Source organism: Phoca vitulina, unplaced genomic scaffold, assembly GCF_004348235.1.
Source record: "Phoca vitulina isolate PV1807 unplaced genomic scaffold, GSC_HSeal_1.0 scaffold11, whole genome shotgun sequence".
NCBI lineage: Eukaryota > Metazoa > Chordata > Mammalia > Carnivora > Phocidae > Phoca > Phoca vitulina.
In genome coordinates, this window is record NW_022589714.1 from 41,549,790 (window position 1) to 41,684,215 (window position 134,426).

General features: G+C 43.4%; 6 protein-coding genes across 20 annotated transcripts in view; 3 read left to right on the plus strand and 3 right to left on the minus strand.

Annotated features, from left to right (window-relative positions):
* The first annotated feature begins 17,872 nt into the window (after positions 1–17,872).
* Positions 17,873–31,218, plus strand: LOC116635618 (triggering receptor expressed on myeloid cells 2-like). Of its 3 annotated transcripts, XM_032409850.1 has the most exons (9): positions 17,873–18,029; positions 19,487–19,837; positions 21,233–21,323; positions 22,017–22,210; positions 26,650–26,982; positions 28,911–29,022; positions 29,418–29,503; positions 30,003–30,055; positions 30,414–31,218. In XM_032409850.1, exons 1-9 carry the CDS (start codon positions 17,990–17,992, stop codon positions 30,723–30,725), a joined length of 1,572 nt encoding a protein of 523 aa, XP_032265741.1. In that variant the 5' UTR covers positions 17,873–17,989; the 3' UTR covers positions 30,726–31,218. The 3 variants fall into 3 exon arrangements, with proteins under 3 accessions (XP_032265741.1, XP_032265742.1, XP_032265743.1); XM_032409851.1 differs by lacking the exons at positions 26,650–26,982; positions 28,911–29,022; positions 29,418–29,503; positions 30,003–30,055; positions 30,414–31,218 and adding an exon at positions 22,276–22,640; XM_032409852.1 differs by lacking the exons at positions 26,650–26,982; positions 28,911–29,022; positions 29,418–29,503; positions 30,003–30,055; positions 30,414–31,218 and adding an exon at positions 22,306–22,639.
* An 8,199-nt stretch (positions 31,219–39,417) lies between these two features.
* On the minus strand, positions 39,418–84,236 carry LOC116635617 (adenylate cyclase type 10-like). Its single transcript, XM_032409848.1, has 30 exons — positions 84,063–84,236; positions 83,101–83,205; positions 79,795–79,833; positions 78,704–78,847; positions 68,718–68,923; positions 68,338–68,428; positions 68,156–68,244; positions 67,358–67,549; positions 66,551–66,672; positions 64,390–64,466; positions 64,096–64,285; positions 63,551–63,606; positions 62,627–62,780; positions 62,276–62,465; positions 60,996–61,082; positions 59,543–59,814; positions 58,874–59,007; positions 58,123–58,251; positions 56,856–57,131; positions 55,493–55,822; positions 51,555–51,618; positions 50,123–50,342; positions 49,636–49,761; positions 46,610–46,782; positions 45,738–45,897; positions 43,556–43,760; positions 43,370–43,466; positions 41,782–41,980; positions 41,067–41,280; positions 39,418–40,566 (listed from the first exon to the last, which is right to left on the minus strand). Exons 1-30 carry the CDS (start codon positions 84,217–84,219, stop codon positions 40,499–40,501), a joined length of 4,566 nt encoding a protein of 1,521 aa, XP_032265739.1. The 5' UTR covers positions 84,220–84,236; the 3' UTR covers positions 39,418–40,498.
* Positions 84,237–87,578: 3,342 nt separating this feature from the next.
* Positions 87,579–115,923, minus strand: NFYA (nuclear transcription factor Y subunit alpha). 9 transcript variants are annotated; one of them, XM_032409856.1, is made up of 10 exons: positions 115,800–115,923; positions 109,069–109,201; positions 107,408–107,494; positions 104,464–104,610; positions 95,686–95,817; positions 95,387–95,492; positions 93,600–93,766; positions 92,331–92,504; positions 91,360–91,461; positions 87,579–88,590 (listed from the first exon to the last, which is right to left on the minus strand). In XM_032409856.1, exons 2-10 carry the CDS (start codon positions 109,141–109,143, stop codon positions 88,537–88,539), a joined length of 1,044 nt encoding a protein of 347 aa, XP_032265747.1. In that variant the 5' UTR covers positions 109,144–109,201; positions 115,800–115,923; the 3' UTR covers positions 87,579–88,536. The 9 variants fall into 9 exon arrangements, with proteins under 9 accessions (XP_032265747.1, XP_032265746.1, XP_032265748.1 ...); XM_032409855.1 differs by having other exon boundaries at positions 109,069–109,216; XM_032409857.1 differs by lacking the exon at positions 115,800–115,923 and adding an exon at positions 114,257–114,941 and having other exon boundaries at positions 109,069–109,216.
* Positions 115,924–116,323: 400 nt separating this feature from the next.
* Positions 116,324–122,799, plus strand: OARD1 (O-acyl-ADP-ribose deacylase 1). Of its 5 annotated transcripts, none has more exons than XM_032409867.1 (6): positions 116,324–116,424; positions 117,206–117,285; positions 117,619–117,763; positions 118,721–118,779; positions 119,830–119,942; positions 121,283–121,558. In XM_032409867.1, the coding sequence occupies exons 2-6, from the start codon at positions 117,247–117,249 to the stop codon at positions 121,383–121,385; spliced, it is 459 nt and encodes a 152-aa protein (XP_032265758.1). In that variant the 5' UTR covers positions 116,324–116,424; positions 117,206–117,246; the 3' UTR covers positions 121,386–121,558. The 5 variants fall into 5 exon arrangements, with proteins under 5 accessions (XP_032265758.1, XP_032265757.1, XP_032265754.1 ...); XM_032409866.1 differs by having other exon boundaries at positions 116,326–116,571; XM_032409863.1 differs by lacking the exon at positions 116,324–116,424 and adding an exon at positions 116,435–116,656 and having other exon boundaries at positions 121,283–122,799.
* Positions 122,800–125,042: 2,243 nt separating this feature from the next.
* On the plus strand, positions 125,043–125,972 carry LOC116635621 (guanine nucleotide-binding protein G(I)/G(S)/G(O) subunit gamma-10). The gene has a single exon (XM_032409869.1). The coding sequence runs from the start codon at positions 125,056–125,058 to the stop codon at positions 125,260–125,262; it is 207 nt and encodes a 68-aa protein (XP_032265760.1). The 5' UTR covers positions 125,043–125,055; the 3' UTR covers positions 125,263–125,972.
* Positions 125,973–128,198: 2,226 nt separating this feature from the next.
* APOBEC2 (apolipoprotein B mRNA editing enzyme catalytic subunit 2) overlaps positions 128,199–134,426 on the minus strand; it is an 8,917-nt gene continuing 2,689 nt past the window's right edge. The window contains exon 2 of the mRNA XM_032409870.1: positions 128,199–128,742. Within this exon, the coding sequence (XP_032265761.1) occupies positions 128,199–128,742 (544 nt within the window). The remainder of the gene's footprint in view (positions 128,743–134,426) is intronic.

Genomic DNA, 134,426 nt, shown 5'->3' on the forward strand with positions numbered 1-134,426 from the left:
GGGGGGGGGGGGGGGGGGGGGGGGGGGGGGGGGGTGCTTAACTTCCCTGGGGGAAAATAGCTCCCAAAGAGCCCCCCTCCACTCGAGATCCTACAACAGCACGCTGACAGCCCTGCCTCGTCTGAGAACAGGATGTCCTGTGGGAGAGCCACAGAGGGCTCAGGACTGGGACTCAGTGAGGCCACCTGTCACTGTGTAACCATGTGCGAGTCACTAACCCTATCGGGTCTCATTTTCCTCTCTTGTGAAAGGGGACACTAACTCCTACCTCTCAAGACTGCTTTCAGGATAAAATGGAGCGACCTGAACCTCACACAACTGAGTTAATGCCTCGTGATTGCTGGTCCTCAAGGTCTCCTCTATAGCTCTAGTGGGCTTTGTCTGCATTGAAGACCTTTGGACCCTATTTCTCTGTTTTGCCCTCAGTTGGAAGGGGCCAGGGAGGGTAGAGGGGCACATGGTCAGGCCCCAGGTGGTGGGGGCTGGACCCAGGTGGAGGCCTTTGGCTGTGCCCTGATGCTAGACAGGGAAGCTGTTAGGAGACCTACCATCCCTCTTTGCCCAGGATGAGGGGCTCCTGGAATGGGGTGAGCCTGCACGAGGTGTCCACCCACACAGTCTGCTCCCACATGAACTCCACAGTAAGGACACAGGGCTCTGAGAAAGGGGTCCAGACCCCCTGCCCCAACTCTCCACCTCCGATGGGCCTGGGTGGCCTCTTTGGACCTCCAGTGCTCTGGGACATTTTCCTCAAAGCCCCAGCCTCTCATTTTCTCCTTCCTGTTCTTCCTCCTATCCCTGGAGCTGCAGGTGGACCCCGAGCTGCGGCAGTCGGAGGGCAGGCAGGTGCAGGGCAGGTGGGGCTATCAAGACAGGCCGGGGCAGCTGCTGCCTTTAGTGGGTAAGGCAACAAAGCCTCCTGAGCAGTGGGCTGTGACGACGGGACACACCTGGGAAGGGCAAGGACACGGAAAGAAAACCCAGCACCGAGGGGGGTTTGCTCTGCAGAGCGTGGCAGGCAGATCCGTCACTGTGGGACACACAAGCCCCCGCGGGGAGGCCAGCAAGCAAGCCTGGGGTCACAGTTCTCCCACATGGCTGCATCATACTGAGTCGGTGGATGCTCCTCCTTCAGGCTGATGGACTTGCCCCACTGCTGGGAGCAGTGAGAGAGGAAGGCCTCCTCTGCCGGCCCCCTTTGGGGGCTGCCCCAGCTGCAGAGAGCCAGGCCCCTCCCAGGGCAGCCCACCACGCCCCCACCCCCGACCGGCCGCTGCAGGGTCTGAAGCCCCCGCACCCCCTTGCCATCCGGGAGAGCATCCTGTCCTCAGAACGCTGCACACCCAGGCCTGCTGCCTGTCCTTCTCATCCTGGCTTTGTCCCCGGGCACTTCCGGCGTCCTGTGCTAATCTCCACCACACAGTCTGTGCCCTGCAAACCTGACCTGCCACGCTGCATTTTCACGGGGTTTTCTCCTTTCTTGGTTGTAAAGAGCCTGTGGTGATAGCTTTTCTGTAGCTCTTCTAATGACAATTATTCCTTAAAATGTGCTTGATTACGGTGGTCTTTTGACAAATGCTGATGGGGTGATTATGGCAGGCTGAGAGCTGGGGACCTGGGGTGGCCTGGAGGAGGAGACCCCCCCCAGGTCCCATCCTTCTGCATCTATCTTCTCCCCCCCCCCCCCCCCCGACCCTGCCGGTTATGTCCCCAGCTTCACTCTCTCCCACCCTTGCCAGGGGCATTTCCTGCACCTCTGTTCCTGGAAATGACTCTCCCTCTCCTTTCTCCTCTGCCCCTCCAATCCCTACAGAGCTCCCGGGCTCCCAGACAGGCCTGGGCAGGAAGTCTCAGACCACTGGGCACCTCCAAAGAGGTCCCCTAACTCTGTCACTCACCTTCAGCCGGGACTTTTTACTTGGGTGGGGAGGCAGTAGTTGGGGCCGGGAGGAAGTGGTAGGATAGAGGAGAGATGGAGAAAGGAGAAATAGGTTCTGGTTTCACCAGTTTCTTCCTGGACTTTCACAGCCTTCTACACCCCAACCCTAGTGCAACAAGGAGGAAGAGGCTGGGCATGAGAGGGCCGGCAGAAGCTTCAGAGTCCCCCTGGAGCCTCAGCCCTGAGACCGGAGCCAGCCCACATGAAGCACCTGCAGCAGGAGGGTCCCGCCTACAGGCCAAGACCTCCCCTCCTCCCAGGCCTCCCGCTGCCCCCCTGGAGGACTTTGCCTTCCTCAGCTCTTCTTCCCGGACAAGGGAGAGTGGCTGGGCCGAATCCCCACCCCTGCGCCCCAGCACTGGCTCCCTCTCCTCAGGGCTTCCCTGCTCCCCCCCCCCAGCTCAAGAAGAGGGCTCATGCCCCGGGAAGCCACACGCCTGCTGCCCCCTGTCCTGCTGGTGCTCCTGGCCTCAGGTGATGAGGAGGGCAGAGGGAGGGAACGGGGCAAGAGGAGGGGGAGATGGCCAGGTGAGGCGGGCGTGAAGGGGGCAATGCAGAGGGAGGGCCGGGGCAGGCTGGGCTGTGGCCAGAGGCCTCTGGGTCTGGGGCACATTCTGAGGAGCGAGGCGCCCACCTGCCAGCCCCGCAGTATCTGAGGAATGGTTCTCTGCCGTGAGAGCGTATTTTCAGGCTCGTGGGAACAGAAGCCAGAGTCGCTGCCTCAGCTGGAAGGGAAGTCAGTCTCCGTGAAATGCCCGTACCAGTCCCAGCAAGCCTCAAAACCGGTGAAAGTCTGGTGCAGGCAGCTATCAGCACGGACCTGTACCCTGTTAACCACCTCCCCCAGGCTCCCGGGGGTGCCCTGGAAGCCTCGAAACTCCATTCAGGATAACATCAGATGGGGCTACTTCATCATCACCATGACCGAGCTCAGGGTAGAAGACTCTGGATCTTATTCATGTGGAATCTACAAATCCCCCAGGATCTTTGTTCATAGAAACATCCGTCTGGTGGTATCTCATTCGTCCTAAATCACAAGATGTTGGAGCTAGGAAGGACTCTGAAATAATTGTCTTCAGTGTTCTTACAGCCGAAAACCGGTGCCCCTTGCCCAAGGTCACTGCTGGTTAAGGGCAGATCACGCACCAGAACTCAGACCTCTTGGCTCACTTGGTTCTTCCTTTCCCACCACATGCGTTTCTCTGAACATTTTTGTTGTTACTAACAAGACTCATCCATTGATTTGTAATGACTCTAAGGCCTCCTCAGGTTTGAGCAAGACTGGCTGATTGGGCTAGTCCTGGGCATCCCGACGCCTGGCCCTAACCCCTAACCCTTAACCTTCTCTAGAAGGGTTGTGCTTGAGTTGCAGGTGACTGGGTGGGTTAAGAAATGTGGACAGACAGGAGACAGCCAGCTAGTGAGGCAGACACGGGACTTTGGGGGCGAGACAGGGAGTGGCCAAGGGCTCAGAGAGCCTGGGTCTTCACCTTGGACCTGCTCCTTAGAGTCGAGAGACCTTAAGCCTCAGGTGGGAAGCCAGGCGGTACTCCTGACTGAGGCCCTGGGTGTTTTTCCTGAAAAACCTCAGACTTGCAAAGGCCCCTGTGGTTCCCTATGATGGCCAGGGCTTGAATGGCGTCTTCCCAGACCCCAGCCCAGCTGCCAAGCCTGCTCAGCCATTCGGTGAGCTGGGTGCCCAGAGGACCTTGGTCAGCTGCTTGGTCAGTCACCACCCAAGCCATGGCTCACTGTCCACTCCATGGAGGGCGGGGGCTGCACTCCGGAAGGGGAATCAAACACCCTAAGACTATCCTGTGCTGGATCCTCCACAGCGCCCCCTCCGACCCCTGCACCCAAGGCGGACACATAAGTGAACAGTTAAGATGGTGGGTGGTAGGTGGCCTAATGGAAGCCTGTTGGATGGCGGCCCAGTGAAGGGAGGGACAAGGCTCCTGGAGAAAGCAGTGGTATGGATTCTCCTGGAGGACTCCCCAGAGGAGGTGATACCACTTGGGCCTTATGAGTGAGCAGGAATTGATCCAGAAGAGACAGAAGTGGGGGGAGGTGTGAGGGACGCATTATAGGTTGAGAGTGCATGACATGGTCAAGAACAATGAAAGCAGAAAAGACTGTGCAATAGATCCGATATACCAGTGACCATGGGATCCTAACCTAAAGACACTTGCACTGGAGCACTTGATTGTGAGGGAAATCCCACACCACACAGAGTAACACCTCCATTCGTTTGCAGGGCATATGGTGCTTCTCAGAGTCCCCACTTGGCCCAGGGCCGTATGTGGGCTCCTCCTTCCCAGGGCCAAGGGTTAGAAGTGGGGAGGCTGGAGTGTGGGGCAAACACATGGGAGTGCTCCCCTCATTGTCATCTCTTACAGCTTCAGCCCTGCCTACCACCAGGAGCACCCCCAGTGGGACCAGAGCCTGGACCCCTGCCACCAGCCCTGTCACTGACAGGTACTGTCACCTCCCTCCCCGTCTTCTCCGCCCTCCACTTTCTCCCACCCACGGCCAACTGTGCCAAATGCCTCCAGCTACCATGTCTCCACTGCTACCTGGCTCTCAAGGGATGAAATGGGAGTCAAACCGTTTGCATCAGGTCACTTCGCCTCTTTAAACCTCAGTTTTCTCATCTGCAGAATGGGGCCAATGACATCCTCACCTTACAGAAGGGTAGCTTGCCTTTGGCACTATTGACATTTGGTCTGAGGGGTGTCCTGTGCACTGTAGGATATTTGGCAGCATCCCTGGCCCCTACCCATTAGACAGCAACAGCGCAAACCTCCCCCAGACCATCCAGTTGTGACAACCAAACCCAAGTGTTTCCAGACATTGCCAAGTTTGCACTGGGGGACACAAGCACCCCCAGTTGGCAACCACCGAGTGGCTGTGAGGATGAGGTGGGATTGGGTCTGGCCCCATGCCAGGCACGTGACCAGTGCCGCCTCATTTGCCTCTCCCCTCTTCCAGCCCTTCTCTGTCCCAAAGCCGCAGGGGTCCTGGGGAAGGGCGCACTCTGTAGTTCCTACAAACCCATGGCCTGATTTCTTCTCTCCCCTTGCCTGATGGTTCCAGCGACCCAGCCCCTGGGACTGACCCAACAGCTGTTTTTCTTCCGGCCTCCATCCTCCCCTGCCTTCTCCCCATCCACCATCACTGCGATGGGACCCCAGGGCTCTCACAAACCCTGGTTCCTTGCTTCAAGGCGTTATACCCAGAAACTAGGTGGTGCTGGCCATGGAGCAGAGAGGTGTAGAGTTGCCGCCTCCCGGGCTTAGGGCTTCGACCCTTGACACGCCAGACACCTTCCCTGGGAGCCTGCTGTGGTGTAAGGAAGCCTACCTTAGTGCTCTGCCTCTGACTTAAGACGGGTACTCTTCAAAGGCTTTTATTATTTGGCAGCGCTGTTGGTCACAGGACACCAGTATTCTGAGAGCTGAACGCATCTCATGGGCAGGGGTGAGGAACCGGGACCAAGAATAGTTAAGAGCAGGATGTGGGAGGGGTGAGTACAGACCCTGCAACAAGGACCCAGGGGCAAGTCAGGGGACAGCAGCCAGAAAGGGAAAAGGAGCAAACACATCCCCGTTTCACAGAGGACGAAACAAGCCCAGGCGTGGCTGGACGTGCACGGCTTCCAGGGCAGAGCCCTTGACCATGGGGCTGCCTCCTGGCCAGCTCAGCAGGAGTCTGTCATGGCCACCCGCATGGGGAGAGGGATGGCTTCTGGGCAGAAGGTTGGCTCCCACTTTCCTCACCTGGCTGGTCGTTGCTTGTTCCAAAGCCCCCAGGGCAACTGGCAGCTCATCGTTCCCAGCTCGATGGTGGCTGTCCTGCTGCCGCTGGTGCTCACCCTCCTCATGACCCTGTACTTCAGGAAAGCCCGCAGAAGCGCCAGGAAAGGTAAACCCCAGTGCTGGCTCTGGGCAGACCACCCAGGGCTTAGCCATGATGTCACCATGCCCGCGAGCCTGAAGCGAAGGCTTCTCATGCCCAGTTTACCAACAAGGAAACTGAGGCCTCTGAGGTGAAGTGGTCAGGATCCCTGGGTTCTCTTGCTTTGTCAGAGAAGCAGGCGGGATCATTCTCTTCAGAATCAAGGTCAGTACCCTCCAAGCCTCATTTGCCTAAACCCGGGAATTCTAGTGTCCATTTGGGAGCATATATTTTGCCATCTTCTTATAGCTAAGGATTTTTAAACAAATTTATCTAAAAACCTTTCTGGTCAACAGTATTGTTTTTTAATTGTCACTATTGTTTTAAAAATTTGTCTTCCTAAAAGCATTAAAGGACTTTTTAATCTCCCACGTTGCAAGGTTTTAGCATTAATCACATGTAAAATCACCAGCATTTTGTGCAAGACTTATCAGATTAGTTCCTTTTGATGATGCCTGCCTTGTTTTTTGTTGTTTGGTTTGTTTAGGACATATGTGCTGCGTATTTATTAACCATATAATCCAGTGTGATGTGTCTGTTGACAAGATTGAGATGTGGAGGCAGGTCAGCACTATGTTGGACTTCAGTGATTTTAATTTTTCGTGCTATAAAAATCCTAAATAGTAATGGGTTGTAAAATTGTATACACATATTTTTCAAACTGTGCTATGTATAGTCAATTTAGTGGGTCACAATACTATTTTCATAAAATAAAATAGAAAAGCAAAATGTCACAGTGGCTTGCACATTGGAAGGATAAATATTTTTTCATTTGACTTTTATTTTAGGAGAGAGAGAGAGAGAGTGTGTGTGTATGAGTGTGTGTGTTTGTATATGTGGGAGTAAGATAAAATGTTTCTCATTGTGGTTCCTGGTCCAAAATTTTGAAAGGCATTATAGACAACTTCACCAGCAAATAGATTATACTTAAATGGATGTTTAAATTTGGAACTTTCAGTGACTGGAATTGATTCAGCTTTCCCAGTTTTATGCAAATTAGCTGCATGCCGCCAGTCTGATTTGCTCCTTGGCACCAACGTCTGATCCCTGGACACCCCTCTGTGCTGGCCACCAGTGAACTCCCCGGGGCCGGGTAGGATTTCCAGACCCAGCCCTGGTCCCTCAGCCCAGTGGGGACCTCCAGCACCCCTGCCTTCCCAGGGGAACGGGACCTAGGGAGAGGACTCTGCCCCAAACTGGACTCTTCTTCGTAGGTGAGGACAAATCACACCACATCTATAACAACATCTCAGCCCAGAAAGAGCAGAGCACTGTGCATAGGAAGGATCCCTCACCAGGGCAGAGGCGATCTCAGCTTTCCTGGGTATCTTGTTTGTCAGTGTTGTTGTTGTTGTTTTCAGCTTCCCAGCTTGTATTTACTTGTAGTTTCTGTTCACTCTGGACCTGGGCTCACTCGTGACTCCTTACGCTCCTGTTGCCTCATCAGCATGCACCCTTGGCCCCATCCTTCCCAATTCAAACCCCTTAGAAAGAAAAAGAAGTTGACTGCCCCAGCTTTTGATCTTCACCCCCACAGGAGTCAACTGTTAATGGGGAGTCCATCTGATGGTGTGGCTGCCACCAGTCCAGTCAGCTAGGGGGACGGGGGTCCCATGGTAAAAACATGGCTCCCGAGGTGCTCTCTCATCAGGAGCTGGGGACCGGGACGTTGCCGTTGGGTAGGTCTGTCTTGTCTAAAGACCTAAGGCTCTTGAAATCACAGAATCGCAGGATTGGGAGGATCTAAAGTCATCTGGTTCAACCTTCTGTAATGCTGGAATCAACTCTACAAATGGCATCCCTACCAAGTGCTCTTCTAGATCAATGGTCTTCAAACTTGAGTGTGCATACAAATCACCTGGAGAACTTGTTCAAACAGAATTTCCTGGGCCCCACCCCCAGAGACTGCCTTCATAGATCTTAGGTGGAGCCCGAGATTTTATCAAACTGCCAGGGGATGCTGGTGCTATTGGGCCATGGATCACACCCTGTGTCCTCTTCCTTAGCCTATTCTTAAACATCTTCAGTGATGGCGACTCTGCTGCCTTTAGCCATTCCCGGAGGCTCTGCAGAGTCCATACTCTGTTCCACACCTTATCCCTGTCTCTGTCCTCCACCCAGCTCTGGGCAGGCCCGGGGGCCACTGACCACTCCCAGCTATGATCTGTACAATGAACGTCTGTCTTCTTTGATTCCCAGGGCTCCAATCGACAGATGGGCTCTGATGAGGACACTGGGGCCATCTGCTATGCCTCACTTACCCACCTGAACCAATTTGGCTCTGAGGACACCATCTATGTCAACACCCAGCCCAACCTGAAGCCCATGCCTGACCCCCTTCTGACTGTAGAATATGCCAGCATTGCTGGAACCAGACCCCAGCCCTCCAAGTTGACTGTCCTGGACAGGGAGCTCAAGAGCTAAAGACAAACTTCATTGGGCAGTGAGCACTTAGCAAATACCTGTGAGGCACAGGGCTGCTTTACCAGAGATGGGGGGCACTTCAGTGTGGCAAAGATGGTCCCAAAGCAGCAAAAGGTCATCCCTTCCTACAAGGAAGATGAGGAGGAAGGAGGAAAGGAAAGTCCTTATCACTCCAGAAGGGAGAAGCTTTGAGTGATGGGCAGGCTCTGGGGCCTATAGAAGGGGTTTCTAGACACCTGCCTGCTCCCCTTCCCAGGGAGCAATTAGATAGGGTCTGGACCCCAGTGCCTTCGAGTGACCCAATCTTCTCCCCACTCTGTGACCCTCACTTCCTTCTTGACCAGGGGCTGTGAAATCCTGACACACGGTGCAAGTTCCTTTTTGGTGACACTACTCATGACAGCCAGGGCTGCTCTCTCAGGGCCGCTAAGCCTGGCTAGAAAGTTCTATCTCTCCACCCTAGCTCCTCCTCTCCTTCCTGACCTCCTGATTTGATTCTCACAAATGACCTTGACAGGACGTGGGCAGTGCCTGCCTCTCAGGGGTCCCACCTAACCCTTGGCCTTGCCGGTCAAGGTGGGGCATGGGAGCTTCCTTCCCCATGGTGGCCCCTGCAGCTCCACCAGAACTGATCTGGGTTCCTCTGCCTTCCATGGAAACTATCATCTACTCAGCTAGCTGCATCTCAAGCAGAGTGGGCTGAGGGCTACCTCCTGTTTTGCCCTAGTACATTTGCACAGGGCCCTTATGGAGACAGAGCCCCCTTTTCTTAGGTGCCCCCAAGGAGTGACTCTGAACTGTGGAAACTCCAGGCCATGGGGGTGGAGGGTGGCGTCCTGCCACGTCATGGGAAAGAATGCTTGAATTGCCGATTCATCACTTCTCAAAGGTAACATTTAAAGATCATCGGATCCAATTGCCAGTGAGTCCAACTGCAAAATCCCAGTGAGTCATGCAGTGTTTGCCTCAGTCTCTCCGAGGACAGGGAATTCACCGCCTCTTGCTCAAGCAGCTTGTTTGTGAATGTTTTTTGTCATTCACAGTGAAACATCAGATTGACTCCAGGGTGGGACCTGAGGGTCAGGTTGCTTCATGGCCAGAAAGGGAGAGGGGTTGGAGAGGAGAAGGGTGGGTGGTCTGAGGTCTGGCAGGCTGGGGTACGAGGACAAGGTCTTCCTCAGGGAGGAAGGCGAGGTAAGTGCTTGTCACTTGTGACATCCCAGGCTCCCTGTGCCGAGGATGTGGTTCTATCCCCAGTCTGTGGCTGCATGGGGACACTCAGGAACAACCCCGAATTGAAGGAGGTGGAGAGCAGGGTGCTCTGAGCATCACCTTAGCTCCTCGGGTCCCTGCCCTGCCCTTCCAGCTCCCCAGATCTGACTGTTAGAGGCTGGGCAACTGCTCTACCCTGACCTCCCACCCTACCCGGCCTTGCTCTGAGAAAGTCATTGGAACTGACCTATGGACTCATTTGACCTCCGGTCCTCCATGGTTCTAGGCTCCTGACAGTGCCTCTTGGTCTATATTTTAGTCTGTATACCCACTGAGGGAGCCCATCTTCACCATGGTCTTCTCAACTCAGGTTTCCTGGCTACAGCACCATGAGCCATCCCAGGGGTCAGGTTCCTCATGAACTGTCCAAACCCAAAGGATTTACTCAGACTAGAGCACCTGGAGTTATAGTCATTACACAGTACTTATAGGGGTCTGCTGACTGCCAGCCACTGCTTAGGGCTGGGGATACCCTGAGTGATTAAGGCTAGTAAGCCAACAATAACGGAGTGCTTCTTATGGGTCACATTCCTCTACATACATTAATGGCTCAAACATCCCCATAAAGTAAGTACTCTCCCATCATTTTAAAGATGGAGAAAATTGAGGCACACCCACGTTAAGTAATTTCCCAAAGTCTTAACTCTTGAAAGAGGTTAAGTAGTTGTTCCCCAAATTATTTCCTCCTGAGAACATAGCTAGATGATTACAGTCCAGCCTTTCTTGCAGGTAGAGGTGGCCGAGTGACTGGGTTCTGGAAGTTATAGTTTGCCCCCTCCAGGCCTGGCCCATAAAACCTCTTATGCAATCATCAGTGATCTCTCCCTCCTCTCATTTGTCAGCCAGATGCCATGGTGAAATAAAAGTTCTTAATGTAAACTCTAAATCCTACCACAGCTTCCCAACAGTCAAAAATTTGGCTTGCCTTGTCTTTCCTAACTGCTACTGCCTCTTCTCCTGCCTGAGCTTCTTTCTCCCAGGAATCCTTACTGGATTGCTCAAAACAAGTCCCTTTTCCTTCCTACTGAGGCAGTCATGTGCCTAACAAATACACAAGCCGGACTTGGTGAGGGTCCTGTCTTTCAAGGAGCTTCATTCAAGGAAACCCAGGCTGACACCAACAAAAAGTCATCAAAACAATCTGAAACTTTACTCTGTCCTTCAAGGAAACACATGAGTCCACATTTATCTTGCTGTCAATAGCTGGCAGCTACCATCTGGCTCACCGCTCCTCCCCAGTCAATCTCTCCTCGACCCAGTTTTTCCCGATTCTTTAATAGTTTGCCCACCCACTGGTGGTCATTAATGTCTTCACTGAAGGAATCATGTCTCTTCAACCAAACAGTCAAAAGTCAACAAGCTGGGCCTGAGCTGGGGAGAAGAATGGATCCTCCATATCTCTCTGGTCCCTGCTATTTTAGGTCTTATCTTCTAGGCTGAGATATTTGAGTTTGTGGGGATGGTTTGGCGATGTGGGGTGGGAGGGTGAGTGACAGCAGGTTCTGCTACATGATTGGAGGGCAAAAGAAGGGGATAGCAAGCTGAAGCTTACTGAAGCTAGTGAAGTACCTAGATTCACTTCCCAATGCTACACAAAACTTGTGTTTTAAGAGACATTAATAAGTGTCACATGAAAATAATCCATGCTAGTAATATATTTTCTCCAAACATTTTAATGTAAGGAAAAGTAAGTTATGCTTATCACAAGTTGCAAGAGTTAACTCGTAGAAACTCTTTTAATATCCAATAATGGAAGGCTGATTAGAGAACTTATGCTATATTCACACCAAGGAATATTATGTAGATATCGGTTGAAATGGAAAGATGTTCTAGATATATTAGATGAAAAATGCAAGCCACAAAATAATATGTCTAGCATGAGCTCCTTTATGTTTGTGTTTCTGTGTGTGACCATAGCAAAAAGGCTAGATGAACAAACACAAAAATATCAGTAGCAATGATCTCTGGGGAATGGGTTAGAGGAATGGAGGAAAATTCCATTCAGTAAGATTAGGAGGCCTGGCTCTGGAGCCACATTACTTGGATCTAAACAGGATCTTCCACCTGTGCTAGCTGTGTGGCCTCGGGCAAGTTATTTAACTTCTCTGGATCTCAGGTACTTGGAACAATAATATTGCCTACCTCACACATAATGACAAAACACATGAGAGGTGTTTAGAACAATGCCTAGCACATAGTAAGCACTCAATAAATGCTTGTGTGTTTTGAGTGGTAGAATTGTGAACAACTTTTACCCCTTTTTAGAGTGCATTTTTATATATTTTTCACATAAAAGTTAATTGAATACTTTTTAAAAAAGATTTCTAAAATGCTGAACACATTGTTATTATAATAGAAATAATCTCCCTTTGAATCTGTGCCCTACATAAGTGTGGCAGGTGATCCTGGGGAGACATTGCCTATGCTTTGCAAGTGTGATGCTTCAACTGCATAAGAAGTATTTACCAAGTAACTGTTGACATCATTGATGTATGTCATCTAGTTAGTAAGTGTTGTCTTATCTTGCTGTAATTTTGACACTAGGTCTTTAAAAATTATCTGATTTTTCTATATTGTGATTATAAAAATTCTGTTTGGAATGTTTCGGAAAATTGTGAAAGTTTGCAGCAACTAATTTGTGTTTAGGACTGTTTTTGGTTTCTACTCTAACCCTGGCACAAATGATAACTCCAGAGCTCCTGTGGATGTCTCAAAATTTAGAGTACTTTTAAAAGGGTTTCATGGTAAGATAATGTCAGGAAGGGCTGATCTAGCTGCACACTGGTCTCAGGGTTTATTTCCTTGTTGATCCCCGATTGCCCAACATTCTCTGGGTGTAGAGGGAAGGACTTGTGACCTGGCTCAGGCCAGGGCATGACAGGGAGACAGTGCCACCATGTGAGGTCCCCTCAATGTTGGGGGTGGGAATCAGCCCCTCTCTGGAAGAACTGTTTCTTTCTTTTCTTTTCTTCTTCTTTTTTTTTTGGGGGGGGGACCCTTTTCTTTCTTTTCATTAGACTACATTTTCCAATAATCCTCTTTTGTTTTTAGGGCATATGCTTCTGGCCATGGCAAGACCAATCTTCAGTTGGCAGATCTCTGTGGTCCAAGCCTGGGCCCCCATTTGCACCCTGGTGGGCATCCTGACTTCTCAACTCACACTCAGAACAGAAGCTCAAATGTGCCTTTCTGGCTGAAATGACCAGAAATGTCCCAAACCTTCTCTGATGACTCATTTGAGGGTCTCCCTTCACTCCCTTGAACCCAGAATATTGGCTTAAAATCCCACCAATACAGATTTACAATATCAGCATCACTTCCACATCTGGGAAGAAAGGTGGTGCTTCCTTTATTTATAGCACCTTCCTAGCACCTACACGGTGCCTGGCGTATGGTAGGAGCTTGGAAAATAGTTGGGATAAGCGAATGTGCCCCTGGGAAGAGGGTCCCAGGCTCTCCCATTCCCTCTATAAAAGTGAAAGGAACGCCCAGTAGGCGGTAGGTAGTTACAGACCAAGTTCCCTTCCGGGAACAGGTGGGCACGCACAGAAGGGTTCAATTGCTGATCATATTAACAGGGTTCCCACAGAGGAGTGGGCAAGGATGAGAGGACCACCAAGGGATGGTGATGCATCCAAAGACAGGGAGCTGTGAACGTCCCCACTTGAAAGAGCAGAAGAGAGAATTATGTTACTGGAGCCAAGCAAGAGCTGGAGCTGTGGAGGAGGGACCACCAATCAGAGCTGTGGCTACAGAGGAAAGCAGCCGATGAGGTTCCCTATGCTTCTGCCTCAGGTAATGACTTGTGTCAGGTGTCGTGCCTGGGTCCCTGCCTCCCAGCTCCTGTGTTCTTGTCTAGATCTTCCGTTTGGGCCTGCCATCCTGCAGCCCATCAGCTGCTGCCTGCCAGTGACCTAAAACAATCCCAGCACATGCACATGCACCCCGCAGTCCCTGGGAGGTGTCCTGCCCTGAAGAGGGGAGGTACTGACCCTGGACAGTTGAGGTCCTCAACTAAGAAAATATCAGACATTAAGAATGGGAGACCGGCCTCAGCTGGAAGTATCGGAGAGTGATGGATGGTCCAAATACAAAGAAAGGCGGAGAAAGAAGATCAAGTGTGAGAGAGGTCAGAAGTGAGAGAGAGGTTGGGACTTGACTCCAGGAAGGTGAGAACAAGTAAAAGCAGGACAGGACTGAGGAGGGAACTGGGAAAGGGAAGTCAAAGTGGCTGCTTATCAGCAAGTGGTATCTGTGAGCTCTGATGTTTGTGGTTGGTGGCTCTCGCCAAGAGTGTGGTGAACACCACCAGTTACTCTCTCCAGCCCACTTCTCAGGCAGGGCTGGGCAGGGGCTTTCCCAGTTTGGGCCAATGGTGTTCCCTGAGAGAGTTTGAGTTGTTCCAGCTTTCAGAGGCCCGTTCCCATGTCAGCTGTCCCTACCCCACCTATCCCCTAGCCCAGCCCAAGTGTTGCTTCTGGCCATGGTCCTAACCGGAACCCGGTGCTTCCCCTGCCACTCAGGTGGCTTGAGTAAAGCTGAGAGGCTAATGGCAGGTCTGAAAGATGGTGAGGATGCTCACATATGACAGTCTTGATTTATCCCTAGGGAAGGGGGGGGGGGGGGAGTAGGAGGGTGTGTTTGAGGAGAGTGATCATTAGAAGAGCTGCTAGAGGGAGTTCACTAGGGAACCTCCAGGCATTTTGAAAGGGATAGTCCAGCAGCTGTGAAGTCTCAGCTGATGAGAGACATCAAGAATGTTTCATATGTCCAGCCATGCTTCTGGTCTAGGACTTCCCCAACAACAGTCTCCATTATATCCAGGGACACTGAGGCTCTGAGAGACCTGAGTTCTCTAGCATAGTGACTGGCACAGACATGGTGGTTGAATGAATGCACGCATCAGTGAATGATGGGGTTCAGAGGTAAAGATAAAGGGAAAAAGATCTCTGTGCCCAAATTTGAGGGGGCAGGTATCTTTAAACACAGATTTAGCCCCGTGTGTGGGAGTGGGGTGATGCCAAAATGTTCCTGCGCTCAGATGTGAGGATCAGGAAATTGAACCACAAATTAGCACGAGCTGAAAGATGAGAGCATTTGATATGCATGTGCTGCGAGGAATCAGTAAAGACTTCTTGATATCTGCCATTTGCTATGAGGTTTACAGGAATAAAAAGAGCCTTTCCTCAGGTAGGAAGGAAGTGGGAAGAAAAGGTCAGAATGGCACATAAATGGGCCAGAAAGTAAGATTCGTGAGACTTCGGAGTTCTGCTTTTGTCTAAGATATAGAAAGCTAGACACATTTAAAATAGCACCCAAATCATACTTAGGTGTAGAAATACCTACATAGACATTTAACAAAATGTGTGCAAGACTTGTATGCTGAAAACCACAAAGCACATTGGTGAGAGAAACCATAGAATAAATAAATAAATGAAGGGTAAGATTGTGTCCATGCATTGGAAGACTCAGTAGTGCTAAGATGCCTAGTTCCCTCAAAATTGAGCTATAGATTCAATGGAATCCCAATCAAAGGCCTGGCAGGCAATTTTTTTGGGTGGTGGTGGTGGTGGTGGTGGTGTGTGTGTGTGTGTGTGTGTAATGAATTGACAAGCTGATTCTGAAATTTATGTGGGAAAGTAACTAGAACAGCCAATGCCAGTTCTTTTTGAAAAAGAGCAACGTAGTTGGATTACTCACACTGTCTGATTTCAGAACTTGTTATAAAGCTACAATGAGTGGTCCAGTGGTGTGGTGCTGGTGTAAAGAGACATTTAGGTCAATGGAAGAGAATGGACAGTCAAGTAATAGACCTAGCTGTCAATCGATTTTTGACAAAAAGACCAGGCCACTTCAATGCAGAAAGGATAGTTTTCTCAGTAAACTATGCTGGTACAATTGGATATCCAGAGGCAAACAAACAAACTACAAATCATATCTCACAGCACAAGCAAAAATTAACTGAAAATGTATCGTAGACCAAAATGTAGAATCTAACTCTATAAAACTTCTAACAGAAAATATTGGAGAAAATCTTTGTGCCTTTGAGGTAGGAAAAATACTCTTAGCAGGACACAAAAAGCACAAATCATAAATGAAAAATCAGTACATTTGACTTCATCAGGATTAAAGTCTTCTACTCTTTAAAAAACACTATTAAGGGAAAGATAGAACAACTTACAGACTGGAAGACAACATTTTCAGATCATATCTCTGAGAAAGGACTTGTATCCAGAATATATAAAGAATTCTTACAACTCAATAATGATGGTAATAATAATCAATGATAAAAAATAGACAAAGATGTGGACTCATACTTTGCCAAAAAGAGGTATATAGGTGGCAAGTAAACAATGAAAAATGTTCAACATGGTAAGTTATTATGAAAATAGAATTAAAAGAATAATGAGATACTGTCACAAACTTATTAGAATGGCTTTGCCAAACCCTGCCAATATCAAGTTTTGACTAGGATGCAAAAATGATACAGCTATTTTTCAACACAGTGTGGCAGCTTTTATCAAGCTATCCAGCACTACCACTCTTAAGATTTTAGCCAAGGGAAATGAACCGTATGATCACACAAAATATACGTACATGAATGTTTATGGTGGCCTTTTCCATAATTGCCCCCACCTGGAAACCACTCAAATGTTCATCAGCTGGTGAATGGATAAAGTATGTGTGGTTCAGCTATGCAATGACATATATTCAGCAATAACAAGAAATGAATTACTGAGAAGTGTAACTTCATGCGTGCTGAATATATGTTGATAAGTGAAAGAAACCAAACTCAGGGCTACATACCATATGGTTCCGGGAATAGGACATTCTAGAAAGGGCAGGAAGCTGTAGGAACAGAAGGAAGATCAGTGGTTGCCAGGACCTGAGTTGGAGAGGAAGAGATTGGCTAACAGGGGCATGAGGGAGCTTTTTTGGGGGGGCTGATAGAAGTGTTCTGTATTTTGCTTGTGGCAGTTGTTACAGAGATATATGAGTTTGTCAAAATTCATAGAAGTAGACACCCAATGGGGTGAATTTTTGTGTATGTAAATGATATGCCAATAATCCTGGGTTTATAAAAAGACCATAGAAGGGTACCTATAGAGTGATTTTCAGGTGGCCTCAGACCCTTCTTTTCCTGAGCCATTAGGTCAAGACTGGGCATTTGATTTCTAAGTGAAGGACTGTCTTATGTTTATCATTCACTCCCATCTCCAAGCACATTCCCTGCACATATGGTAGATGCACAGTACATAAGGGTAAAGTGAATAAAAACAAATCAGTGAGCTCTTGCAAGGAACCAAAGTAGACTCTGATAATCTGTGGGTCCCTGTGGGTTCTTTCAGCTTCTCCAGTTACTTCCCCCAGCATGACCCGACTTCTGCCCCTGGGAATGACCCACCTCCCCCACCCCATCCCTGATTCACCACCGAGCCATTTCATACTTTGTCTTTGCCCATGCAAGTCCCTGTGCCTGGATCACCCTTCAAGGGCCCGCACCTGTGGGGAAAGCACCCCCTCCCCCGGAACTCCAGCAAACAGGAACTCCTGTGTTGTCCCATAGGTGTGTGCGTGCACAAAATAATGTCCGTGTGAGCATGTGCACACAGGAGGCATCCAGCTGTGCAAGGGAGGATAAACTTGGGCAGGAGATTGCAGGTGGAAGAGAAAATTCTCCCTCTCGTGGAGAGCCCATCTTCCCCTCCCCTGCTAACTAGGATAATAGTACTAGTTAGGCTCTATTCTAAAGCACTTTGCCTGTGGAAGTCCATGTTACCCTCCCAATAACTCTACACACTATTATTCTTCCCATTTTATAGATGTAAGAACTGAGACACAGAGAGGTTATGGATGGGTGGTTGCACACACAGGAATTGAGGAAGGAGGGACTTGAAGTCTGACGCTGCCACACTATAGGGATGCTGGCCTGGAGGGAAGGACTAAGAGGGGCTGGTTGAGGGTCCAGCAGTTCCCTATCCCTTGCAAGGCCGGAACCAGAGTGTGGCAGGTGCTGTGAGTGGGTGAGTGGCAGGAGGAGGGTCTGAACACAGCAGTGAGGACTGTGCCTTGGACACTGACCAGCCCCAGCCATTCGGGGTCACTCTGGCCGGCAGGGGCAGTAGGGCGGGCTGGCCTCTCAGAGGTCTGGGATCCCCAGCCTCTCGCTGCTGGGAGGCAGTGGCTGGCTCCTCCTCTCCCTTCCTCCCCACCCCCCCCCACAACCCCTCCCTAAATCATAAAGCCAGACCCCAGTCCTGACTATTTCTCAATCCCCAGGAGCCTAGTTCCTGTGGGCAGCACTTGACGTGCCTGAACCCTCTCTTTTCTGCAATTCAAGGGAAAGACGAGATCTTGCACAAGGTACCCTGTGTCTGCCCTCCACCAGGGAAGGCAGGCATGGAGCCTCTCTGGCTGCTCATCCTGCTCGCCATCACAGGTAGGACCCCGTCCCTCCGCTGCCCCTGCCGTCTCTCCGTCCCCTCCTTGAGTATATGGCGGGCGGGTGGGTGGGGAGCACTGGGCTGAACTATAAAGGCGGTTAAAATCCGCAGCATGTTCTGCACCCCTCTTTTCCCCACCCGCCCCACATTCTTTATGTGCTTTATGTGCTCTCCCTCCCTCCCCCGTGTGAGAGCCCACTGTCAGACTTTTCATACAGGTGGAAGTATAAGGGGCTGGTGGATTCTGGCCACATGGAAAAGGAAGGAATTCTGATAGTGACATCTCAGGCACTAACTAGCAGTTGGGGGAAGTTTTGGGGGGCATGGGTAAGAGCCCCTAAAATTATGAACCGCTAGCCCCAGAGGGATGGCAATGTGGGAGGGAAGAAAGAGGGAAGAAACCCACAACCAAGCATGTGCATCTTCGGGGTGCCTCTTCTGCTGATGTGAAGGTCCTCTTGTCCTCTGCCCTGGAAGGGAGTTAAGGGGGCTGAAGATTTCTGTCACTGAGTTGGAGGGCTGACACCCCAGACTCTTGCACACAACTACCTCCTTTTATTGGGGGAAGGTGCCTCTTGTTCCCCTAGAGCAATAGGCAAGCCTGGTGAGAGGAGAGGCTGTTCCAGCGGAGCCCTGCTCCTGAGGCTTCTTAGCTAGGAGTGGAGTGGGGGGAAGACCGGGGGCTGCCTGGAAGCAGAGGGATGGACAGGGTGACAAGTGGAAGGAGCACTGCTTCCTAAAGGCAGGCCACCCACTCCCTGATCTTGTCTTCCAAGTTTCTGTCACCATATGGTTGAAGACAGGGTAAGGGAGGACCAAGAGAGGGGAAGTTGAGGCAGGGGGCTCCAGGTGATTCTTCTGCAGCTTCTGCCCTGGCAATAGACTGTGCTCTAAGCCTGTCTCCCCTGCCCCAAGAAAGGTCCCCAAAATAGCAGCCTCATGTCTCCCCCAAAATAGCTCTGAGATGAGTCTCTCCTGAAAGGGGAACAAAGCCACAGAAATAGGGAAGCCGGGAGCCAAAGGTCAGAAGGAGAAGATGCAGAGCCGGTGCGGGCGTGGGCAGCTGCAGAGTAAGCATGAATGGCCAGGGCCGGGAGACGGTATCCAGCCCAGGCTGAGGGGCCACTGGCCCTGCTCTCTTGAGATGGAGAGGGTCCCATATGATAGGGAGAAAATGTGTGGAATAGAACTGGAGGGAACTTCAAGACCAATGTCTCTGGAAATAGGCCCAGAGATGGTCAGTTACTTCTTTAAAAATGCCCAGCAAGTCCAACGGTGTTAAAGCCAGACCTAGGACCTGGGTGTCACGGTGGGCTGTGCACCTTCTCCCAACTTAAATAAGAACCTGAGCTCCTTAAGGGCAAGATTTCGATCTCTTTGGTCATTGCATACAGTGGGCGCTCGAGAAACATTTGGTAAATGAACAAAGAGTGAAGGAACATCTCCTCCCCAGAGCTGTCCGGAGCCCACAACATGACGGTGTTCCAGGGCATGGCAGGCCGGTCCCTGCAGGTCTCCTGCCCCTACAACTCCTTGAAGCACTGGGGAAGACGCAAAGCCTGGTGCCGCCAGCTGGATGAAGGGGGCCCGTGCCAGCGGGTCGTTAGCACCCACCGCTCATGGATGCTGTCCTTCCTAACAAGGCGGAATGGGAGCACAGCCATCGTGGACGACGCCCTGGGTGGCACTCTCACCATCACGCTGCGGAACCTTCAAGCCCATGACGCTGGCCTCTACCAGTGCCAGAGTCTGTACAGGGATGAGGCCGACACCCTCAGGAGGGTCCTGGTGGAGGTGCTGGCTGGTGAGTGCGTGGCGGACTGCACCGCTGGCCCATCCCTGGGCTGGGACCAGGTCCCCGATGTCTGGGAACACCCACCATGCGGCTCTTGCCCTCCCACTCAGGGCCACAGTGGATGGCTGTGCGGGTTGCTCACTGCACATGGGGGCCACACTCCAGCCCTGGCGCCCCTCTCCAGGCTGCGCTCCCTGGGGCAGGACCGCATCCCTGGCAGGAAGGGTCCTGGCCTCTAATTTGCACAAGGCACCGAATGAGCTGGCTATGGTCCTGCCTCCCCAAACAGCTTTATCCATTTGGCATCCAGTTAGGATGTGAACACCTAAAGCGGCCCTTAAGGAGTAGGAAGAGGTTCATTTGCTCCCTCACCCAATTACCCAAAGGACCTGCCAATATAAAGTAAGTGCCAACCTGGTGCAGAAAACAGCCCGAGGAAGGGGCACTGCTTGTGACCCCGGGTGATGTGCTTGCCTCTCTGGGCCTCCATGTCCTCATCTTTAAATGGAGATGATGATGTTTGTCCTGCTGCCCCCACAGGGCTCCTGTGAGGCGCCCATGAGGTGACAGGGTTAAAAGTGCTTGGGGGTAAGTGACAGCCCACGCCCCAGCCTCCCGCTGCTGAGCTGACCTGGGGTCCTCAGTCCAGGCTTGCCAGGCAGCGGGGTCCTCCCCACCCCTGAGCTTGGCACAGGGAAGCCCTCCAGGGAAGCCTTCTGCCTGTGTCTCCAGAACACCGTGTGTCCCCAAGGAGAAGAAATCTGGCGGTACAGTCCCCTTTCTGACTTCCCCCTTGCCCACCTCCTCCCCCACAACATGGCCCCTTATGGTGGAAATGAGCCATTTGTCTAAGGTCTAAGGTGGGGAGCGGAGGGGAAACGGGTTGCCCTAGACCCAAACCCCACGTCCATCACTCTGTTACATGGTAGGAAGGGGGAGAATTGGGTGAAGAGACACAAATTTTCAGCCCTATCAGGGTCTAAGCCTCAGCCAACTCCCAAGGGGGTGGCAGGAAAATAATATAAAGTAATAATAATAATAATAATAATCCATAGCTGGTGTAGACAGCCTGACAGTTCACGCAGAACTTTCAAATACATCCATTCATGCACTTGACCTTCCCAAAGACCCTGTGTAATGGGAGGGTGGGAGTTACCGAGCTCTGATGAGGTGCTAAGCACTATACAAGATGCTCTCCCTGAATCCTGCAACACTACTATAAAGGAGGTGTTTCTATTCGACCCACTTTCCAGGTGAGGAGACTGAGGCTCAGAGAGGCTAATGACCCGATCTGCTCTGGGCCAGAGCCCAGGGGGCCTCACCACACCCAGATGGGTTCTCCCCACTGCAGCCGGCTGCCTCAAGGAGGAGGGGCTAGAGGCTCACAGGCTCTGTCTTCCACAGACCCCCTTGATCACTTGGATCCTGGAGAGCTCTGGATCCCCGAAGAGTCCAAAGGCTTCAAGGACATCCATGTGGAGCCCAGCATCGCCAGGTATAGAGACGGGTCTCTGCTAAGGTCTCTGGGCAGACTTCCGCCGTGCAGAGCCTGGGCATGGGATGGAGGCTGGGGTCCTAGAACTAACTACAAATTTGAAGACAATTAAAGCATGAAAGGGCCTGGAGATGATTTGTCTGAACACAACCTCCAACCACCACTGTGTGTTGGTATGGCCATGCCAGTTGTTAAAATATTGAAATTCTCTTTTTTTATACATAACTGCTGCTCCAAGCCTGCTGAATGCCCAGCCTCCCCTTCCTCCCCTGGCAGCCCTTTGACAGCCCACAGTTTAACAACAATACAAGTTTAAGTACAAGACTGGGACCCCCAGCAGATACCTGCTCCTTTGGTAGGACCAGAATCAGCTCTGATTGGTTCATGCCTGTATACTGGTGTTGAAATATTGTTAATGTAACCACAGTGTACACATGTGCACCCCCCCCCCACTATACCATCATGCACAGCAGGTAATTGCTCAGCAAGGGAAGTGTTTAAATGTGCTCAGCAGGTAGATCCTGATTACAGGCTCCCCCAAGCCCACAAAGCCTCATCCCAGGGATGGTGCTGGGTGGGGAGCTATTCTAGGCCCCTGAGAGCTCCCAGTGTCTCCCTGTTCCTTCTCCGAGGGCAGACTTCAGTGTGCGGGCCACCCCAAGGCCTCCCTCATGTCCTCCTTGTGTCTCCAAGGAGTGTCTCCAAAGAGGACATGCCCTTCCCACCCACTTCCATCCTTCTCCTCCTGGCCTGCATCTTTCTCAGCAAGTTTCTAGCAGCCAGTGCCCTCTGGGCTATGGCCTGGCGTGGGCAGAAACTGGGGACACCCCCGGCCAGTGAGCTGGACTGTGGCCACGACCCAGGTTACCAGCTCCAGACCCTAACAGGTGAGCATGAGGAGCACAGCGGTGGCTGGGGGTGGACGGGGCAGGGGTGGCAAGGTGGAGCTCAGAGGGGCCATGTGAGCATCGGTCGGTTGCAGAGCGGAGAGACACATGAGAGAAGAGGACCCCTGATGGGACGAGGCCCAGGAGAGGCCTGCTGGAACCACCCCAGCCTGCACACTGGCCCCTCGGCCACCAAGACTCCTGGTTCTGCTTTGGCAAAAGGCCAGCCTGCCCATCCTCTGCTTCCCCTGGTCCTGGAAACAGAAGGGTGTGTGTGTGTGGGGGGGGGAGGGGGAGAACATTTGTCAACTTCTATACACTGGGCATTAAATACTCTCCCAAATAAATCCAAGACTTCATGTTTAATCGGATGGTTTGGGGCTTTGCGAAGGCCTCTCTCTTGCTCCAGGGCTAGGAGAATGAATTTGGCCGAGGATGAGATAAAAGTTCTGACCCCTCGGGGCCTCAGGCCTTAGGCTACTGCATCCCGCCATTCTCAAAGGCTCCACACCACCCATCTTTGTCTTCTTCTCGCTCCCTTCCCTAGATCTAATTACTGAATCCTGCCTCCTCCTCTGGGATTTCTCTAGCACCCAGTCTGGCTCCCCTCTCCTCCACTTGCCTCCTGCCCCTCAGGAGGATTATTCTAGGATTATTGCTGCCCACCCTTGCCCCAGTCCATCTCCCAGCTGACTCATCCACTCCCTTCCCCAGAGCTTTGCTTTCCTCCTGTTACTTCCTCTACAGGCAAACAGCCACAGCTTCTTATATAGTGCAGCATACCAGAGCCGGGAACAACTGCTCTGAGCCTCTCACTACACAGAAGGGAAACTGAGGCTCAAAAGGGAATGACGTCACCCCAAGTCCCCAGCAGAGCCTGGAAGTGCAAATTTCGCTTGGTGTTCAAGTTGCCCTTCCCTCTAGCTCAAGCCTGCTCATTTATTCGTTTATTTATTCAACAGATATTTTCTGTGCCGGATACCATTCTAGGCGCCCAAGACACAACAGTGAACAAAATGGGCCAAGATTCCTGCCCACACAGAGCCACAGACTAGTGGGAGGGGAGGGAGACAGACACAATAAATAAGTCAGCCAGATGGTGTGTTAAAAGATAAAGAGCTGAGGGGGAGCCTGGGTGGTTCAGTCGGTTAGGCGTCTGCCTTCGGCTCAGGCCATGATCTCAGGGTCCTGGGATCGAGCCCCGCATCGGGCTCCCTGCTCTGCAGGAAGCCTGCTTCTCCCTCTGCCTGCCCCTCCCCCTGCTTGTGCTCTCTCTCTCTCTCTCTGACAAAATAAATAAAATCTAAAAAAAAAGATAAAGTGCTGAGGAGCAAATGACTAGGCAGACTGGGAGTGCAGAAGGGACAGGATGATGTCATGCTAGAGGGCATCAGAAAGAACCGCTGGAGAAGCCCTGGGAGGAGGTGAGGAAGTGAACCACGAGGATATCGGGACCCGAGGACTGGGGCAGAGGGACAGCCAGGGCGGCTCAGGAACTTCATCTCTCCCCCGAGCACAACACACCACCGCAGCCACGAGTGAGAGGGAGGGGATGGAGATTTGCCCAGGGAGGCCTGCAGGAAGAGGAGGAAATGAGTCATTCCCATCCTTGGCCTTGGCAAGGTGGAAGCCCAGGAGCCCCTGTGGCCAGGGCTTTGCCCCCTACCATGGGCGTGGGCTCCTGGGGTTTGGAGTCCTCGTGTCCAGCCTCACGTCTACACATCACTCCCCGGAGCCAGCCCAGCCAAGCCCTGCCCACTCCCCACAGAGGCTGTTGCGCTGGCCCTGTCCCCAGCTCCGGGATGCTGGTCCAGGCTATGTGTCCCAGGTCCTTGGACTCAGCGGCACGTCAAGCTTCCTCATCAGGTTCTGGGCCCCGTCTCCTTCCCACAGACCTGAGGTACAGTCTAGCAGCCAGGAGTGAGCCTGTCCACCTGCTAGCACCAAGGCCGACAAGATGGCAGGGGACGGTCCCCTGTGTGCGTCACTGGAGAGTGCCTGCTGCTTGCCTGCTCTTGAGAGCTTGGCCTTTTGTCTTTCTTCCTCTGCCACATTTTGACGTCCCCTCAGGGTTTGGATCGCCACTGGGATCCCCTGCCTTGGACTCTCTGGGGTGAACACGGGACTGAAGGGGGTCAGGTAATTTAGCTCCAAATTTGCCTCCTACGCAGAAACCTGAAGCAAGTTCCTTAACCCCTCTGAACCTCACCTATTAAAAAACAAAAGAAACAAACAAACAAATCAACCCTGTTTTTGCTGGGGTTTTGTGGGGTTGAAAGAAACACCATTAGTGAAAGTCCCAGGCCAGATGTTTGGTGCAGAGCAGGTCCCAGATGAACACTGGCTTCCTTCCTCTTCTCTAATGCCCACAATCTGACACCTCCCTGAGGCCTGGTCACCTCTGTCCTGCAAAGGTGTAGACTGTACCTGTTTTAGACACTTGGTTACATATTGAGGACAGGTCTCCTCTTCACGGCCCATTAGTGTAATAGCTTTCTCGTAAGGAAATCGAAGAAAACCTGATGCATATTGGCAGGACAGATATAAGCACTTTCATGTCACCCATGAGGCTTACCCACCTGTCCAGTTTGCCCAACACTTTGCCAATGTAGCACCAAAAGTCTCATGTCCCCAGGAAAACTCATAGCACCAGGCAGACGGGACAGCTGGTCACCCTCTCACCACTTCCAGCTTCACACACTGTCCAGCTTTCTCGGGCTCCTGTTCGCAGTCCCCATTGGTAGCTCCCTTGCTCCTGAAGGAAGGAGAGAGGCAGAGGGAGAGGGAAGGAGGAGAGAAAGGAGGGGAGAGGAAGGAAGGAGGGTGGTTTCTTTAGCCCCTTTCTAGGTGTGATGTCTAGGTCAGGGGCAGCTTGCCCCTTTCAGCCATCCCCACCTTGCCTGCCCTTGTCTTTCTGAACACCACTGTCCCAGGTCAGGAGGTTTATCGCCCACATTTGGTGCAGGGTCCCCAAACCCCAGTTTTCAACAGGGCAACGTGAATGGGGGCCATATGTTTTCTGTGCCGGCAGTGGGCTTGTGTCACAGGAGAGGAACCTCCAAAGATGAGGCTTGGAATTTATATACAGCATCAGCCCATCTCCCTCTCTTGGGAGAGAGACACCTTTACTCTGGAAGGTAAACAGCTCTTCTCGAGGGAGGGGGTAGATCTGTCTAAGCAAGTCCCTCTGGAGCTGATACACTCTCTCTAGCATTCAAGGCATGTTTGCTATTCAATCACGCTAGAACAAAGCTCGATCAGTGCCCAGACCATGCAGAAATGTAAAAATATCCGTGGAGAATTGTCTCCCAACAGACAGGCTAGGATATTCTTGAAACAAATATAATATGCTATAAGAAATGTCTGGAGAATAAGAAACCTTGTAAATTGAAAATACTAAGGAAATAAACACAATAATAGAAGGGATGGAAGGAAAAGATGAGGGTGTCTTCTTGAGATCAGAACAAAACGGACAAAAAGATGGAAAACAAGAGAGGAAAGATAGGAAAATGAGATGAATCCATGAGGTTCAGTATCCAACTAGTTAAGGAGTTCCAGAAAACGGGGGAAGAGGAAATGGGGCGTCATTATCAAAGGATGGATGCGGTTGCCAGAACTGGAGAACATGGGTGCACGCTGCCAAGTCTCGAGAGCACCGGGCACAGTGAATGAAGGTGGGTGCCATCCAGGGCACCTCGGAGTGGGGCCTCCTGCTGTGAGGTCGTGCAGCAGGACCGGACAGTCTCCTGAGAGCTCAGGCCTGTGTGCTCATTACAGACTATAGAACCAGAATAACACTCCACCTTCCTCCTTCACACCTCTGCATCCTCCGATTTGATCTTTGGAAGACCCTGAGGATTCTCTTCCCTCTCTCTCTATTGCTTTCCAGTTACTGGGATCCTCCTCCCACCTCATTCCTTAACCGGGCCCCAAGAGCCTGGGTTCTGCCTGTCCTTGGGCCTTCTCACCCTGCCTCGCCCACCCCTACCGACCCTCATGGTCAAGTTCCCAAGCACTGAACCAACCAGGCTTCGGAAGGGCGCCTTATCCCCACCCACAGAGGGGCCCCCAGTGCCTGCCTCCCTCTCCATGGCCTCCGAGAGCCCCACGTGACTGTCTGAGGCAGATGTTTCCTGCTCCCTGGGGAATGCTCTGTCAGTGGCCAGGCAAGCCCCAGAGCTGACATCTGCCCGACCTGCCATGGGCCCCAACCTGCTACCGCTGTTGCTCCTGGGACTGGCAGGTAAGGTTAGAAGGAGGTGCACTCGGGGCCCCCTACACTCCGCTCCAGGCCCAGGAATAACCGGCGTTATTGTGGCAACAATAACATATGTAGGGCCCAGAAGGTGGACCTCTCCGTGCCTGTGCCCGTGGCAGTGGGTGGACTGGAAAGTTCCCGCAGCTCCTGCCCAGCCTTCCCATGTCCTTTCCTTCCCTAGGCCAGGGCTCGGCGGGCACCTTCCCGGAGGTGCTGCAGGCCCCCGTGGGGGGCTCCATTCTGGTGCAGTGCCGCTACGGGCCCCAGGACATCAAGGCTCGGAAGGTGTGGTGCCGGCTCTTGCCAGAGGGGTGCCAGCCCTTGGTGTCCTCGGCTGTGGATCGCAGAGCCCCCGGGGGCGAGCGCATGTTTCTCACCGACCTGGGGGGTGGCCTGCTCCAGGTGGAGATGATTACCCTGCGGGAGGAGGATGCTGGCGAGTATGGCTGCGTGGTGGAGGGGGCCACGGGGCCCCAGACGGTGCACAGAGTCGCTTTGGATGTGCTCCCTCCAGGTGAGTTCTCCTCGGCTGGCCATTGCCCCTCCCCACCCCCACCGGCTGCTCTTGGGTCCTTGAGGGATGGGGATCCTTAGCGGGGGGAGGAATTGGGAGGAGATATTTTTGACAGCTCCCCAGGGACCGGAAACCAAACTGGGTGAGCAGTCTGAGATAAAACAGCCAGACATTGGGTCCCTCCCCCCACCCATACCAGCAGGTTTCTCCATTGGAAGGCACATTCTCCTTCCTCACCCATGGCCCTGGCCTCCTCCTGCAGCATTTTCAACATACTTGATGCTATTTTTTTTCCGCTTAGAAACGTTTTAAACAGAGTTTTAATTTGGGCATAGCAACCTGGAATTCCTTTTTTTTTTTTTTTTAATCTTCCAGTTTATTATTCCTGTTATAATGGGTTTGATAGCTTAAAATGATCGAATCCGTGTTTTATTTAATTTTATGTCTTCACTGAGCATCTAGTATGTGCCTCACCTTCAAGCAGGGTGCATTTGGTGCCTGAATTACTTCAACTCATTCTATTTTAAAAAAAAGAAGAAAATGTCACTAATAGATATCAGTATTGTCAACCCTATTTTGAGTATAGAAAGTACTTTATTTTGATAGGCTGTGGTTTTCTCTCACAGGCTACAATTTTCTAATGTCTAAGCATTTATTAAAAGACAATTTTAAAGTAGAAGAAGAAATTTTCCAGAAAAATTGGATGTTGTAAAAAAAAAAATGTTCTGGAGGGAAAATGGCCAGGTTGCCTGCAGAAGTGGAGACTGCTACTACCTTTCTTTTATGGGTGATGACAGTCTTTCATTTTCAGGTCTTCCTTTCTCAAGTAATTTGTGCCCAATCCCCAAATCACGAAATGAAGAAAGGCCTTTTTCCTCTTCTTGGTTTTTTCCCCCATTTGTTAATTACGAGGTGGACTAAGTTGTCATTAGAATCCCTCTCATCTCTGGTCCATGATCATTATTTTATGTCAGCCTCTGTCTTCCTCCTTCCCTGACACTCTAAGGTCTAGTAACTCCAGCTTGTAGGACAGGATGCACTGGGGAGAGGGGCAGGTGCTAGGGGCCCAATAGCTGTAGAGGATGGTTGTAGAGGATGCTCAGGCCAGCTGGTGGAGCGTGGCTTCCAGGGAGGATATGAGTGGCTTAGAAGGTACCAGGAGGGCAGGATATAGGCAGGCAAGAGGGGAGAAACAGCATCTCCAGATCCTGGTTTGGCTTAAGGTGGGAGGTAGGAACGATGAGCCTCTGAGAGCAAGGAAGACCCCTATCCTGAGGGTCTAGAAGGACTGGCCAGGTTCCCAAGACAGATCCTCAGGTCCAGAGAAACCAACCCTGAGTCCCACAGCCAGAAGTTGGGCATGTTGTAGGGATGATAGAAGCCTTGTCACAAAACCAAGACTTGGGGTCTGAGCAAGGCTCTCAGCAAGGATCACTTGGATTATTTCACATTACGGGTGACCCTAGAATTCCTTAGATCCTGAGGGCAGAGCTTCAGATGGGCTCAACCAGCCTGCAGGGGGGTCACATGGTTGCAGGTATATGGAGAGGTCTAGCAGGCTGTGCTGAGGCCCCTTTAGAAACCAATCGATGAGCACCAGGAGCAAGGTTGGCACTGAGGACAAGAGTGGAGAACCTATTCGGGGGCAGGGTGGGGGAGCAGGTGAAGAAGGAAGACGGGGCAAGGGTTGGGAGCTGGTGGTGGCGGGGAAAGTGGGCCTGGTCACAACGGGGTAAATATGGAAAGAGCCCATCCCTGATCTACAGAATTAGGGCCCCTGAGGAATATGCCAAGCCCACATTAGTGTTTCTTACTTGGGATCTCTCTTTCCTCAGACCCACTCCCCCCAGTCCCTCAGATCTTAACAGGCCTGTGACCCTGCCCACCATGGACGGCTATGTGCTCATTAATATTTCCTTCTGACTCAGCTCCTAGCCTGAAAGAGGAGGAGGAGACCTATAAGGCCGGGAGTCTGGCTGACAGCCCCTCCTCAGACACTGTGGATAGTGCCAGCCCTTTGGAACCCAGCCAGGATAAGAGGTACTGACAAGAGCTGTATTCGGTGGCTGGGAAAAGGGTGGTGGTGGGAAAGGGGGTGAAAGATTGTTCAGAGCCCCAGGCTAACTCAAGGGGAAACCTTATGGTTCCTTCCACCCCTGGGGAACTTCTGATCAGGCAGGAAGTCAGGCAGACCCGCCTGTCTATCCCAGTTCAGCAATGACCCTTTATCTCGGTGGTCTCCAGCCAGGATACCCTGATAATGTGTTTCTCTTCTGCCCTGCCTGAGTATGCCCTCCTCATTCCATCCCTCAAATGCTCTTCTTGCAACCATGGCTCACCAAGAACAACACCCTTCTACACCACTCCGGGGTTCCTGGTGAGCAGCTTCCTGCCAGGTTCAGGCCTGAGCTCACCTACCCCTTTATGTCCTTCAGCATCCCCTTGATCTGGGGCGCCGTGCTCCTGCTGAGCCTGCTGGTGGTGGCAGTGGTGCTGTTTGCTGTGATGGCCAAGAGGAAAGGTAGGTAGCCATCCACCTGCCGACCCCAGCACAGCCCCGCTGGTCATGTACCAGCTAGTGTTGTAGACAATGCCGGACTCGGTCTGTGTCCCCTATAGATGGGCTTGTCTGGGCTTTAGTAAGGCCCTTGGGTCCTAGAAGTTCCCAGACGAGGGGTGGATGGGAAGAAGGAGATTCAGTGGGAGCTGTCCTGGGGACAGACAGGAATCGGACAGGGTGGGCAGTGGGATAGACAGGTGACTGGAGGAGGTGAAGGAAAGGATTCAGTAGACAGGCTGAGTGTTGAGGCAGGATGAAGGGAGTTGGAGGCAGTAAGTGGGTGGGAGGCTCCTGGCAGGGTGGGGCAAAACTGGGGAGGCAGTGGGTAAGTTTTGCTGGTAGGAGTGGGATGAAGGGTCTGGACCAGGAATGAGGCTTCAGGGACTTCTGAAGGTAGTGAGGGGATGGGCTCTGAGCCAGAATGGGAAGCAGACTGTGGTGTCATCCTCTGTCTTCCCAGGAAACAGGCTTGGTGTCCGCGGCCAACCTCAGAGCAGTGGCGTTCCAGGCATGGTAAGAGGCCTCTGCAGGCCCCCAGCCAAACTCCCCAGACCTTCCACTGGTCCAGCTCACTGAGAGGTCCCAGGATGAGGGGATAGAGAAAGATTGGGACCCAGTCAGGGTCCATACCCTCTTCCTAAATGCTGTAAACTTGGCACCAGTTATCTTCCACCTTCCCACCTTGGTATTTCACCCTCCCCGATTTGGGGAGAAAGTTAGGGCTTGAAAATCTTCAAAGGGAAGCCCTCTTGCCCACTAACATACTCAGGATTTGAGAGACAGATCCAGTGTGGTCCTGGGCTTCCCCCCCAAAGGGAACTGGGGCAGAGGGGCATTTTCTCTCTGCCTCACTCATCTGCTTTTGTTACAGGCTGCCTCCTCAGTGGCCCACCATATCAGTGACTCTGGACTGGGACTTGATTTGCCATCGGACATTCCCTATGCTAGGCTCGACTCGCCACCTTCCTTTGACAATACCACCTATAGCGTACCTCTTGATCCCTCATCAGAGAAATCCCCACCCCCAGCCCAATCCTCGTCGTCCCCTCTGCCTCCTAAGGTCCTAATGTGCTCCAAGCCTGTGACATATGCCACAGTCATCTTCCCTGGAAGGGACAATGTTGGAGGGGCCTCCTGTGAGCCAGCCCAGGATCCACCGAATGGCCAAATGCCACCCAGCTAAGCTGTCCATCATACCGTACACTCACGGAGACCATCCCCAGAACTCTGTGCATCCATCCAGCCAGCCCATGCCCTAGACCCTTACAATATCAGAGCAGCTAGGGACCTTAGGTTCTAATCTAACATCTTGACTTTTCTGACCTGGAAAGTGAGACTTAAATGTGACTGAGGTGTCTTGGGAGTCCCCCATGCTTGTTCCTCTGCCATTTTACTCCTGAGCTAAATAAACTCTGAATGGTAATATATGAGCTCTTGATGTTTGAGGGGGAAGGAAAGGGCCTGAGTTTGACTATTCCCATGGCCTGGGAACTGAAGATTCTGGTCCAGATTCTTGTGCTGCATGATCTGCTGCCTGTTCTGCCTGTAGGGACATGGTTTCATTCTCTGGTCAGAATACTGTGATGCAGTTTGATTCAAGGGGCACTAAGAACACTTCTTCAAAAGTATTTCCTGCCTTTCTCATGGTACCTAAATTATAGATTCATTAGCTTAAGTCTAGAGATCTCTTCTGCCTTCTGCTCTGCACCTTGTAAACAAACGGCATCCTCTGATGTGACAACATATGACGGGAGGAAGGGGATAATGTGAGTGAAAGGAGACTCAGGACAGATGGGGTGAGAGAGATGGAGCTGAAAAGAAATAGGAGGGATGTTAAGGGAACAAACTGAGGATTGCTGAAGGGGAGGTGGGTGGGATGGGGTAACTGGATGATGGGTATTAAGGAGGGCACTTGAACTAATGAGCAATGGGTGTTATATGCAATCGATGAATCACTAAAGTCTATCCTTGAAACTAATAATACACTATATGTTAACTATATTGAATTTAAATAAAAAATAAAAAAAAATAGGAGTAAGATCAGAAACTAAAATAAATCCCAAGCCTATTCCTTGGCAGGACCAAGGATTTTCAAGCTCCAGGAGATAAAAGACCTCTGCAGACATGTTTTATCAGAGCTGGCTCTCAATTGGGTGGACATCTGGTAGCACTGTACTCTTTGGCCTGAAATCTGGAGCCTGGAAAGAGCCCAGTGGAGAAAAGGCATGGCATGGGAAGAAGGTAAATGAATGGTAAAGGTGTGGCCATTGTCAAATGTAAATGAAAGCTAGTCCAGGCTGTGGGTGGAAGAGCCTTTAAGGTCTCTGGCAGGATTTTTTCTGAAACTGTTCAATTTGAAACTCTTTGCCCATATTGAGATGACAGACAGATGGAAAGGATGAGGTGCTCAGGAACCTATTCTTCTTACAATCATGGAGAGCTAGGCATAAAGTGTTTTTCACCATCTGGAGAGGCCCTGAGTTTGGTTTAGGTACCTGAGAAAGGACAGGCAGGGCGTGCACCCTGGGCTCCAGCTGGGTAGGCCTAGTGATGCTATTTTCAGGGAACTCTGGCAGGATGTTCTGAGCCTCCCCTGATAGAGTCTCAGCCTGTGACAGAATATAAATTTACTTCTGTCCCTTGTGAAGGCAGCAGCTGCCCACAAATCAACTAAGCCCTCATTTTCCCTGGCTAAGATAACTAGTGACTTGCCTGCTGGGGAGGAGAGGCAATGAGGGTAGGGAGAGAATGTGGGGGAAGGGCAGAATAAAGTCTAAAAAGAACACCTCTGGGAAAAAGTTACTCTGGTCTGAATGTAGTTTGAACTTTTTATAGCCTGACAGAAGTAAAAGTATATTTAACAACACAAAGGAAAATACTAAGATCAATTGGCTGGTAGAGAAGAGGGAAGGAGGAAAGGGAAATACATTAATTCCATCATTGCTCATGGTAGAAGTCTATGAATACCAACCAGAATCTCACTTATAACAGTAACTTCTGAGATGAAAATACAGATCTTCTAAATTTTATCATAAGAAACATATGAAAACAAAGCAAAGAAAATGCAGGTGACATGACAAGGCCATTGCTTCATATCAGAACCTTTGGAATGCAGCTAAAGCAGTTCTCAGAGGAAAAGTCACACCCTCAACAACAAGAATTAAGCATCTTACTCAAATTGCTAGTTCATTTGAAAGAAGGAAAATTATATAACTAATACATAAATAAAAGAGCTTGTTCTTTGAAATGAAATGAAATAAAGGAGACAAAGTGTTAGCTATTAACTTAAAAAGAAGAATGAAATAAGAAATGACAAGGGGAAAATAATCACAGATATAAAGACAATGAAAAAAATGAGAGTATTTTGTGCTCATGGTGGTGGTTGGGGTGGGGGTAATGAATGTAGAGAAGGCTGAAATAAGTTTTTGGGGTGACTGAAATGTTTTCTATCATGACTGTGGTAGTGGTTACCTGGGTATATATATTTGTCAAAGCCCATCATTAAAATAGGTGCTCTTTCGGGGCACCTGGGTGGCTCAGTCAGTTAAGCGTCTGCCTTCAGCTCAGGTCATGATCCCAGGGTCCTGGGATTGAGCCCCGCATTGGGCTCCCTGCTTGGCAGGAAGCCTGCTTCTCCCTCTCCCGCTCCCTCTGCTTGTGTTTCCTCTCTCACTGTGTCTCTCTCTCTCTGTCAAATAAATAAATAAAATCTTTAAAAAAAAGATAGGTGCACTTTCTTGTACGTAAATTATGTTTTGATAATTTGATTTTTAAAAAATACTTGAAAGACCATGGGGGAATAGTTAAAATAATCTTAGAGAGGAAAATGCTCTTTAAATTATACAAAACTCAGAAGCCATAAAAGAATTCATTGATACATTTAAACTGATACATTAAAATAAGAAAAGACTGATATCTTTTTCTCCATGACAAAAGCACAACTCATACAAAGGCAGAGAGCTCAGTAGGGGTTACTACAAATAAATTAGAAAACAAATACTTAATACGATATATAGATATAGCTCACAAAATAGGAAATATAAACATAGTAAAGATGTTTAACTTCACCTAAGGGAAATGCAAATTAAAAGTACATTGAGAATGACTTAAAAGGAAATGGTTAAAGAACTCAGAAAATTCCCCCCCCCCACCCCATTTTTATTTAAATTCTAGTTAGTTAATGTATAGTGTAATATTGGTTTCAGGAGCAGAATTTAGTGATTCATCACTTACATAATAACACCTGGTGCTCATCATAACAAGTGCCCTCCTTAAATTCTCTCTTCCAAGGGTGCCTGGGTAGCTCAGTTGGTTAAGCATCCCATTCTTGATTTCAGCTCAGGTCATGATTTCAGGGTCCTGAGATTGAGCCCTGCGTTGGGCTCTGCACTGAGCATGGAACCTGCTTAAGATTCTCTTTCTCCCTCTCTCTCTGCCTCTACCCTCCCTCTGCTCACTCTCTTTCTCTATAAAAAAATCCCCTGTTCCATAAAAGCAACAAGAAAACTGGCAAAAATAGCCAGAATCAACTTTTTTAGAACTCTGGAAACCAATGGCTTGCATCAACCCCAAGAGCCTTCACTTAAGAAAATTGGCTTTCCCTCCCTTGTATCTCATTTAAAACACAACTTTATAAAGCAGTTTTTACATATCTGTGTTGACAGGCACACCATTTATTAAGATGTAACTTTTATGACATTTATAATATGAAAGAGTGGGGAGGGAATGGAGCTATATAGGATCAAAGTTTTCCTACATTGTTTAAATTAAATTGGTATAAATGTGGACTGGATTGTTTTAAATTAAAATGCTAATTGTAATTCCTACAGCAAGAAAAAAAACCTCAAAAACATAGTAAAAGAAATGGCAAGGGAATTAAAACTAAATATAAATTGTGTATTTAATATAATGAAAGACAGTGGAGAAAGAGAGGGGAAACAAGCCATAAGACAGAAAACAAATAATAAGATGACAGACATAAATCCTATCTTATCAGTAATTACACTGAATGTAAATAAATATTCCAATTAAAAGGCAGAGATTGGCAGGATGTATTAAAAAACTCATGATCCAACTACGTTTCCTATAAGAGACAAACTTGAGATTCAAAAACACAAGTAGGTTCAAAGTAATAGGATGGAAAAACATGTATCACGCAAACTATCTAAAGAGAGGTGGAGTGGCTACATTAATTAAGACAAAAGGACATTTTATAATGGTAAAAGAGTAAATCCATCAAGAAGATATAATAATTATAAATACACATGTACCTAACAACAGCATTTCAAAATACATAAAGCAAAACTGACCGAACTGAAGGGAGAAATACACAAACAGTAGTAGCTGTAGACTTCAATATCCCACTTTCAATAATAGGCAGAACAAGGTAGGTAGGTGGAAGATCAGCAAGGAAATAGTAGACATGAACAACACTATAAAAACTAACTAGACTGAACAGACATCTGTAGAACACTCCACCCAACAACAGCAAAATACAATACACATTCTTCTCAAGTATACATGTAACATTCTCCAGGATAGACTATATATCTGACCATAAACAAGTTCTTAATAAATTTAAAAGGATTGAAATCATACAAAGTATGCTTTCTGACTATAATGGAATTAAATTAGAAATAACAGAAATAAATTTTGGAAACTAACAAATATGTGGAAATTAAACAACACACTTCTAAATAACAAACGGGTCAAAGAAGAAATCACGAGAGAAATTATAAATACTTTGAGAGGAATGAAAACAAAAACATAACACAGCAAAACTTAGGGGATTCAGTAAAGCCTGTGCTTAGAGGGAAATTTAATTTATAGCTGTAAACACCTTATATTAAAAGAGAATAAAAATCTCAAATCAACAACCTAACTTTCCACCTGAAGAAACTAGAAACAGAAGAGTAGACTAAACCCAAAGCAAGCAGAAGGAAGGAAATAATAGATTAGAGAAGAAATGAATGAAATAGAGAACAGAAAAAGAGTGAAAAAAAAATCAGCAAAACCAAGTGCTGGTTCTTTGAAAAGATCAAGAAAATTGACAAATCTTAGCTAAGGTTACTTTCTTAGCCAAAAAAACAAAGAGAAGACTCATATTACTAAATGAGGAATGAAAGTAGAGGGAGCACTCCTGACTTTATGAGATTAGAAGGATTATAAGGAAAATTGTGGACAATTGTGTATCATCAAAATAGATAACCTAGATGAAATGGACAAATTCCTAGAAAGACACAAACTACTGAAACTGACACAAGATTAAAGAGAAAATCTCAATAGATCTATAACAACTAAAGAGGTCTAATTAATAATAATAATTTAAAAAACTTACCAGAAAGAGAAGCCCAGGCCCAGATGGTTTCACTGGTGAATTCTACCAGACATTAAAAGAGTTTCAAAACCAATCTTTCACAGACCCTTCCAAAAAACAGAAGAGGAAGGAACTCATTCTATGAGGCCAGTTTTACCTTGATGTAAAAACCAGACAAAGAGATGACAAGAGAACTACTGATCAATATCTCTTATGAATGTAGATGCAAAAATCCTCAACAAAATACTAGTGAATAGGCCCTAGCAATAAATAGAAAGGATTATACACCATTACAAAGTGGGATTTATCCCAGGAATGCAAGATTGGTTCTACACATGAAAATCACTAAGATATACCATATTAATAGAAAAAAGGACCAAAATCACATGATCCTTTCAATAGAGGACAGAAAAAGCATTTGGCAAAATTCAGTACCCTACCATGATACAAATGCTCAGCAAACTAGGAAAAGCTGGGAGTTTCCTCAATCTGACAAAGGGCATCTACAAAAAACTCATAGCTAACATCATACCTAAAGATGTATAACTAAAAGCTTTGTCCCTAGGATTGAGAACAAGACAAAGATGTCCACTCTTGCCACTTTCATTCAGTACTGTACTATAGGTTCTTACGAGTGTAATTAGGCAAGAAAAAGAAATAAAGATCATCCAGCTTGGAAAGGAAGAAGCAAATCTATTTCTATTTGCAGATGACATGATCTTGTATATACAAAATCCTAAAGAATCCACAAAAAAACTTAGAACTAATAAATGAGTTTAGCAGTTCCAGGATACAAAATCAACATACAAAAATCATTTTTATTTCTATGCACTAGCAGTGAACAACTCAAAAATTAAATTAGGAAAACAACTCCATTACAACAGAATCAAGAATAATAAAATATTTAGGGGCAAACTTAACAAAAAAGTTCAAGACCTGTACATTGAAAACTGCAAAACATTGAAAGAAATTAAAAAAGACCTAAATATGTGGAAAAGACAAGACATTTTCATGGATCAGAAAACTTAATATTGTTAAGATAGCAATTCTCCCCCAATTTACTTACAGATTCAACTCAATCTCTGTCAAAATTATAGCTGCCCTTTTTTGTAGAAATTGACAAGCTAATCCTAAAAGTCATATGGAAATGCAAAGGACCCTAAACAGCTAAAACAATCTTGAAAAAGAATAAAAAATTGGAGGACTCATATTCCTGATTTTAAAACTTACTACAAAGCTACAACAATCAAGATGGTGTGTACTGGCATAAGGACAGACACAGAGAACAATGGGACAGAACTGAGAGTTCAGAAGTAGACCCAAACATCTAACAAAACCATACATCAACAAGAGTATCATTTAAATGGGGGAAAAGAGTAGTCTTTTTAACAAATAGTGTTGAGACAAGTGGATATCCACATGCAAAGAATGAATCTGGAAACTTAGAGTATATGCAAAAATTAACTCAAAATGAATCAAAGATCTAAAAGAGCTAAAACCATGTAAAACTCTTAGAAAAAAACAGAGGCATAAACCTTTGCAATTTCTAAGATATAACACTTAAAGCACAAGCAACCAAAAAACAAAAACCAGACAAATTGTACTTCATGAAAACATAATACTTTTTGTGCTGCAAAATGATACCATCATGAAAGTGAAAAGACAATTCACAGAATGAGAGAAAATATGTGTAAATCAAATCTGATAAGGTCCTAGTATGAGAATATATTTTAAAAAACTCTTTACACTCAACAATAAAAAGACATGTAACCCAATAAAAAATGGGCATAAGATTCCAATAGACATTTCTCCAAGAAGATCAAGTGGCCAATAAGCTCATAAAAATGTTCAACATCATTAGTCATAAGGGAAATGCAAATCAACACCACAATGAGATACCACTTCATACCCATTAGAATGCCTATATCAAAAAAAGAAGCAGGGACGCCTGGATGGCTCAGTCGGTTGAGCGTTCTCCTGGTTTCAGCTCAGGTCATGATCTCAGGGTCATGAGATTGAGCCCCGCATTGGGCTCCATGATCAGTATTGAGTCTGCTTGAGATTTTCTCTCTCCTCCTGCCTCTGCCCCTCCCACTGCTTACGCTCACTCTCTCTCTCTCTCTCTCAAAATATATAAATATAATCTTAAAAAAAGAGAATCAATAACAAGTGTTGGTGAGGTGAGGATGGGGAAAACTGGAATCCTCACACACTGCTGGTGGGAATGTAAAATGGTACAGCAACTTCGGAAAACAGTTTGACGGTTCCTTAAAAAGTTAAACATAGAGTTTCTGTATAACCTAAATTCCATTCCTAGGCATATACTCAAGAGAATTGAAAATATATATTCATACAAAAACTTGCACACAAATGTTTATAGCAGTATTATTCATAATAGTCAAACAGAGGAAACAACCCTTGTATCCATAAGCTGGTGTGAATGGATAAATGAAGTGTGGTATATCCATACAATGGAATGCTATCCAACCATAAAAAGGAATGCTACAATGTGGATGAACCTTGAAAAGATTATGCTAAGTGGAAGAAGTCAGACACAAAACACATATATTATGATTCCATTTATATGAAATGTCCAGAAAAGGCAGGTCCATAGAGACAGAAAGATGGTTACTAGGGGTTGGGGGAAGAGGGACGGGGTAGGGACTGCTAATGGGCCTAGAGTTCCTTTTTGGGGTGATAAAAATGTGGAATTAGACAGTGAGGATGGTTTCACAACTTTGTGATATACTAAAAGCTAATGAATTGTATGTCTTTTTAAAGGCTGAATTCTATCTTAATTTTAAAAATTGCCAAAAGGGAAACAAATTGAAAAAAAAAAGAAAGAAAGGAAAAAGGAAGGAGCAACACAGTATGACTAGTTAGTGCCATATGTGGGAAAGAAGGGTGCTAATGGTAAGGGTAAATATATGCTATTGCTTGCATGTGCACATATGATTTTGCAAGGATACACAAAGAAGTGGTAACACAGATCAGCTCTGTGGAGGGGAACTGTTGGCTAGAGGACAGGAATGGGAAAGACTTTCACTGTTAGACACTTTTGTTCCTTCTGAATTCTGTGCCACATAAACGTATAATCTATATTTAAATATAAAAATTAAATTGATAATAATAGCTAATACTTATTGAGTACTTATTAGGTAAGCACACAATACAGGTACTGTTCTAAGTGTTTTATATTTATTTTATCTGCACAATGATGTTCTTTTATTCTGTTTTTATCCTCATTTACAGAAAGGGAAACTGAAGCATAAAGATGAATTATATGCTAAAAGTAACACAGCTAATAAGTAGCAGAGTTAGAATTTGAACCCCCAGGCCATCTGGCTCCAGAGTCCTTGCTCTTTACCACTAGTCTGTATTGCATCTCAGAAATTTAAAGGCGTGGAGGAGGAAGAGAGGAGGGAAGTGGGTGAGAAGGACAAAGGAAGAAGGGGGTAGGAGACAGAGGAATGGAAAGGGGAGTAGGGTGGGAGTAAAGGGAGAGGAGGGAGGGTAACAAGAGGATGGGGCAGGGGGAGGGAGAGTGGGAACAGGGAATGTACGGACCACACAGCATGATTAAAAAGGCAAGTACCGGGCTCATTTTCCCAAACACCTCCCTGTCCTTACAGTTCTGATCACGGTCATTTGAACAGTATATTGAAGATTGGGTACAGGATAGCTTACCATAGCCTAGGTCCCATGAAAGCCTTTATAGCCTAGTGCAAAACTCTGGAATCAAATCTGAGTTAGAATTCCAGCTCCACCATTTTGTGACTGTGTTTCCTGGAGTAAGACCTTTCTAAGCTTCAGTTTCTTCATCTGTAATATGGGGATAATAAAAGTACTTGCTTCACAGAGTTGATAAAAGGATTTAAAGAATGTATTTCAAGGACTTAGTGCCTGGCACAGAGTAAGTGAACAATAAATGGTAGCTCTTGTAACATTAATTAACAGACTCTATGAACACTAGATGATTGAGTTATAAAGTGTAAAAAATCAGTGGGAAGATTAGGCTTTGGGTAAGAAAGGCCATCAAACAGATAAAAGTCAAAGGTGGCGGCTCTAGAAAGGGAGAATAAAAAGACAGCTAGAGTCATACACACCTTGGCAATTTCGGCTTCACGTGGGAATCCCCAAGTCATACAGTGCAAAAGAGAAATGGATTCCCACAGCACTGTGTCCCTCTCAAAAGATTCCTTGACTTCTTAGGAGCCCATTATCAAGAGATCATCAAAGAGATTACCAAGAGATCTGTGCCAAGAGATCATCAAAGTACTCATATTGCCGGCTTTCTGTAAGTAGCCACAACCTCTGTATTAGGGCTGTGTTTTCTATCTGCTAATGGATGTTGCCTTACATGAGAAGCAATCAGTTCATTTCAAAGCCTCCCAGGCCTCCAGTCTACCGCTGGTTCTAATTTCTGCCTCAGTTGTGCCAATGACTGTTAAGAGTTAAGAAAGATCTAAGTTTCATGCTTCAGAAACATAGGCTTTTATTTTGACAAAGCTATAGATAGTGGTGACTGTAAAAGGCTAGTATATTAAGTATATACACTATACAGTATCTTAGAAAGGAGAACTTGGGTCATTTCTTTGTGTTATATACAAGAGAACCATGGTCCCTTCAGATGATTTTCTTTAACATATACATTCTTTAATTTCTTCTTCATCCTTATTCTCCTTGACATCAGCCACTCTGTCAAATCCTGAAAGCAGGAACATAAAGAAGATCACAAACCTCAAAGAATGTCCTCAGCAATTATAAATCTAACTCATGGCCCTAGAAAAGGAGATTTGGTGGGCCCTGGGGCAAGGAACTATATTCTTTCCTCTTTTTCTTGTCATTTACCTTCATAGACATTACATTGTGGATTCTAAGGCCTTCTTTCTCCCTTAGTGACCATCCAGCTACTCCACAGAAACAATCTGGTTGTTTAAGCTGGGACTAAGGAGGAACTTTCTATGCCTACGGGTCACAGATGCTGGAACAAAGGGCTGAGAGACGGGGTCATATTGTTTAATAATAAAAGGGCCCTGTCTGTCTGGGCTGGGTCTGGTGCTAGTGAGAGGATGATAATTATCTGTGGAGCAAGGACTAACTCCTTTTAGCTATGCGTTCCCTTCTTTGGAGCAGCCTCTGACTGTCTGTAAGAATCCGAGCCTGTTTGTGACGTCACTCAGACGGGTTCCAGGAACGAATGCTTACTCTGTATTCCTAAATTTCTTCCAAAGGAATTGTTTTCCTCCAAGAATTCTCCCTCTATCCAAATCCTGGTCAAGCAGGTGTCAAAAGGTCTGACAATGTTAGTCGAGGACATGGATTCTGTCTTTCCGTATCTCATTATAGAGGCTTTAAGTTCAGAGACCCACTGGTGATAGACGGGGCAGGTTACACATCGAGAGAAGAACTCCTCACAGTACTGAAAGGAGAGGGAAGTCCGTGAGCTCAAGGATGAATACTCCACTCCACCAGGTCTACGACAGTGCCCACTCAGCATACTCTCGCTCAGGGCTCAGGGGGCAGGGAGGAGTGACTCATAGCAAAGCGGCCCAGAGAGTTGGTTTTGAGCTACAGGGGAACTGGAATGCCTTAGACGCAGAAGGCAGGGCTGCAGGGACAGGTGTCAAACTGTGGGTCCACTGAGAAGGGCTAAATGTTAACATTTTAACAGTATTGGGTAGTAGCTGTGCAAAAGAAAGTCAGGGAATCCAGTCCTGGTCTACATGCAAGAATACCTAGGAGGGTACATGAGGTAAATGGAAAGACTTTCTAGGTGGAGAAAAAAAAGAGTTTGGTCAGGGGGAAAGAGAGACAGAGGCAGTAAGGAAAAGAGTAAGGGAGAGATGCAGGCAGCAGGAAGAGTACTGCAGATCAAACTAGAACTTAGGTGTCAGGTGAAGGACAGGAGAGAAGTGGGTACCTTGAGGGTTTGGCTGCGGGTCTCTGGGGGAGTATGCATGAAGACACCCTCTGGCATTTTTTGTAACATTAGCACATGGCACTCCAGGAATCGGACAAAGCCATGTGAACCAAATAGTGAGGCATTGGTTCTTTTCACCAACTGGCGAGCCTTGGAGAAGTGGTGCTCAAACAGATTCCACTGGGAGTCCTGGGCAAACCTGGAGGGAAGAATCTCAGCTCCATCCCCTGCTTCACGACCACAGCTCTTTCACACAGCCATCACTTCTTTAAGGCTCTAAGACCTCCTGGACAGTCAGAACTGTGATGCTGGCCAGTGGTCAAGGCTACTAACTCACGTGAAGGAGACTGAAATGGAGACCGTGGGTTATCCAGCACTTAAATGTAACCTTAAACTTAACCTTCAACCTATAGGCCCAAACCTGCTCAGGGATAAAAAGAATCCTTCTAATAAGATGGGAGGGATGGGAGGTAAAAGTCTTTAGAAAGTCAGAGATGCAGAATAGCCCTGCCTGGAGGGGTAAAAGGCAGTAGCTTAAATGACCCGATGGTGTCCTTAAGTTTCTACCCTTTCCCACTGATAAGACTCTGGTACCCCACATTACCACATGGCCAGAGATGAGTGGACCCCCAGCATGACATTACTCTGAGAGTTTAGAATGCAGCTGTGCTCACAGTGTTGAATGAAATGCAGACACTCGCCAAAGGGCCGACATAGCAATCCTGTGGATAGAGAAGGTAACCAGGCTAGGATCAGTTGTCAGTGTAGGAACTGGTATAGAAGGTATGTGGTACAGGGGAGCAGACAACATCTGAAATGCAGACACCCTGAGTCACATATGTGGTTCTTAGACTTTAAGAAATCAGGGGCTAGGATCAGGGACCATGCCCAAGGGATAGGCTCATGACTACCTGTGTTCCAAACACAGGGCCCTATCTGAACCCTTCAGGAGTATAGCAGAGCCCTGCACAAAATTTACCTTTTCCGTAAAGCAGCAGATCTAAGCAAGCAGAATAGAAGCAGGCCAGGCCAAGGACATCATGACCCTGGGAAATGAGCGCCCACTGACTCTCCAGCACATGGACACATAGGTCAAATCTGCCAAGAGACAGAGCCACTGGGACCAGCTAGGGCATGGGGAGGATGGTAGAGGAGAGGAGGGGATCTTACATCTCCAAAGTAGCCTAACATCCCCTAGATCTTCTTGCCTTATCTCTATTTACATAGAAAGTATCTGTGCCTGCAATCAGACCTGCCTCTAAGCAAGGGAAGTGGGAAAATGCCTGAGCCAGTTTCCAGGTTCTTTCTTGAGCTACTGCAATTACCTACCCCCTGCGGAGAAATGAAGCAGAAGGAGGAGAAGGAAGAGAAGGGGGAGAAAGTGGGGAAGGGGAGGAGGAGGAGGAGTATGCATTTCCACTCCCAAACCCCACACTTAAAGACAATGCTTCCTGGAATGACTAGAGAAGAGACAGCCTTGGCTGTAAGAAATGGAATAGCATCTCCCTCTCCATTTCAAACTTCTTTGGGAGACCATACCCTCCCCTCTTAGACAACAAATACAAATGGCAGAAAATGATCTTAATACTTCTTCTTCAGAAAAGCAGATCTGAAGAGAACTGAGAGAACCAGATTCTCCAGAGCTGGTTTCTTGAGGTGTCTGCATATCTCATGAGCTTGAAAACCTAAGGAGGTCAAAGAGCATTGTGAGAGGCCTAGTGGTGAACTTGGCTTCTCTAAAAGCCCTAGGCCCACCAGCTCCAAGCCCCATTACCCAGCTTGATGGAGAAGTCCAGATGGCCAAGGCAGAGTTTGGTGTAGGCCAAGGCCTGCATGAGCTGCGCTGTGGCCAATAATCCCTCCCTGGAGAACCAACACAGGCTGCTTTTCTGAATGGCCATCTGCTCACACTGCAGCCAATTGTCTCTGTCACCCATATTCTGGGAGAACTGGGATAGGGCCACATAGGTAGAGACAACCTGTGGGGCAACAAACATGGGGCAAAATATTCTGACTGTACATTCACGCTACACTTCCATCTTGTCCCTTTCCTGCATAAGAGCCCACTATGGTGCCTTGTTGCCCACCTGACCAGGGATTGCTGGTATCCCTATCACTCTCCCCGACTCCTGCTATGAAAACACACTCCTTGTTGTCCCCATACTTCTAATTTGATCATTCCCACCACCTGATCTTTAAACAAACTATTTTCTCTACCTGCCCTTCTTCTTGTTCTCCGATCCCAGACTTCCCCTTCAAGACACTGGCCAAACTGTACTTCTATGTTTTCCCTAATGAAGGCCTCTGATACTTGTTCATTAGAACTCTTCAGAACTGCTGCCTAGATGTCTGTTATAAGTATGTGCTCATTTGACATCACTGATGACTCTCTTCTTGAGACACTGTCTTCACTAGGTTTTGAGGACATCATACTCTCTTGGCAACTACTCAGTTTCTTTTGCTGATTTCTCCTTATGACCCTGACCTCTTAACATTGGAGCTGTTAACTCAGTCCTTGGACCTTTTCTCATTCCCTTGTGGAGCTCATCTAGTTTCATGGCTTTAGATACCATTTACACACTGATGACCCCTGTATTTCTACTTCCAGCCCAGACTTCTCCCATGCACCCCACATTCATATATTCAGCTGCCTACCTAACACCTCCATCTAGATGTCTAATAGGCATCTCAAATTAAACATGTCTAAAACCTGGCTTCAGTCTTCCCCCAAATCTGTTTCTTGTGCATACTGCCCCATCCCAATTAAGAGCATCTCTATCCGTCTAGAAGTCCAGGTTGCAAATCTTGGGATTATCCTTGACTCTTTTTTCTCTCCCATCCCAGAAATGATCCATTTGGTGAATCCTGTCAGTTTTCGCTTGACAGAGGACCACTCCTCCTGCTTCCTCTGCCACCACAACAATTCAAGCCAACTATCTCTTGCCTGTATTGCTGGGATAGTCTCCTAACTTGCCTCCCTGCTTCCTCTCTTGCCTCCTTCAGTTGATTCTCAATACAGCAGACAGAATGATCCTATTAAAATATAAGTAGACTCTGTCACTCCTCTTCTCAGAACCTACCACTTGCTTCTCATCTTCTGTAGAGTAAAAGTCCAAACCCGTAGAATGGCCCACAAGGCTACGCCTTCTGCCATCCACCCTCTCCTGGCTCTCTGACTCACCTCCTGGTTCTGTCTCCTCCCCTCTAGTCACGCTGGCCTCCTCACTGTTCCTCAAACACGGACAGCATGCTTGTGCACCACTGTGCCTTCTGCCTGTCCACTCTTCTCCCTGATAGCCATATGGCTTACTTTCTCACCTCCTTCAGATATTTCCCAGATGTCACCTGCTTGTTGAGGCTTTCCCTGCCATCTTGTTTAAAACTGCACCCCATCCCCCAGCTCCCAGAACCCCATGGCCCCTTGCCTCCACTTAATTTTTCTCCACTGCACTTATTATCAACTAACATTCCATATATTTCACTGATCTATTGTCTGTTTCCCTGGAACCAAGATCAGTGCCTGGCACATAATGGGTATTCATCAAATATTTATTGAACAGATGGATAAAAAAGATAGACAGACAGATGGACACTAAAATTAGGAAGATATTTCCCTTCCTTCTTTTTTCCTAAGTCGGCAATTCAAGTCCTTTTTTAGCTCACGGACTCCTTTGAGAATCCGATGAAAGCTATGACCTGTTCCCCACCTCCCTCCACTCGTCAAGTGTTCTTTTGAATATACACACCAAAGCTGACATTCAGTTTAGGGAACTCACAGACAGCCACACCTGAAAACCCATCTAAAAACTGCAATATGAGAAATGCTGCTCAAACATATGATCAGTGTGTCTCATAGAGTCTGGGTTATTGTGGAGTCATGCTAAACCCAGGAATCTCTCTCCTTAGCATTTTAGGTTTCCGAGTGAGGTCCAGAGGGAAAGGAAGGACTTGCTTACCTGGGCTTCATTTGCAAACTCCTCAGCAGAATTCTTCTGCATGAGAGTGGCGAGGCAGGCAAACCTGCGGCTGCTGGCTGTGGTGTCCAGGTTATAGAGCTGCCAGAGCAGGGAGAGGCAGTGGACCCGCTGCTGCAGGACTGCCAGCTTCTTCTTACTGCTGTGAAGCACAGAGCGCTTAGCATGCCCTTAGTCTGCACCACTGCCCCACTGTCCCTCACCACAAAAATCCAAATCTATTCATCAGAGGGCCATCTACAGACTTTCAAACTCAGACATGTTCCTGGGATCCCCATAAGTCTTTTTAAATCATACCTCTTTTTTTTTTTTTTTTAAATAGGCCCAGCGTGGGACTTGAACTCACGTCCCTGAGATTAAGAGTCCTGTGCTCTTACTGACTGAGCCAGCCAGGCGTCCCAAATCATCCCTCTTGATTGAAAAATTTCGAAGAAGTATTTTTAAAAAGGTTCATTCTTTGAATTGCTATTTTGAATATATTTCCTATAAATTATTATAGCTCAATAATTGGGTAGCAATTTAATACTTTGTATGTATATCAGAAATAATATTGATACATATATGTATATATGTGTACACATGTATACACACATACATATGTGTATCTTGATTTGAAAGAGACAGGGCAATATGTATCTTTATTTGAAAAATACAGAGTAACACCATGCTTCAAAAACAAAAGAAGTCCTCACTCTGCTACATTTCATTGGCTCAGAGAGTAAGGTAGAAGAACTGGAAGTGCTACAGGCTTGAAAGAGGAGTCTTAGGTCAATAGAGGCAACACTCCAGGCCCAGTCCTAGTTTAGTTCTCTGTGGCCCTAAAGGGACCGGGATGACTCGGCTAGGCTCCTCACTTCTCACTAGGGTTGTTTGGAGGTTGGCTTAGGGAACAGGAATGCCAATATTTTTCCAGGAATGTTTGGAAAAAGACACCAAACCAGGTCCAAGGGAAATTCCTTTTCAGCAGTCGAAGGGCTTGCCTGGCCAGTTTTTTGGCCAACGTGATCTGTCCCATGTTGAAACAGACCTGGAGATGGGAAAATGAGAAACAGTAATGTAAATGTGGGAAGAGTACTACGGATGAGGCTCTGGTCATTTGGGGCTAGTACTTGGGCTGCTGAGGCGCTAGAGTGAGAGAGCTGCAGCAGGGCCTGGCCATACTAACGAGCACCAGCAGGGCCATGTGCAGGTAAAGGAATGAGAAAATAGGATTGTGGAGAAAACACCCTCTTTTCCCATCTCCCACGTTTGTCAGTAAGAAGGCTGTGATTTGGAAAGTGATGCTGCTGGACTGAGATGAGACTGTCATGCAGCAGAGACCCAGATGTTTCAGATGCCACTGAAAGGATCTGAAATGTCACCAAATCCCTTATCTGTCTTCCTTAAATAGGTTGTGCTGCCACTGTGCATGTGGGGGTAGGAGTTGAAGAACTACCCTGAGGTTATCATATCCTTCATGTTTTAAGACTAAATCCTCCAAGAAAGTGATAAAGTCTGGTGATTCAAGAACAATCTTGGGAAGACTGCACAATAACTTCTTATAAAGGGAAAGAAATAATTATTTAAACTTACTCAAAGACCTCTGGATTGAAACGCAGATAATACAATACTATGGAAAACTCTAATATTCTCTTTGGCATTCAAAGGCATTATACACATCAGGTTTACTCTCCTAGCCAGATTATCTTAAGGTTTACATTGAAATTAGTTTTTATTTTAATTATTTTTAAATTTTAAAGCTCAGCTCTCTAACAAAACATCCCCCATGGTTTTAGGGAGTCATTATGTATAAATTGATAATTATCCCAACACATTTGTTCTGTTGATTTAATAGTAGTGAGGCTGGGAAAAGTTGCTGAGCTGTCCTGAGTTATTTTATAAATAAATTTACTCCAATATGTCCTTTGTAAATAGAGTGTCTTGTGGCATGCTTTCCCTAGAGCTTCTACTTGTTATATAAATCTCATTCCCTGAGGAAATTGTTATGATATAGAATAACCTATGAGGTATATTATTTTTTTTAAAAGCAAGATGTAGAATGGAATATAGAGAGCTCCTATTTGTGTATAACAAAGGAAAGGGGAGACCATATACATTTCTGTATGCCAAACCCCTCTGGTAGAATACATAAAGATTCATAACGTCAGGGAAGGGACATAGTAGCTGAGTGATGGGGTTGGGGGGTGGGGAGACTTCCAGATGTATGTTCTTTTTTTTCCCCCTAGCTTTATTGAGATGTATTTGACACAAAGCATTGTGTAAGTTTAAGATGTATGACATGATTTTTTATTGAGATATAACTGACATATAACATGTTAGTTTTAGGCGTCCAACATAAATTTTTTTCTTGATGAGAACTTTTAAGATCTATTCCCTCAGCAACTTTCAAATACATAATACAGCATTGTTCACTATAGTCACTATGCTGTACATTATACCCCTAGGACTTATTTATCTTATAACTGGAAGTTTGTACCTTTTGATCACCTTCACCCTTATGTCCAGCCCCCAGCTGTCCTGAAATTAGTTTACATGTACTCCACTGAACAAAGGACATGAATAAGCAATTGACAGAAAAATAAATGACTGGTAAACATACAAAAATAATGTACCTTATTAAGAAATACACATTAAAGCACAATATAACTTTCATCTACAGATTAGCAAGTTTAAAACAGACTGATAACATCTGATGTAAGGATGTGAAGAACTGGGAAAAATTCGAATTGATATACAGACGGTTCCTGACTTACAATGGTTTGAATTAACAATGTTTTGACTTTCACCCAATGGTGTGAAAGTGATATGCATTCGGTAGAAACTATCCTCTGAATTTTGATCTTTTCCTGGGGGTAGCAATGTATGTATGATATGATACTCTCTCCTGATGCTGGGTGGCAGCAGTGGATGCACTCCCTGTCAGCAATGCGATCATAAGGGTAAACGACCAATAGACTTACAATCATTCTGTCCCCGTATAACCATTCTGTTTTTCACTTTCAGTAGAGTACCCAGTAAGTTACATGAGATACTCAACGCTTTATTCTAAAATAGGCTTTGCGTTAGATAATTTTGCCCAACTGTAGGCTAATGTAAGTATTCTCACTGAGTATGTTTAAGGTAAGAGGCTACACTACAATGTTTGGTAGGTTAGGTATATTAAATGCATTTTCAACTTGTGATAGGTATACTAGTTTTGACTAAATGATATTTTCAACTTATCATGGGTTTATTGAGATGTAACCCCATCATAAGTCAAGGAAGATGTGTAATTTTGATGGACAATTTGGCAATACATTTATTAAATGTAAAATCATTCCTATCTCTCACCTTAGCATTTCTGCCTCTGGAAATTTCTATTACAGAAACATTTTTACAAGGGAAACAAGAGATATTTACAAGAATATTCACTGTAGCAACGCTTATAAAAATCTCAAATTAGAGACAACCTAAATGCATGTGAAGAAGGGACTGATTAAACTTTGATATGAGCATACAATGGAGTACTTGGCAGCTGTAACTGATTGGATGTACACTAATATGCAAAAATGTTCAGTCTGTACTGTTAAGAATAAAAGTCAGCTACAGAAGAGAATATAGAATATGATTCTATTTAAAAAACAACAGAAAATAATAATGGTATGCCTATGTGTGTATATCTGGTGGAATTAGCACATTATTAACTATGCTGGGGGTAGCATGGAGCTCTTTTCACTTTCTCCATATCATGTATTAATGTTTTGAATTTGTAAAATCTTTTCGCACATTATCACATTTACAATTGCATACAAAAAAAAAAACAAAGAGATTTTTAAAAGAAATAATAGGGTAACCCTCAAGGAGAAATAACTCAAACTTCAGGGCCCTGCCCTTACTTTACCTCTGACCGAAGACAGCAGAAAATGGCTTCCTCAAACTGACAGATCTTCACTTTGTGCTTTTTCAAAAATGAGAATGCTGAGGGCTGGCCCAGAAGACTGCTTGCCTTCCTCAAATAAAAGAAGGCCTCCGAACAAGACAAGGGATGGAGAAACAGGATTAGGATTTGGATGACCCTACTGGTGTGATGAGGACGAAGGATGGAGGAAGGTTATGATGAGGTCAAGATTTGGATTGGAATCAGAATGCGTTCACAGTGAGAAACAGGGAGCTGGATGGCCCGCGCAAGTCAGGGGCAGGGCTGGCAGTGGTTGGTGCTCTTGGACTACCACGTTCCCACTTCGTGTTTTCTCCTAAACCCCTTCCAGCACCTTTCTCTCTCCACTTTGCTCCATTTTTCACCCAAGCTGACTTGACAGTAAGAAATCCCCACCAAATTCCCCAAGTGAAAGGGCTCAGCTCAGGGGCTGGGAGCAGAGCTTGCTCACCATGTAATTATCTGACAGGTCCAAGGAGGCTGCAGCAGCCTCCAGCAGGTAATAAAATGCACATGTGGTTTCTCCGATGACCAGGCAGTGCTGGGTGAGGGGTGAGAGCACTAACTGCAGGATTTCCTCACAGTGACAGGGCTTTGTGGTCAACATGTCTTTCTCGGGGCTGGTCTGAGCCAGCTTCTTGTTCACCTGATCCAGGAACTCTTCCTCTGTTCTTTGTGGAGAGAAGATGAATGGAGAGTGGTCACAAAGCAGCCACTCTTCTCGGGGCATTCCCAGATCTCCAAGCCACTGTTTCCAGGAAGCTTTCCTTTATGACTCATCAATTCTATGTTTAGCCTTCTCCTCCATCATTCCATAAGTTTTTGAAAGTCAGGGACCTGATCTATACTGTCAAAGCCCTAAGGAATTTTTTAAAAACCTAAAGCCAATCTAAGTACCTCATAGACTAAATGGGGAAACAACTTCACCTGAAGAGTAAACTAACAACGTGAAATAAAAACATGAACATGATACAAGGCAATAAGTAATAATACATTTCTCTATTAGCATATTTGAACTTTGTCACAACACATTTGAACGTGATTTTATACAACACCATCTTATCCTACAACAACCCTGTCTTTCAGGCAGGCAAAAACTACCTTCCTTCTACCATTGAGGAAACTGAGGCTTGGAAAGCTTAAGTGACTTCTAAATGACCTCACAGCTACTGAATAGAACTAAAACTAGAGCTCACTTCTCTACTAGTCCAGTGCACTCCCCACAAACACCATGAGTTCAAAAGAGGTTAGATCTCTCAGACAGAATGATTGAAAAAGATGGAAACTGAGGAGGGCTTTGAAGAATGGTAAACACTCTGATAAATAGAAGGATGTGGAGGCCACTTAGTATTTCAAAAAGGGGGAATTGTGTGAGCAGGGATATACAGGTGAGTGTGGGGATGATTCATGTAGAGTACAGATTTTTCTTTGAAAACCATAAGAAATTAGGTTGGATAAGCAGGACAGGAAACTCTAGAGTGGCTGGTAAACTCAAGGTAGGGACATTTAAAATCGATAGGCTAGGCATTACAAAGCCAGGAGGCACATGATTAGGAAATGTAAATTCCTTTTAATATCATCTGGGATCAAACATAATTGAGAAGACAAATTTATAGCAGAGAAAAATCTGCTCTGCGTACAATTCATCTGAGAGTTATTAAATGAAGCTTTTCCTAAACACTAAGAAATAATTTCCCTTCGAAGAATCAAAAATTGCCTTTCCAATTCTCTGTTAACTTGAACTCTGGACTGAGTACAAAGATCACTACTCCTGGGTGGTCAGAGGAGTTCCTGGTCTGCAGGTGAGGTGAGTGGCCCAGTTCAGTGGTCACCTGTGTCTCATTTCCTGGCCCCCCACACCCACTCTCAGCGTCTCCATTTACCTGCAGTGTTCACTTGTGAAGGCCTCCTGACTTCTGAATGGTCTTGTCTGGAACTGAAAACTATCTGTAGGGAGAAAAATATCATCTTCCATTATCCATCTTTGTATTAACTGAGAACATTTCCAATTCCTGACTACTTCTCCGAAGCTTAGTTCATGACCTAATTGCCTCCCCCATTGTTAAAATGGTAAGTTTAGGTTTAATATTAACCTACACACAAAATAGAATGGTGGATCACAAATTCCTTACTGGCAACTATTTATGATTCAAATAGTAACTCCTCTCAAACCTCCCAAACCAGCCCGATTCAATTTGCTAGAAAAATGAATAAAGAATATGTCTACCCGGTTTGACGGCTACTTCTAATAGAAGAAATCCCTGAATATATCTGGATTGAATTTCTGACCAGATGAGAGTGGACCACAGAGCTAGACCTAGTGAGGAAAATCATGAGGGCACCAGATGCCACAGTCCACTAGAGTCACAGTGGCCAGCAGGGGGTTTCAGCTTTACCTAGCTGGCCTTAAACAGCCCTTATCCCTCAGATTTGACTCTTCCTCTGCAGCTGCCTTCTCACAGATCAAAAAGCAAAAACTGGGAATGATGAGGAGATGTTACCATTATGGCTCAGAAGCACGGATGGCATGATTGAAAGGGGGTCCCCAAGAACTGTTACAGGGAGGACTTGTGTTAAGTAGAAGGACCAGCTCTCTGAATGCGGAACCGTGTCAAATAAGGTAGGGTAAAGTTAAGACTCCGGTAACTAAAGAACCTGGAGTTTGGCAGCACTACCGCAACACACAATTTCCAGGGGCACCATCACATCATAGCATGTGTGACTAGCGCCCTCTAGATGTGTGCAGTACCTGTTCCACATGGCCACGCACAGAGACCTGAATCTGGGAAGTGTCCTCAGGGCTTGGTCGTGCTGGGAAGGTCTTGAGCCTCTCTCTAGACTGATCAGGCTGTGTATTCTCAAGCTGACACTAACTATGAATGATAGGGTAATTTCTTCACAATCCTAGACTAGGACATTCACTGTTACTTTCCTCTTTCTCCTTGGAAAGTACAAAAGTGCAAATGCCCAGAGTTCATCAGCCAATGACTAATTTTTCCAAGTCACTGGTCTACCTTCACAGAGTCATGAGAATGTTACAGCTAGAGCAGACATTAAGAGAATAGATTAACTTCTTGATTTTAGTCCATTACCACCACCAATTCCCCATCTCTCCCTTATCACTCTCCTCTGCCAACACCAACAACTTCTATCAAAGTAGAAAAAGAGAAGATTTGGTTGGGTCTTGACAGCTGTCTTCAAATATGTAAGAAGGGGCAATTCTGATTTGCATTTCCCTGATGTTCAGTGATGTTGAGCATCTTTTCATGTGTCTGTTGGCCATCTGTATGTATTCTTTGGAAAAATGTCTATTCATGTCTGTGCCCATTTTTTAATTGGATTTTTTGTTTTTTGGATACTGAGTTTTGTAAGTTCTTTATATATTTTGGATACTAACCCTTTATCAGATATGTCATTTGCAAATATCTTCTCCCATTCTGTAGGTTGCCTTTTAGTTTTGTTGATTGTTTCCTTTGCCGTGCTAAAGCTTTTTATTTTGATGTAGTCCCAGTGGTTTATTTTCCCTTGCCTCAGTTGACATATCTAGAAAGAAGATGCTATGGCTGATATCAAAAAGGTCACTGCTTGTGTCTCCTCTAGGATGTTTATGGTTTCAGGGCTCACATTTAGATCTTTAATTCATTTTGAATTTATGTTTGTGTATGGTGTAAGAAAGTGGTCCAGTTTCATACTTTTGCATTTTACTGTCCAGTTTTCCCAATAGCGTTTGTTGGAGAGATAGTCTTTTTCCCAATGGATATTCTTTCCTGCTTTGTCCAAGATTAATTGACCATGTAAGTATGGGTTCATTTCTGGATTTTCTATTCTGTTCCATTGATCTATGTGTCTATTTTTGTGCCAGTACTATACTGTCTTGATCATTAAGCTTTATAATATAACTTGAAGTCCGGAATTGTGATGCCTCCAGCTTTGTTTTTCTTTTTCAAGGTTGCTTTGGCTATTCAGGGTCTTTGGTCATTCAATACAAATTTTAGGATTATTTGTTCTAGCTCTGTGAAAAATGCTGTTGGTATTTGGATAGGGATTGCATTAAAGGTGTAGATTACTTTGGGTAGTATAGACATTTTAACAATATTTGTTTTCCAATCCATGAGCATGGAATGTCTTTCCATTTCTTTGTGTTGTTTTCACTTATCATCAGGGAAATGCAAATCAAAACTACAATGAGAGCTCACCTCACACCTGTCAGAATTGCTAAAATAAACAACATAAGAAACAACAGGTGTTGATGAAGATGTAGAGAAAAGGGAAACTTCTGTTGGTGGGAATGCAAACTGGTGCAGCCACTGTGGAAAACAGTATGCAGGTTCCTCAGAAAGTAAAAAATAGAACTTCCCTATGATCCAGCAATCACTACTAAGTATTTATCCAAAGAGTACAAAAATACTAATTCAAAGGGATACATGCACCCCAATGTTTATAGCAGCATTATCTGCATTAGCCAAAGTACGGAAGCAACCCAAATGTTCATCCATTGATGAATAAAGAAGATGTGGTATGTATGTGTCTGTCTATCTATCTATGGAATATTACTTAGCCATAAAAAAGAATGAAATCTTGCCATCTGCCACGACACAGGTAGAGTCAGAGAGTATAATGCTAAATAAAATAAGTCAGTTAGAGAAAGATACAAACCATATGATTTCACTCATATGTGGAATTTAAGAAACAAAACAAATGAGCAAAGGGAAAAAACAGAGAGGCAAACCAAGAACGAGACTCTTAACTATAGAGAACAAACTGATAGTTACTAGAGGAGAGGGGTTGGGGGATGGGTTAAATAGGTGATGGACAATAAGAAGGGCACTTATGATGAGCACTGGGTGATGTATGGAAGTGCTGAATCACCATATTGTACACCTGAAACTAATATTACACTGTATGTTAACTAACTGGAATTTAAATAAAAACTTAAAAAAAAAAGGCACAACTCTGAAAAATTGGTGAAGTTGCAAGAAGGTAGATTTCATCTTGATGAAAGAAGCTTTCTAACAGTTGTTGACAATGAAATGGGCTGTCCAATAACTGAAAATGTTCATACAAAGAGGATGAACTCTCATTTAGGATGTGGTAGAAGGGCAACCAGCTTTGGGGAACACCCATCCACTAACTCAAACTTCCTCAAGCAACCAACTCCTATTTATCCCTGAGTTCTCACTTTTAGCGTTATCTCCTTCAAGGGAGAGTGTTCCCCTACTCACTTCTCAGGCCGAGCCAACGGCTCCTCCTCTAGGTACCCCAATGCCTGGGTATGCTTTTGCATTGCCTTTACCATGCCATATCAGAATTCTCCATTTGCATGTCTGCATCAAGCCCCAAAACTGATAATTTCAGGGGCCCATGCTTATTCATTCTGTATTCTTAATACCTAGCTGCAGCATCTGATACACACAGGGGCCCCATATATGTGTACAGAGTTTAATAATAATAATAATAACAACAATAACAACAGTAGCTAAAATGTATTGAGCACTAACCGTGTGCCTGGCACTATTCAAAGCATATTATATATTTTAACTCATTCAATTCTCACAGCAACTCTATGAAATTGGTACTGTTATTTTCCTCAATTGAGGCTGGGTAACTTGCCCAAGACTGCCAACCAAAACAAGCATGATTTCTAAAGTTCCTTTTAGCTCTGAAATTACATTTTTCTTATTTCTGGTGCTTCAGGGATAAATGGCTCTTTCTGCCTATTTTTCTCCCTTAATCAGATTCCACCTTTTGGATGAAGAACTCCAAGTACATGAATACAGAGAAGTGCTGCCCACATGTCTTCTTTCTGCTTCCTGGGTTTTACCTTGGGGAGAAGGCAGCTGCAATTTGTCTGTGATCACTTGTGTTAGTACTGAGCCAGTATCTTTGTAACTACAGAACCGGGAGATCCCACTGCAGCTCTTAGCAGAACAGATGGCAAAACGGTGGAAGGGGACAAAGTCCCCCCCATGACAGCTCTGACAGCGGCAGGCCAAATCTTGGAGAAAGCAGGCACATTCAAGGTGCAGGGCTATCTGCTGTGCCTTGGGCCACAGCTCCCAAGCAGCTTCCCGTAATAGTGGCACTCCAAATTCTAGCATCTCTGTTTGAGGTAGAGATAATTCCTCTTGCAGACTGAGAGGAGAGTCAGCATCTGAAATATAGGAAATTTAAGTGAGAGTCTCCCTTAAAGGCCTTTTATGCTATCAGTAGCAAACTCCCAATCACATGCTGCTAGTTTATAAGAAAATTTTGTTTACAATTCCTCTGTATAAAGTATATTACACCAATCTGAGAGTGACATTGACCATATCTTGTACAAAGTACCACAGAGAAGAAATGGTCAGTGGTAAAGAAGCACGCTGAGTAGATTTCTTAGATGGTCCTCCTAAATTGAGTTTTACTACAAATTACTATAAACATCAAATCATCAGAAATGCTCTGTTCAAGGACGCCAGGGTGGCTCAGTCGGTTAAGCGTCTGCCTTCGGCTCAGGTCATGATCTCAGGGTCCTGGGATGGAGCCCCACATGGGCAGGCATCAGGTTCTCTACTCAGCAGGGAGTCTGCTTCTCCCTCTGCCTGCCCCTCCCCCTGCTCGTGTTCTCTCTCTAATGATAAAATCATTAAAAAAAAAAAAAGAAATGCTCTGTTCAAACATAAGGCCCAAACATATTTCAAAGTCAAAGGGAAATTATTTGTGGAATATATGTGCTTTGGGTAGTCTATGCCATAATTTTATTATTTGGAGAATTTGAGATTGCAAGCTATTTACTGTGTATCTTGCTTTGCTCATGTCTGTTTCAATTCCAGATGTGTTTATCTTCCTTGAAAATTTCTAAAATTAGGAACAGTTTATCCTTTTTTTTCTTATTATTTATATCTAGAAACCAATAAAGGATTATGGTAATATTTTCTGAACCATAAATCAAGATATAGATATTTAACACATGGGGTTAACAAGGAGCTAAAATTCTTGGAATTAAAACAATTCTGAAAAATACAGGTTATTCGTTCACTATAATCATGGCTCCTTTGTGATTAAAATAATCACTTCCCCCCATTTCTTAGCCATAGTTTTAGGGAACTGAGGCCCATGATAAAGGATATTGATGTTCTTTTTGAACACAAATATCCCTACCCAAGGCTCTCTGTTCAGGTAAGAACAAGGAAGCAGCTCTTCCTCACCTGACTTTTTCTTCTTCTGCTCTTTGGTTTGTTCAATAATCTTGATAGAGGAAGGCACTAATATTGACTCGGCAGGAAGCTCTTGACTCTTGCTGAACCAGCAGAGCACATGTATATCCACAAGAGCCCTCAGCACCTGAAGTAGCTTGTTTTTATTCCAGCCAGGCAGGAGGTGCTGCAGGAGATCTATGTGGAAGGAGTGACCAATGACTGCAGCACACTTAACCAGCAACTGCTCCTCTAGGCTCAATTGATCCAACTGGTTTACTGCTATTTCTGGAAAACAAAACAAAACAAAACAAGAGAAGTGAACAAGCTTTCTACAAACATAGAATACATTGTGTTGATAATCTGTTCACTTAAAAAAAAAAAGGTTTTGCCGGGCGCCAGAGTGGCTCAGCCGGTTGAGCTTCTGACTCTTGATTTCAGCTCACGTCATGCTCTCAGGTTGTGGCATTGAGCCCTGTGTCAGCCTCCCTGCTCATCAGGGAATCTGCTTGAGAGTCTCTCTCTCTCTCCCTCCCTCTGCCCCTCCCACCCCCTTTCTCTCTCTCAAATAAATAAATACAACTTAAAAAAAAAAAAAAAAGGCTTGCTTTTGGTCCTCCTTCTCCACTCACCCTAACCTCTTGAGAGAGCCTTATCTCTAAGTCCTCATTTGTCCTTATTCCCCATTCATTGTTCAACCACCACCACCACCAACCAGGTTTTCACCACACCCCTGAAACTGTTCTCCCCATGGTCACCAAAACCTTCTTCATTTCTAAAAAGAACATCCCCTATCTGATTATGCCTACTCAATTCTGATGGCTTCTCCATTCTTTATCTCATCAGTCATTATAAACTTACTTTGTCCTCTTCTTATTCAACTCCTGCTATGTGTATAACACTGTCTCTTCACTAGCACCATAGATTTTCTTAAATCTCAGCCACATTATCTCCCTTGCTTACTGCCTCCTCTAGCATAGGAATATGCACAAAGAGAAACTCAGGACCTAATTTTTATCAAATAACTAGAAAACTTCTTAGGCATTAGTCAGACCCAGAGTACAAGGGGCTCACTTAAGTAAAACATTACTCAAGTAGCATTACAAATCTCTTAAAGGCTCTTTGGGCAGTGCCAGAACTTATTTCTAGAAGGCAGGTTTCTTTTTTAGAAGAAAACGGAGCTAGCGTGATAATGAAAGACCTATATTCAACCAATCACCAAATTACTAAGTGCAATGACATCTGTAATTGGTTTGCTTGAGGTTTTCAAGGGACTTGCCTTTTAATAATGGTGGGAGAAGCACAGTATCCAAGTTCACATCATCCCTGACTGTGCAGATATAAAGTTCCTGGTCCTCTTCAGAGCCAGCAGGAAGAATACCATACATTGTAGATTTCATCGCATTGGCTGTAGGGAAAGAAGACTATGACTGAGAAAACACCATGCTCAGTGACTGTAGTTTTAAAGGCACAAAATTACAAGAATTTAGTCAAGGAATTAACAGGATGAAGATAAACAGAGCATGTTTTAAAGTGGCTTACCCCACCCATCCTGCCTGCTAATTTTCTCTTAGAAACTAACGACATTTTCTCTACCATATGGTATCCAACATTTACACTCTTCCTGTTTACTTTCCAGTAGCCCTCTCTTCTATTACATCACAGCCCTCGCATGCCTTTCCAGATTTACACAAACTTCTACCCCTTCCTCTTCTCCCACCCTCCTCCCTTCTCCCACCCCCTACCCAAATCATCAAGTCATCCTCATCAGTAATTAATATGCAATTCTTTATTGAACTCTTATGTTTATAAATCTTCTTTTCCCTATCCCTACCTCCTGGGCTGCTCAAAAAGGAACTATAAGAGATTGACTGGCTCGATTAAGTTCTCTGAGGCAGGCCAGGAAGGCTTCCTCTTGCTTATAATGTTAGTATGGAATGGGCACATGCTTCATAAGGGTCAGGTGATGCCATATCAAAGGATGAACCCCAGCAGCCAGATGACGGTAAAACGCTGGAAGCTAAGCTTACCTGAGAGTGTCTCCCACTTGCTGTTCTTCTCCTCCTTTTGGAGGTCGTGAAAGAGCAATACATCTTTGGAGAGAAGGTCCTGGCATAAGACCTCACAGTAGAGGGGGTTTCCAAAGCACCTGTGGAGAAGGTAGCTGTAGAGAGGTAAGTAGGGGATTGCTGACTAAGATGCCCACTTGAAGAGAGCCAAGTACAGGGATATTTCATACTGAGGAATATTGCTTCTTTTGTTAAAGTCAGCTTTTGATGATATATACTAACAGAGGTAAGCAGCAACACAGAAATATAAAAAAAAAAAAATTCTGATTGGTTTGAAATTTATTTTAGTAGTAACTTCTCTTTTTTAACTATTTTGTTTTTATTGCTGTTAAAAAGAACAAACGTCCCCTTACAAAGAGCCCTAGAAAGTGGCCTGATCACATATAAACTGACACCAGAAGCAAGCCATCCAAGTCCTGTCTTGTGAAAACCTGGATGATAGCCTAGGGAGGTAGCCCTTTACTGGTTTACTAGGAGACTGTCTATCCTTGAATCTGGTCTTGGGCCTCATCATGGTTACTAAAGCCATTCTCTCCCCCAACATGGGTAAGTGAGACCTGAGCCTTCTCACTTATATTATGGCACTGGCTCTGCCCTTAATGAAGTGCTCAGCTAGTCCTAGCCACTCACATCTGCAGCTCTTGGGGGATGCTCACCACCCCCAGTTCCCAACATGCCATTCGCAACAGTGAGGTTGTTGCCAACTTCAAAATGGGCACAAGGACAGCCTGAGAGCTCTGCAGGAAGTGCTGGGCACAGCCACACAGGGTGAAGGTAGAGGTCAATGTCATCACCATGATGATGGGCACAGTGGAGAGTAATGTTTCCAAAAATTCCCAGGAAGCTGCATCCATATATTGGGCTTCGTCAATGAGGAAAATCAGTGGTGTTTCCCTCACTGCCTGAAAATAACAGCAAAGAGTGACAACCTTTGATTAGAAATGAAGTAACCTGATTTTCAAATGTACCATGAATTTCCCAACAGCAATTTAAATAAAATGTCAACACAGGCTGGGATTTTCTGAGTAAAATGTGTCCTAAGTCCAGGTAATATTTTATTTTATAAGTATAAAATATAGCCAGTATATCTAATTTCTAAAGAAATGTCCTGAGGTTCTTTGGACAAGAAAATACTCTAACTGAAAAACTAAATGAACATCAAAATATTCTCCAAATCAAACTTGAAGCTTTCAAACATTTCATTTTGGCAAAGGCTTCAAACTGTGTGGGAATTCATAATACTTTATATCAGTAACTTCCAAACCAGGCTGCACATCAGAATTACCTGAGTACTTGTTAAAACTACCAATTACCAGGCCCTATTCAGGTAAACTTTTAAAAAATATACTCATTTTTAGCCACATTCCCCACTCCCCTGCTGCAGCCAGTAACCATTCTAAGGTGTTTACTGTAATCCTTTTGTTTGTATTGTGTTCTTATGAAAGGTGCATCATTGTTTTGTTAAGTAAACTTTTTATGTAAATGCTACTATGTAGATCTCCTTGTTTCTCTTTTTATTCAGGATTATTTTTAAGACCACTCTGTGTTGCAATGTTTTCATCTATTCCCTTATTTCTAGACTTCTGCATTATGCTGCATAGCTCTCATCCATGAGTTCATGCCATTGCGTCCCTCTCGTCCACAAACGCTGCCGTGAACAGACTCCCTGAGACATAGATCCAAGAGTGGAATTGCTAGGTCAAGAAGACGCATGTTATTAAAATTTGACTAGTTACTTCTAGATTGCTTTCCAGAATGAATACATCAGTTTCTGCTCATAGATATTTTTGACTCTGTAATCTGGGTTAAGGCTTGAGTGTATTTGTAATAAATAGGAGGTAAAACAGCTATCTGCTTGCATTTAGAAACCACTGTTTTAAATTAAGAACCAAGGATCAGGGAAGAGCAAAGAACTTTTCTTGTATTCTGTGCAATAGGATTGATTCAAGGTTAAAGATAGATACAAACAATGAAGATATCACAAATAGGCAGGCCTAAGTCAAGGTGTGCTATGGATAGATTAAAATAAGCACAAACCATCTCCACATATTAAGAGTTAATGGTATGTAGCAAAAATACCCACCTCCTGAAGCACTTGAAAAAAACATGCCTTAACCTTCTTTTGTCTGGTCAGGTCATCCATGTGCGAAACTTTGAAGGACAAGGGAAACTAACCAGGAAAATTATTCATATATTAGCATTCACAATGATGATCTAATAAAAATATACAGGTTCTCCAAAGGGAGCAGACAATGATTCTATTTTGAGTGAGAATGGGTTTCTTCCATAGGACGGGGCATAGGGTCACAAATGCTGATCCAACATCAATATAGAGTTCAGAGAGTAAGATGGAAAGTCAACGGGAGGTTAGAGAGAGAGAAAGAGAGAGACCTCCTTTCCATACCCAGACTCTGGCAAACCCTTAAAGGGTCATGACTAAGAAGTAAAGTGACAGGTTGGACTTAGCAATGTCACTTTAGACAGCTCCAGCACCCCAGTTTTTCCAAGTATGCCCGAATGAATGAGTGCATGAGACTTGTTAGAAAAAATTGCAACGGGCATCTCCTAACATTGTGCTAGGCCATGGCACGTGAGTTACCATGGACCCGAGAGTCAAAGCGAGGCCATTCCTCCAGCACTTTGGCAAGGGCCAGAGCCCCAGGCAAGGCCTGTCTTAAAACGGCTATGCCGAGGACTGCAGAGATTTTACTTTTCTCTATTTTCCATTATATACAATGCCCTGCAGGCTTGGTAGACTAGGCGAAGTGATGGAGGAAGAATAAATGGAATTGTGGACCAGGGAATTCTTAGTCTGCTCACTCTTGGGTACCACGTAAACCCTAGACCACTGGAAGCTTTTGAGATTCAGATGCTGGTTCAAGTGACAAACTCCATGGCATGGCTAGTGTTAAAGAACAAAACATTACAACTGACTTGAGAACACATGGATAAAATTGCTGGGGACGCTCAACTGGTCAGTATCACCCTGACAGATTTAACACTCACATTTACACTATGATCTCTTATATACCACCTCCTTTAAAATGTATGCACTAATCACATAAAGTACTATAATCATCATTTCACAGGTGAAAAAATGTAGTCTCAGGCAAAGTGATTTGTGCCACGACATTCAATTAGCAAGTATTGGAGTCAGTCCTAGAATCTACTTTCCTCAACAAAGAGAAAGCCTGGGTTTTGGTGTCAAAGGGATTTCAAATCTCAACCCTGCCATTGCTAACTATATGTTCTTAGGCTATACATATATGGCCTAAGGGCATTAGATTAGAAAACAATCCTGGGTCCAACTATCCACCAAAAATAACATTAGTATCCAATTCAGAAAGCCATGGCCTTCATTACCTTCACAAAGAAGAGGTCATTAAAAAGGCAGTGAAGAGGTTCCTCCACCATCCCACGGAGCTGTTTGTGTAGGCACTCTTGCCGGTAATAGGCTGGACATGCATCAATCTCAAAGAAGATGGCCATGAGGGTCTGGATGGCATAGAAGCACTGCTTGAAATCTGCTTCCTTCAGCTTCAATGGTAACACCCTGTGAATGTTAATATGGTCACTGGGAGTCCCTTGACCCACAGAGAGGTTACTCACTCCACTAGCCCAAGGATGCTGAATCTAATGATACAAGAGTCTTACCAACAAGGGAAAGGAGCCTCCAGAGAAGTAGACACTGAGCCAGAAAGCAGGAATCTTTACCTGTGTCCTTCCTTTTGGGCTAGGAAGTTTATTTCAGCCAACAGCTGACTTTTTCCATAGCCTTTTCCACCTTCATACAAAACTGCTTGTCCCTTCTTCTGGTGCAAACATTCCCGCTGTGCCATTTGGAAGGCTTCTAATTCTTTCTCCCGGTCTGTAGAGAGACAGGGAGCACCTAATACTCCTGTGTTTTTAGTAGACACTCTATTTATTTTGCAAAGGTAACTCTCAGAATGGTTTTTTCCCCTAGAATCTTGGGCAGAATCCCATTCTTTGATGAGGCTTCACATCTCTTTACATAAAATCAGTTCTGGACTATACAGAAATGTGTGCTGGGCTTGGGGGTTTGCTCTGGAGCCTAAATAATAACATTAAGAATAATTAGGGACCACATAGACATGGGAGCTACTATATCTTCTTAGCTTTTTGTAACATTATAACATTTTAGTTATACTGTATATATATATACATTATAACAATCTAGTCTTCAAAGTTGGTCACGGGCTATGTAAAGATAATAGACTAATAGATATATATGAAGATAAATATAAAGATAGGGAATATATAGTGTGTGTGGTAACAGTCTTGGTGCCCTCTTTATGGTCTCATGATGAGGAATTTTCCTCTAGAGATGATCCACAACAAGCTGAGCAGACCTCAATAGCTGAACTCTGACTTACAAAGATTCTTACTAAATGTTGGTACTTCTCAGGCAAAGTTAGAAGCCTCTACCTGAAGTGTAAACATTCAACATGGAAAAGAAATGGCAAGGCCTCTTCAAAATTAACATAAATTCAGTAAGAAGGTTGCTCTCTATTCTTTTAATATAATGCTTAGAAGCACTTAGTCTTGCATTTTTTAAAAATCACATTTAACCATCTACAGCTGGAAAAAATATGATTTAAGGTAGAAAAGAAAACTCACCTAACAAAGGGTGATTTTTATTTCTCTCTCTGGCCAAATGTCTCCTCCCAAACATTCTGGGAAAAAGGACAAAGGGAAATGCGTCTATTAACAGATTGGGATAGACAGAATGTACATCTCTAAATAGCTAGAAGATAAACTGTCTCATCAGCAAGTACTTTCAGATAATTGAAAAGGTCCAGAGTTCTATATAAGAGTTGTAAAAAAATTAAAAATCTTTGGGAGGAGGAAGGGGAGAAATATTGATTGTTCCAGGCTCAGAGAAGTAAATAAATTGTGAGGTACACAAAGAAAAAAAGAACACCCAGATTCGTGACCTATTGCATTCTCTTCCTGTTGGATAGCAAGAAGTTCACTGAGGAACTAGCTAAGAGCTAAACAGAAAAGCTAAAGATCTCAGACACTAAACCCTCCTCTTATGTCTCTTATTCCAGCACGCCAGGACTCGAAGCATCTTTCTTTCTAGTTTCATACACTCAAACACTGATGATTCCTATACCCTGATTCTGTAAAAGAGATGGGAATAAACTATTAATGACACTCACATACATCTCCTATGGCCAAGGTATTCATACATCTTCCCTGGGTTGGAGATATTTTTCATCATCTTCTCTGGGAGTTTCTTGAAGTTGTAAGCAGGTAGCATGGATCTTAGATATGTTACCTCATCACAGGACACCAAACCTGGATAAGCAGTTATCATTCTGGCCACAAGGCTCACCTTTGGGCCAATAACTGTGTCAGAGAGACAGTAAAGAAAAGGATGGAGAATTTTTGAACCATCTCCTCCACTTTTATCCCCTAAGTCACAGAGCTAATAGTCCAATGTCCTCTTCTACCTGTATATTCGTGTCTCGCTACTGCCCCAATCACGCCACAGAATACTGGTCCGTTGGTAATACTGATGGAAACAAGCCTGGGGGTCCGAAAAGCAACAGTGGGTAAATACAGTCAGAAGCCTCCAAGTCAGGCACTAGAGCTGTGACTCCTCAGATCCAGATGTCTAGTTTTAGAGCTCAGAATAGAAAAGGCCAGAGACTGCTGTCTGTCTACATCACACCATGTGTATAAAGTTACAAAGGAACAAAATAGTCCCCGTACTCATGGAGTTTTAGTTGGGGAGCTATTATCAGCAGAAAGACTAAATAAAAACACCTTATATCTGTTAGATAGTTTATATATGTTTTTTGAAGTACTTTCAAATTGATTACTCCATCTGATCCTTTGAGGAATAATTAACAACAAATATGTGAGGTATGTAGGGCAAATATTTTAACCCCATTTGACAAAATAAAAAACAAAAACCCACAACTGAAGGAGCTAATTAACTTTCCCAGAGTTACACGGCAGAAATCAACAGAAGAGTCAGAATGAGAATCCAGGCCTCCCGACTCCTAGCCCAGTGTTATTTCCACTATACCATGCTGCCTCAGATAAAACCCCAAAATGAAAAGTAGATCAACAGTTATCAATACAGGGTTAATGGATCAATTAATGCTAGAATGTCAGAGTAAAGGAATAATCACAGGGTCAGGCTGTTGATGGAAGCCTTCCTGAAACGAATTAGCCTTTGGAATACATTTTAAAAATAAGTAATATTTTTCATTCATTCATTCGTGTATAAGTTCATTCATTTAACAAGCACTGAGAAGTATGTGCAGTACCAAGTACTGGGCTAGGTGTTTAAAATATCTTGCTCTGGAGAAGTTCAGTTTCGGGCAGCAGGAAGGTGGTAGAAATTGAGGGAGGCGAAGAGACATATTTATAAGTTAGCAAGACAAATACTACATATTAGAGATCGGTATAGCAAATTAACAGAGCAAACAGAATGAATATACTAACTCATACTAGAGAGTTAGAAAAAGCACTCAGAAAGGAGAGGGTGTATGATTGGACTTTGTAAGTTGAAGTACTGTGAAAGCGGGGCAACAGCATTCCTTTCAGTGGGAAAAGGCAGAGACTCTGAAAAGCCTGCTGTGTTTGTGCAAAACTAAGCAGTTCAAGATGGCTACAGCACAGACGGTGTGTCCAGTAGGGACAAGTGAAGGGAGGTGTGGTCCTACCTAGGCCAGGAATGGGAAAGCACTAGAAATATGAATTATTTAAAAAGGGGGCATACACTGTTCCAGGTGAAGAAAAGGTTCAAAGGTAGCAAGTTCATACATAACAAGGAATAATCAGACTTACTTGATGTGAAAATTTACTTGATGTGAAAATTTCATGTGACAGATAAGATATGTGGATGGAGAAAGAGGGTACAACGAGGCATAAATTAGTTTCAAGTTAAATCTACAAATAAACCATTTTCAGTTGTTTACAGAGAGCACAAAAAGTGGCTACAATGCTAACACTATTGTATCTTTGCCATCAAAATTCTCCTGCCTTCTTCTAAGGCCAGGATTGAGGACTTTTACTTGGGCCCATTGCTCAGGGTGAGTAAGAGACACCCAAGACCTAAACCACGCAGTTGGTTCTGCTGCCACACCAAGAATAAGACTAAACATCTTCGGATGTTTCACCATGCTTCCTTTGTCTAAAATGCCCTCTCTCGCTTTCCCCAATTGTTGAACTCCAGCGGTGGTCCCTTCCTATCTTGATAATTGCCCTACAACTTCTCTTCCCATACCTCCCCTCCCTGCAGACAGGCAGCCTTTGTTCTACATTCCCACGACATACAGACATATTATTTGTATTATATTAATTTACACATTTGCTTGTTCCTTTGTGGCGTTCTTAAATCTTGTTATGAGTATTCGGTGCCTCCCTCTTTCACCCCATTAGATGGAAACTTATCTTCATTTTCCCTGGGTATCTATTACATAATTCTGTGCCTAATGATTCCTTAATAGAGCTTATTTTCTGACTTCCCTTAGCATGTTCTCTCCTCTTTAGGCAGATTCTGGACACTCTCAACCCCAGCTACTTGTTACTGCCTCCTACCCTGCCTGAAGAGCCCCCTGGGGCCTGAGAAGCTCCTCTCTGCCCCACCTTCCTCCTCACTTGGTCTCAGCAAGATTCTCCCAGCAGAAGCTGAAGATGCTGAAGGCGCTCTCCAGGGCATGTGCACACTCATCTGGCTTCTTATCCCCGGGAAGGCCAAAAACACAGAGGAACATGCAGCCCTGGGACAGATGACAAAGAAGGAAAAGAGAAGTTTACCTGGGGAAAGAATATGCTTGCCTCAACTGGACCAACTCCCCTGAATGAAGCCAGAGCTTTTCCCCACTGGTTTTCTGTTAGGAATGTTGAATTCTACAGGATTCATGAAATGGACACTCTGGGCCACATCAACATGGAGATTAAAAAAAAGAAGAAGAAGAAATAAAATCTTGATTCAACTAACTCTTCAAAGAACTGAAATTTAAAACATAAGAAAAACTGATGTCAAGAACTTTTCAAAAATTCCATTTCTAGTATATGCCTTGAGCTGTCTATCTACTCACATTTTTATTCACCTACAATGTCATGTATTATGATACTGCTCTTTTTCAAGCTCCTCAATTATCAGAATTATCTGATTACACTCACTTTACTAATAGAACCAGAAAAATATGCTTTTGCTCTGACAAAGATTTTTCAACAAGAATTGAATGAAAAAGGACATGGAGATAATCTTCAGTTACCCTGAAAATTAAATTAACTAGAACATCCCATTCCTTAACAATTATTAGTTGAACTTCTGATGTCCTATAGCTTGTCACAAAATAAACAGCAGGGAATTTGACTTACACATGTGTTATGTGGGGAACAAGACTATTATTCCTCACTCACCTTTAATGCTGATGGGTCAAGTTTCCTTGTACTTACTTTCTCAAACATAAAGATCCGGCTTAGCTGGCCACCCCCTTTCTCTATGACTGTGGAGATGTACAGGGCAGCCTCCTGGATAAGATGACACAAATGCGACATCCATGCTGTCTTGTGGAACTCTAGGCTGACCAAAACCATAGTCACGGTACGGAATTCGGATATATACTCCATAGGCTGCCCTTCATCAATCTACAAAGACACAGTGAGTTATCTTGCCTGTATCTTCAACTCTCAGTATCATGTTTAAGCATTTGAATTCTATATTCCATGGTGAGTATGAGAAAATAACTTACAGATGTCAGACAAAAAACTTAAAATTCAGGTTTGAGAAGTATAGAAGATGTACAAACCAGTACACTTGGAATTAAAACTGTTTGACTTTAAACCTAATTCACTGATGAAATTTGCCACACTTTTATGTTTTCTCTTAGAGTTAATTTGATATGTCCATTCTACTAGTCATTATATCACTTACTAAGGGATTCATATAGATTCATATATACACAATCAACACATATTTACCAAGCATATACTCTCTACCCTGTTTACAATGTACTAGCTTCTTGAGGGACAAACTGAAAAACAAATATGGCTTCCACTTGCTAGAACTGAGAAATCTGAAGTTAAGACATGTCATCACAGGAACTGGTACAGATGGGGAAACCTGCCAGCATTACAATGGAGAGCAGGAGATGAACTGGATCAATATGAAAAGGTCATCACATATAAATGTACACCTGTCAACATAAACACACACACACGGTCTACACGATGACTCAAGAACTAGGAAATAACCTTCTTCAAGAGGTTTTTCATTATGTACTTCCGCAGGGTTTGTTCAAGCGCAGAGTCTGGATCCAACTCCAGGGCAGTTCTTAGAGTATCTGAGAAAAGGAAAAAAAACAAAATGTCTCCAGCCATGTGGAAAATTTATCTTTGAAATTTTGGGCTTGGGGAGAAAGGACCAAGTAACTTACCAGCACTTGTCCGGTAATGTGGCAGGTAATCAAGGCACTTGTCAAAATGCTCATCAAAATCAAATGGGTCAATGATCCGCATATCTCTTAACTACAGAAAGGAAACTGCTCAATTGGGCGCCCACCCACCGACTGGATTACTGTTGGTCCCTTAACAAAGGGGCTGAGGATGCCATTTCCCTTGTTGATCAATGTATCTTTCCAGCCTTATTTTTCTGCCTCATCTAACTTCCTGGGAGGACATCCCCCACCTCCCTCCAAAATAGAGTTCTAATGGTTGTTGGTTTGGTCAAGCCGTATGTGACCAGCACCAGAGCACTGCCCTGTGTAGTAGAAAGGCCTTTTCAGGACGCGTGCAATGGATGGGACCAGCCTCCTACCTTCACAGCTTCATCCTCCCTCATGATTTCCACTTCAAACATGTACTGCTCACAAAGCTTCCAGCAGTTCCAGGACAAGACAATCTCATTTGCCTGAGCCAAACGCTGAGCTACCTGGACATCATCCACATCCCGCCCAATCACCAAGAGGTACTGTCGCTGCTCATCTCCAACAATAACCTGGGAAATCCGACCTGCAGATAGACCTATCCAGAAAAAAGGAGACCAGTGGTGAATAGCCAAACTCAATTAGAAAACTATGCACATTGCTCTATGCATCAAGCCAGTCTTGTTATTGCAAAAATATTAGGTGAGCTTACCTTCAAAAATATTACTTTGCCTCAGATTTCCTTCTGTCTTAAGCATATCCAGACACATTCAAACAAGCCTGGGTTGTATGGAGGAAGAGGCAAGAGATCCTAGGCCTCTAAGATTCCTCTCTTTAAATTGTTCTTCTAATAAACAACTAGGTTGTGATGGCAGAGACCGAATGGTTATGCTCAGAAACTGCTGCCACAGTGACTATACCACCTCCTCAACATATAATCAAGGCTAAGTGATTTTACCAGATAAAATACCAATCAGTATTTTATCAGACTTGGGCTTTGCCATATACTTTTATTCTATCTCCTGTTTTTTTTACCCTGAGGCATTTCTCACTGCTAATATGGCTAAAAAAACGGTTTGCTTGCCAGAGGAAAAAGGACTATATCCAAGTTAAGCCTGCCCTTAGCTAAGTTACCCAATCGAAGCTAAAAAGAAAGGGAAAATAGTTTTAAAAGAATCGTAGAGATATATGCTTTTGGCCAAGATGGATTAACAGATGGTGAATTTACCATAATTCCCAGAACAATGAAGAAACTAGAAAAAACACACAAAGTAACAGTTTTCAAGATATTGGACATCAGGTAATAAAGGACAATGATACCTGAGAGATAGGAAACAAACAAGGTGAACCCTCTGATACCCTAGCTTACTGCATGGAAGAGTTTCCAGGACTTCTCAGGGAGGGGAAGCCCAGGTATAGCCCAGAGGACTCCTCAAGTTGAGGAAGCAGAGCTAAGATCTGAGGAGGCCAAGGTGGTTAGAGTTCACAGGGCACTGTGAGTACTGGAGAGAAGTGTACAGAGAGAGAATTCCAGAGATTTGTACCAGGTCCCCTACAAGTCTTTAGCTGAGTACTGAGTACTAACAAGTACATCAATGTGAGGAAACCACCTGAAACCAGGGAAAGAGCCACCTGAAGAGATTAGAAGGAACAACCCCCAGTATCACGCAGGGCTGGCAATAGTTCCTGTTCCCACCAGCCAGAGTGTCAAACTTAATAAGTCACAGGGCATTAGGTACAGTATTCAGAAGGGATTTGCCTCAGGAATGGGGCAAAACCAGCCCTGGACTAAACACTGCTCTGGTCCCACCCAACAAAGTTTAAAAGCAAAACCTGAAAAAAAAAATCAAGCTAACCACATCCCAGAAGTATGCTCAAGGATATTTATAGAAGTATAAAAAAAAATCCAGCATATCCAACAAGGTTAAATTCACAATGTGTGGAACCCACCCAAAATAACCAGGCATGCAAAGAAAAAGGAAAATATGATCCACAATGAGGAGAAAAATCAATCAATCAAGCCTAACCCAGAATAACACAGACGATAGAATTAGCAAATAAGAAAACATTAAAAGTTATAACTATCTTCAAGAACCTAGAAAAATGAGTAAGTAGAGACACTGCAAAAGAAAAGGTCTGTACAGTTGAAAACACAGCAATAGAAACTATCCAAAATGAAAACAGGGAGAAAAAAAGAAACAATGAACACAATATCAATGACTTGTAGGACAATTTCAAGCAGCCTAATATGTGTGTAATTGGACAGAGGAGGAGGAAGAGAGAAAAAATTATTTGGAAAAATAATAGCAGAACATTTTCTAAATTTGATAAAACCCCAAACCCTATAGATCCAGAATCTCAACGAGCTGCAAGCACAAAAGTGAAAGAAAACTATATCGAGGGACATCATAATCAGATTACCCAAAACCAGTGATAAAGAAAAAAACCATAAGTGAAGCCGGGGTGGGGGGGTGGTGGTGGAAGGAAGACATTATATACAAACAAAGATAAAGATGAAAGCAGATTTCTTGTTGGAAATGCTGCAAGCTAGAAGTCCTGGAAACTCTTCCATGTGGTAAGCTAGGGTATCAGAGGGTTCACCTTGTTTGTTTCCTATCTCTCAGGTATCATTGTCCTTTATTACCTGATGTCCAATATCTTGAAAATTGTTACTTTGTGTGTTTTTTCTAGTTTCTTCATTGTTCTGGGAATTATGGTAAATTATGGTAAATTCACCACCTGTTAATCCATCTACTGTACCTAATGTCCTGTGACGTTAGTTGTTGTTTAGAAAAACAACTTTAATGTAAGAGAGAAAATCCCCCATCAACCTAGAACTCCATACCCAGTGAAAATACCTTTCAGAAAACAGAGGTGAAATAAAGATTTTTCAGACATACAAGAACTGAACTAACACATATCTAGCAAACCCACACTATGAGAAATGTTAAAAGAAGTTCTTCAAACAGACAACAATAAGTGTTAATAAGGACATGGACAAATTGGAACACTCACACATTGCTGGTGGGAATGTAAAATGGTACAACCACTTTGGGAAAAAGATTAGCGATTCCTTAAAAAGTTAGACATATATCTACCATATGATCTAGACTTTTCACTTCTAGGTATTTACCCAAGAGAAATAAACACATGTCTCTTTGAAGACTTATACACAGATGTTCATAGTAGCTTTATTTGTAATAGCCAAAAATTGACAACCCAACTGTCCATCAAAAAGTGAATGGATAAACAAATTGTGGTACATCCGTATAAAAGAATACTACTTAGCAATAAAAAGGAGTGAACTACTGATACATGCTACAACATTCTTTAAAAATATCAAAATAATCTCTAATGACAGAAAGGAGATCAGAGATTTCTTGAGGATAGGGAGGGGAGTGGTAGGAGGGGGGTTATAAAAGGGTACAAGGAAACTTTAGTGAGTGATGGGTATGTACATTATCTTAATTGTGGTGATGGTTTCAAAAGTATACAAATATGTTATGTACAGTATCAATTATGAATTATCCATCAATAAAACAAAAAGCAAAACAACAAAAAATGCCAGGACAGAAGAGATGACATATAATTCAGAATATAATTCTTCAGGCTGCTCCTCAAAATATAAATGAATAGGTAGAGTCAACTTTTGCCCTTCATTCAGAAACCTCTTGATGTTTCTGGACTTCTGTGAAGGAGCTTTGTATATAGAGCTTCCCCTCTAATCCTGACTCTGTCACTGATGCAATTTTTGCCTCTGTGTGCAGCTTTTAAATCTTTATTGTATTGTATTACATTTTTGATTATGTAATATAATAACATAGTTCAAAAATCAAACTATATAAAGAATATACATAAAAATTCTTGATTCTGATTTTTGGGGAAGATGGTACAGTAAGAGGATCCTAAACTCACCTTACCCCAGACACAACTAGGTAACACTTGGATCAGAGCAAACAACCCAGAAAAGGACCCGAAGATTGGCCAAACAAACTCCATGCCTAAATGTAGAGAAGAGGCCACATCGAAGAGGGTAGGAATGGTGAGGACTCAGTGGGAATCTAAACCCCGTGGGTGTGACTGCTGGAGGGTGGGAGCCATGGACAAGAAGAGGGGCAAGAAGCACACTGGGGAGCCTACAAGGAGAAGAGAAATCCCTATAGCATTTGGCTTTAAAAATCACAGGGGCTGAATTTCATGAGTGCTTATTATCAGTGGGACTTAAAGCCTGGAACTTTAAAAAGCAGTGGGCTTGGCTCTGAGAGAGCTTAGCTAGTGACAGGAAGCTGAGCCCCTGCCCTTAAAAAGACAGCACAGAAAATAGCGTGCAGAGATACAGCTTGGAAGCCGAAGTTTGAAAGGCGCCTGTGGCTTATGGGAAGGAGAGTCAGTTACTAATCTCAGAGTTCACTGAGGGACTTCTCCAGGAACAAAGGAGCTGGCAGGTGCCATTTCCCTTCCCTGCCCCTCATCATAAACATACAGCTGCTACCTGTGGGAATGGGTGCAGGACCGGCACTTGCTCCCTAACTTGCTTATACTGTGCCCTGCCCCCTCCAGCCAGAACTGCCTCAGTCCTGGTGCTGTGGATCCCCTCCCCAAGAAGACCCAGGCAATCCTTGCCAACACTGTATCTCCCGACCTCCCATGGAGGATGCACACACTTTGTTAAAACTATATACCCTGCCCTTGCATGCTGTCCAGAGTACCCAGGTCCTTCGGCCTCTGCAGCAGCTACACATGCCCTGTGGAGGAGGACCAGTGCCACTAGTTAAAAGTACACATCCCACCCACTACTTTCAAGAGCAAGAGATGTAGCTGACTTTCCTAAACCCACAGGAACAGACAGAGAGAGTTAGGCAGAATGAGGGGACAGAAGAATATATCACAAATAAAAAAACAGGACAAAACTACAGCAAGAGACCTAAGTGAAATGGAGATAAGTAACATGGCTGATAGCAAATTTAAAGTAATGATCATAAAGATATTCACTCAAGAAAAGAGTGGAGGACATCAGTGAGACCTTTAAAAAGAGATAGAAAACATAAAAAAGAACCAGATGAAAAACACAATAAATGAAATTAAAAATAAACTTGATAGAATCAACAGCAGGGGGAAGAAGGAGTGGAACAAATTAATGAACTAGAAGACAGAGTAATGTAAAGTAATCAAGCTAAACAAATAAGAGAAGAATTATGCACACTGAGAGTAGACTTAAGGGAATTCAGTGATGCCTTCAGGTGTAATAACATGCACATTATAGGGGTTCCAGAAGGAGAGAGAGAAAAGGGAGGAAAATTTATTTGAAGAAACAATAGCTGAAAACTTCCCTAATCTGGGAAGGAAACACATACCCAGATCCAGGCAAAGAGATCCTCCAACAAAATTAACCAAAGGAGGTCTACACTAAGACACATAGTAATCAAAATGGCAAAAAGGAGTAATAAAGAAAAAAATTTTTAAAGATTTATTTATTTGAGAGAGATGTGGGGGGGAGGGGCAGAGGGAGAGAGAAACTTAAGCAGACTCTGCATGCAGCACAGAGCCCTACGTGGGGCTCAATCTCATGACCCTGAGATCATGAACTGAGCCAAAACCAAGAGTTGGACGCCCAACCAACTGCGCCACCCAGGCACCCCCAAGAAAAAAATGTTTAAAGCAGCAAGAGACAAGACAATTACATATAAGAGAAACCCCATAAGGCGATTATCAGCAGTTTTCAGCAGAAACTTTGCAAGCCAGAAGAGAATGGTATAATATATTCAAAGTGCTGAAAGGGAAAAATCTACAGCCAAGAATACCCTATCCAGCAAGGCTATCATTCAGAATAGGAGAGATAAGAAGTTTCTCAGACAAACAAAAACTAAAGGAGTTCATGACCAACTAAGTCACCCTTACAAGAAATACTAAAGTGGACTCTTTGCGTGGAAAGGAAAGACCATAAGTGAGTGTATGATAAGGAGGAAACACAAAAGCAGTAAAAGTAAGTATTTCTGTAAAAAAAATCAGTCAAAGGAGTCACAAAAAAAAAAAAAGGATGAAAATATGACATCATATACCTAAAACATGGAAGGAAAAGGAGTAAAGAATGGGTTCAAACTTAAGTGACCATCAACTTAATATAGACTGCTATATGCAGAAGATGTTATATACAAACCTAATGGTAACCATAAATCAAAAACCACTAATAGATATGCAAAGAATAAAGAGAAAGGAATCCAAGTATATCACCAAGGAAAACCAGCAAACCATGAAAGAGAGAAAGACAAGAAAGGGTCAGAGAAAAACTACAAAAACAACAACAAAACAAGTAACAAAATGACAATAAATACACATCTATCAATAATTACTTAGAATGTAAATGAAATAAATGCTCCAATTAAAAGGCATAGGGTAACAGAGTGGATAAAAAAACAAGACCAATCTATATGCTGCCTACAAAAGACTCATTTCAGACCAAAGATATCTGCAGATTGAAAGTGAGAGGACGGAGAAATATTTACCATGTAAATGGATGACAAAAGAAAGCTGGAGTAGCAATATTTATATCAGACAAAATAGACTTTAAAAAAAAGACTGTAACAAGAGACAAAGAAGGATACTATATAATAAGAAAGGGTCAATCCAACAAGATATAACAATTTAAATATTTATGCATGGGAGCACCCAAATCATAAAACAATTAGTAAGAAACAGAAAGGAACTAATTGATAATAATACAATAGTAGGGGACTTCACACCCCACTTACATCAACGGACAGTTCATCTAAACAGAAAATCAACAAGGAAACAATGGTTTTGAATGACACACAGGACTAGATGGACTTAACAGATATATTCAGAACATTCCATCCTAAAACAGCAAAATACACATTCTCTTCAAGTGCACAGGGAATATTCTTCATAATGGATCATATATTAGGCCACAAAACAGGCCTCAACAAATTCAAGAACACTGAAATCATACCATGTACCTTTTTTAACAACAAGACTATGTAACTACAAATTAACCACAAGGAAAAATCTGGAAAGATCACAAATACTTGGAGGTTAAACAATATGCTACTAAATAATGAATAGGTCAACCAAGAAATCAGAGAAGAAATCAAAAAGTACATGGAAACAAATGCAAATGAAAACACAACAGTCCAAAATCTTTGTGATGCAGCAAAAGCAGTTCTAAGAGGGAAGTTTATGGCAATACAGACTTACCTCAAGAAGCAAGAAAAATCTCAAATAAACAACCTAACCTTACACCTAAGGGAGCTAGAAAAAGAACAACAAACAAAAACCAAAACCAGCAGAAGGAAGGAAATAATGAAGATTAGAGCAGAAATAAATGATACAGAAACTAAAAAGCAAGTAGAACAGATCAATGAAACCAGGAGATGGTTCTTTGAAAAGATCAACAAAATTGATAAATCTCTAGCTAGACTCATTAAAAAAAGAAAGAGGACTCAAATAAATGAAATCACAAATGAAAGAGGAGAAATAACAACCAACACCACAGAAATAAAACAATTAAAAGAGAATATAATGAAAACTAAATGCCAACAAATTGGAAAGCCTAGAATAAATGGATAAATTCCTAGAAACATACAACCTACCAAAGCTGAAGCAGGAAGAAATAGAAGATTTGAATAGACCAATTACCAGTAAGGAGATTGAATCAGTAATCAAAAACTCCCAACCAAAAAACAAGTCCAGGACCAGATGGCTTCACAGGCAAATTCTACCAAACATTTAAAGAAGAAGTTAATACCTATTCTCCTCATATTATTTATTCCAAAAAATAGAAGAAAAACTTCCAAATTCATTCTATGAGGTCAGCACTACCCTGATACCAAAACCAGATAAAGAAACCACAAAAAAAGAGAACTACAGGCCAATATCTCTGATGAACATAGATGCAAAAATCCTCAACAAAATACTGGTAAACTGAATCCAACAATACATTAAAAAAATCATTCACCACGATCAAGTGGGATTTATTCCCAAGATGCAAGCGTGGTCCAATATTCACAAATCAACATGATACATCACATCAATAAGAGAAAGGATAAAAACCATATGATCATTTCAACAGACGAAGAAAAAGCATCTGACAGTACAATATCCCTTCATGATAAAAGCTTTCAACAAAGTAGGTTTAGAGGGAACATACCTCAACATAATGAAGGCCATATATAAAAAACCCACAGCTAACATAATCCTTAATGGGGAAAAACTGAGTTTTTCCTTAAGGTCAGGAATAAAACAGGGATGTTCACTCTAAACACTTGCATTCAATGTAGTACTGGGAGTCGAGCCATAGCAATCAGACAACAAAAAGGAATAAAAGGCATCCAAACTGGTAAGGAAGAATTAAACAGAAGAAGTAAAACTCTATTTGCAGATGACATGCTATATGTAGAAAACCCAAACACTCCACCAAAAAACTGCAAGAACTGATAAATGAATTCAGTAAATTTGCAGGACACAAAATCAATGTGCAGAAATCTGTTGTATTTCTATACACCAATAATGAAGTAGTAGAAAGAGAAATTAGGAAAACAATCCCATTTACAACTGTACCAAAAATAATAAGACACCTAGGAATAAACTTAATGAAAGAGGTGAAAGACCTGTACTCTGAAAACTATAAAACACTCATGAAAGAAATTAAAGATGACATAAAGAAATGGAAAGGCATTCCATGCTCATGGACTGGAGGAACAAATATTGTTAAAAAGTCTATACTACCCATTCATTTATCGATGGCCCCTTGGGCTGCTTCCATAATTTGGCTACTGTAAATAATGCTATAAACATAGGGGTGCATGATCCCTCTGAATTAGTGTTTTTGTATTTTTTTGTGTAAATACCCAGTAGGGTGATTACTGGATTGTAAGGTAGTTCTCTTTTAAACTTTTTGGGGAAACTCCACACTGTTTTCCACAATGGCTGCACCAGTTTGCATTCATTCCCACCAACAGTGCAAGAGGGTTCCTCTTTCTCTACATCCTCCCCAACACTTGTTTTCTTGTGTTTTTGATTTTAGCCATTCTGACAGGTGTGAGGTGATATCTCATTGTAGTTTTGATTTGCATTTCCTTGAAGATGAGTGATGTTGAGCATCTTATGAAAAGACAGATAAAGAAGATGTGTGTGTGTGTGTGTGTGTGTGTGTGTGTGTGTGTGTGTCACAATGGAATAGTATTCAGCCATAAAAAATGAAATCTTGACATTTGCAACAATATGGATGGAGCTAAGAATACAATGTTAAGGGAAATAAGTCAGAGAAAGACAAATACCATATGATTTCATTCATATGTGCAATTTAAGAAACAAATGAGCAAAGGGGAAAAAAAGAAAGAAAGAATGAGGCAAACCAAGAAACAGACTCTTAACTATAGAGAACAAACTGATGGTTACCAGCGGGGAGGGGGTGGGGGGATGGGTTAAATAGGTGATGGGGATTAAGGAGGGCACTTGTGGTGAGCACCGGGTGATGTATGAGATTGTTGAATCACTATATTGTACACCTGAAACTAATATAACACTGTTTTTCCTCCAATAGGTAACTTTTATTCATTTCTTATATATCTTTCCAGTGTTTCTTTATACAAATATGAACAAACAAGAAAAATTCTTATTTTTTGTCTTTATATAAAAGGTAGCATACCACAGTGCTTTGCATCTTGCTTTTTCTCAACTATATTTTGAAGATATTGCTATATCAGAATATCTTTTTTTAAAGTTGCATAAAATCTCATTGAGTAGACATATTGTTTATTTAACCAGTCTCCTATAGATCGTTTTATTACAAACCATATTGCAATCAATAATCTTATACTGATAACATTTCATACACAGTCAGGTATACCTATAGGATAAATATTTGGGAGTGGGATTGCTAGATTGAAGAATAAATGCATTTGGAATCTCAACAGAGATTACCAAAATTATTCTTCATAGAAGTTGTACTGCTGTTGACTCCCATCAGCAGTGTATATGAGAGTGTTTATTCCTCATTGCCTCATCAACAGTGTGGTCAGCATATGAATTTTTGGTATCTATAGGTGAGAAATAAGCCATTCATATGTGCAATTTAAGAAACAAATGCCAATAAAAATTGGCATTTTTCTTATTATGAAATTAAACATCTTTTCACATGTTAAAAGAGATGTATTTCTTTGTCTATGTACTATTTATTCGTGTCCTTTCCCATCTTTCTCTTAAAAAGTTAGTCTTCTGTTGATTTCTAGGTGTTTTATTTCTAATATTCACCCCTTATGTATATAAGTTGCAGATTTTTTTTTTCAGGTTGTCATTTATATTTTGAATTTTTTATAGTGTTTTTTTTTTTTTAATTGATCACTCTTTTAGTAGCTACTACCTATCTTTAGCTGCAGATCCTGGCCTTCTCTGGTATGGTAGATCCCAAATTTCTCCTGTATCTCCAGACTGCATTTTGCCACCAGGGTAATGATGTCACTGAGTTGATTCTGTTTCACTGTCCAGAGTGCCAGAAGCACATTCCCTGCAGACACACAAGACAGGCTGACAAGGATCAAATATCTGGATTCACCTGATCTGGGCAAAGCTCCCAATAATGCAGAAGATATCATGCAAGGTGTTAGGCAAGGTTCCTTGGCCCTGTACATTATGCTTGGTTAAAATACTGCCTTAGAGTCTCAAAACCACTCATCATGAAAAACAAGACAAGGCAGAAGCTGAAATGTTCCTTTAGTTTAAGAGTATTTTTGATAGGGCGCCTGGGTGGGTCAGTCATTAAGCGTCTGCCTTCGGCTCAGGTCATGATCCCAGGTCCTGGGATCGAGCCCCACTTCAGGCTCCCTGCTTAGTGGGAGGCCTGCTTCTCCCTCTCCCACTCCCCCTGCTTGTGTTCCCTCTCTCGTTGTCTCTCTCTCTGTCAAATAAATAAAATCTTTAAAAAAAAAAAAAGAATATTTTTGATAATCTTCCCTCTACCACTATACTAACAGAATGGGAGGGGCACTAGCTAAGAGGTTCATAAAATGTAGGTTCATGTTCAAATCTAATTTCAAGGGTGGCTTAATTAAGTTTAAATTTAAAAAAGAGGCCAACTCTGTGGCATATAGCTATTAATGATCCTGAGAGTTCTCCAGATTGGAGATTTTGACTCCTATCTTACACATAGCTTCTGCTCTTAAGGCCTAAGTTTCTCATTAGTTTTCTCATGCAAATAAGTGCTTTATAGGCACTTATTTTTGTCATTTAATTAAGCAAAATGTAAAGCACCTGTGAACTTAATATGGGCAAGGTTTTTCTACTAGACTGAGAGAACCTTTGAGTCAGTGACTGTGTCTTCTTCATCTTTGTTTCCCAGGGCCAAGGACATATTAAATAACAAACAATGCTGAATAAACAAATATGCCAAATTCCACCTAAATGAAGTCTTCCTCACTTACAGTCCTTTAAATATTCAGAAAAACTGAAAAATACCTGTAATATTTAGGATATCTCCTCCAAAACACAGCACATCTGAAATCAAGTAAAGGAGAGAGAGGAAAATGCATCAAAATCAGATATACTAGATCATGGCAGAATTATATATGATCAGAAGAATGGCCTACTGAGTTTTTCCTCATTTCTTCTCTAGTCTATTTGTTCCCTCCAAGGGACTCTTTTCTTTCCCTTAGCTTCTCCCCAAATCTGTCTGTATCTATATCCATCTTCTTGAAAATGAAAGAAATACTCCTGTTCTCTTCAAAGTCACCCCATTGGGCTCTGGATCCTAGCCCCTCCCACCCTTTCAAGAACTTCACTCCCTCCCTTATCTCCTCTCCACTGGATCATTTCTATTAATATCTTAAAAAATGAAAACAAAACACAACACTCTACCTTCCCTTGCTATTAGCTCCATTTTTCTGCTACATCCCCATCAAAAAAATTCTCAAGAGTTGGCCATATACAATTTGTTCCTCATATCCTGTTCACTCTTAAACATTTTCTCTACCATTCTCTTCTCCGCTTTCTCCCATCTGACTCCCAACTCCATCACTTCACTAAAATTTATCAAGATCATCAACAGCATTCACCTTGCTAAATTCAGTATTTTCTCACAGCACTGTACCTTATACTTTTCATTTTCAACTCAGCCAGCCCCAGCCTTCCTCCCCCAGAGACTCTACTTCTCCTTTGGCTTCAGGAACACCACAATATCCCACCTAACTGGCTGCTTTATAGTCTCTTTTGTAAGTTCTTTCTCTCTAATCATAATCTGTCCTGGAGTCCCTCCCTCAAGCCTCAGTCTTAGGCGCTCTTTATTTACACTCTCCTCATGTGGACTCAATTAGTTCCTAACTTTAAGTAACATCTTTATGCCATCAACTCACTTTTTGTCTCTAACAGAGATCTATTCTCTGAGCTCCAGGCTCAATCATTGCTACTGACTTCATTCTCCATTTGAATGACTTATTGACAACTCAGTATATTCAAAACAGAACCCTTGATTTTCTTTCTCAAAGCCCAGTCTTTCCCATCTCGGTAAGTGACACCACCATCAATTCAATTATGAAAGCCAAAAAATCCTTGAGAGTAGCTTTTCTCACTACTTCCCACTGATATCAATATACCAGCAAATCTTGTCTGTTGAACCTGCAAAACACATTTCAAATCAATTCATCTCCTTATGGCTCCACTGCCTTATCTCTAGACCAATGGTTTCCACCTTGGCTTCAACATTGGAACAGCCTGTGAAACTTTAAAAAATCTTTATTTCTGGGCTTACCCCAAGGTATTCTGATTTAATTGGTCTGAGGTAAAGCCTAGACACCAGGATTTTTAAAAGCTCCCCGAGGGTGCCTGGGTGGCTCAGTTGGTTAAGCAACTGCCTTCGGCTCAGGTCATGATCCTGGAGTCCCTGGATTGAGTCCTGCATCAGGCTCTCTGCTTGGCAGGGAGTCTGCTTCTCCCTCTGACCCTCCCCCCTCTCATGTGCTCTCTCTCATTCTCTCTCTCTCAAATAAATAAATAAAATCTTTAAAAGCTCCCCAAGTGGTTATTTAATGTACTGCCAAGGTTGAGAACCACTACTCTAGACCAAATCAGCCTCATCTCTCCACAGCTGCTACAACTGCCTCTTCTAGCTTCTATTCTTACCACCTGCCCTCCATCAGCTCCCTATAATCCAATTGCCATAAGGCGGTTAAAATGAGCTTTCAAAAATGTAAATCTGACCACATCACCCCCTTGCCAGAACCTTTTAACAGTTTCCCTTTATACAAAAATACATAATCCAAACTCCTTATGGCCTACAGAGTTCAATGATCTCCAATCTCACCTCAAGCCACTCTTCTCCCTGCTAGTTATGTGTTAGCCACACTGGTCTTCTTAGTTCCCAGAACATGTCAAGCTTCCTCTCATCTTAGAAGCTTTGCACTTGGCATTCTTCTGCCTGAAACACTGTACTCCTCACTCTTCTGCCTGAAAACACTTTACTCCTCACTCTTCACAAGGTGTTTCTCTCATCCTTTATGTCTCAGCTTAAACACTTGAGGAGCCTCCTATGATCACCCTACCTGAAAAAAATCTCCCACTCTACAATTCTTTACCATCACACCCTATTTCCTTTGTAAAATGTATAATGTATAATGATCTTGTTTACTTATTGTCTCTCCCACTAACATGGAAACTTCAAGAGGGCAGGTATTATTTTCCCCTTATTTTCCCCTGTATTTCTAGTACCCAGCAGTTCCTGGTGTTATAATACATATGTAATTTCTATCTCTCCCTTTCATCTAAACTTGATGAGAAAAATCTAAAGACCTTTTACAACTGTTCCTCAGGGGTAAGGGGTGAATCAAATAAACAAGTTCCTAAAGGAGATTCCACAAAGTAAAAATTCTGATGAATCTCAGAATTATGGACATGACTGTATGGACACTGTCAATAAAAGAAAGGAATGTTATATAACTACTAAAAGTTTCAGGACCAGATTAATTTGTTGGGTAGGTCTAACTAGACAGAAAGCTCCTCAAAAGTAGGTTTTTGCACACCCTGACCTTTTACAGTGTATGTCGCAGAATATGCACTTAAGGGCGCCCGGGTGGCTCAGTTGGTTAAGTATCTGCCTTCAGCTCAGGTCACGATCCCAGGGTCCGGGGATCGAGTCCCGCGTCAGGCTCCCTGTTCAGCCAGAAGTCGGTTTCTCCCTCTGCCGCCGCCCGCCCCTCCCCCTCCTTGTCCTCTCTCTCTCTCTCTCTCAAATGAATAAATAAAATCTTAAAAAAAAAAAAGAATATGTACTCAAAATGTTTACTGCACATGTAAGGAGCTGATTTTTTTTCTTCCCCAGATTAGGCAAATTTCCACAAGCTTAATATATGGCAGAAAATGAAGAAAACACTCATTCCTATCTCACAGGATCAAAATGCAATAATAGAATGGGAAGGTGTTTTGTAAATTATATCGGATATAAACACATGTGGCACATTACATTATTGTTAGAAGAGGCAACCTGAGGAACACTTTATTTTGAAATAAAATATAAACATGCAAAGTAAAAATTAAAATTAATTTGTTCCCTCCCCCTTTCTGAACATTGAGTCAACAGAATGTGAGACTAAGTAGAATGGCAGATACAGGCAAAAATCTAGCCTGTTAGTAGCAAGAAAGAAGAAATAAAAGATGAGTAACACTAAAGGAATAACCCTTTGGTATCTTTTCAAGTAGCCCAGGCCCCCTTCTGTTACAAACCCTCAGGAGCCCAGCACCACACCTCCTGGCTTCCCTACAATAGTCACTCACGCTCCACGATGTCACTGATGTAATAACTGAAGATGTGGGCCAGTTTGTCCATGTCATGTTCCGACTTGCAGGTCAGGCTGAACCTATCCATTAATGCTGTAAACCCTAGCCGACAAAACAAAAATTACGTTAGCTGCAAATCCTGAACTTTTGGCTCTATTCCCTGCACGCATCAAGCCAGTGTAAAGAAGCAGATCTCCTCCAGATGAGTAATTTCATTATCCTTTAACAAGCCTACTCGTAGGGGCCAGGCTGGCTGCCTGCCGCCCCTGGGAACCCAGAGAGCCACACCCCCTTCATTTCCAGGAGCTGCAGATGAAGATTCACCCACAAGCACCCTCTTTCCTCTCTAGCCAGCTAACCCGTTTCTGCCATACCCTCTTAAGCTCCCTGGCCAAGGGAGAAATGGGATTTCGCCCCATGTGAGGGACAGAGAGACCAATGACGAGGGGGATGGATTAAAGCTTTATGGAGAACTCAGATGGTGAGCTCCTCGAGGTCAGGCACCTTCAGACACTCATCTTCAGATCCATGACACAAACTCCACAAATATTTGTTAAGTAAGCGACTCTCGAAGTAGCTGCTGGATCTCTAATTCCTAGCGCAGTGGCGGGCACACACTTAGGGACCCAAAGAAGGAATTAATTGAGCGAAAAAAACGGGCTGAAGCGGTATGCGTATTGGGAGAAAACTTGGGTTCAAAGCCTGCTGAGTGGTCCCGCAAAAGTCCTTTTCCGTTTCTGAGTCTCCTTTCATTTCTGAAGTGAACTCTAGGGCTACGCCAGACCATTCCGGAAGGAGTCCTCCAGCTCTGAACCAGGTTTCCCGAGGCGGCGGCGGCGAGCAGTTAAGCCGCGCCTTTTCTTGCCCGGGGGCCAGGCCTGTAACCGCCGCCGCCTCTCGGAGCCAGGCCCAACGGCCGCCCCTCGGGCAGGGCGGGAGAGCGACGCGCCTCGGCTCACCCGTCACGTGGACGCCAAGGAGGACGCCCTGGGCCGTGGCGAGCTCGGGTTCCGATCGCCGGGGCTTCCTGAACACCAGCAGGTCGGGAAGCAGCGCCGCCAACCGGGCCTCTACGGGCCACAGAAGTGGCGCCGCCAACCGCTCGCCGATCGCCATGGCGGCGGCGGGGTTGCCAGCCAAGCTACCGGAAACGAGGGTCCTCCGGGTAGCAGCCAATCCGCAACGACAGCCTTGGCGGGCCCCTCCCACCAACCAATCAGTGTGGGCCTCCTCGGGGAGGTGCCAATCCAGGGTGGCCGCGGGCCACCTGCCTCCCGCCCCCTGCGCCCTTGCTCTGGCCTCTGGGAGGTGAGAGGCAGCAGGTCTGGGGAGGGCAAGCATGTTCAAGAGTCAAGATGACGCTTAAAAATCTTTATCCGTGAAAATGTTTCTTCAATAAGACAGATTATTTCAGATAGTGTCAATAGAGGGGTCCTCTATCACCAGAGTGGAATGCTGGCTCACCTCTGAATTTCTAAGGGCAATGTTCCATTAGCATCTGACTAAAGCAACCTCAGTATGGTTTTTTATCAACCTTAGGCTAACGCTATTTAATGGTCAGTGCCTTAATTAGAGAATTTCTTCTGTTTCTCTTACCTGCCAGGACAGGTCTATAGGGTGTCTCCTGAGTGTGCTCCTGACGTTGCTTTGCTCTAGCTCCAGCTCCTGGTTCCCTGTGTGGTAAATGCCTGAGGTTGCCTGTCAGTTGGCTCAGATTTTTGGAGAATTCACATTATTAATAGTAGGAGTGTGTTGTGGATTTTTAACAGGAAAGCATCGTGTTTTGTTTTTTTGCAGAAATAAACAAAATCTTAAAATTACAGCTTCACTATCTTTAGTTCTACAATACCCAGTCAATGCTGTTTCAGTGATAACTGATGTGAAAATGTTGGGGTTTGGGAGCAGAACAGCCAAGAAAGAATTCTTGAGGCATCTTCCGTGCAAAGCAGGTGGTTTTATTAAAGCACAGGGACAGGACCTTGGGCAGAAAGAGCTGCACTGGGTTGTGAGCAGTGGCTCATTGTATCCTTTCAAGTTGGGAGGTGGTTAGGGATTGTGTAAGTCTCTAAGGAATTTATTTGGAAACAAGGTTTCCAAGGGGCCATTTATTACCCTCTACTAAAATCTTAGTCATGAAACCCTTTAGATGTGTATCAGTGGGGCCATATGCTTGGAGGATGATTGCCAACATATATCTTGGGTAGTAGAGATAAAGGAAGCTTCCAAATGAATTTAATATGTTAAAGGAAACTTACAGGATCCTGGAGGTCGGGTTAATGTCAAACAGGTTGCCTTTTGCCACAGCAAAGTATTAACATCTAGGCAGTTGAGTTCCTAGAGGAAGGCCACTCTGCCTGTCTCAAGTAAGTACTGGTCAGTGGGCTGTTAAGTTGTAAGGAAATTTAATTTTTTTTCCTGTATTTCTTTTACCTTTGTTCTCCACATCAATAACTAAAAGGCTTATTTTGCTTGTGGAATACTTCATCAAATTTTGGTTAACACTTCCAGTAGTAAGACGAAATATACAATCTGCACGGGTGGCAGAGATTACCTCCTCAGCAGGATGGAAGGCAAAAAGGGAAGAAAAGGAGAGTAAGGGGAGACATACAACTAAGAGGCCTGGACACTACAAGTTTGACACTGTCTACAGAGCTCCCTTGTCTACAAAGATCACAATTTCAACATTATAAACACAACCTAGACCCCAAGGAATGTGAAAATTCAAATCACTTTTTAGTATTTTTACAAATTTATTTTAAAAAATAACAATTGCAATGACATCAATGATCGATCATCTGTACTCCCCCTACTGCTGGGAGAAAAACCTATACTGTTGAGTCCCAAAGGAAAATCAAGACATTATTATCAGGCACCCAACAGCCAGAAAAAGCTCTGTTGGTCCAGTGGTATAGACACTGACATGTTCAATGTACCAGTGCAATTAAAATATATACATTTACAATTATCTTGCCAAAAAGAGCACTCAAGAAGTGAAATAACTATGCATTAAACCAATTATTCACTCATCCATTCACTCTTTCTGCATCTATGAAGTCATCACTACAGTCACAAGGACAAATAAAAGAACTAGTAACAAAGAAAAAAAATCCAAACCTCAACCCCCCACTTTGTGGGTTATTATGATGTGCTAAAATGGCCACAATAAAAGGGCCATGAGCTATCTGAAATGCAGTGACAAAATGACAACTGAAGCATTTCTTTCAAAAAAAACAACTCAAAACTCATGGAAAAAAAATTCTGCAACAATATGAGGTTGTTACTATGTACAAACTTACAGACACAAATAAATAGCATTTTTGAACTGCTGTTGGCTTAGATCTGAGGACTTTCTTTCTGAGCTCTGAATCTTAAAGACTCCTAAACAAACCAAGGGATAGAAATTCCTCATTGTTTTTAGTGAACTATCATCTGAAAATCTTGGGGCTTACTGAATAAAATCAATGTGTCAAACTTAAGAGCCAGAAGTTTCTAGTGAGCCTACCAGAGGGTTTGGCCTCTCCTGACATCTGGAAGCCAGGACAGGTGACTACAGATACCAAGGACTAGAGAGATACTTTACTTCCTGCTTTCTTTGCATAGCTCTGTACCTCTATTTCCACCATTACAATTATTTCTCTTTGTGATGTTTTCTTCAGAGGATTTATTTTCTTTTCCTCTTAATACAATTTGAGTGAAACCATCAAAGAAAGCGTCAATTCTTACTCTTGGTATTTAAATCAAACCCAAATGATCTTCAAAAGAGTTAAGTCTTCCTTGTTTCTAGAGAAGGCAGCAACTCTTTTCTGAAATATCATCTTAGTTTACCCCCGGTTCAACATCTAGCAAAGAAATAGATTACTGAGGCACAGTCCATTCTGGGAAATGTGGCCCAATTCTTGACTCTGCCAGCATCACCATTACCAGTTGGCAGCTTATCCCCAGAACGTGGATGCAATGTAAAAACCTTTCTGCTGTACAAGGCCTATGTAGAAAAGGAGAAACATGGAAACTGGCACCAAAGAATCAGCTGCCAGGGGAAGAAAGAGAATGTTCGCTCTCTGGGGCCAGCACCAAAGTGCTGCAGGAGTGAAGCCAATATTCACCTTAAACTCGAGCAAGTAAGCTGGAATATATCCAGGAGAGTGTGATTGAACAATGCTTTCCAGACAGAAATTGTCAAAGAGCAGTTCTCAGACTTCTCCCTTTCCATGCTTGTTAAAAGGTTATAGTATAAATGTAAATTCTTTTCACCTTAATGATCCATCCCAGGCATCCATCCACTGGAGAATCATGCTATAGGACAACACATGGGTACATATACTACTCTCTCTTCTGCTAGACTGCAACACGTGTGAATCCTTCTCTTCCTGAAATGCTGTCACAAAGCCTATGACTGAAAATCTCTAGGGGCACCTGGGTGACTCAGTCAGTTGAGCATCCAACTCTCGACCTCAGCTCAGGTCTTGATCTCAGGGATGTGAATTCAAGCCCCACATTGTACTCCACGCTGGGTGTGGAGCCTACTAAAAAAAAAAAAAAAAAATTCTAATTTGGCTGTTTAGGAGTTACTACAAATGTCCTCAGCACTTCAGCACAGAAAGTTGTTGTATGGTTTTGTTCTCTACTTAGGAAAGGCAGTTTCAAGGTCCAATACCCTCTAAATTGTCTTACAAGTAGCAGAAGCAAAAACTATGGTCCAGATGATCTGTCAGCAGACAGACAAACCACAACTTGCCAAAGCTTTAAAAAAAGAGAGATTTAGCAATTTATAGTTTTAGTGCTTGAGTCTTTTGTCATTCTATCCCCAGAGTTAGCTTTTCTTGGCTGGAGTCCAAAAATACCAACATATCATCTGGGTAGACAGAGATTCCTATTATTACCACAGATTAGATCAATGTATCTCAGAGAATTTATTGTTTCCATGTCATAAGATGGAACTTCCTTGCCTGGAAGCCACCTCTGAATACAAAGTGTCCAGTGAGTCAGCCTGAGATCCCCCATCAGAGGGATGGATGCTGCTTAGATTCCATGGGAAGGAGTGGGCGTCGGCTTCCCTGATTTCAGTCTCGGTTGAGAAGGTTGTTCTCCCTAGCTAAGATGGCTGGCTGGCTTCAGAAGCCAACATAAGTGCTGTGTGTGCACTTATGTGCACAGGTCCCTTGCATCATCCTAATCCATGAAATGTCAATGTCATCAACAGTCTGAAATAGGTCCTGCCTGAAAGGGCGAGACAAAGGCTTATGACTTCAATTTGCCAGACATCGCTGCAATTATAATACTGAGCCACTTATTAAAAACTAAGTGGTTTGTCCTGTAGAAAAGGGCAGCACGTAATCGTCAGTGTCCCATTGGAAGAGGTGATCAATTTCCTGGAACAGTGGGAAACAGTGGTGAGGAACGTGACCTTGATCTGCTCCATCACATGGCCTGGGGTTAGGACACTCGGATGATCTGTGTCATTGCTTCTTCATCTGCTTGGTTTGGATCCTAGAGACAAAGCATAATAGTGATTAAAATCCTTTGCAAAAGTAACAAGGAACTCAAGGCTCTCATTTCTCATCATCAAGGGGAATACATACAATTTTGCTAAGTAAACCAAAGTCCTAGAATGTACCTAAGTCTACCTACATGGATTAAAATGCAGCTCCATAAGGAAAGAAGAGATAACAAACCTTTGTGTAAAAGGAGTGTTAAGTCTGGCCTGGCATTCTACTTCCAAGCACTCCAGAGTTGACAGTGTATCTCTTTCCTAAGAGAACCTGTGTTGTGCTTTACCTTCCAAATTTAAGGGTCTTTAGGTGGCCAAGAGAACCACGTCATATTGTATTTTTTGTGCCATGACTTTCTGATCATCATATTTAAATACTAAGCACTTAGCAGGGCTGGAAAAGACATTGACATTTATTTTAATGCACTCATTTTGAAGATAAACCCAAAGCCTGGATGGATAAAGTGATTTGCCTGGACTAGAGTGAGAAAGTTAGTCAGCAGCTCAGCAAGAACTAATGCCCAAATCTCTTGGCTCCCATTTCACTATTTCTTAACTATTTCCCATTTCTTTCCACTAAATTCTGCATGCCCCCCTCACTTAAAATCTGCAGTGTTAAGACAAGGATCAGTCCTAAGAAGCTTTTTGCAACACTCCACAATAACTGCCTTCAGTTCCTCCACACCAAGGCTCTGAAGCTTCAACTGATGTGATCTGAGAAAAAGCTAAAAGATTTCTGGAGGTGGCAGGACTGCGGCAGGGTCTTGAACAATGAGTAAGAATAATAACCAGCATTTACAGAGCCCCCACCATGCACTAGATAACGTGCTAAGTAGGTGGCGAATATGGCTTACTGCATGAAATTCCCACAATGGCCCTATGAAGTATCAACAGCAGCCTACTTTACAGGTGGAGGAACTCAGGCCAAAGGAGCCTAAGTAACTTGACCAAGGTCCTATCGGTAGCACACAGAATTAGAAGAGTTCCTGGCACAATGCCCATAGATGGCACTCTATATCCACACGCTGCATGAATTAATGAGAAAGGAAGGGCTCCCAGACTACAGGTAGGAATTAATAGCATTGAAAGAGGAGTTTGTGCTCCTGTGTGGAAATACTGAGGATTCCTAGTCTGACATTGAAAGGCATGAGGAAGCCAAGCTGCTTAGATGTCATATAGAAACAGTTTGGAATCTGATGCAGTAAGAAATGAAAACCAACATGCATCCTTGAGCAAGGGTCCGGCATGATTAAAAAAGCACTACCTTATAATGACCGATTTGGCAGTAGTGCAGGTGGGATGTAATGGTCACACAGAATGAAACAGCAGGAAATGGAAGGAATCCATGAATTCAACAAACATTTACCAAGTGCTTGTTCTGGACTGGGCATTATGCTAAGTCCAATCAATACAATGGAGAACAAAACAATCCTCTACTCTCTATACAGCTTACAGTCTAGTGAAGGAGACGTCGACTGCACAATTACACAAATAAAACAAGTCGATTATTAATGATGCTCAAAAGAAAAGGAAGATGTGAAAAAATAATGAGGTGGAAGAGACCTACTCTGACTTCAGCCTCAGATTTAAACCAAGACCTAAAAGGCAAGAAGATGGGAGTGAAAACCTTTATAGATTAGCTATTTTCACGACAAAGGTCCTATGGCAGGAGACAGATCAATGAATAGTACAGCAAGAGCATAAAGACCAAGAACAGGAGGAAATGAGGCCAGAGGTAGGCAGGAGCTCAATCACACACATGCCTTTTTGGCCATGGTAAGCACTCTGGATTTTAGTCTAAGTGCAAGTGGGAAAATGGCAGGAATGGAAGGGGTTTAAGCAGGACAGTGATGTGAGATGACATACATTTTAAGAAGACCACTTGAAGATGTGAAGAATGGACTAGAGGGGCACAAGAATGGAAGGACACCAGTAGACAGCTGTTACATGAACTGAAGCAAAAAAAGAGGACTTCTTCAGGCTAATGGCAGCTGGAAGGGAAAAAATGTTAACTGATTCAGATTATTACTTTAAAGGTAAAGCCAAGAGGACTTTTTCAAGAATTGGACAATTTAAGCTTTAGCAACTGGGTGGATGGACAGGTCACTTATTGAGATGAGCGACTGGTTTAGGGATAAAAAATAAAATACAAATCAAGAGCTCTGTTTTGGATATACTGACTCAGAAATGCTGATAAGTACAATCAGTGGAATCAGATGTAAGAACCAGTGATGTACAGCAGCTACAAATAAGTTCTGGAATTACACTGGCTTTGAATTTCAGGTGTACCATTTTATTAAGTATTTTACCTTGGGCAAACTACTTAACCTCTCTAAACCTCAAATTTAACTGTAAAATGGAAATAAGAATTCTTACCTCATGGGGCTTGAGGATGCTCTAAAGATTCAATGAAAAAGTGCTTACAAAAATGCTTAATGTAATGGCTGGCACATAGCAGTTAAGTGTTAGCTGCTGATGATCGTGCTATTACACTAAGAGACAATGAAACTTTTTCTTTTAAAATCAAGAAAAAGGAGAATTATAAGAAGGAATTAATAGTAGTAACTGGCAAAGATGAGGAGGAAAAGGGCCAATGGATTGAACACGTTTAGTGCTTTAAGGCAAAAAGGAATCTAAGAGATACAACGTTGCATTCAACTTAGAGAATGTAGTTAGTCTCTGGTGTGAACATAACAAGAGGACTCTGAATGCTCTTCCCAAGAAAATACAAGGCAAAAAGAGAAGAATGAAATGTATCATCTACTTACCTGCATATGGGGACTATCCTTTTCCTTTGGAGAGAAAAATCGCCCACCTTCACCCCGTTTCCGAGCCATGGCATGACGGTGCCGAGACTCGTGCAGGTATTTCTGAAACCAGAGAAATAAAGGTACTAGTTGGAACCAGCACAGTTATCTCATTCATAAATTCGACTCTCTGAAGTTCAGGAGAGCTTTCATCAGAGGCACCAGGGGCAATTATGACCTTGAATTATGGAGAAAGCTTTGGAGGAAACATTGGGCGGCAGCTGACCGTATATGAACTATCATAAAGATGTGAACGCTAAATGCATAATAAATTCATTTTTTATTATGAAATAATAAAAATATAAATAAAAAGGATTCCCCAAAGGTGTAGCAACGATCACTACTAACCCCCCCAACTCATATACATGCCCTCCTTCACTTCAATAACAGACCAAATTTTAGTTGAGCAAATGACTGCTCAGTAAAAAAAAAAAAAAACAAAACCCCTGCATTTCCCTGCCTTGTTTGCAGGTTTAAGTGTGGCCACGTAATTAAGTTTTGGCTAATGAGATGTATGGAGCTTCTTGAAAGTTTCCTTGAGAAAGAGTGCCTTTCTTGTTCCCCTTGTACCTAGGCCAGAGCCCAAGCAGTCATCCTGGACTATGACTAGCACACTAAGGCTATCAGAATAGTGAGACCAGAGGAGAGAGCATCATGAGGACTGACTGTGGAAATGGGCTACCAGCCTAGGACAATTTCTCTCTAGACTTCTCTTATGCAAGAAAAAAAATAAGTTTCTTTTTAAGCCCCTGTTACTGTTTTGTTATGGTAGTTGCGGTTACACAGAACAATAATAAATGTTAACTTTTATAAAGATAACAGCTACTTACTTTCAATTGTTTGGAAGGTGCTCAAGGAAACAAACCATATAAAAGGTAATTTCAAAAGTAGAACCCTGCCCTTTCTCCTCCTTCTTTCAATGTTATACACACCCTTCTTTCCTTTGGAATTTTTCCTTCTGCCTCTAGTTTAGCCCGGGCTTGCCTCCTCTTTAATATACGGTGGTACTGTTTGGCATTCACATAGAGAGGCTCTTCTTCAAGCATCTCTGCCCCAGGGAGAGGGATTCTTTGGATAGCAGGTACAGAGCCAGCACCAGGCACCATCTACATGAAGAAAAAACCACAGCTTATTAAATAGTGGCACGTAGTATGGACACAGGAAACTTCTCGGTCCCTGTTAAATTATTTTTTCTAAATGCTATAAAGAGTAGCTTTTATAGAGCACGTAGTTAAACGGGATTCCTGGAGAACATTTACACCCATGCATTTTAAACCAAAATTCCAGAGGATTGTCATAGGGAACCCAGGAGCTACAATGACAGATGACACAACCATGTCCAAATTGTTATCCACCTATGGCTCCATTTCTAGAAAAATCTGCTGCCATCTAATGGTCAGGAATAGTAATCATAGACAATGAAATAGTACAAAGGTAGGTTGACCCAAATGCCTACAGTTACATAATTTAATAAGCTACTTAACTTGCTAAATAATTCAAACTTAATTTTTCTAAACACACTAAAACTAAAAACACTGTACTAAGTATATGAGAAAACCAGTAACAGGTTCCCATGCCCCATTCCCTTCCCAACTATAACAACTTTGAATGGATGTGTGTTTTTCTGGTAGTTTCCTCCACCTCTGTGTGCAGGCTTCTACTACTTGTTCTTAATTTACCCATTTTAGGTATTATGTACTGCCATCCATTTTGGACAGGAAGACTTACCCTCCACTTACACCACTACTCATCTCTCCTTCCCTATCTTCCCAATGTACTCATAGCATACACGTTTTGGTTTCTTTATTGATTACAATCTCATTTTGAGCTTACTTCTTATTTCACTCTCTGGGGGCAATGTATTACCCACTTCCCAAAGATTAGTAGTCTATGCCTTCATTATTTGAATTCTGAAAAAGATTACTCAAAAGCGGTTATTTCTACCTATTTATCCTCTGCTCTATCTCTAGCACCTAGAATAGTCACCAGCACATAATAGGTGCTCAGAATGAATTATAATGCATTATAGTGTTTCTTGTAAAAGTAGATCTCTGTAACTGCCTTAAGGATCAATTCAATCCCAAGGGGCCAGCGTTATCAACAAGCTTTATGAGATAAGATAGCAAACTGCAAGTCCAAACAAATTTTCAATGACAAAGAGACATATGGAAAGATAAATGACAGAAAATCCGTTTCCTTACCATGACCATCCCTCCTGAATTGACCACATTGCCTGCCACTGGTAGTGTCACAGTGACAGTCCCTTGCCCACTGCTGGTTGTGTTGGTGTTGGCTCCTGTCTGAACAATCTGTGCTCCTGCCAAACTGGCTGCTGGGATGGTGATCATGCCTGAAACAGGGACTGTAACTTTAAGAAAATAAAACATAAAACAAACAAAAAACAGGTACACAGAAAGAAGGGAACACAGTTAGTCCCTCTTCTATCTGGCACACGCTTATCTACTCTGGAAAAACATACTAAACAGCACAAAGGGAGAGCACTCTCCTACTCTCTGCCCCGTTTGCTGCATGTAAGCCCAGTAATCACTGCCTTTGATAGTCTATTCACTGTCTGGGTTCCAGTTCTGATAAAATTATCCTTGAAGTGGATACCTCCCTGGGTATTCCAGTAATAGCTTTCAATGGCGGGTGAGAAAGTTTGGAGGCCTCCTCTTCTAGAGGTCAGTCTGACTTCAGCTATACTACTGTTCTTGTATATGCGAATAATCTGCTTAGGACGGAGACTTTATACATTTATAATTTGTTTGTCCTAAACTGACAATGACAACCTGTTCTAGAACTAAAACTTAAAATTAAACCAAACACTCCATGCTCCCAAACTATCACCAGCACCACTCACAGATTTGTTCACCATTTTCTGATTGATCTCTGGTCTGGGCTCAATCCAGTTCAGGCCTTCTCCTGAGTCACAGGAGAGCACACTTACCTGCACTCACTGGAGCTTGTGTACTGCTAAATTTTAATCAAAAGTCCAACTTTTTTGGGGGGGGGGCAGGGGAGGAAGAGCATGCATGCGTGTGAGTGGGGGCAGGCAGAGGGAGAGGGAAAGAGAGAATCCTAAGCAGGCTCCATGCCTAGCATGGAGCCCAACTTGGGGTTCGATCTCACAACCTTGTGATCATGACCTAAGCTGAAATCAAGGATGCTTAACTGACTGAGCCACCCAGGTGCCCCATCACAAGTCAAACTTTTGCTCATGGACTCAGATGTCTTTTCCAGATTCAATTATCTGACAGATACTTCCAAAAGCTCTCAAGTTCAGTTTGAGCCATCTCCTCTTCTCTGAAGTCCATTCTCCTCCCAAGTCCAACAGATTTCATCACTCCTGTATTTATGCATTATCTATTCCTAGGACACACCTCTATAAAGGCTCTGCACTGCATTTATTTGGTCACATATATGTCTCCCTTAATAGATTAGAGGTTCTCTGAGAAAATTTCTTTCTTAGTGAAGTGCTGCATACATAGTGGGCATATAATAAGTCTTTTGAGCAAAAACTAATAATAAAGTAGACCAGAAAAAAAAACCTGCAAGTAGCAGCAATACTAAATGCCAACTTGACTTCTGATTGGTTTCTTCCATTACCAATAATGAAACTGTACTTCCAGTCTTCTATGTAGAAACATTTTTTTTCCCCTGCTAGAAAGGCTCAAAAACTTCTATAATCCCTAGGGCCAGTCTTTTAACAACCACTGCAGGAACGCCTACAAATGTTACCAACGCTGGTCACGTATGAATGACGAGAAAACAACAATCAATGGAGATTTAGAAAAAATTTTTGTTGTTCAAAAGTATGTTCTGTGGGCTCCCTGCTAGCCAGGGAGAGCCTGCTTCGCCCTCTCCCTCTCTGTAAAAAAAAAAATATATGTTGTGAGGAGGTCACAAAATTTGTAGAGCAGTCATTTGCTCAAAGGATAAAAAAGATGCCCCCTGCCAAAGTCCCACAGAAACACACAGGCACACTTACCTTGCTGTAGAATGGTGCCGTCTGCGTTCACTGGCTGATAGACAATAGTCTGCCCTTCGGCGGTCTGTGCCACTTGCTGTCCCTGGACGGCAATCTGCTGCTGGGTCTGAAGGACAGAAATCGTGACAATTTAATACATTCCAAAGCTACCACAAAGGACGCCTTCTTTTTAAGAAAGAAAATACAACATTTTTGATGGTTTTCTTCCCCATTTCTACTACCGGTGAGATATCTGGCTCAGCTGTCTGACCCTTCCCAATCAGTTGTGCTCTTGGGTTGACAGAGATCATGGGAATTACCTGGGTCTGGCCAGCAGTGACTGCCGTCTGGGGCTGCTGGATGATGATCTGCTGGGTCTGGCCCTGCTGGCCCTGTACCTGCACAGCCTGCCCACCCTGGATCTGAATCTGTCCAGGTGGTACCAACTGTATCTGTGCGAGAGAACACAGAGAAACATTAGTACCCCGCTGGCACTGGTCTCTTTTGGTCCTGGAGTATTAGGTACCCAAGTTCCCCCAGAAAGCAAGAAAGGCTCTGAAGCGGAAAAAAAGAATCTTGTTCTGCTCTCTATTATAAATCAGACATAAGTTGTTTTCCATTCATGAAACAATGGGGGGAATTTTGGCTGCTGTCTAGATACAGGATGATTTTAAGGAATCAAAGTCAGTTTTAAAAAAGATGATATATAACCAGGCTGGCATGTTATATATATTTTTAAAGTATATTCATTTAAAAACATATCCTGCAGTACTTTTTAGAGATCAAAGAATATTATATATATTCAAAGTAATCCTTGAAAGAGTAAGGGAATACAGGTGCAACTAGAAGACTGATTATAATTTGATAAATGTTAAAGCTGGGTGGTAGGGATTCATCACACCATTCTCTGTTTTTGTCTATTTAATGTTTTCTACAATAAAATGTTTAAAAAAATGCTATCCTATATATATATAAAAGCTTTAAACATACAGAAAAGGTGAAACTATTATATTAGAAACCTATGCAGTCACCACTCAGATTTAACAAATTAACGTTCTGCCATATTTGCTTAACATTCCCTTCCCCTCTAAAAATTATTTACTGTATTAAAATGTGATCATCCTTACAGAGCATTTTACACGTCTATCCATAAAAACCTATGGATAGGTTTTAGTTTGTAAGTTTCACATAACTAGTAACATACTGTATCTTTTTGCAATTGGCTCTTATCGTCATTGTTTTCAAAATTTAGCCAGTTTTAAAGTATTTATTTCATCATTTTTAAAGTATTTATTTATTTGTAATCTCTATACCCAATGTGGGGGCTTGAACTCATGAGCCTGAGATTAAGAATCACATGCTCTTCCAACTGAGCTAGCTGAATGACCCATCTTCCGACTGAGCCAGCTGAGCACCCCAGAACTAGTTCACTCATTTTAACTGGTATTAAGTATCACATTAAGTAATTATACTGTAACTTATTATTCATCCATTCCCCTTAATATTTGGGTTTTTCTCTAACAATTTTATTTTTACAAACAAATTTTAAACACACACACAAAAAGTAATGAACACGTATTCTTGTGCAAATGTTTTAAGTTTCTTAAGTAGAATTTCTGTGTTGAAGGAGATGAGTGTGTGGTATGCAGCCTCTAAAATGGTTTCTAGCTGCTTTCTGGTAATCACTCCTTTATGTAATCTTCCCCATGAGTGTGCTGGACCTAGTGACTCACTTCTAACAAACAATCTGGCCAAAGTAGTGGGGCATCACTTTTGAGATTAGGTTACAAAAAGATCAACTTCCATCTTGCTGGCTTTTTCTCACTCTCCCTTACTTGCTCTGAGGGTATCAAGATAGCTGTCGTGTCATGTGCTACCCTACGGAGATGCCCACAAGGCAAGGACCTGACGCCCACCCAGAGCCACATTAAGATGAGCTTTAAAGTGGATTCTTCCCCCTGTTGAACCTCGCTTCGACTACAGGCCACAAGTGTGTCAAGAGACACTGAACAATGTATCAGATTCTATTCCCTATGTCTATTTTCCAACATCTTCACTAATGCTCAGTACTATCATTAATGTTTGCTGGTCTCTTGTTGATTTAATTTGCATTTTCAATTTTATTCCTGGCTTTGGATAGCTAAACCTCAGGTAACAATTTTGGATAGAGAGGGAACCTGTGCTATCCAAATCTATTTTCTTATATTTCTCTCTTTAACGGCTATGGCTAATTTATTAGGAGTGTCATTGTAAATGTGACAAATTTGAAAAATATTTCTTATAAGCTTTTTATTATTTAAAAAACTAGTTAACAGTTTAACTTCTGGGTGTATAGCATCCTGTTTTCATGTAACACCTACTGTACACATTTTTAAGAACAAAAGAGAATGCATTTAGGAAGGCCCCACACCTCAAAACTTCCAGTATTTTATATACAAGTTCACACCTAAACAATAGTCAAGGGTACAGCACAAATGTTTCCCCCACATCCCCTTCATCTCCCATCTCATTAGTTCTTTCATTCATTCCATCACCAGACATTTTTGATCTGGGTGTTATTTCAACAGAGTGGAGTTTTTCTCCCTTCATTCCGTTACTGTACTGTATTACATTAATTTTTCAATGTGGAAGCATCCTTGAACTCTAGGAATAAGTCCCACTTGTTCATAGTGTGTAATTTTTAATATGCTCTGGATTTGGGTTTGCTAGTATTTTGGGGGGATTCTTGCATCAATGTTCATAACGCATATTAGTCTGTAATTTTTCTTGTAATGTCGTTGTTTGGTCTTGGTATCAGAATAATGCTGGCCTCACAGAATGAATTAGGAGGTACCCTTTCCTCTCCCAATTTTTGGGAAAAGTTTTAGGATTGGTATTAGTTCTCCAAGTTTTTGGTAAAATATACCCGTGAAGCCATTAGTGCTTTTATTTGTTCGGTGATTTTTGATTATGGATTCAAGCTCCTTACTAATTATAAGCTCTGTATTCTGGTTTCTCTTCAGATCACATACATCTTTCACCTTTTACTTATTGTAGGTCTATTAGGATTTTCTATTTCTTTGTAACTGAGTCTTGGTAGAGTAGGTTTTCTTTCTAGGAATTTGTTTACTCTTTTAGGTAATTCAGTCTGTTGCATTTAGTTGCTCATAACACTTTCTCTTATGATCTTTTCATTTCTCTACAATTGGTAGTAACATCCCTACTTTCATTTCTGATTTTGGTTATTTGACTTTTTTTAGTCTATCTAGCTCAAGATTTGTCAATTTTGTTATTTTCAAAGAACCGACTTTTGTTTTCATTTATTTTCTCTATTGTTTTTCTACTATTTCATTTATTTCTGCTCTAGTCTTTATTATTTCTTTCTTTTGGCCAGCTTTGGGTTTAATTCAATCTTTTTCTAATTCCTTAAGTTGTAAGGTTAGGTTGTGGGTTGTCAATCTTTCTTGTTTTTAACATAAGCATTTATAGTCATCAATTTCCCCCTCAACACTGCTTCTGCCATGTTCATGTATGGTGGGTCTTTGTTTTCATTTGTCTTTAAGTATTTTCTAATTTCTCATGTAATTTCTCCTTTGATCCATTGATTATTTAAGAGTGTACTGTTTAATTTCCACAGATTTGTGAATTTTCCACTTTTATTTCTGTTGATTTCTAACTTCATCCCACTGTGGTCAGAGAAGATACTTTGTATGCAGTCTGAGACTTAATTTGTGACCAGATATATGATCTGTCCTGGAAAGCTCCCATGTATACTTGAGAAGAATGTGTAGGCTGTTGCTGTTGGGTGGAGGGTTCTGTGTAAGTCTGTCTTATCTAGTTGGTCTATTGTGTTAAGTACTCCATTTTCTTACTTATCTTCCGTCTGGTTGTTCTACTGTTTTTTTGATTGATTTTTAAAAAAGATTTTATTTATTAGAGAGAGAGAGAGAGAGAGAGGGAGTGTGCAGGAGAGCGAGACAGCACAACCAGGGGGAGGGAAAAGCAGATTCCCTGCTGAGCAGGGAGGCTGATCATGATCATGACCTGAGCTGAAGGCAGACACTTAATGGACTAATCCACCCAGGTGCCCCACTGACTGACTGATTTTTTTTTTTTTTTAAAGTAGGCTCCACACCCAGCGTGGAGCCCAGTGTGGCTTCAACTCACAACCCTGAGATCAAGACCTGAGCTGAGATCAAGAGCTGGATGCTTAACAGATTGAGCCACCCAGGTGTCCCGGCACTCTGAATGTATCAGTCACTGCCTTCTGGCCTCCAAAGTTTCTGATGAGAAATCTGCTAAAAGTCTTGAGGATCCCCTGTAGGTGACAAGTCACTTCTCTCTTGCTGCTTTCAAGATTCTCTATTTGTGGCTTCCGAAAGTTTGATAATTATGTGTCTTGCTGTGGGTCTCCGAGTTCATCTTATGTCTCTCAACAAATCTGGGGAATTTTCAGCCATTATTTCTTCAAATATTCTCTATGCGCTTTTCTCTATCTCTTCTTCTGAGACTCCCACAATGCATCTGTTGGCACACCTGATAGACTCATAGTTCCCATAGGCTCTGTTCACTTTTTTCCAATGTTTTCTCTTTCTGTTCCTCAGATCCAATCATTTCCATTGCCTTATATCTTCAAGTTCGTGGATTCTTTCTTCTATCTATTCAAATTTGCCTTGAATCTTTCTAGTGAATATTTCATTTCCATTATCATACTTATCAGTGCCACAATTTCTTTTCAGGTTTTCTATCTCTTTATTGGTATTTCCATTTTGTTCATTCATTGCTTCCCTGACTTTTTCAACATCTTCTTGTAGTTCTTTGAGCATCTTTGGGGCAGTTATTCTTAAAATGCTTGTCTTACAGTAAATCTATTTTTTTAAAGGACAGTTCATAGATTAATTTTTTCCTCTGAATGGGCAATACTTTCCTGTTTCTTTGTATGCCTTATGACTTTTGTTGGAAACTGCATATTAAGTCAACTAATGTAGTGACTGTAGACATCAGATTCTTTCCCTTCCCTGGGATTTGCTGTTATTGTTTTGATTGCTGTAGGCGGTCTCTGTGCCAAAAAATCAGCCTAAGGCATAAACTGAAGGCTTTTTCAGGTCTTTTCTGAGCCTGTGCCTGTCCCCAAGTATGTGCAGTCCTTTTCTAATTTTCCCAAATATTCAGCTTCTTTTGAGTGTCCTAGAGTCTAAAGTTAGGCTCTCAAAAGGGGGAAAAGAGAAAAATGAAGGGGGCAGGAAAGGGTGCTGACTTTTTAAAAATTCCCTAGGGGTCAGCAACTTCAGCTGGAGGGAGAGGGACTTACAACAGTGGGGGAAGGTGTGACGACACAGGCTGCCTCCTCCTTCATCTGCACCTCTGATCAGAGGCAGCAATCAGTGATCCCTGATTTTAGAGGATGGGGTCTATTTTGCTCACCTTGGCACCTATAAGCTGCCCAGAGGCTGCGTCAAAACCTGTGTGCAGCTACCTGTTAGGCTGCTGGGTAGCTGCTATTATGCTAAGAGCTCAAACTTACTGAAATTATCTTCACTATAAGTCTATGCCTCCCCCTGTAAGTAAAAAGTTTTCAAAAAGACTTGAGAGTTCCAAAATAGTTTATACCAGACAGATTCTGCCAGTGCGATTATTATGTAGGTGGGGAGAGAGATTCCTGGTATGTCCTGCTCCACCATCTTCCCAGAATCCTCTACCTAGGTCTTCTTAACTACTTTTTCCAAATACTTAGCTCAGAGTTGGCACTTAGAAAGTAGTGGCAAATAGATAAATTAGTAAACAAATTTATTTAGTTATCTGAATCTATTTCCTAACTGAGCTTCAAACAGCAAGGGATACCTGCTTTTAGTCATTTGGATTTCCTTTTCCATCTATTCATATTTTTTGCCCATTTCCCTACTGGATTGTTATTTTCATATCAATACATAAATGTTCTTTATGTATTTTGGATACAAACCAAATTATGTGTGTTAAAAAATATCTTCTGCATATCTGCACCTTGTCTTTTATTTATATTTTGATGTATATACATTTTTATTTTGAAGCAGTCAAATCAATTTGGTTTTTATATCTTTAAAAAATCCTTCTCGGGGCGCCTGGGTGGCTCAGTTGGTTAAGCGACTGCCTTCGGCTCAGGTCATGATCCTGGAGTCCCGGGATCGAGTCCCGCATCGGGCTCCCTGCTCATCAGGGAGTCTGCTTCTCCCTCTGACCCTCCTCCCTCTCATGCTCTCTGTCTTTCATTCTCTCTCTCTCAAATAAATAAAATCTTAAAAAAAAAAATAAAAATAAAAAATAAAAAATCCTTCTCTACTCCACGACGTAAAGAAAATTCTCTTGTAAATAAAATCTAAAAGTTTCCAAGTATGCTTTTTTACATTTAGACTGTAAATCTACCAAGTATATAGTAATGAGATAGATATCATGTTTTCTTTTTCTATGTCATTCTTAAACCACTTCTTCACTGGTATTTTATACTATTTTTATTACACATCAACTTCCAATATTCTTGCATTTATTTCTTCACTCTCTACTTTGGCTCTACTGTCCTTACTAAGCCAGTGATCTTAATCTAAAATTATACACAAATTTAGCATGTATCTGAACATCTGTACCTTTTCTAAGGGGATATAGGTTTCAGTGGAATTCTAAAACAGAGCATGCAATCCAAAAAAAGGTTAAGGAGTACTCTTCAAAAAGAAATGGTTATTCAACACTAATGAGAAGCAACCTCTAATAAAAAGGGATTGAAACCTTAAGCATTTTAAAAGCGGCTGTGGAATCGTACTTAAAGCTTTATACACATTAACAGAAAAGAATTTCTCCAGGATGGTTTGATTAGTCACAGTCCTACTTGGAGGGAAGGGAATGAAATAAATAACCCTTTCAAAGTCTCTTAAAGGCTGAAAAATCCCCATAAAATCATAGAATTTAGAGCTGGAATGAACCCTAAACATCACCTGATATAAACTGCATTTCTGGATGAGAACACTGACAATCAAATGACTTGGCCAGGATCAGAAATCTTGTTTAACGGCAGACCTGGGAATGAAAGTCAGGTCACTGCATTCACAGTACACTGTTCCTAGTGTTATAGCACACCATTTCTACTCAATGGTGGAGCGGAAGGTGTGGCAGGGGGGCTGGAGAGGAGGCAATGAAAAGGACAGAAATGAATAGCAGTACGACACTGCAGCAAGCACACACACAAAATATATTTAAAGCCTTATACATTTATGCATGGAGCAATGTGGAGACTATTTTTAATCCTAACTACAACTCTATCTTGGCAAAAATATGCCAACGGCCTTAAAAATCATCTTACCCTTCTTTGCTCAAGCAATTCCTCCACTCCAAAGAAATTACTCTAAGAATTCAACTGGAAAATAAAGTAATCACACTCAAATACATTTATAGTAACCTTACCTATTAAAGCAAAAAACCAAAAATAAAGCAAACAAAATATCCCAGAATACATTTTGCAAAAAAACTGTACATAAAATTACAAGGGCTTATATAAAAATTAATTTAGATTTATCAAGTAGTGTGATCATGGCTGGTTTTTCCAACTTCTATTAAATTCCTCCAGAATAACTAAATCACTGGGATCATTTTAATTGTTAAAACAAAATATAGATAGAACAAAAAGTTAATAGTTCTCCCTTGCCCCGCCTCTGTGCTCATAAACATATATACCCATGAGTGTTTGGCTATCCATTACAGAAATCACATAGTATATATTTCTCTGCAAATTATTTTTCACTAAAAATACTTCAATATTGATTATCCCCCCCAGAAAACAGTTCATCCTTTTTAACAAGGACAAAATGCTCCATATATGAACATATGGAGTATGATGTATTCAACCATTTCTTTATCTTTATTGATGGAATGGACAGTCAGGTTACAATTTTTTTTCCTAGTACAATGCTGCAATAAATGTCTTTGTACATCTCTCCCTGTACATGGATGCTTTTCTTCTTACACAACAGAGTCTCAGAAGTGGGGCAGAAAGAGCAAAGGTTTATGTTTATGTATTTAATAGTGAGATGCCTTCAGAATTTGAAATTGCCAATAATAATGTTTCCTTTTCTCTACACCCATTCTAGCATTGGATATAAACTCTTTTTAATTTTTACCAACTCGATAAAAATTCCCTCTAGTTTTAAAAAATCTGATGCCACTGAGCTGCATGTCTTGTTTTACCTTTGTTTTCTGTTTCTGAATGCATCTTTCCAGTGGATTTACCTAAGTACTTTATTGGTTTGTTTACAGAATCAGCTTTGATTTACCCTTCTACATTTTTGTTCGTTTTCTACTTCATTAATTTTAACCTACTTTTTTGTTCATTTTATTCTTCCTTTTCCTAACTTCATAAGGGAAATACATTCACTTTTCAGTTCTTTTAGAATAAAAGTATTGGGGCTCCTGGGTGGCTCAGTCAGTTAGGTGTCTGCCTTCAGCTCAGGTCATGATCCCAGGGTCCTGGGATCGAGCCCCATGTCGGGCTCTCTGCTCAGCAGGGGAGTCTGCTTCTCCCTTTCCCTCTGCCTGCCGCTCCCCCTGCTTGTGCTCTCTGTCAAATAAATAAATAAAATCTTAAAATAAAATAAAATAAAATAAAAGTATTTAAGGGTTACACATTTTGCTCTCAGTACAGCTTTAGGTGTGTGTGATGGGTTTGGACTGAAGTATTTTTTTTTTTCATCACTTGTTAGATAATTCAAATTATAAATCACTTAGCAAGAAATGAAAGGATAACATTCCTGACCAAGAACAGTTAATTTCCAAAGCACACTGTAAATTCCCTCAGCTGCCAGAAGTTCCAACAAAGATCAAACCAATAAATTTTCTATTAAACTAGACTCTCATCTTTTTGTATTCTTTATATACTGATTCAAGATCATACCTAATATCTTAGTCCTTACCAGAGATGTCCAATTTCTGTACAATTCTGTTTCTATCACTGGTAGTACAAAAGTAGAAAATCGACTAATTTTGTGAATGTAGGGTGGCAAACAGTTAAATGCCAGATCAATAGTCGAACAGTTTCTAACAAGCTCTTCTTTAAGACCTCTATTCTGATATTCTGTCTAAACATTTTTTGCATCGCTCACCTGCTGCAAACCCTGAGTCCCAGACACAGGTACTTGCATGATGGTTTGACCTTGTCCACCAGGGACAGCTTGAACCATGATGGGCTGACCAGTTGATGTGATTAATTGGCCTCCACTGACCTGTACCATTAATGGTTGCCCCTGGACCTAGAAGGAAATAAAATAAGAACAATGAAATAACGTAAAATGGTTTTTACCAAAAGATAATCACTGGAACTATTCTGCTGCCTTGGTAGAGGGGGAAAAGGTAGAAGAGACACTAAGAAAAGAAGTCTCAAGTCCCTGTCTTCAAGTTATCTTCTTCAAAAACACTCTATCTTTGACCAAACACCAAGTTGAATACTTTAAGGTCAGATATAATGAAGTATATCCAGGGTCTTTAGGAAGTCTCAACAGATATAAGGCATTTGTCATCAAATACAGGCTAAATCTACGAGAAGCACTCAATCAAAACATCCAGACTATGTGCCTTTTGAGACTAATATTCAGGAATAGTTTCTAGTGAAGGCTGGAGAGGAGACGATGAGAGGGAGGGCTGATGGTGGTGATGGTGGTTGAGGGCAAATTCTAAATAACCTGGAAGGAATAAATCAAACTACCCAGCAATGACTCCAGGAGGCTGGGTAGCAAGCAGCTCTGGAAGCTTATGCAGAAGACCCTTTCTCCCCATAGTCCCTCAAGCATAAATGAAATACACAACTTTTACCCTCTACCTCACTCTGGGAATTCTAGTCCTGTGGTTGTTTCAAGAGCCCACTAGGGAAGGCCTAGAAATATCTTCTGGTCAGTTTTCAAGCTCTGTGGTGAATTCCTCATACTGGACCCTGAATATCTACATAGTTGTTTTAGTTTTAACAGAAACAGTGACAAATATGGGAATTATACACTCAAGTGTATCAAAAAACTCCCAATTTTCCAGCTCCTCTGAGTAAATGGACTACTTTAGAAGCCAGGGCATTATACGTGCTCTATAACATCTTGAATCCCAATATAAAAATACCTAGCTAACTGAATGCATTCTGGAAGCCAGAAAAACAAGCCATGTTAGAAATGAAATGGAATGTTCAAAAGAATAGCTGCAAGTCCAAAATTTCATTTAGATTCTGCCCTTGTTTTTGAGAAATTATTTGTAGCAGAACACAAGAATATTCATAGGACTAAAATATTCATGCTTAATGCCCTTGAAAAGTGTGTTCGAATAACAGTAATTGGTTAAAAGAACAATCTTCCCTAGATGAATAGATTAGATAATAAGACCCCCTCTTCTTCACCACCACCACCACCACCAAATGCATCAGAATCCTCAGGAACATTTAATTCCCAAATTTTATAAACTGTTCGTTGAGAAATTCCACTTTACTTTTTAAAGGACTTTACAATCTGATTCTCTCATGCCTTCTCCTTTCCTTATCAAATTAAATTCCCTTTGCTACACCAATGTTTGCATGTACTCCATCAGAAAGGATTCTGAATATTTATTAAATGAGTAACTGAAAGAAATATTAAAAATTCTCCAAAATAATGAGACCTCTAGAGAAAATGCTTTCATCATTTCTGTATAAAGTGTTCCCATTTCTTTTAAATAAAATCTACATAAGTAAGAAACAAGTTTTAAGGCCCAACTGTTCATAAGTTTCTGGCTACCCATCATCTTGAACTTCTCCCCTCACTGACACGTTAAATGTGTACATGATAAACCATCTGAGACTCCAAGGAGCCCACTGCGTTTACAACACATGAATGATTACAAGGACACATGCATCAGACAAGAAGCCATACGGTTAAGAGCATGTTACATTCCCATTCCACAAGTGGTTAATGACAATACTGTTTTATGTATCAATAAGATGAAGCAAGCATGAAAAACATGAAGAACAAGCTGCTGAACTCTATGATTTGAACATATTTAGGAGTACCTACAAGCTCAGCTTTTTTCAGCCTAATTTATGGTCAGAACTGACTGTGTATCACCATCAGACATTACAGGTGGGAGGTGTCGGGATGGGGCTGAAAGGTTAGGGTGAAATGATTACGATGAGGGGCAGGTAACTGCCGGATGCTTAGCAGCACTGAAATGAGACACCAGTTCTACATTCTAGGTCCTACTTTGAATCATTTCCATTCAATGGAGGAAAAAGGCAGGGCACTCAAATTTTGCCAATTTCTCAAAAATAGAGTAATTTTAATCAAAGTAACCTGTAGACACAGAAAAGACTTAGGCTTCTACTCTCATTTTTACATAGGAACTGGCCAAAATATAACCCCAACTAAGGATATTTAGCTTGGCCATATAAAAAGTTAGGGAACTGCTCTAGTTAAGTAAGAATTCTTATAGTGGCTGTAATACCAAAGACTTATAGAAAGCATATTTCACCTTTCTCTGGCGAAGAGGTATAGGGTAATCTTTGCAAATCTAGTAATAAAACAGGTCATGGTTTCCTTAGGAGAGGTAGTGAAAAGGCAGCAGTTAAGAGATTAACAAGATTCACTGATTAGATAAACCTTGCCAAATACAAGGATTATTTTGCAGCCGAGTTGCCCTTTTAATAAAAATAAAGCATAATCTAGCCCTAGTTATTTTTTATTCCACTATTATAAATACAAATCCACGGAATTTTACCGTGCATTCTGATTATAGAGCTTGAGCTCTAAATAGATTCTAATGCCACTTGTAAGAATTTCTTCCTGTCACTTGCACCATTTCCTTCCCAAAGAAACACAAGTGCCAAATTCAATTTTCAGAAAATTGATACTGGGGTCACTACATGACTAGGCATGAAACATGAGGAGACTGGAATCTTACAAGCCTCAAAGACAAGTTAACAGCATCAAAAACATGCAATTGACTTTGCCATTCCTCCTTGAGATCCTACCACAAATAGCACCAGACATGAGGACAGGAGAAGTTCATGCAGTGCTTACAGAGAATCAGAGAGGGCACCACTACCTGGAGGGTCTGGACTTGCTGGCCTGAGGCGGATGCCACCTGGGCCTCAGTCTGCAACTGGACAGCAGTGACACCACCCTGCTGCTGAGAACAGGAACAGGAAGAGCTTGAAATGTGTCAGGAAAGAAATGTAGAGTTCAAGACATGAGATCACCTTACCTCTTGTGGGAGAGGGAGGGAGTCTTCTTTTAACAGTCCCACCCAACAGAGGACTCTCAAACTGTACAGACTCCCTATACTGAAGCTATTTTGTTGCAGGTAGCAGGATTAAAGATATTAGCCCTTTGTCCCCAGAGTGAAACTCAAAACACATTTCCATGACTCAAAAACAATAGCTGTCATCATGAACACAAATTTTTTTAATGTAATCCTTCCCTCCAGAAATAAGCATTTGAACCTTCTGCTTAGGGTTACCTTAATGCTTTTTATTTCCTCAAATGAGTTCACAACAAAAAAGTTATCAGGTTTTACAGCTTTGAAGCTACAATGAAGAATTTCTGAGACTTAAATGTAATCACCAGATAGGAAGAATGAAGCAATCACTGTGAACCAAAATCATCTTCAGGCTGGTCACTGCTCTCAAGGCCCAAAACTAAGATTACTTCTACTCAACTGGACTACCTTAGAAGCAATGTTTTCAGTGATTTAACCTAATTTTTATATCCTCTAATGGTAAGTTCTGACCGAACAAGACTTCATCCATCAAGGCGGTGGTGTGAATAGAGGGCCCTTTGTGGAATCCCCTTTCCTAAGGAGGCAGTTGAAGGAAGCTGCCAGAGACACAGCAGCTGGGTGGAAGAAAAAGCCAGTGAAGGAGTTTAAATAATTAATTTCTTTTAATCAAGAGGGGCCCCTTCCTTTGATCATCAGATAGGAACAACTTACCATCAAAATAGCCTTTGTATTCCCTACCATCTACTTCTCTGTATTCTCTAAGTTCCCTTTTGGAAACAAAACATGTCCCAATCTTGGCCTAAGGTCAAATCAATGCATAATAAATGTCTTTTCTTCTAGGGAGAAACACAAGTAAACTTTTACTAAAATAAAAAGCTAGGTATAAAGCATCAGAAAATGTAATCTCTGTATAAATCTAAGAAAGCAATCTATCTTATTAAGGAATAAATCAACACGGGATTCCTTTCTTGTATGTGCTTATTCATAAGAGTGGCTAAGTATTAACCTCATGCTGAACTACAGCTTTTCAGAATAAGCACCGTAACGTATCAAATCAAAGAACAGTGGATTTCTTGGATGCTGACTATCTTGGTTTATCCATTAAGGCCACAGACTTAAAAGATCACAAAGCTAGCTTAATGGAGAAGAGAAACTACAAAACTGAATCCAGAAAAAAACAAAAACTCCAAATTTCCATCTGAGAACAGACTAGGTTTTGACTTTTAGCAAAATGAAATGGGCAATTCAGTATTAAACCAGGCTCCCAAGAAAAGCAAATTCTATGTGGTCATGGACTGAATACAGAGCTCTGAACACATGGAACATGAGAGAAATCGCAACAAATCCAATCTTCAAAAACCACTTCGGCACGAGTCACCAGACCTATTATTCATAAGATCTGGGACCTCTAAATAATTCCCCACCGGAGTGGTGCCAGTCCGGGCTCCATTGCTGTGCTGTTTAAAGCAGTTTTACTTCCATACCTGCTGCTGAATCTGTCCAGCCTGCACAACAATCTGCTCTGTCGAACTACTGCTGTTTGCTGTATACTGCTCCATGATCCCTCCAAGTTAGAATCCTGTCCACAGTGAGTTTCACTCAGGAGATCCTAGAAGACTGCGAAATGCACTCCTATTAGAAAGGTTGGGAAAGAAACTAAGTGAGATTGTTAATAAAAGCCTCACCAGATGATTAACATTAACTTACTGCTGTGCTTTATTCGCAAGTAAACAGGGTAAGAGAACAGGAAATGTTCATTTTTGACATCATTTGTAACTAGGATTACAAGGCACGCTCATGCCAACAATACCATAATGCCATTTCACATGTCTTGAAAGTGCTTTTAGTCATTTTTTATTGGCAGCCTTACCTTTCAATACTACCAGGGCAACACTTCCAACTTAGAAATACTCATGAAACTACAATATCATGTTGTTACAAGGTCTATTTAACACTGGTTTTAAGGTCTGCCTGTGTATTTTAGAGAATATACAGTTTCTTTATTTTATAGCACATACTTGCTGCCTGCCAATGCAATACCAAACGTGTTACTCTAGTTCGCTACACATGGTCTGCAGTGTAAAACTTCACGGCTTATTATTTAGTAAGGAAATGACCCAGACCTGAAGTCAACCATTTTGCTTATCAAAATCTCCATTAAGTAGTATTAAGAAAGCTTGAGTGAAGGTTTAGGAATTTGCATTTTAATCCAGGGCAAGGAATAAGATGTTATACTAATGGCAAAAATAATGTTTATAGATTAAATAGAAGAAGAAATTTTATATGACATATTAAGGCTACGAGTTTCTCTAAAAAGAACTTAAACATCTGCCTTCGGCTCAGGTCATGATCCCAGCATCCTGGGATCGAGCCCCACATCGGGCTCCAGCCCCACATCGGGCTCCCTGCTCAGCGGGAGGCCTGCTTCTCCCTCTCCCACTCCCCCTGCTTGTGTTCCCTCTCTCGCTGTTTCTCTGTCAAATAAGTAAATAAAAACTTAAAAAAAAAAAAGTTAAAACTACATAATAAAGGGTAGGATATAATTAGGCCTATTAAGTATTCAAATGCAAGAGTGGGGGAAACTTAACGACTGAGCCACCCAGGCGCCGTCAATTTAACTTTCTTTATGGCAATTTCTAAACCCATGTAATAGTGATAGGGGCAGCCTAGGTGGCTCAGTCGGTTAAGTGTCAGACTCTTGGTTTTGGCTCAGGTCGTATGATCTTAGGGTTGTGAAATCGAGCCCTGCTTTGGGCTCTGTGTACAGCATGAAGTCTGCTTAAGATTCTCTCTCTCTCCCTCTCCTTCTGCCCCACCCCCATTAGTGCACTCTCTCTCTCTAAATAAATAAATCTTAAAACGATTCTCTCCCTCTTCCCCTCCCCTTGCTCATGTGTGTGTGCAAATAAATAAAATCTTAAAAAAAGAAAAAAAAAAAAGAGTAGTGAAAACATTATTAATGAACCCCCACAGCCATCTCCAATTCTTACACCATGGTCAATCCTGTTTCACACATCTCATCCACTTTCTACCCACCCCTGAATTATTTTGAAGTAAATGCCAGACACTATATGATTCCAAAATGCTGTAAATACTCTGGCATCTATCTCTAAAGAGGTAGGACTCTTTGTCTTTACCATCGTATCACAATATTGTCTCTACGTTATCATTTCAAACATTAGAAAATGAGTAAATCCCTAAATATTATCAAATATCCAGGCCTTGGTCAAATTAACCCTTCTCACTTAAACACTCCTTTAAAATAAGGACACAATTAGATAAATGGAAATGGTATTTGAGAATCTTAGACAAACCTGATTCAAAAATTTAAAATTATACCAACTACCAAAGGGTAATTCACCCTGGAAGTATGGGAAAGGTACAGGTATATATAAGTAAAATGTAGATAGGTCTTTGCCCCCAATTTTTCTCCAGGCCTTCATAAATTCTAAAATTTGAACGATAAAGTTATGTGAGCTAAAATGAACCGCACGTTTTGTCAGCAAAGAAATGCTACTCTCCATAAACCCGCACATGGTAGATGAGATTAATCACTTGTAAACTGTCTCAATATGGTGTGAGAGAAATAAAAATATATCCAAGTGCATGTGCAAGTATTTAGGAAGAAGTATATTTAGGTCTAAAATTCACTCTGAAATGCATCAAAAAACAAGATGGATTGATGAATGAATGGATAGAGATACCTGATAAGTATGGTACAGTGTTAACAGAAGACGCTAGGTGATGGGTATGCTGGTGTTTACTGTAAAATTTTTCAACTTTACTTATGTTTGAAAATTTTTATACTAAAATATGTGTGTAGCCTATTACTCATAAACAAAATGGTATGCAGAGTAAGAGTGTAAGAGCCATAAATAAGTGACAGGATGACTGTGCCATCACTGCATGCTATTCTGTGGCCATATGGTTCTCTAACTCACTACCCTTGCTCTGATGGAATGCTCACCCAGCAACTAACTATAATTTAGATATACATACAGATATGCCAACAGAAAGCAAATATGATCAGCAATACAAATGAACTTATTTCTCATTGCATAGTGACAAACTGACTTTTTGATTTTTATACCAGTTCTCTTTGGAATTGGTTGACTAAGTCGGCTCCTGAGAGATTCTGGGAACGGTAGAGAAAACTGGGTTTCAGCAGGTCTAAGGGACTCTGCCAGGGAAGTAAATGGTCTTCCCTAAGCTACCTTATCTCTAACTGTAGTACAATGTATTTATCTTTATAAACTAATGAAATTAAAGAATTAAGGATAATGATAACAAAAGAGCCTAACTGATTCCATTTATATGAAACTCACAAAAAGCCATAGAAATCTAGAGACACAAAGCAGGTCAGTGGTTCCCTGGGACTGGAAAAGCAGGGCAGGATAGGGGTGGGAAGTTGATTAGAATAGAGCATCTGCAACTTTCTGGGGTGATGAATATGTTTTATATATTTTTATCGTGGTGGTGGTCACATAGTGACATACTTAGACATACCAACACTTAAAATAATTACCCTTTGTGTCTGTTAACTGTATCTCAATAAAGTTGATTTAAAAAAATGGGATCATGAAGGAACATCCTCTTTAAACCCCCCCCGGCCACCCAAATCCCCTTCCTGTATGAGATTTTTTCCATGATCACTAATTTCCAGAAATTTATTTTATGAAGGACATGAGAATAAGTAATAAATAGAACGTCGTGCAGATTTTCCTCTTAACTAGTTTATGCTAGTAATAAAAACGCTTCAATTTAAAAACATTTCAATCCACTGTACCCTGAAGGGTAAAAAAGGAAGCAGTTCTCAATCTAAGAGCATTTCTCTCTCCCATTAATGAGGGATTCAGGTTGCAGCACGATACTGAGACTGCTAAGGGTGAGCATGTACCCAACTGGCTTCAATGAAGCCCTCTGCTTACTACTACCTTGAGCTTCAGTTAGTAAAACTGCAATACAATGTGACATTTGTCTTTCCTCCAGTGCTTTTCTGTCCAAGATTTGAACAAAATTAAGTCAGCCCCATTTACTCAGTCTAGTTCTCGATCCTAACACAGTTCTGGATGTTTCTTCCTCAAAGAGCAAGTGTGTGTATATTCCGGCTAGCATGAAAATCCTCTTCCTCCCCACTTCAAGGTGCAGAACCCTAAACATAGCTAACTACCAGGAACCTATTCTATGTGTCCCTACACACATTTTAAAGCTAAAACTTCCAAAAACTCAACCATAAGCATGTGAAAAGCCCTTCAAAATTACTATATTTAACAATTACTACCAGGTAAAGACTGTAACATCCCTTCAAGTTTTTTTGACCACAAATCACTGCACACATAACACAGAAAAAAGTAACTGAAACAAAATTTCCATGAATGCTTATCTTTATGTAACATAAGCTGGACATTGTTATTTCCTATTGTATTATAAAAAATTAGCATTACTCACTAAATTGATTTCACAACTCAACAAATGGGTCCTGATCTGTGTTTGATAAAAGACCAGAGAACAAAGGACTGTCCAGCTTCCCTACTGTCTGAGGGATTTCCAGATTGGAGTTCCTAATTTGCTCCTTGTCTCCACTAATGAGGCATCATTTGCCAGTCACCATTCTGCAGGTTTTAGAAATAAAAAGAAAACTCTGACGAAGATCCTAACTTCAAAGAGTCTTTACGTTTGGTAAAGAAGAAAAAAGCTATACTGGAACCCTAAGAGAGAAACAAAGTAAAACAGTAATAGGGAGAACAGACATTTCTTCTACCTGGGGATAGGTAAGTCAAGGAAGGCTTTAGGAAAATGTGGCACCTGACGTGGTCCAAAGTGTGAGAAGGATTTATACATGGGATGATGTGGGAGGGGGTGGAGTACTCTAAATGAAGAGACAGCATAAAAACAAGGACAGAGAAATTTCAGGATATAAACAGCAGATTAAAAGGCCCCATGTCAAGAGAAAGCTAGAGGCCAGAATACTATCTCTTTAAATTCTAGGCAAAGAAGTTCTTCTGCAGACAGGTGGAGGCTCTAGAGATGTCTAGCACAACAGCAACCAGACTATAATTTGTAACTGCCTTTTAGAAAAAAATCTAGTGAAAAATGCCCGGTGGTTTTAAAGAGGCTAGATATATCCATTTTTACATACCACGGTTTAAAGAATATTCAGAAAACAAATATAAATGTTCTAAAAAATACCTTAGACATGCTATCCCATCTATTAATGTGGATAATGTAATAATCAAAATGACTTTAACAACATGATTTCAACAATGAGAAATGCATTCTAAAAAGTGAAAACAAAAAAAAATGTCTCCAAAGTTTTAGTAGTGGAGAGTTTTATGACTTTCATGTGATCATAAAAATGGGCACCATATACTTAAGACCTACTGTACTTGCCAGGACTGTAGTACATGCTTCACATGAATAAAAACTTTTAAAGTCCTAAGAGAAAAATCTTCCTTTCCTCCCCCAAAGTCAGCCGCTGTTGTAGAGCAGAAGCCCACAGGTCAGAAACTTGTTTTTCAGACCCTGAAAAACAATACACTCCAGGATTTCTTCCATCTGAACCTCCAAAAAAATAACTATTTCCGAAAATCCTTATCAAGATATACAAGTGCTTTTATCACCTGGGCTTTCCAGCCTAAATTCTCACCAGTACTGCCCAGTGTCTTCACCCACCTTTCCCCTCAAACACAGCACAATTTGGTGCCTCTGCACATGCTCTTCTTTCTTGTTGGAAGAAATCCTATTGTCCTTCAAGGCCAATGAAAAGTGTGGCAACATCGAGTCTTCCACCGAGGCTCTTAGTAGCTCACCCACCAGTACTTCACAGAACTGAACTTGGCCTCCTTATAGCACTAACCTTTAAGTATTAATTAGTTGTTCACTTGTTAATCTCCACCAGGCAGGTAAGATTCTTATTGACCTCTACCTACTTTCTCCCCAGCATACAGACTGATGCTTGGTACGTACTAACTGCTAGAGACCTGGTTGTCAATGAAGATTTCGTCTCACCCTAACGAAACCCCACAACACTCTTAAGTTTCTATAAATATCTGAGTAGAAAACGTTAACATGGAATTAGAAAGTATGCTAAAAAAATAAATCAAGAGATGACTGTGGACTGAACTAATGAATCAAGCCTGGCACATGCAAAGTGACACAGAAAAGTTAAAGAAAAAAAAAAGAATTCTACATTCCCGAAGAAGGGAGAATTCGCAAGATGAGCAATGGAGAAAACTAATAATATGAGAAACAAGTTGTGCAGCCTCCGGGAAAAGGAATGCGCAGGACTGGCACTCATATAAGAGCGAGGTTCCAGGAACCGAATGGACTGGCCCGGCTGCACAGCCAGGACAAGAAAGGGAAACCGCTTGGTCGGTCTCCAAGACGGAGGTGCGCGGTTCTGCCCGGGCGAGCGGGGCGGGGAGAAGAGGAAATGACGAGCCAAAAGGGGGTGGTAACGGCGCCGGGCCGGAGACCCGGGCCGAACGTGCTGAGAGGAGGGGCGCGACGGGGCAGGGGAGTGGGCGCACTAACGGACCCCCTCCCCCGATCCGGGAGACGGCGGGGGCGGGCCCGCAGAGCGCAGAGGCGGGGGCAGGCAGGCTCCCTCTCCCCGCCGCGCCCCGGGCCCTGTGGCCGCGGCGCGTACCTTCCCCAGGCCTCACTCGCGACCCAGGGGGGGCTGCAGACAGGCAGACCCGTCTCTCGGAGGGCTGGGGATCGCGGGCCCCGCGGGAGACTTCCCGTCCGGAGGGCCGGAGCACGGAGAGTGCAAGGGCGGGCTTCAGTTTGAGGCCCGAACAATCTGGAGAAGACCGCCAAAGCCCCGGGTGTGCGTGGACCTGAGTGTAGGGACATTCGTGGCAAGCAGGCCACCAACCCCGAGCCTGGGGCCTGACAAACTGGACCTAAGGATCGGAAGAAGGGGGACGCATCCCCATCTGGCACAGGCACCCTGCAAGAGTCTGGACCCCGGGTGCTCGCTCCCGAGGGCGCCATCCCCGCGCGGGGCGGCCCCCTGCAGGCCCCGGCCGGGAATGGCCCGGGGCACTAACAGGCCCCGACCCGGGGCCGCCAGCCGCCCGGCTCGGCTAGGCTCAGCTAGACTCCCGGGGCTCGACGGGCGCCTGGGCCTCTCCTGAGTGGTCAGCGAGACCCGCCAATCGGGGCGCTGGGGCCGGCTCTGGGCCGCTGGATATTGGCTCCTCACACTCACCGTGCCTCGCTCCCCCGGTTCGCTGCCCGCGCTGATTGGCTCCAGTACCGGACCCCGAAACCCAATCAGAGGCTCCAGCCGCCGCTGCCGCCGCCACTGCCGCTGCCTCGCAAAATGGCGAACCCGAACAAAGGGGAATGGGGCCTCCCTCCAACCGCCTCCGCGCAGGCGCCTCTGAGACCACGCCCCCTAACCCCCAGCATCGGGCTCGCCCCACCCCCAGTTGAAGGAGCATCGCGCAGGCGTGCCCTGAAGCCACGCCCACTTCTCTGATTTGACACCATCTCCGGCTGAAGGAATACGCAGGCGCCTTCTAGACGCGCCAGATCCTTGAACTCAAACACCGCCCTAAACATAGTACTACGCAGGCGCTAACTGTCTCCTTTGTCAACTGCCCACCCCCTTCTCTGAGGTCGCTGGAGACACACCCCTGGGGCTAATGCGCAGGCGCCGTTCTTCCCCACTCGCGGTGGGCTGTCTCGTTACGCATGCCCGGACGGCGGCGGGACATTCCACGGATTTTACCGCCGGAAGTTCGGCGGCCATTACCAAAGAGTGGGAGTTTGGCTGACTAGCTAGAGGGGCTTGTTTCCGCCCGCTCCTGGGTGGTGGGCGGCCATTTTAGGTGCGTGCAATTAAGGGCTGTGGCGGGATTGGCTCCGCGTCTAGGTTCGTCCGCTGCTTCCCACCTACCAGGGCCGGATCCGGAGCCCTTCCCCGCGGGGCGGGACCTCGCAGCGGCCGACTCCTTTCCAGGTGAAGGGTAACCCGCGTACGTTGAGGTTTTGAGCCAGCCTTCCCGCTCCTTCCCACGGGACCCCAGGACAGGCCGTACGCCCTCGCTGACCCGCCCTAGGGTAGGATACAGAATGGGAGGCCTCTCTAGACTCCTTCCCCTGTCCCCCGAAGAGCAGGTGGGGGTGAGCCTTCCTTGAGAGGCCGCCTTTCCACCCCCTCTCTTGCAGCTCTGCAGTACACTCCCCTGGGCCGGACACTCCTCGGTTGCGGCTCGACGGGACTGTGGCCAAGTCCTTCCCTTTTTCTTGTGGGCCAAACCCACTGGGGAAATACTTTTGGTCAGGCCGAGGAGAGGAGACTGTCCTCAAACCGCCTTGCTCGGGCGCGGAGAAAGGAGGAGGCGCCTCCTAGGGACCGCCTTTTCTTCCCCTGGCTGAGCGGGGCGCTCCAGGAAAGCGCGAAATGCGGGCGGGGAGCGGCCGCCGCGACCTAGCCGTTCTTCCTCGTCCTTGCCCCAGTAGAGTTTTGTATTACTTCCTAGAGGCTCAACGAGCTCACGTTCAGCGATAAATGTGGGGGAAGAAATTGCCAAGTGGGTGGTCAGGGCAGTTTGAGTATAATACATACAGGCCGCCTAAGCATTTTTACTTCCTTTTCCCTTCTCATAGCTGAAGAAACACTTAAGTTCTGGAAATAGCGACTCAGTATCATGGCCGGCAGTCCTAATGAAGATTCAGAAGGAAGCAGAGTGCGTAACAACTATTAACTTATCGGTGAACTGAAATTCAGAATAATTGAGGTCAAAAGCATAAACACTTTTTAATTAAAGCAATATTGTCTTTTTTTTTTCCCCCTCTCCAGCTGATTTACTTCAGAAAGGCTGATACAGTCCTAGGCAGAAACCGTCCATCACTATCCTTGTACACATACTTTTAATTTGTTGTAGTTCCTTAAGTTCTGCAGGTCGGGTTTTAAATCAAAGAGGGACAGTGGTGGGGGACTCAGTAAAGGGAAATGAAAGAAACAGCTTAGTGTTTTTCTGTATCAAATAAAACCTTTTCTTTCCCTTTTCACATTTTAGATCACTTATGTGAAAGGAGACCTTTTTGCATGCCCCAAAACAGACTCTTTAGCGCACTGTATCAGTGAGGATTGTCGAATGGGTGCTGGGATAGCTGTCCTCTTCAAGAAGAAATTTGGAGGGGTGCAGGAACTGTTAAATCAACGTGAGTTTTGAAAAACAGCTGAATTAGTCTGCCTTGTCTAGAGCATCTTGACCTCCCGTTATATTTTAATTGTTAGACAAGGATATACATGCAGAGAGCGGGGTTCCTAACCACTGAGTACTTAATAACTCTTCAGATTAAGGTTTTTCTCTACAAAAGTAGCCTCTAGTTTGGGTCTTTATCACACCAAACTTGAATTCTTGTAAAGGTTTCTAATCTCTTCCTCTGTTTTAAAACTTTTTTGATATTACTTTTTGATATTACTCTACTTTTCTGAAACCTTTACTCTACTTTTCTGAAACTTCACTTCAGTTCCACAGGTATTAACTCAGCATTCAAGATCCTCTGTTTAACCCATATTGTACTTACTCTTCAAAGAGGAGTTTAGAAACCTCTTCCTTACCTTTCTCATCACTTTCTACCGAGATTTTAAACCAGAGATACGTGTTAGAACCACCTGTAGAGCTTCTGTAACAGTTGTTTAGATCATAGTCCAGGCTTATTGGGCCAGTCTCCCCTGGTGATTGCTTTAAAACAATTTCTTAACTTTTTTATCGTAGTTCTTTGTAAACATGACACTGTCTCTTCATTGAAAACTCTTTGGTCATTAGAAACTTTTATATATCTATGTTCTCCACAATGCTTAGCACAATAAATAACCCTTTGTCTGTAAAAAAATCACTGAAGTTTTTAAAGTGAGTATGGGTGTATTTGAAAATATGATCAGGACAAAAGATGGGGTAAGAGGAAAACAAGAACAAAAAATGAATAAGAAAGCTGGAAGTTAAGGAAGGAGGAAAGTATTACAGAGTGTTTCTTCAGAATTGAAAATTATTTTTAGCTCTGAAGTGAACTCAGATCTGTAAAGATTTTTTTTTCAAATTGAAGAATGCAAATCGGTGCTTTGTTTTTGTTTTTGTTTTTTTACCTTTCTACTATTAAATGACTTTTTCTTAGAAAAGAAATCTGGAGAAGTGGCTGTTCTGAAGAGAGATGGGCGATATATATATTACTTGGTAAGATGGGGGTCAATTCTCACTATGTCAATTTCTCACTAGGTCATAAGGACTGGTGAACACATGGGCTGTACTGCATTTGTCGATCATGATTCTAGACAACCAAAGATGACAAAAAGCTTCTGATCTCATGCTCACTTAGATCAAGTGGTGGTGGTTCTGTGGAGCACTGGGTTAGAAAGGAACATGAGGCTGCATCCCAGCTCCACGGTGAAGAGTACTGTGACAGCCACCAAAAGCCTCTGTTCTGAGAGTTGGAAAAGTTAGGGATGTCCCACATACTTCAGTTCTTTCCTAATTAGAGTGTGATAGAAACAGTAGTTTCTCAAAAGACAGATTGCCCAAAGGAGTTTTTCTCTCATTCTTCCCTATTGAATGCAGTGCCTAGTATTACTTAACTCCTTTCCTGCCTTTTGCCTCAATGTGGGATTCTTTCACTCTCCAAATGGTCTTCAGGCCCCAGAAGGAGTGTAGCTTCTTGGTGATGGTGCTAGGTCACTTAGAGCAACCAACCCACTACACATCTGATTTGGACAGCACACTGAGTGGGGACATGTCTTAAGATCTTTGGATGCTCTCCTTAAGGCCGATGTGGCTTCCAGTCTTGTTTGGAACACTACCAATTTCTCTTTGTTCTATAGAGAAACAAAAAGCAAATAAGCATGGTTTCTAAATAGACTTAACAGGAAGTTTTCAGGTGGTATGGGTTCTTCCTTGTTGCAGATATATTGCTTATCTCTTGGAAGTGGCACAAAGACTTTGACCTACCTTGCTTAAAAACAATAGACAATAGGCACTGCCTGCTAATATGGGCTTCTTGGCAAAAGGAAAGGTTATCACGTGGCAGTGTCTGGGTTTCTCAGGCCCCGTTTAGTAGATTTTCCTGAGGGCCTCCCATAACTGGAAAAGACAGTATGACATTTGTCATTCTGCTCTGAACTCTTCTATAGAAATACACTTATTTTAATTATCAGGATGTTGGGAGAATGTGATGGCTCTTTGGCTGTCATTTTGGACTAATGGAAGTTTGAATTCATTCTTTGTACTCAGATTACAAAGAAAAGGGCTTCACATAAGCCAACTTATGAAAACTTACAGAAGAGTTTAGAGGCCATGAAGTCCCACTGTCTGAAGAATGGAGTCACCGATCTCTCCATGCCCAGGCAAGGAAATCCAGGGCCCTAAATAAAGACTTGTAACTGAGTGGTGGGATTTGCTGTCTGACTTGAAAGCTTAACTCAAAATATAGGCTTAAAAGTGGACAAATTTAAAAACTTCTAAAAATCACCAGTGAACCAGTGATCAGACTTTAGGCCACATTATACCCATTTCTTAGCCTGGGTCCAATGAATCAGGATAATTAAAACACACCTGCTTCAGCCTACTTTGTAGGGAGGATCTGTTGGTTAGTCATCTTTGTTGAATTCTGGGCATCTTCTGCCTGAGGCTGAGGCTCTGTTCTTGAAGCAGTAAAAGCCTAAGAACCAAGACTGAGCAATTGTGATATTCTTCTGGGCCATTTCACGTGTCCCAAGCTTATTAATCTGGTGCAAAGAAGGTTGTAAATTATCACTGCCTTAAACTGCATGCTTATTGTGGTCAGTGTGGTGGTAGCCAGAGGATAGGTCCCTTATGTAATGTATTAGACCCTCGATATTGGGAGCCTAAGGGAATGGCGTTGGGGGTTCAATATCCTCTTTACTTTCTTCTTAGGGAATAGGCTCTTGGGGTCATTTCTCTTCCTGTCAGTCTAATTTTGAGTCCGTGCTGACCATGCATGCAGGTTTGTTCTAAGCCCCAAGTTACTTATGAATGTGGCTACAAAATCCCTCATTAACCCTGGGCTGTAATGTATTCATGTCTTCTGTATCAGAAACTGGTACGTGTTTTTATCACAATTTTTTTATGGACTTAATTATCAGACTATATGAAATTAGCAATTTTAAGTCTTTCCCCCTTAGGGATATTGAGGATCAATAAAGTAACATCTTAGAAGAAAGGTGCCAGGTAGGAGAGTTTTGTGGGCTGACTCAGGTTTCTCACCAGGGTGTTGCAAAGACCTGAACTGTAATCAGCTTGGCATTTCCCAGCATTTCATTTTGATTTCCTTTTTGCCAAGATCTCGTCTTTTGTCCCTCTTTTTATTTTCCTTAGCATTTCATTATCATAAGTGTGTTTTTAAAATCCCAGCTAGTTTTTATCAATAAAGAAGGATAGTGAGTCTCCCATGTCACCGCAGTCACCCATTTTCTCAAGGTAGCCTCAAGCAACTGAGAAGTGGCATCTTATTAGCAAAAGAGAAGTGACAGCTGTTGGACGTTGGGGCCATCTAGGAACAGATTAGGTGACTCACAACAGGAATTCACTTCCAAACTCCTACCATGGGTGTGAGACCAGATCATTTGTCTTTATGCTTTGGGTGGGTGCAGCCTAAAGGAAGAGGGAAGAAATGATTTCCTAGGTACCTTCATCACAACCCGTGGAGCTGTTTTGTCTTTTTCAGGATTGGATGTGGTCTTGATCGTCTGCAATGGGAAAATGTATCTGCAATGATTGAAGAGGTGTTTGAAGCCACAGACATCAGAATTACTGTGTACACACTGTGAACAGATGCGTGCTGTGGATGTGTCCACGTTCTGTGTGATCCCTACTGGACCGTAGCACTGGACGAACTGACCTGAAAACGGTCTGAGGAAAGATTCGTGTGAAGTAGTCTGTGTCACAGGCCAGACTTGGGTTGCTGTATTCTCATGATGGGACTGGGACTCTGGAGGAGGGATTGCTTGGGAAATGTTGCTGTGATTTTTTTTTTTTTTCCTTCAGGAAGGTAAGAAGTAGAATGCCTCATATTAGGCAAGGAAATCAGATGTTGGGCCTCTGACCTGTTTTGATCCAGGATACGACCTGACTTGTTTGGCTTGCCACTAGGTGGCAGCACTGATTCTACTTTTCTGCTGTTTAAGAGAAATTTCAGGAAGGATGAACATTTCAATTAGTTTTGCGTCTTTTGTCATTTGTGAGCTTGCTTGATATTATCCTTATGTCATTCTAGGAGAGAATTATGGGTTTTGTTTAAGTTACAAAAATGAGTCTTAGGTTGTTAACAAGAAATTTTTGGTGACAGAAAAGGAAAAATAAACATGTTTTTCTTGGGGGTCCAATGAGGTTCTGTGCACACGGCTGTTGTTCTGGACCTGGGTAATGGAGGATTCGCCTGTAACTAATTGGGAAGAATCAGACAAAAGGTCCAGTGGGAAGAGCAGCAGGGTGAGAAGAAATAAGAACGGACAAGAACTGTGGGTCAGCATTACTGGAAAGGCAGATGTTTAGAATCTCCTCATGGTGAACTCTTGCTCTCTTCTGTCTACCACATAGCTTCTGCAATTGAATGGGTCTGAATTCAGTCATGGAATAAATGAAATAATGTATATGAAATATCTGCTGAATTGCTTAGGGCAGAGTAATGACTCAACAAATCAGTGGTTCTCAACAAAATCCTTCCTTAATGAATCTTTTAAGAAAAAAGCCCACTTCCTTCAAAAACTCTAGTTTGGCAGTTTGGGGTGGGGTGGGGGAAGTGGCTAGGTTTCTTTGTGTCATTAAGCTCCAGAGGGGATTGTGATCATGTAGCCAGCTGGGATGGAAAACAGTACATATTAGTCCCTTTTTCTTCTTTAGCTAAGAGAGCAGCACTTTATCCACTCCAGTGTTTACAGTGAGAGAATAGGTTCCTGGATTCAGTATCAAAGGTACTGGGAAAACTAGTGGAATTCTTTTTTACCATTACTATGGTAGTAGGAGTTAAGACAGGGTTGCCTGGCTAGCTCAGTCAATAGAGCATGTGACTCTTAAGGTTGGGATCGTGAGTTCAAGCCCCACATGAGAGGTGGAGCCTACTTAAAAAAATAAAAAGTTAAACTAGCCTGAACTATTGATTTTCTTGCTAGAGTGAATTCTGGGTCTGTTGTAGGACTTGTTGCTTTCCCAAGTGTAAAAAGAACTGGGTTTCAGAAGGGGCTTGTTGAAACACTAGGAAAACACTGGTTAAATATAATCTTTGTACTTTAGACTTGTGTTCTTATCACACTGTAGTGTGATAGGAGGCAGCAGTTTAAAAAACTATTTACTTCTTTTGTATCTCTGGAACAGACAAGTTCATGTCGTTGGGGTAGGAGTAGTGCAGGGCCAAGTTCATTGTTGAACTCAGACTGAGGCTTTTGAAGCTTTGCTTTTGTCCACATACAGTAAAACTGAAGGGGAAAAGAGAATGAATACACAATACAGAAAATGAGAGTGGGATGGTAAGAGGAAACTTAGAATCAAAGTATTTTGCTTAACTATGCAAATAAATCTTTGCTCTTGGCTCAAAACATTGGTTTTTGTAGGATTTAAAGGGATTGGGGTTAATTTTTTTCGTGGAGTATGAGCCTTGAAGATTCTCTGAACAAAGTCTAGTCTCGGGGAGGACTGGCTGTAAGTGGAATTCTGTGACTCAGTGGGGATATGATAAAGTGCTTTGTCATTTGCAGATAGTCTTAGGGTCAAATTCTGATGACTTATCACACTTGAAGCTTGGGAAGAGGAGGCATGGCCTGATAGAATGAGCAACATTATTCCTGGAAACCTAGTTAGAGTTTGGCAAACACCCAGAAATTCGCACATGAAGTTTTGCTTCTACAGAGGACTCAAGCCTTGGAAGAAAGGAGACTTGATACCATCCTGCTGTCACCATCAAGTACCACACATCAACTAATCTTACAGGGTGTGTCTCAACGTTGAAATCCTACTTATCCTCTCCTTAATCAAGTGGCTAATTGCTTATTAAGTAGCAATGGGAACATGGATATCTTATAACAGATTTCCCCTGACCTTCGTTTCACCCTCTGCCATATTCCTTGTCTTCAGAGAAGGGAAAAGGCACTCATTTACAAGTAATCTCAAAAAATATTTGATAAAGGTCAAGACTGGGGTGGGAAGTTGGCCTGGGAGAGTTAGTATCCTGTGTTGCCTAGACAAGCCCTGGGTTAAGCCGCCCTCCCACTTTCTCATGTCATGGCTTGGCTCATAGCCTGGGAACATCCCTATTCCTAGGACTTGTTCACTGTTCATAGTAACTTCTAAATGCCCAAGCTCCTTAAAAAACCTGCTCACAGAAAAACCACACCACTTCTTTTATTAATGTTGCTATTTTTCTTAAAAAAAATCCAACTTCACGTAAAATGCATTTCTGGACATATTTCAAAGATCTGCACAGACCTTGGGTCTGAGGTTCTTTGCCTCAAGCAGCCCATTGGGGGAATAATTAGGCCCTTCTGCCCCACAGATGCCTGGTGCCCATATATAGTTGCCATTTCTTTCTTTGTAACTCACTTTCCTCTTTCCCAAGAGCAGCCTTAGGGAGAGCTGTGGCTTAAATGATTTACAGCATGAGCAGTATACTTAAGAGTCCTTGGAGGACCTGTGCACTAGGATTGGTTGGTGTCCAATGTTGTCCATCTCAAGTGGTATTAGGAAGTCAGGCATGTCCCAGATGGCCATACATGTCACTGCTGTCTCCTGGTGGCAGCAGGCAGACCTTAGTGAGAAAACAGAAAGCATGTTACCGAGAGCTCGCTGGCCCCAAACAATGAGTTTTCTTTTGAGCTAGGGTTTCTGTGTGCCCTCTGAGCAAGTGTGAATTTCTCCCCCATAGTCTCCTGTGATTTCCACTTTACCCAGCGTTAGGTGTGTTGTGTTTATGTTTTGGTGTGGTTCACACAGGGAAAACCCCAGAAAATACCTCCTTGAGTTAAATATATGGTTAAATTCTATTGTCATTTTTTTTTAAAAAAAAAAAGATGGAATAAGAAATATAAGGCAAATTTTCTTTAACAAACGCCCATTTCTTAGTATTTTAATTAAGCAGAGTTGTTCTTTCGGGCTTTTAGATTACAACTTGATTTCATGCCAATTTTTTTTTTTTTTAACTTGGTACATTTTAACCTTTCCCTTCAGGAACATGAATAACTCAGAGTACAGGGAAGCATGTTAATGGGTCCAGATAATACGGTTATGTACACTAATGGAAGGAGGCTTATAGTGTGGAACATGTCCAATAATACTTTATTTAAAAATAATTTGACTTGGAAGTGGACTTTTCCTCAAACTGATTAATCTGTTTTACTTCCGTTTAGATTAGCATAAAATAGTTTCCCCGCCCCGGGGCGGTGCTGGCGCTCAGGGCCTCGTGGCTCCCCCAGCCCAGCTCCCCCGCCTTCGGAGCCCAGCGCCGCCGCCATGTCTTCCGGGGCCAGCGTGAACGCTCTGCAGCGCCTGGTGGAGCAGCTCAAGCTGGAGGCCGGCGTGGAGAGGATCAAGGTCTCGCAGGCAGCTGCAGAGCTTCAACAGTACTGCATGCAGAATGCCTGCAAGGATGCCTTGCTGGTAGGTGTTCCAGCTGGAAGCAACCCCTTCCGGGAGCCCAGATCCTGTGCTTTATTCTAAAGGCTGTAAGGAAGAAGTTCACTGAGGAATGCTTTTAAGCGCAAAGTGATGAATAACTGCCTCCAAGTCTCAAGAAAACACTTTTCTCCAGACAAATGACTTAGATATTTCAGACCTTTCCTTGGCCTGGTCCTATAGCCAAAATTCTATAGAAATTGATGAGTTTCTACTCAGATAAGGAAACTGGGTGAGGGGGAAGACTAGATAATAATGGTCAGACTCTTTTGGTAAAGTGCTTTTATATTAAACAAAAATGTTACCACCAAATACACCTCTTTCATAAGCGAATTACTGGTGTTTCTATACCTGGAATATTATGTTTGTTTTATTTACTGGATGTTTACATTTTGGGAAGGCAAACATTTTTGTTTGTTAAAAAATTGAATATTTCTAATTTGTTCCTAAGATTTTTATACCATAACAAAACTGTTCTTTTCTCCTGAATTTACAGTTTCTAAATGAAGACAAGCAAGTGTAAAACTGGGGGAAGAACAGGCTTTATTAATCAAATGATGTCTTGATTTTTCTAAATGAGAAGATTGCTTTATTTTTAACACTAAACATGGGAGCTGTTTCTTAGCAAACTTGTTTGGAAAGATTCATGTTGTGTTGTGTATTAGATTGCCCCATCTGTGTATGAAGCAGATTGGGTCTTTGTCTTCTTAAGTTCCTCTACTTTATAGTTGTGGTTGTACTTAAAAAACAAAAAACAAAAAAACACACCATTATCTCATGTCTTTAAAAAAATGTTTAGGGGCGCCTGGGTGGCTCAGTTGGTTAAGCGACTGCCTTCGGCTCAGGTCATGATCCTGGAGTCCCAGGATCGAGTCCCGCATCGGGCTCCCTGCTGTCAGCAGGGAGTCTGCTTCTCCCTCTGACCCAACCCCCTCATGCTCTCTCTCTCTATCTCATTTTCTCTCTCAAATAAATAAATAAAATCTTTAAAAAAATAAAAATAAAAATAAAAAAATGTTTAAATGTGTTACTCAGAACACTGCAAATGATTAAAAACAAAATAATGTGAAAATATTACGACCTAAATAAATTCTTAATGTCACAAGTGTTAAAAAAAAAAAAAAAAAAGATTAGCATAAAATACAACCCTCAATTATCTAAAATTAAAAGCTCCTTTTAATCCTCCTTGAAGTGCTTAATTTTTATAGCAGATTTAGCTATCTAATTATTCGACTTAATGGAAAAACAACAGTACACACATACAAACACATCTCTGAGGCCTTGCTGGCTAGGCAGCTGGAAGAAGTGGCCCATGGCTCTGAAAGGTGTTTAAGAAGAAACTATACTATAGTTAAGATTAAGCTACCAGTCATCATTCTGGAGAGTCTATGTAGGGTTTATAATGACGGTGATAACACCTACAGTAATAAAATCTTCAAGGAATTTAAAAGTTAATTTTGTATTTTCAGAGGTCACCCTTAAAAATCTGTTTTTACCACTCCTCACCACCAGAGTGGTGTCTTATTTTATGTGAGCAGAGTACAACGTGGCATTACCTGACCTGACCGTCTTCCCACTGAATTCAATGAATAGGCACTGCTTTTTTAAGAAATGGATGAAAATCGTGTCTTCTTGGATTGGCGAAAGCTCAGCTGAAGAATTATCAGGCACCCTGTGTGCATGCCTAGTAGCAGACACCTGCCAACATCAAGCTCCAGAACATTGATATTTCCCAAAACGTGTCAATGAAGCCAACCTCTTCTCTTTAGAATATTAAGAGTGAGAGACACCAGAAATAAACTGAATAGCTTCATGGAAGCATGCTGCTTTATGTTTTATTAATATGTGAATTGTTCCAGAATTGAAGTTGGAGAAGAGGGTGGTAAAGACCCTTTCTCCATTTCTGGAGGATTTTGATCAGTCAGGCCTTGTGAGGGGACTTGTTTGTAGCATTTCTGCGGGAACAAACTAGATCAGACCAAACTCAAAAAAAGTTAGTGAAGGATCTTTTACCCTCTTTCCTGAGGGTAATCGGCCTGTTTCTCTGAGAGTCTAATTTACCCTCAGCAAGAAGCCAAATTGGCCTTAATTGTGTCCTAATTATTTGCTTAAATAGCTAATCTTTACTTCCAGTTCTCCACATCTTGGTATCTGTAGGAGGCTACTTCTGAGCTGCTGCTAATATACAAACATCTTTTTAACCCTTTCAACATTCCTGCATAAAAGAACATGTTGCTGTGATATCCCCATTCCTGAATTCAGCATTTTTCTATCTGTTCTGAGGTCTTCTCAAAGTAAGAAAAATGTTCTTGCATTATACATTCACACAAATTATTGGTCTCCTTCAAAGCGGAACCATTTGTTTGAAAACATGAAAGCGTCTCTGGCAATAAATAAATAAGTTGAATACAAATCCATCTGGGGACTTTCAAAAGTACCAAAAATGAAAAAAATAAGTAAAATTGTCCTTGAAGGAACGAAAAACCTCCATTACAGGGCACTGGAAGAGTAAGACTGCAAATGGGGGTGGGGGTGGGAGGAGGATGTCCAGAAGGTGTCCAGAGTTAGTAAGTCTGGACTCCTGTCCATGGGGGCATGCTTAGGGGAGTGAGGTCTCCTCTCTGCTGTTCAGTCACAGGTCCTCGCACCATCCAGATCTGACCAGGGCAAGTCATTCTGTCTCACCAGAGATTTCGGATTCCTGTCAACCTTGAGTATTCCAAGGTATGGGAAAAGTTCGTTTGATATAAAAGGGTAGAAGCGAGAAAGGTTTAGGGAGAGGAATTGAGAGGAAAGAGAAAAGGAAATGGGATCTCCTAAAATGTTCTTACAGCCAACCAAAAGAAATGCAATTCGTCGGGGCGGGGAGGAGGGTAAACCAAACATACCACCCATTCCACCGGCCCTCCAGCCTTCTACTCAAGGGAAGGGCTAGGGACACAGCATGGCGCCATGACTCACGTGAGGCTGGGCCCAGTGGCCTACTTCAGGATGTCCGCCAACTTCTCCTCGTAGTACAGGAAGTTCTCCTGAATGTCCTCCCAGGGCTCAAAGGCCTTGGATTGGCCCTCTTCTTGCTCCACAAAATTCTGCCAGACGTACTCGAAGTCCTGGGGCTTCATGATGCGCAGCCGGCAGCCGGCCTCCTTCAGCTTCCTCAGGGCGGCCTGCACGTCGGGCTCCTCCCACATGAAGAGGCGCCCCACCAGGATGAGCAGGCGCAGGTTCTTGGTCTTGCCGAGGGTCCGGATGATGTGGTCGGCGCAGGCCGCGCAGGGGCTGGACGACACGTACCAGGTGACGTTGTAGCGCAGGGCCGGGTCGAAGGCGGGCAGGATGGTGTTGAAGAAGGCCTCCTCGGCGTGGGCGGCGGCGTGCTCGTCCTCCAGGTACCCTCGGGTGGCCTGCACCTGGCCTCCCTTGCCCTGAGCTTCAACCACGTAGCACAGGAAGGTCTTGTTCCGCCCGGAGCTGTACTCCACATTCCGGAACTGGAACTTAAAGAAGTTGACGGGCAGCCGCTCCCTGTGGGCCGAGGGGGCAGGGCGACAGGGGGTAAGAGAGGGCGATGAGCGCTCCTGTTCCTCGGACCAGCCCGGAGCAGGCGGCTCTCCAAACTCGGTGCCTCGGGGACACGTTGGCTCATCCTATCAGAGCAGGCCTTGCCTAGGCTAACATCAGGGACAAAAAAAAGGCAGGACGGAATCCAGAATGGTTTATCTGGAGGAGAGGAGAGAATTTGGAGGTGGCGCCTTCCGGTCACCCCAATAGGGAGGGTCTCCAAACACTCCACCATCCCTCCAACACACAGAACACTCCTACATTTCTGAATCAGTCACTGCTTCACCTGGCCACACATCAGAACCACCCAGAGGACTCTATGCACGTCAGTGCCTGGACCCCACCCCAAATCAACGAAATCCGATCGGCTGGAGAGGGCCCAGGCACCAGCATTTTTAAAAAAACTTGCCAGATGATTCTAATAGGTGGCCAGTTTGGAAAAGCAGTGTTCCAATAGTAATCTCACAAAGTAGCAAGCAAATAAAATTTCTCCTGATAGAGCAAGACAAAGATTCAGCAGAACATTTCCTGCTTCCGTTTGTCTTCCCTGCCACTGACCGCTGGTGTACCTCAGGCGTGGCGTGGCCCACCACTCAGTGCCGCGCTCTCCCACTGACTGCTTCTCAAGCCTGGCTTTTCCCGCAGCTGAAAGAGTTGTCACAGGATAAACGTCCAAGAATTTTTTATCTTTGAGGTCAGACTACCCGAGAGTACCTTGATATGATACAGCTTGTATAGTAGTATTGAGTCGTTTCAAAATCATAAAAGACTTGGCCTCTGCCACCCAGATGGTTCTAATCTAGCAGCTCGACTCTAGCTAAGAGCATTCGAAAACCGCTAATTTTAAAATGCGTAGGGAGCATGGAGGACGTGGGACAAAGGTTCTCGAACGTTTAGCCTTGATTCAAAAGGCAACAGAGAATTGTTACAGGCCCTTGACTAAAGAAAGTTGTAATAAAAGTGACATCCACGGGAGATGACATGGTGGCTTTAAGCAGGTAGAGCACGGCTGGGGAAAAGTGTGAACTGAAGCAAGCCCGTTTGGTATCTTAGGAGGCCAGATTTGGTGATGACTATGTCCAGTGGCTTCGAGGGTGGGATGGATGATTAGGAAATGAAACCAGCAGAAAAAGGCCAGGTTTGGGAGGAAGTTCAGTAGTAAGAAGGAGGAGAGAGCAAGGTTTCAAAAGGGGATAGAGAGGGCAACAGAGGTGATTGTTTTTATCTTTATGTGTGTCTGCATCTCTTTCTAAAATAGGGAAGCCTTTTGCAGGTTAGGAGGCCAAGGAGAACGAGGAGGCTTTCACAGGGACAGACTGAAAATGTCACAGGAGAGGAGGGGATTGAGTACCGGCTTGGGGATGCTGAATGTTTTCTTTTTCTTTCTTTCTTTCTTTCTTTCTTTCTTTCTTTCTTTCTTTCTTTCTTTCTTTCTTTCTCTCTTTCTCTCTTTTCTTTCTTTCTTTCTTTCTTTCTTTTCTTTCTTCTTCTTTCTTTTTTTTTTAAAGATTTTATTTATTTCCTTGTCAGAGAGAGAGAGAGAGCACAAGCAGGGGGAGCGGCAGGCAGAGGGAGAGGGAGAAGCAGGCTCCCCGAGGAGCAGGGAGCCCGATGCGGGGCTTGATTCCAGGACCCTGGGATCATGACCTGAGCCGAAGGCAGATGCCTAACTAACTGAGCCACCCAGGCATCCCTGAATGTTTTCTTTTTTAAAAAATGTAATCTCTGGGGCCGCGCCTGGGTGGTTCTGTCAGTTAAGTGTCCGACTCTTGGTTTCTGCTCAGGTCATGATCTTGAGGTCGTGGGATCAAGCCCCACGTCAGGCTCCCTCCAGACGTTCTGATTTCATTGGGTTGGTGTGGGGCCCAGGCACTGACATTTGTAGAATCCTCTGGGTGGTTCTGATGGGCTCCATGCTCAGCGGGGAGCCTGCTTGAGATTCTCTCTCTCTCCCTCTCCCGCTGCCGCTCCCCCCTCATGTGCTCTCTCTAAAAATAAACAAAAAATTTTTAAAAAGGTAATCTCTGAGGTTGCCCCAGAAGATACCCTGTGGCAACCGTTAACTCTACTGTTACTTCTCTACATGCCTTCCCTTTCTAACTCCCAGGACTACAGGGAACTCCCAGGTGTCCCAGAGCCTTGGCTTCTTAGGGATAAGCCGCAGGTGCCAAAGAGCTGAGTAAACACGAGCTGTTTCCCTGCAGTTCTCCCTGCCCCCATCACAAAATTGTCTCCACCCAAGTTTCCATATCTCTAGCTGTCAAGTTAAGTTTCCACTGTGGAGATGGATGTGTTTGAGGACCTGGCCCCAGGATTCCTTCAGATACTATACTTAGCTCTCTAAACCCCTCTGTCCCTAGTTGGATGTGTTTATTATTTACTTAACATTTTGGAAGAATGGATGGCCTGATGATTCCCCTCTCCTATTTCAATCCCTGTTGGGAGTTCACTTACACTGAGCTCTCCCCAATTAAACTCACCCTACAAGACCACTCCTGGATTTTACCGGTTGCTAAATGGTCCCTTCACTTCCTGGAATGGCTTTTTTTCTCTGAGAAGCACAGAGCTTACCTTTCTTGCCCAAACACTTTATGCTTTTCAAGGCCTTTCGCCAGACACCCCCCCGCCCCCTGCCCCCAAGCCTAGTCCAGAGCCACCTGTATGATGGATTCTCAGGCGAAACCCTTGGAAGTATTCATGACTGTGTGGTTGATTGGGGGCTTCCCCAAAGCTGCCTGTGTGGCCCCCCGGGTTTCCTTCTGGAGCCCCCAAAAGCATTGCTCCAACTTTGCCAAATACAGCCCAGCCAAGAGCGTGAATTTGGCCCAGCATGCAATTGCAAATTGGCTCGCTGATCTGAGGGTGTTACTTGTCCCAGCCTCTGTTTAACTCTGATGTTTTCCCCTCCTCCTCTTCCCTTTGCAAGAGGAGAGGACCCAGAGAAACCTGAAACCCGAGGGAGAGGAAGAAAGTTCACCTCTCTATAAATACCAGTTTCCCACCCCTCTGGCTGGCAGCCCCATAGTCTGCTCCGTGCCTCAGGAGAGCCTTCTGGACTAGGTGCCTAAGGAAGGGAAATACTTTCAAGGGGCAAAGGAAAGTCAGGGAGCGTCTTGGCTCGCAGTCTTTCCTTTGGGCTTGCTCAAAAACTGGGCTTGCTTGGCTTCTCAATGGGCTTCTTGGTTTTCCAGAAGGAGCATAAAGGTCAAATGAAGTTCTTTGGGCCTCCCACAGGCCTGCCACAAGCTGAAACAGCCAGGCCCTGGAGAGGAACCAGGAGAACAGAGGCGGAAAAGGTCTGAAATCTCTCCAGGGAGCTGGACAACGTGGCCATCTCGGGTGATTTTATAGAATCACAAAATAAGTCAACACTGTTATACCTGCTAGTGGAAGAAAGGAAACAGTGACACTAATTTCTCAGATAATCACAAACATTTTTTTTCCCTAGTAGCATGATGCCTGAGTACCGTAGTGACTTATAGCCTTACTCTCGCCCCCCAGCGGGGTGTTTTCTTTTTTCTTTCTTTTTTTTTAAATTTTATTTTATTATGTTATGTTAGTCACCATACTGTACATCATTAGTTTTTGATGTAGTGATCCACGATTCATTGTTTTCGGATAACACCCAGTGCTCCATGCAGTACGTGCCCTCCTTAACCTGCTGAAATGGGGCGTGCATGTGCCTGTGTGTTGGAGTGATGGTCTAGAGAAACACACTGGTAGCAGATTTCTTCACCTGGGCTCAGTCACTGCTTCAGGCACCAAAACCAACAGGGCTACTCCTCCCCCTCCCCCGCTTCTTCAAGCACCCCTTCCTCATACTTTCTGCAGATAGGTCACTCACACTTCATCTGCTGAGACCCAGCCTCCTGGGCCTTGCAGTTCTCTAGGCAGGAAACCAAGAATCCTAATCTCTAGGAAAGACTGTTTACAACATGGTCAACTTGATGGAGGGAGAAGGGATGTGAATAAATATAAGATATATATTTTTCTCACGTTCACATTGAAAGAATATTTGCGCTCCCTAAGCATAAATCTATACGGTGAAAGAGAGCAACCTGGAAGGCAGTAGAAGCTGGTCTGAGATGAAACATTTGCTCCAAAATGATCCATGGGATGGAAAAATCTCCTCACAGGTCACTGAGTGTTTACTTGGTTCAGCTTTCCTTGCCAGATCTCTCAAAATCTGCTTGAAAGAGGCAGATCTGATGGTTTCGGTCTCCTTCTCCTTTTTCCAGACCACTTGCAAAGTGGATGCTGAGGAGTGGGCCCAGGCAGAAGGAGGATAGAAGCAGAGAGTTCTAACAGCCTGACTTTCTAGAGCCCAGATGGGGTTTGCCAGGCTGCTGGCTCCTGGGTTGTAATTCTGGATGGGATTCGGCCCTAGGGAAGCCCTGAGCCACTGCCTTTCTCCTGGGAGGCACTGTCTTCACACTCAGTGGAGGCCAGGGTGGCCAGAGTCAGTGGCTGTCTTCTACTCTTTCTGGAACAAGCCTCCCCAGCATGCTCTGGAGCCCAGGATGAGGCGTGAGGGGCTTGTGGCATTAATAGCCGAGTTGAAGGTCCCCCACTCCTTGCTGTCCCTTCTCCTCTGAATCCTGCATATCCTCTCCGCATTTCCCACGTGACCAGAGGAAACCACTGGTAGCTACAGAAGCAGTTGAAAGGACAGTCACAGCCTGTGCCATTTATCTCTCTTCCATACCAATCCCTTTGCTAGCAGGTTCAGCGTGATGCAAAATCGTATGCAGCACAACTAGAGACAAACAAAGACGAACACACAGCCAGGGGTCCTGCTAGGCAGAGACATAGTCGCTCATCACTGGGATGGAAAGATGAGGAGACAACTAATTCTGGTACCCCAGAGCTTCCCTAAAGCACGCCGAGCTGAGAGGCAGGCATGGACCTGTGGAATTCTCTTCTATGCTGAGGGCAGCTGGCTCTTCATAGATCCTGAACTTCTCTCCTCCCAGAAGCCCTCCCCACAATTAGTTCCTTATCCTAATGCCTGGCAGACAGGCTACCATAAAATAGGTGTTCATTCATTAGTTCATTTATTTATTTAGCAAGTATCTATTAGGAGCTAGGCACTATTCTTGGTGCGAGGGATAAAGCAGTTAAAAGGCAAAGTCCCTGTCCTCATGGAAGTTAAATACTAGTGGGGAAAACAGGCAGCAAATAAATGATTCCTATTTAGTAAATATTTGTTGAATATAAAAAACCTCCCATTTATGGCTTTTTTTTCTAGATGCAGTGTGGTGATTTGGAGTCAGACAGTCCCGGGGTTTACGCCCTACTCCATCCATTAGCTTTGGGCAAATTACTAATCCCTCTGAGGCTTGGTTTCCTCATCTGGAGGATAGGTCGAGTAATCCAACCTCTCAGAATTTGGACAATGGTCAACACTCAAGAAATTAAGCCTGGTGCTGTTGGGTGGTGCCTTCTCTGGACCTCAAATCTTACCCCTCAGAGCTGAATCTTAAGCACAACCAAACCTGAGCCCTCTCTACTTTTCTTCTAGTGTTTAGAGGGTTCTCTCTGTCCTTGGTGTGCTGGTTTAACACCCAGCTCTGTGACAGGAAGGGAGGGAGGGAGGGAGGGAGGAAGGAAGGAAGGAAGGAAGGAAGGAAGGAAGGAAGGAAGGAAGG

Coding starts and splice junctions, on each gene's coding strand:
- LOC116635618 (XM_032409850.1), top strand. CDS start 17,990: ATGGAGCCTCTCTGGCTGCTCATCCTGCTCGCCATCACAG. Junction 21,324..22,016: donor GTGGAGCCCAGCATCGCCAG/GTATAGAGACGG, acceptor TGTGTCTCCAAG/GAGTGTCTCCAAAGAGGACA. Junction 30,056..30,413: donor GCAGTGGCGTTCCAGGCATG/GTAAGAGGCCTC, acceptor CTTTTGTTACAG/GCTGCCTCCTCAGTGGCCCA.
- LOC116635617 (XM_032409848.1), bottom strand. CDS start 84,219: ATGGCGATCGGCGAGCGGTTGGCGGCGCCACTTCTGTGGCCCGTAGAG. Junction 78,848..79,794: donor AGATATCCTAAATATTACAG/GTATTTTTCAGT, acceptor GTGTGTCTGCAG/GGAATGTGCTTCTGGCACTC. Junction 62,781..63,550: donor TAAAAATCACCCTTTGTTAG/GTGAGTTTTCTT, acceptor GTCTCTCTACAG/ACCGGGAGAAAGAATTAGAA.
- NFYA (XM_032409856.1), bottom strand. CDS start 109,143: ATGGAGCAGTATACAGCAAACAGCAGTAGTTCGACAGAGCAGATTGTT. Junction 104,611..107,407: donor AAGTCCAGACCCTCCAGGTA/GTGGTGCCCTCT, acceptor ATTTCCTTCTAG/GTCCAGGGGCAACCATTAAT. Junction 91,462..92,330: donor AAATTCCAAAGGAAAGAAGG/GTGTGTATAACA, acceptor CTCTGGTTTCAG/AAATACCTGCACGAGTCTCG.
- OARD1 (XM_032409867.1), top strand. CDS start 117,247: ATGGCCGGCAGTCCTAATGAAGATTCAGAAGGAAGCAGA. Junction 118,780..119,829: donor GGCGATATATATATTACTTG/GTAAGATGGGGG, acceptor CTTTGTACTCAG/ATTACAAAGAAAAGGGCTTC. Junction 119,943..121,282: donor ACCGATCTCTCCATGCCCAG/GCAAGGAAATCC, acceptor TGTCTTTTTCAG/GATTGGATGTGGTCTTGATC.
- LOC116635621 (XM_032409869.1), top strand. CDS start 125,056: ATGTCTTCCGGGGCCAGCGTGAACGCTCTGCAGCGCCTGGTGGAGCAG.